We start from the raw sequence: 144,179 nt of genomic DNA on the forward strand, positions 1-144,179 counted from the left end.
TAGAAATCACCTTGAGATCACCACGAACGTGTTACTGACTACAACTGTAAGAATGAGGATAAAGGCATTGTGAGGGCTTTTAAAAGAAGCCCTAGTTGTAGTGAAGGCAGATAGTGCGCTAGTGTTTGGTGGACATAAAAAAGAAACAAGCATAGATTGTAGAGCTCAACTATTGTAACACACCAATGAATTGAGGAATGTGTCATAGCAAATAGTATTTCTAGCAAGCCCAAAAAACTCGGCATGAGAAATGTGGAAGGCCTATTGGCTAATTAACGGATGAACAATTAACAAAAATATGTCAAAAATTCACTTCCTGCCATTTCTACTTCTTGTCGTTTATTAAAAATTACATGTTTCTTTTGTATTAATTTTTAATCTAAGACAACCAAAATAGTTTTAATTTTTAATATAAGATAATTAAAATTAATATATATACATATATATTTTTATATATAAATATATTAATATATATTTAAATACATACATGCGTGTGCACGCACACACACACACGCGCACATACATATCCATATACATACATTACAGAGTATGGAAGATTCGAATGGAGACTCATCTGAGATGTCTCAGTAAGGAGATTTGGGAGATCACAGAGAATGGTGTTACACCTCATAATCCGACATCTGGCAATCCTCCTCTGACAAACTTGGATAAGGAGCTTGAGAATGATTATAGAGCAAGAGAAGCCCTCTTGTGTGCACTTTCTGATCAACAAATAATGGGATTAACTGACAAATCATCTACAAAGGCTATATGGGACAAGTTGGAGACTCTTAGTGAAGGTGAACCTACTGTAAAGATTGCTAAACTTATGTTTACCGGGTAAGATATGAAAAATTGAAGATGGAAGAAGATGAAAGGATTACTGAATTCCTAGAAAGGGTAAATGAGATTGTTATGGGAATTGAATGTTGTGGTGCAACTCTGAGTGAAGATGAAATAGTTTCTAAAGTTCAAAGAGCTTTACCACCGGCTTACAAGATGAAGGCTACTGCAATTAATTAATTGAGAACAATGGCTAATACTTATATCAATAGAGATACCTTGGTTGAGAAATTGTCTGCTTTTGAGCTTGAAGAATTCTGGAGCTGTGAAGTTTGAACCTGCTTTTCATGCATCTACATCATCAATCGACAAGCAAGATTGGAAAGCTTTATATAAAAGGAATTGGATGATATGAAGAGAGAAGATGAAGAATTTGAGCAACTTGAGGCCTTATTTGCTAGAAGAGTACCTAAAGGACCAATAGGAAGTAAGTATGAAGGAAAAACACCTTTTAAATGTTTTGCATGTAATAATATTGGTCATTTTGCATCTAGATGTCCTGAAAGGAATTCAAGATTTGAAGAATGACCTAGAATATCTTTTAAACCTAACCCTGGATATCAAAACAAGTATAAGTACAAGAAAAACAGAGATAAATCATGCTACATAGCGGATGAGGAAGGTGTGACTGATTCTGACAATGAACCGGCACAAGACTCTGCTAGTGGTTCCAGAAATGGAAAGGAATGGGTGTTCTTGGCTATCAAGGAAGATGTTCTGGCACTAGAAGAGAATATACCTAGAGAGAAGGCATTGGCTGCTAAAATTGAAGATAAGGATGAATGGGTAATTGATAGTGGATGTTCACATCATATGAGTGGAGATAAAATAAAGTTTCTATCTTTGCAAGAATTTGATGGCAGTCTAGTTAGATTTGGAGATGACAAAGCATGTGTGATCAAGGGAAAAGGAACTATATCATTGGATGGTAAGAACAATACTGGTAATCTTTATTATGTTAAAGGTTTAAGACATAATCTTTTGAGTGTAGGACAATTGGTGGATAAGGGATTTCAATTACAGTTCAAGGATGGAAAATGCAAAATCATTAATAGATCTAGTTTGGAGATTGCAACCGGTACACAGACAAAAGGTAATATATTTTATTTGAATTCCTATGAGAAGACATGTTTGATTGCACAAATTGATGAGAGTTTTCTATGGCATAAAAGGCTATGTCATGTGAATTTTGATTGCATTGTAAAGATCAGTTCAACTAAGGCAGTTAGAGATATACCTAAGATTGTGAAGCCCTATAATCTGGAATGTAAAGAATGTCAAATGGGAAAACAGGTCAGAACCTCTTTTAAGATTATACAAGACAAATCTAATGATGTTCTTGATCTTATTCATAAGGATTTGTGTGGCCTTGCTAGAGTTAAAAAATTTCAACGTGATAGATATTTTATACTAATCATTGATGATTATTCTAGAATGATGTGGGTTACTTTTTTAAGGGAGAAATCTAAGGCTTTTGAAAAGCTTAAAATATTTAAAGCTAAAGTTGAGACAAAGACATGATTGAAGATTAAATGTTTAAGGTCGGATCATGGTGGAGAATTCACATCCGGTGAGTTTAATAACTTTCGTGAGAAGCATGGCATAAGGAGACAATTTTTTGCTCCCCAGACACCTCAACATAATGGAGTTGTGGAAAGGAAGAACAAAACTATCTTGGATGCTGCTAGAACAATGATGATGGAAGCTAATCTACCTCATATCTACTGGAGAGAAGCAGTGAGAACAATAGTCTATACATTCAACATAGTACATATCAAAGGAGAAACCAATAAGACACCTTATGAATTATGGTTTGGCAATACACCTACAATTAAGTATTTCAAAATATTTGGTAGTAAATGTTATATCAAGAGAGATGATATCATTGGCAAATTTGATCCTTGATGTGATGAAGGAATATTTCTTGGTTATTCTAATGAAAGCAAAGCATATAGATGTTATAACAAGAGATTGCAGAGAATTATGGAGAGTGCTAATGTCAAGGTGGATGAGCTGAATAGAAGTCAAATCAGACTTTATGAGAAAGAACTGGCAGTGGAAATGATCATAACTAAACTTGTATCACTTTTACCGGAATAGAATGTTGAACTACTTACTCCGATAGTATCAAAAAATTTAACAATAACTAAAGAACCAGGAAGAGGAACAGAGAGTCAGAAGAATCCTAGGTATGTGAGATTGAATCATTCAGAAGATCAGATTATTTGGGATAATAACAATGGAGTATTGACAAGAAGGAGATTGACATCTAATAAGGTATGATTAATTTCTTAAGTTGAACCGATATCAGTAATTGAAGCACGTGAAGATGAATATTGGTTGCAAGCTATGAAAGAAGAATTAGATCAGATAGAAAAGAATAACACATGGACTTTAGTTCCCCGGCCTAAAAATAAGAATGTTATTGGAACTAAATGGGTTTTTAGGAATAAATTGAATTAAGATGGACAAGTTGTAAGGAATAAAGCTAGATTGGTTTGTAAAGGATATTCTCAGAAGGAATGAATTGATTATGGTGAAACTTTTGCACCTGTAGCTACGATTGAAGCTATAAGATTATTTCTTGCTTATGTTGCACATAAGAACTAAAAGGTTTATCAGATGGATGTTAAGTGTGCCTTTTTGAATGGGGATCTTGATGAGGAAGATTATATTGAGCAACCTGATGGTTTTTCACCTTCAAATGATAAAAAACATGGTTTGCAGGTTAAAGAAAGCTTTATGTGGATTGAAACAAGCACCTAGAGCTTGGTATGCAAGGTTAGACAAATATCTTTTGAAGCTTGGTTTCACTAAAGGTAATGCTGACAGTAATCTATATTATAAAGTCATTGATGATGATATACTGATTATTGAAGTTTTTGTTGATGACATCATTTTTGGAGGTGAAGATAAGTTGTGCATGAAATTTTCCAAAAACATGGAGAAAGAATTTAAAATGTCTATGATTGGGGAAATGAATTTTTTCTTAGGTTTGCAGATTACTCAGGCTGATAAAGGTATTTTCATCTATCAAACTAAGTATGCTAGGGAATTGTTGAAGAAATTTGGTATGGTAGACTCTAAATCGTTAAGTACTCCTATGGGTACAAGTGATAAATTGACAAGGAAAGATGAATCTGCACCGGTAAATCCTAGAACATACAAATCTATGATTGGAGGTCTGCTATATTTGATTCAGACTAGGCCTAACATAATGAATGTTGTTTGTATTGCATCTAGATAGCAAAGTGATCCTAGAGAAAATCATGAGAATGCGGTGAAAAAAAAATTTAGATACTTGCAAGGTACATCTGAATATGGTTTGTGGTACCCTAAGGATGATGACTTTACTCTATGTGCATATACAGATGCAGATTGGGCAAGTGATGTTGATGACCGGAAAAGTACTTCTGGTGGAGCTTTCCTTCTTGGAAAGAAGTTGGTTTCATGGATCAACAAGAAACAATCATGTACTTCTTTATCTACTGTTGAAGCTGGGTATGTTGTTGCTACTACTGACTGTACACAAGTTCTATGAATGAAGCAAATGTTGAAGGATATTAAAGTACATTGCATTGGACCGGTAGTTATTCACTGTGATAACTTTGCTGCTATAGACATATCAAAGAATCCAGTATTTCATTCTAAGACAAAGCACATATCTATCAAGTATAACTTTTTGAAGGAGAAGGTGGAAGAAAATGAGGTTAGACTGGTTTATGTGAACACTAAAGACCAGATTGCAGATATTTTCACTAAACCTTTGCCTAAAGAATCATTTGAGTACTTGAGAGATAGATTAGGGGTTTTTGCCCCTCCGATAGAGAGCCGATTGATGTTATTTGGCATCAATCCAATATGCATTATCAAAGATATTATACATTTCAGAATTGTTGTGGGGATGTTACTGCTCAAGGGGTGTAGTTAGCCTTGTGTTTCAGTGGTTTTTGTTTTTTCTTTGATATTTTTGTCAGATTTATGGCATTGATGTCAAAGGGGGAGAGATATATGTGAAAAATAGAGCTTTATAGAGATATCATTCACAGGGGGAGTTTGTCTTTGTTTCAGAACTTCATTGCTATATCTTTGTGTGGGAGATTGTTGGTTATCTTCCATTGCGGGATACTTGTTTGGCATTTCTTGGCACTTAGATGTTTTTCACATCTAGTGTTTCCATCAATGCCAAAGGGGGAGATTGTTGGCCATTTGGAGGAATTGATTATGTGTTGCATTGATGATTTGTCATTGATGTCAACACTAGCTATTTTGGATACTTTACTGACATCCTCCTGGTCCTAGTAGGTTGTTTGGTTTCTGGTTGGATTGAATCATCATGATCTGGTATGCTTCGGTATGTTTGGGTTATGGAATTGGCTTATTCATGCTACTTAGATTCATGTTCAGTCAATTGGTTTTGATCTGGTGATCAGATGTTATCCTGCTTATTGGCAAGCTTGGTTTGTTGTTCCGGTGAGGGTTTCACCAATAGAGCTTTGTTGAAGATCTTTGATGTTATGCATAAGTGGTGTTGGTGCGACTTCTAGTGGATTTTCAAGATGTTGATGGTGATCATGTTCGAGACTTAGTTGATTGGGATCATTGCTTTGGCGTGTGTGGACCTAAATTGGGTCCCAATTTATCTAGGTTATGGACTGGCTTAATGTAACATGTGTATTGGACCTCTTGATGTGTTTCCAATATGTCTTATGGGTTGGATATTATTTGTTTGGTATCAGGCTGGCATGTTTTGTAATTATGTAATTATTTTATTGTCTGGTGGTCGACCTTATTGTTTGTGGTTGAGGGTTTGTATATATATTATGTAATATCTCATTGTAGATCATGGCATGGTATGGTATGTAATATATGTAATGGATATGGATATGTAAGGAGCTAATAATGTAATAATCATTCAAGCAGAGGATTTGGTCGAACATTGGTGATTGAGCTGGGTTTATGTAATAGGATTTAGTCCTCTAGTATTGAGCTTAATCGAAATTGTATTCAGGCATAGGAGATGCTATCTTTGCAGTTCATTCCTTCTTTCAGATTGTAGTCTGTATTTTTATGTACTAGTCAGTGAGACTCTTTTTGTGATGAGAAGTGTGCTCTAGGTTGTTTGCCTTCCTACAAGTGCAGGCCCCTCAATTGTAATTCACATACTTACTACATAAGTATTATTTGACTATGGGTAGGATTCCCACCGTAGTTTTTCCCTTTACTGGGTTTTCCACGTACAAATATTGGTGTCATGTGGATGGTATTTATTCTCTGATTATTGTTTATGCTTAATTGGTTTATTTTCTATTTCAGTATTTGGTTTATGCATTCTGGTATTGATCTTTTGGGTTTTGGTATTAAAGTTTTAATTGCTTAAGGTTTCGGTAATTTGGTGACAACTGATTCACCCCCCCCCCCCTCTCTCAGTTGTCTTCTGGTTATTTGAACTGTCTAACAGGTTGAACAATAAATGAATTATATAAAACATACATAAATTAAATAATTGTCTATCCAATCCTACATGAAAGATTTTTTAAGTTTGAATTAGCATATTTTTATTAATTTAATTAATATTTCTAGATTATCGATCCAAAACTATCCTTGAATAATATAAGGCAAAAATATTTGTAGATCTTAGAGAAAACCTCACTCTCGGAACTACATTCACTGTAATGGCACTTGGTATGAATCTTCGTGCCATTCATCTCCTCGTCCATCCTTTCACCCTTACAGTAACACACTTGACGAGGCTCCATAAAAATGGAAATCACCTTGAGATTACCACAAACGTGTTACTGACTACAACTGTAAGAATGAGGAGAAAGGCATTGTGAGGGCTTTTAAAAGAAGCCCTAGTTGTAGTGAAGGCGAATAATGCGCTAGTGTTTGGTGGGCATAAAAAGAAACAAGCACAGGTTGTAGAGCTCAACTATTGTAACACACTAATGAATTGAGGAATGTGTCATAGCAAATAGTATTTATGGCAAGCCCAAAAAACTCGGCGTGAGAAATGTGTCATAGCAAATAGTATTTATGGCAAGCCCAAAAAACTCGGTGTGAGAAATGTGGAAGGCCTATTGGCTAATTAATGGATGAACAATTAACAAAAATATGTCAAAAATTCACTTCCTACCATTTCTACTTCTTGTCGTTTATTAAAAATTACATGTTTCTTTTGTATTAATTTTTAATCTAAGACAACTAAAATAGTTTTAATTTTTAATTTAAGATAATTAAAATTAATATATATATATATATATATACATATATATATATATACATATATATATATATATATATATATATATATATATATATATATATTTATTTATACACACACACACATACATATATATGTGTGTGTGTATACACACACACACATATATATGTATGTATGTATGTATGTATGTATATGTATGTGTGTGTATATGTATGTATATATACATACATATACACATATATGTATACATACATATACATACATACATACATATATGTATGTATGTATATATGTATGTATATATGTACATATATGTACATATGTATATATATGTACATATATATGTATATATATATATATACATATATATGTACATATAGATATACATATATATATATATACATATATATGTACATATATATACATATGTACATATATATGTACATATATGTACATATATATGTACATATATGTACATATATATGTATATATATATATATGTGTGTGTGTGTGTGTGTGTGTGTGTGTGTGTGTGTACACACACACGCATATACACACACGCATATATACATATACATACATATACATATACATATATATATGTATATATACAGATACACGCATACATACATATATACATATACATATATACATGTATACATATACACACACGCATATATACATATATACATATACATATACATATACACATACATATACACATATACATATACATATATACATATGTGTTTATATATTGTTGTTCAAGCATAAATCTGATGTTTAGTTGTGTATTTTATCTAATGATTAAAATAGTCATTTTTATTTGTGTGACTAATTATCTAGTTGTGTTTTTTTACCCGATGAACAGATTAGTCATTTATTTAGTCATTTATAGTTGTGTTGCAAAAATGACTAGAATTTGGTCATTGTTATTTGTCGTGACTAAAAGTTTTAGTCACCTGGTCATTTATATGCCATATTTCTACTGGTGATGAGATTTGGCTAGCTAGTAGTTACGTCGTCCAGGCGAGATTTTCAATTACTTTTTGTTCCACCTTATATAATTGTTTTAGTATTTCTTGAAGTCTGGTGTTCTTGATATCATGAAATTTTATCTCAAGAGGGGTCATTGATTCTTTTTGTTGGGCTTGAATGTCATATATTTCTCTCTTGAGATCTTGAATTTGTTGGGCCAAGGTAGCCATGGAGATTTATGACAGTTTTGATTTGCAAGAATGGATTAGTTTGTAATAAGTAAGATTGTCTGTACTTTTGTCATCTTTCTTATGAGAACTTTTGGTTCGAACAGGCATTTACAATCGACGTGACCGAGAGCTAGGAGTGATGTAGAAGTCAAGATCAAATCAGAGCTAGTTTTTCATTTAAGGTAATGATTAAGTAAAGTGATTGAGACCAAGTCTGGTTTCAGGAATGATCTATCATGTATAAGACATGATCTAAGCGGATCAGATTGAACAGATTGATGAGTGGTTGATTGAACTAGCTAAGATATGATCAACAAAATCATGTAACACAACAACAGTGGTACACTATCAAGATTGTTTATGCTCAAGATGAAAAAGACCAGATATACGCTCACTATAGACTGATTAGGCAAGTATGACAGATCTGGAAAAGCACGCAAAAAGATAGGCTTCTAGATTGACATAATCAAAGGCTCGTACAACAGAATAAGATAACCCAGATGACAGTTTAGTGACCTCAAAACAACAAAGACAGTTTCTCATACGAGTTGTTGTTTAAACTCGCACGATAGTTTAGACTTGATCATACGACAAACTGGAAATGGTAATAGTGACTTGTATGACAATTTATACTTTCTCAGATGACAAACTGGAAATGTTGAACCTGACTTGTACGACAATATGTATATGGCAGGATGACAATTCTTAAAGGGCTGTACGACAAAACATAAGACTCGTACGACATAGGACTGGACATGGATGAGTTTCAGACAAGGGCAAAGTTTTGACCATTGAGTTTTTTTGACGTTTTTGATTGTTTTCCAATTTCAGAGTTTCAATTTCTGTTTCCAGGACAAAGATACAACAAACACAGAGGATGCACAGTGACTTCAAGCACAACACGCTAACCCTAAGGAAGTTGGCTGAGAGAGAAAACCTTTTCTTGTAGACTCAGGTACACACCCAATAGCTAATTAGAATACGACCACTGAGTCTCACACAATGGATTCTCAATGCCGTATTAGTCGACTCCAAACGCTAATGGGGGCACGATATGGCAAATATCTTGGGAGAGTTACTATCTCTCTTGCACAAAGATTATCCCCCTTTCGAAGGTGAACCAAGTAGCTTCTATCTTAGAGTTTTGAGTTAGGAATTATGTTTGAAATTACCCCTTGAAGTCGCGCAAGCGTGATTGAGGCCTATAGCCCGATAAGGTACCAAAACAAGATGTAGTTACGCAAGCGTGATTGAGACCGCAAGGCCCTACAAAATGCTCGATATGAGAGATCTCAAAGAGAAAACTCAAATAATGTCATTCTCCAAGACTTTAATCCCGAAAGGCCTATTTATTATAGTGAGTCAGAATGCTTGGGTCTAGCTGTACTCACTTGGGTCGTTCTCACAGGGTGATTACTTTTTCCCACTGTGACATGCCTACTAAAGGAACACAAATCTCAAAACTAGAAAAGCTTCAAGGGTCTAAATTTTTTATTGTCTATACAGACAAGAGCATACTCTCCTACCTTTTAGACTTTTCTCAAACACAAAAGACATATTTGTTCATTTACCACATCGCAATTTAAATGCCTAGAAATGAATTAAAGATTACACAAAGTTTACTTGAATCTCCTCAGGCAACCTGCAAAAACAATGAATTAGTAGTCATATTGTTTTTGTGCGACAGACATGTTCTTGGACAAACGTTCTGCAAAAATTGGTTAGGTTGTGAAAAAATCTTTCAGGCAGACAAAAAACAAGCCAGGGTTAGCATTAGTACTATCAAAATTCAATGAGAAAAACCCTAAAAATCACCTTGCCTTTTGATATGAGAAAACAAAATATCGTACAAGTATTCTCACCGAGTCATACAATTATTCCTCACAGACCATCCAATATTACTTATAGAGTCATACGAGAAAATATATAGTCATATGAGGTTTCTCACAGAGCCGTACAATATGTTACAAATTATTGTACTATGCCTAACAAAAACTCGTATGAGTTTTAGCAGGAATTGTACATACGAAATCTAAAAAATAAAAAAGAGTTGATCTGTAAGGCCGAAAATTGTAATCTTTTGCCCCACGGTGGGCACCAAAAATTATGTGTGTGAAAAGTGGTAATCTGCAAGATGTAAAGCACAAACACTTCAATAAATCACTGCATGCATGGTTAGACAGATATAATCATGAATATAAAAACCATAACAAATCAACCTATTGCCTTCTAAAAGATGCGAGTATAGACTTGCTTACAGTTTTGTCTAAGCAATACTAGTGACGAGACCACACCAAGACAAATGATTTAATCTATATGAGCACAAAATTGAGCTAAATGGATGCAAGATTAAGCTAGATATGCAAGATTAAGCTAGATATGCAAGATTAAGCTGGATATGTAAGATTAATCTAGATGGATGCAAGATTAAGCTAGATAGATGCAAGATTAAGCTATGAATGATTAAACTAAATATGCAAAAAGCTAAGATGCAATATTCTCAATGACTCTAGAGAAAAAACAACATAATAAATCTCCAGGGTGTCTTGAATGAGAGATGAAAGGCTGAATTTATAGAGAATCCAAAGAGAGACCAATGGTCAAGATCAATTAATGACAAGCGGTTGAGATTCCTCAAGAAAAAGCACAATCCAGTGAATTGAAATAATTGGATGCTTTGATTCAGTTTCAGAGAAGATGAGATTGAGTTAATCTTGAGATAAATTCCAATTAAAGCTTGATGGAATGCATTGAGATTATAAGTTTGAGTTTGCATTGGAGATAAAATTAGTTGATTCCATGCACATTCCTCTTATTTGCTCAAGATTTTTATTAGAAAAAGTCTTTTCAATGCAACTAAACTTCTTTCCTCAAGATTTGCTTTGAGTTTTAATTTTAGAGAAAATGATTTATTCCATTTAATTGTTTTTCTTGCTTTTCTGAGATTTCTCAAGTTATCTCACATTTAGAAAAACAAATATCTCAAGTTGATTTCTTTTCACAATTTAATTCCTTTTTGTAAATTAATTCTTCTTTTTTAAATTAATTCATTTTTTAAAAATTAATTCTTTTTTAAAATTAATTCATTTTTTTAAAATTAATTCAATTTTGATGATTTAATGAAAAATTGATTTATTAATTAAATATGGCAGGATATTCAATTAAATAAATAGAATAATTGATTAAAATGATTTACTTGGAATGATTAATTAATTAAATAAATATTTAATTAATACTGAATGATTTATTTGCCATGTGGCATTGATGATTTAAGAATTAATTAATTAGGTGCTCAAGATTGATTTAATTGCCTTTGGTTAGGACCTTGGTGATGTAGTCAAGATTAGGGGACCATGGTTTAAATGACCATTTTTAGGGTATTACGTACACTAGCTATGGGAATTAAATGCAACACCTTGTATAAGCTAGATGTATTTCCATTTTATATCTCTACTTATATAACTAGTAATTCTAATTCATGTATATTGTGAGACTATAGGTTGTCCACATTAAGGAAAGAGAGCTTAAGACCCTAGTTAGTAAACATACAATGGATGGTTTATTTGTTTAAATTGTGGATTTCAATATTTGTGAGAACTTGCATTTTAAAAATAGATTAATTTCTATTTGTCATGGTACTAGGGTAAAGAAAATATTGAAAGTTATGTATTTGGTCCCATGCATACAATTTCTAATGAAGATTCTTGTCGTTACGTTTCCTTTATTAGTGATTAATCTTGATATAGTGGTTTTTTTTAAGCATAAGTTTGAGGCTTTTTGCAAGTTTAAGGAACTTAAGGTTCTTGTAAAAAATAGATGAATTAAAATATAAATTTATAAATGTAAGATAATAAAGGTGAATATTGCTCTAGGGAATTTGATGATTTTTGCAGACATGTGGTTATTGTGAGATACAACCTATATCTTTGTATATGGATGCAATAAATTTACACCATAGAGAGAATGAATGAGCTAAAAAATATGTCATGTAGTGCTTAGTTGAATAAGTATTTTTGGGATGATGCACTATAAGTACTACTTGTTATTTGATTAATATATTTCCTTGTTCTAATTTGGTTGACAAGACATGATATGAAGTGTGGATCAATAAGAAATCCATGGGGGCTTCACTAGCTAGGAAATATTATATCACGTGCATTCATGTTAGGGGGTTTAATATCCCAAAATGATGGTACAATATATTACCTATCAATGAAAATAGGGGGGTTTTTAATTCGGGCAATAAAAAAATACAATATCTAGCAAAAATAGCTCGAGGATTTTAATTTAGGATGTATACTGGGAGGGGGTGACAAAAAGGGAGTTTAGGGCAATATTTTTTGAAAATAGGGGGATTCTTTAGTATCATGAATGCACGTGATATAACCTAGGATCACTAAGTGAGGCCTCTGTGAAGAAATCCTCCATTTCACATAATACCTAAAAAAATATCTAAGTTAGAGTATAAAATTTATAAATATCTTTTCATTGGATATGTTGAGACTATAAAGGGTTATAGAATTTATGACCCTCTAACCTTGGAAATGGTCTATTATCAGGATGCAATTTTTGGAGAACTTAAGAGTTAAGTTTGATATTGGAAATCCAAAAGAGAAAGTGAAGAAGACTATACTATTAGAAATAAAATGGAGTAGGAAGATGCATAAGTGAAAGAATGATAAGGTGGATAAGGGATTGTAGAAGAAGAAGAACATTCACATTTAGAGATTGAAGAAAAAGAATAATATGAGATTCTTACCACACCCTTAGGAAGGTCCATAAGGCAAAAAAACTAGTTGATAGGTATAGCCCACTAGATTTTCATTATGTATTTGATTATCTTCTACCAACAACTAATTTAGATCCATAAAGAAAAGTCTTTCTTTGAAGGAACATGAGTACTAGATGAAGGTTATGCAAGAGGAAATTATGGCTTTGGATTGAGGTCAGACTTACGATCTAATGGATTTTCTCAATGGAAAGAAATTCATTGGGCATGCATGGCTATTTAATTTATTTTTTTGGGAGAAAATGGATAGTTGGAGAGGTACACGACTAGATTGGTGGTGAAAGGTTACTCCTAGCTTAATTTTATTGATTTCGGTGAAGTATATTCCCCTATTTTTAGACTTACTTATATTAAATTCTTGTTTTCTATTATTGTTACTTGTGATATTGAAGTAGAGAAAGAGAATGCTAAAACTACTTTTTTCATATAGGCATCTTGAAGAATTTTATATGAAGTAACCTAATGGTTCAATAGTGAAAGGAAAAGAAAATATGGTTTGTAGCTTTTATGTAGTCTTCAGATGTTTTGAAGTAATCAACTTGAATGTGGTATCAAAATTTTGATGCTTTTGTATTGAAACCAAAGTTTCTAATGAATGATTTTAATCATTATGTTTATTTCAAGTTGATTGACAAACAATTATTAATAAATATCTTTAATGGCTCTGAATGATAAAAGTCAATGTGTTCAACAACCTTTTGTAAAGTTCAATCCGAATAAGGGATTCATCAAATTCAATAACAACAACAACACTCAAGTAGTAGCCACAACAAGTGTGCCTCCTTTGTCCAAATAATTTAGAAAAGAATTCACTCCTCTTAATGAATCTTTGCATAGCATTATGTCACAATTGTTACAAAGGAGTGTGTTGAAACTTCCCCTTATTAAACCAATTGATACAACTAAGCCTTTGCCACCCTCTTATGATGCCAAAGCTTTTTGCCAATATCATCGTCAACCCGGTCATGGCACTGAAAAGTGTTCATCATTGAGAAGTAAGATTCAAGACTTGATTGATAACAATACCATATCTATGGATGGTGTGAATGATAAAGGAAACAAATTAGTAGCTCCTAATAAAAATCTTCAAATTTTCACAGAACCTTTACCTTCCCACTCCACTAATGTAATTGAGACTGATCATTTTGCCTTCTCTCTTAGTGACGTTGGCCTTGAGTCTAATAATGTGGTGAGCCTTATTGATAAAAATGAACCTCCTAGGGACTTGCATATTATATTTGATCCTAGTGAGACTATTGAAGCACCCAATGACCTATTATATATCACTGCAAGAATCAAAGGCATGCCTTCTCAAGGGGTGCTCATTGATCCAACTTGTATGGTTAATGTGATAACTAAAGAATTTGTTTATACTTTACAATTGCATCAAGTGACATATGGAAAATTTGATGTGGTGATTAAAATCTTTGATGGTTTCACTTGTCCTGCCATTGGTTCTATTTATCTTCTTGTTGAGGTTGTACTAAAGATTTAGATGTTAACTTTTCTATCAATCCTACATCAGAACAATTTCATGTGAAGTTGGGACATCCTTGGCTCTCTTCCATGAAAGTGATCCCTTCTACTATTCATAAATGCTTAAAATTCCCTCTTTATGACAAAATAAATGCAAAATCATAACTGTTAATCATAGTGTGTACCAACCCATGGTTAGGCAAAGAGATTTTTGTCTTGATTATTTTTGGTCTGAACAATTCCAACCTCTTAAACCTAGAAGTGATCCTCTTTTTCAATCTTATCAAAAATGGAAGGATGAGATGATCTTATCTTTAAGCAAACCTAGAAATCCAACACTTACTCTTCCTCCAACTAATGATCATATGCCTCTTCTTAAGGATAAGTCTATCCTTCCTCCTTAGGAAAGTGATATTCTTTCTCCTAAGGAATAGTTTATTCCTTCTCTTAAGAATGAGTCCATTTGTCCTCCCAAGGATAGAAAATCTTTTCCTCCTAAGCGTCAATTTATTCCTCCTCCTAAGGATAAACATATCATTCATCCTAAGGATAGACCTATTTCTCCTCCTCACCATGGAATTGGTCTCCTTCCTACACCTCCCATTCCTCCTTTGTATGGTGTGGTTTCACCTCCTACATCTTACAAAGGGAAGCAACTGACCTCTCCTATTGTTCAACCTAAAAGACCGTCTCCTATGCATCCTTCCTTCAAAGAAGAAAATAAGCCTATACCTGATGAACCTAAACCTTCGCAACCTTCAGCTAAAACTAAACAAAGCTGTTGTGCGAGAGAACACCAACGAAGACGTCATGCTAGAGCTTGTGAACTTGCTTTTCAAACCATTTCTTCCCCCAAGAAACCAACTCTTGACATAATACCATTTTCTCAACCTTCTCTTGACCAGGATGTTCAACCTAATTCTCCAAGATGCAAAATGATTAAGACAAATGATGGTTAAATTTCTATTCCAATTAGAGCTCCTATTTTTGTTAATCTTGATGAAGAAATAGGTGAGAATATTGTTAATGATGAAAATGTTGATCCTAATATTTCAGATGATGAATATGAATATGTTCATGTTGATGATAATTTATCTAAACAATTTCAAAAGCATTAATCTTAGCTCCAAGTAACAGACAAAGTGACTCATCATTAGAGCACGGTCCTTGTTTAGAACTTGTGATAGCTCCATCTACTATGCTCGATGTGGTTCCTCTTGCATGTTGTATACCTTCCCTAAACAATGATGAGCAAGGTCGAGGGATGAATGACATGCCTGATTAGCTTCATTAACATCGTAGATTATCTCTCTCTCCTCTCTTGCTTGTTTTCGACTTTCCTCTATTTGTCTCTCAGTTCTTCTATTTGTTGTCCTTAATGTTGTCTACTTGAGGACACAAAAGCGTTGAGATCTCTTTTAGTCTCTCCTATGTTGACTCAAAATACACATGTTCTCTTCTTCCATGATGGTTTTCCTTTCTTTGGAGGGTGAGGTCAATTCTATGCACATATGTATACACATGATATACATTGGTTATCATAAAAAACATATTGACTCCAGAGTTGAGTGAAACCACCACGTGCTTTGTGTTTTGTGTTCATTATCATTTGATTTGTCCTCTCTTTGGGGCTTATTATTGTGATAATATGATTTACTTTTTGGGTGTATCCTACCTTAAAGCAATTGCTCTCGATAAGGCTTACGCAATCGCTTTAACGTGGGGGCATACACTCTGTTCAATGATTCTCTCTCTTGCATATTTTGATACTTAAGTTACTTAGCGAATTTTGTCTTTTGCTTTATAATTTTGGGTATTTTTCTTTCATGACTCATGGTAAGAGAACCTTACTAGTTTTTAGTCATGGTTCTCTCTCTCTCTCTCTCTCTCTCTCATGATTTCCCTTTTATCTTGTTATCAAAGTTGTGAGATCTTAAAGTCCACCGGGGGCTTGGTGTATCTTTCCTCCTCAATGATTTGGTGAAAGATTTTCAATGTGAATCCTTTATACTTTACTAAGAGTATGATTGATTTCATACTCTTGCTAAAGTGGGGGCTAAATGTAGTGTCCTAAAATTGCACCCCTTTGCAATTTTGACCGCATTTGGGTCTTCACCTTTGTGTTTGTGCCCCTTGGCCTATTCAAAGACATTATTATGCTCACAACCCTCATAAATGTCATAAAACTTGATTCCCCCCTCCTTGGGAACCTTGATCCTAACCCAAAATAGGACTAGGGCATGGCGCCCTGGTCCTCATTGGGACCATGGAGCCACACCATGGTCCTCCCTAAATTTGGCCCCTTTAAACCCATTTTTGCAATCCAAAATTGAGTGGGATTCCCTCTCCATGTCGGCTCATGTAAAAAAATTAGTCAATTTTCCTGATGGGCAAGTATAAAAGAAGGATTTCCACTCTCATTTGAACATCCATAGAAAAAAAGAGCACACATACATTCAAGCAATCAAGCATTCAAGAGAAATTGAGCATTAATCAGTCTTCCTTCAAGCCTTGGAGAAACAATAAAGTCAAGATTCAAGCATTGAAGATGACATTATTCATCTTATTTTGTTGAAGACTTCATAAACCCTAATTCCATGTGGAGGCAAGCAAAACTTCACAAGGAGGTATCATCATTCAATTTTTAGTCATAATTCAACATATCCCTCAAAAGAAGAATCTTTCATTACAGTCATTTCAATTATCTTAATTTCAATTTCACGGTTAATTCCAAAGTAGGGGTTTGACCTAAGGCAAGTCCCTATTCCCAACCTATTTCCCCCTCTTTCTCTATGTAGGAAACAGGTACAAAGTTGCAATCTTCAGAATAAGCTTTATTTATAGAGATGAATCAATCCCCCTTTGGTGTGTGAAAAGTGCAGAGGACCAGGGCAACCACCATGACAATCCTGACATTTCAGGAGCTCTTTCAAAGATTAGATCTGACTCGACTTGCATCACTTAGTTCCAGGTGCCCAACTCGGTCCCACATCTATACTTTACTGTTTACATGTTTTTACCTTCCTTTTTCAACACTGTACCTAATTTCAGCAATTCAACTTACAAAAGAGGAATAAAACCACCACATAATCAACCCAAATCCATTCAGTATTCAGTCCTTGTCTGATTTGTGATTGAATCTAGTGGATTCCATTCCCTCTTTTGAATGTAATGTTTTCCCAAGTGAAAAATTAGTGGTTTTCATCCTCGTGGGGTGGAAACCCTAAATTTTTCTCCATTACAAATAGGTATTATGTTCTTTATGCTAGTGCCTTCGATAGTCTAGTATATTGCCTAAGTAGTTAGATTTGGTAATAGGTTTATGTCTAACACTCATCTAGACAACATTGAATTAATATGAAAAGAGTATTTATGTATTTGTAAGGAAATTTTGATTAGTGTAATTTCTATCATGTTATTAATGCTATGGAATGTAAAAGAAACATGGATTTGTTGGTTCAAACTAGGCTACGAAGTCACATAGTAAGAGGTCAACCAATAGTTGCACTTAGTTGGATGAGTAAGACACAATCCATAATGTTGATCACTAATAAAGTTCATGTCTACCACATGCATGCTTGTAATGAGATAGTTTCATTACAAATATTCTATTCATTTATTAGGTTTGAGAATAGACATGTCAAGATTTGATGTGATAGGTATGATGTTATTAATTTGATGTACTATAATTAGCATATTGATGTTTAGTATCACTTTGCCAATGCAATAGTTGATGATGACATAGTCACAATATAGAAGGTTGACACTTTGGATAATTTTGTAGATTCACTCACTAAGTGTGAGCATAAACAAGTTTTGTTGGTGTATGTAAGCTATGAGCCTGGTCTCTTCTAGTACTTGATTCTTTTATTGTCATTTTATTTATTGTCTTTACAATATAAATGTCAAGTGGGAAAATGCTAAGATTAATTATAGTTATTCATGTAGATAATAAATAGTGTATGGTCTCCAAATATCGTGGAATGAGTAAAAATGGCTGCCCATGTGAGGGTGATAACATTATTTATTCTTTGAGATACTTGAAATATGTTGTCAGAAAGTATTGGATAGGAAGGTTATCTGGAAAAATATTGAATTGGGGTTATAGGATCTTCCCAAGATAGGTGTTATGACAAGCATTAATTGCTCCCATGAAGCACCTATGATTGGGAAAGTAGTCAATATGATGATTACGATTGATTAAACATGTAAATGAAGTTACATTCTATTTTGAGTTGCTTGACCATGATTATGCGATGTTGAACTTTTGTATGTAGGTCTGGGTACCTAATTTTGCTCTCACTGTAATATCCAATTATTTTAGAAATAATTTATGGTTTCTAGTTTATGATTTCCTATATATTAGAGGCATGTGATAATGGATCTATATGTTTTTTTGTAGGTATTATTATGTTGCTATAATATCGATAGTTAAAGGAATAAATATATAATATTTTTGTACTCTATTGTTTGAAAATAATACAAGTTTGGGTCTCTTTGGTGGTCAAGTTTTTTCTCTCAAGGGTTTCTCTATGTACATTTGGTGTTCATGTATTTTGCTAATTTTATATGCCTCTCCATGTTTCATTTTAATTTATTAGTTTAATTGCATGCATAATCATATTTAAATAATATTTGATTAATATTTTTTTAACATCATTTACCACATATTTAGCGACTCTTCTATTCCTTAGTACCCAAGTCCACACTTTCACTTATTTTTGAAACTCAATGATATTGAGGAACACCTTTTGTGGCAAGTATAAATAGAGGAAAATACTTCTAATTCCTTAATAATGATCAAACCTCATTACAATAACAATTTATAGAAATACACTCTCAACAAATGTGCAAGATGTCTAGATGAACAATCGAAGTAGAGTATCTAATTAATCTTGAGTATTACAAAATTTCCATAATACCTCTTAATAATTAATAGATTGACTAATGACTTAAGACTTGTATTTAAATGCCAAACCTTTAATGTTCAATTCAAAATGTTTGACATATAAATCGAAAAGAAACAATTAATTAAAAATAAAAATAAAAATTTAAATAGTCCTTCACATCAATTGCCTTAATACTAAATTTCAAATTTTAATTCAGTTTATAAGCAAAACAGAGCTAATTAAACATTACGGAATTTCAAATTTTAATTCAGTTTATATGCAAAACAGAGCTAATTACGGAATTAAAGTTAGGACACATCAAAGTAGGTGTGAGACAAAGTAAAGAAGGCATGAAACTTTTCTTAGTTATATATAATTTCTTATTCGTATGGAATGCCGATAATCCATTGCCACCATACTTCCAGATTTGTGCCTTGTGATCTCAAATTGGGCCCGAACATGGGAAGAGCAATGGAGTAATTTTTATAAATGGGAGGGCACGGACAGGCGAAATTGGAAATATACAATTCTGTTTAACATAGAGAATTTTTTTTGAAAGGAGAATTGCTTCTACAGGGTGGAATTGGGCGCATGTATTGATTTGTTTCTTTGCTTAGATCCATCGCCAGTTTTCCAGCTCAAAGTAAATACTCTGTAACTATTGTTTTTATTTTCCGGTTTCCCGGATCACTACGCTGGTTGAGAAAGATCTATTTACATGTCAGTGAAGGAAAATTTCAGTAGAAGTTATCTGTAAACGGCACAATCTCACGTATTGGAAATTGACCTAACCTTATTCTCATGTTTCCCTTGTAATATAATCATCATATATGTGAAGCCGTAGTTTGTAAATCTTGTGGCTAATTCTTGATTTTGTGGTAAGGTTGATCTCTATTTGATTGGGAAAATGGGGAGAATCAAGCCGCAGACGTTGCTGCAGCAGAGCAAAAAGAAAAAGGGACCCACACGTATCAGTGTTTCGACAATTGTAGCTTGCAATTTAATCATCATCTTCTTAATGCTTTCTCTAGTGGCAATCTACAGGCACCGGGCTAAACCGTAAGTGCTCCGAATCATTTCTGTTTTCTGGTTTATAGTTTCAAGAAACCCTTTCTAAGACCATGCAGGGCTAATTGTTTTGAACGTGTGCTAAGTGCTCTGTTTTATTTATTTTTCTCTAGAACTATACTTTTGATAGACAAGGCTCTACTGTTGCACATAGAGCTTTAATGCCGTTGACTTAAGCATATAGCTTTATTCTAGGGCGTGAAATATATTGCTCACCTGCCGACCTATCGGTGTAGTTCCCTGACCTTACATCGGTTGATTAATTCGGACCCTGGATTTTTGGGTCACTAAAATCAACCATTTGCCGCATTCTCTATTTTGTCACTCTTTCTAAAATTGACCACCGCACGTTTTATAGATTTTTTTCACATACCTAATATGAAACCGCAGACATCATTGCTTTGTTGAATTCTGATATTGGGCTACTGCTAATGGCAGAAGTCCTGACTCTAGTGTAACGAGTACATATAAATAAATGAACTTAAAAGACAATAATTACTAAGACGTGGAGCTGCTTTTGGGACAGACATCTTTCCAGTTTATTTCTTAGATTATTTGATACACAATTTATGCAGTCATTAGTGAGTGGTGGCTCTTATGTGTCACTCGAGGATCAACTGCGAAGGTAAAATTTTTTGCTTTGGAGGATTAACATTGAGGAAAAAGTGATGGCCATAGGGAAACTGGGTACTGCCACAGCCCGTAAGATTCTTTTCTATGGATACGGTCTGCAACAAGGTCGCGCAAACATGAGAAGACTTAGCAGATATTAATCAATTAAGCAGATTTTTTCCCCACAGCTGTTATCTTTTAGGAACATACCTAAACTCTTAGCTGAAAAAAAGTTATAGCTTTAGTTCTTTGATCAAAGATATATGGAATTTCTCTATGAAGCTCTTACGTATATTGTTTACAATCAAACATCAAAGTTTTAAATGGTATAACTGGGATTTGAGAACAGCTTTTCTTTTACCCTGCTTTAACATAATAATGGGTGTTTCTCAACTCGAACTTGGTTTATTTTGTCTTTATCACGCAGGCCATGTTTTAGCATGTCTTTAACTTGAGATAATTTTGTTAGGAATTTATGAATATAGAAATCTTCTGTGACCACACTAATAACTTACATATATGTAATGATACACTAGTAACTTACTTATATCTATAGAAGGTCAAGTATTCTAAAATCAATTCTACTTCTTTAACAGTACTGGCTACTTAAAAACAGCAACACTGAACACTCTCTTTCTATTTATCAAATCTATGTATACTAGTATCATAATCATCCTTCAAAGCTCTTCAGCTTTCTGTACTCCTCCTCTTCTGGATTGGAGGTTAACTAGGAGAGGTCCCTGTCTTCACTCTTGATTCTGTGCAAGATATCCCTATATTTTTGAGATTATGTAAGTTCAGTTTTCCTTTTTGTAGACACTTGTGGTTGCCTTACTCTAGTTCATTGGATCGGTGGTTGTCGCTCATGCATTCTCGATACCTTCTTTCTTTAAATTTCTTCATCGACAGACTCAGGATATCACTGTTCCAATAACAGTACTGCATCCATAAGTTACTTAATATTTTCTGTAATAATCCATCAGCATACATGAAAAAATTCATACACAGTCCACTTCATCTAGATGTTTATTTCCCTGCCAACCATTGTTCCCTAAATGATCCTTTTTTTAACAATTTCTTCATCTAAGTAGTTTTTCACCCCATGAAAAGAAATCTCTCAAAAATTTATAACCCACCATATTTGTAATGATATGTCTGTTATTTGTCCTTTTTGTTGAATTGATTCTTCATTTTGCCACATTTTCTTTCTGTTGGCTAGGGTCAGCTGATTTGGATTCTCTTTCTAACTTTCCATTGTGTATGAAGGCTTTCTTATTTTTTTAATTTGCTTTTGTGATATGCTCAGACTTTAAAGAATATTCTTCATCTAATGGAAGACTTTTATTGTGTACAATTTGCTGTGGGTTACAATCCAAGAAGTTCACTTTGATAACTTCTGACAAACCATTTGTCACATCAAGTTTAATGCACATCCTGGAATTTTTAAAGTTGGATCAGATTTATATATATGGTATTTTTCAAATTTATAGTCACTTTGGTTTCATATAATACTATATTACAGAATATAATATAGACTACAAATGTCTTGATAAATTTTCAGATTGATGTAATATTGAATTATGCACAGTAGTATATATGAATCAGAATTTCCTTTAAAGCTGATTACACTATATGTATCGAATTATTCACAGTTCGAATTATATTATTTATGTAACTGTAGATCACACAATATTCTCCACAATATCACAAACTTAGTGTATTGCAGATCGCTCACTTATGCCACAATGATATCGACTGTACTCTTAATAAAAAATACTGCACACTTGATAATATCAACCTCATATATATCAATCGAATGGAATAGAGCCGATGATATATGCACTCTATGGTCAACATAGAGTCATGGCTCTATCGGTTCCACATAGAGTCGTGACTCCTATGTGGAGCAATGATCATTGATAACCATCGATAATAATAAGCAACATTTAATCAAATAATTTGTAATCGGTATAATTAGTGTGACCGATACTATGATTTGATAAACAACATTTAATCATCGCACTTGCTAATCGATATACAAATATAATCGATGCTATGTATAATCGGTAATATAAACTATTACCGATTATACATATAATCGATGATATGTATAATCTGATTGTCATATAGATGATTATGGAGCAAATCGATCATCATATAATATTGTGATCTGTGATCAGAATATGGATATTCAGCGAAGTGCGATCAAGGGTAGGAATAAAAGAACTTATTATACAAATGTCTAAGGCCGTTAGGCCAATTAGATATTTGAACGGTTAGAGTCATCTGACCGTTGCTACCTATTTTTCAACAGGTATGATCAGTCATTTCTTCTTCTTACTTATTTGGAGATCATTTTGAAATCTGCTCAATATTTTGCCAATAGTTAAGAACATTGTTTAACTTAAAAGTTCTGGATGGAAGGTTAGGAGACTTACCTATTATGGGCCAGAAGCTGGAATGGTTCAAATGTTATAACCTTAAAATTGAAAACCATTTAATATTTCATAAAGAAACATTTAATATTTCATAAAAATTTAGATATCTCTTAAAGGTTTAGTTTCTATCCTGATGACTGGATTTTGGGACTTCTTTGTGGTTCTTTGGCAAAAGCAATAACCTAGATTTGCTTCTATAATAGGTTAGTTTTTAAGAAAGCAGTTACATTTAGTTTGGAATGAAGGCCTGAAATTCTTTCTCTAGTGATAAGAGTTATTTTTGATGATGTTTATATTTCTCATGGCCCCAGTTTATTTGCTATTGAGAATAGCACCGGTTCCTTTCCTTTTACTTGGTTGGATTTTATACTGTTTTCCCTGTATGACCAGGACCACTTCGGAGTGATGAAAACTGACAAGGGCTGACCCTACAGTACCTCTGCTTGTTCCATGCAACAAGTCATCAATTTGTCAGAGTGAGCTTCTGCTCCATCAATTTGTTATGCATGGTTTAGTTTGCAGTCCCTGAGAGAAATCCTTCTAAGGGAGATTTCAAAATAGGGTGTCATCTTTAGGGCCTTGTAGCAAGGTTGCATCATAGTTTAATAACAAGTGAAATAGGGGAAAAATTAAGGACAGAAGGATCAACAAGTTTCATGTCATACCTTTTCTTGTTTCCTGATTATCTTGTCTAATCCTGCTGGTAGTTCCTTAAGCTCAGAAGAAACTGTACTCTTACTTGCCGATTGCAAGTCTTCATTTGAATGCTTAATGTGGAGGCTCTTTTCTTTGGAAACACCTTTTTAGATCATCAACTGTTTAGTGATGTTTAAAGGCAGATTTACCAATCCAATTTCTATTTTAGTAACAAGGAAGATATAGAGGGACAAAAATAATAGAAAGATGGCTCAACAAGTTCCATTTCATTTAATTTTTCTATCTCTGATTATCTTGTTTAGCCTCAAGATCTAATTTCTTATGCTTGATTAAATTTCTCTCTTTTTTGCAATTTGCATGTCTTGGTCCGAATGCTTAACATGGAGGTTTGTATCATAATTTTGGTTTGATCCATTTTATTCAGTGGATGTTTGCTGAGCAATACTCATGTCTTTCACTAGTAATACCATAAGAAAACCACCAGAAATATATAGAGGCTCACACCAACCATAAGAAAACCACCAGAAATATATAGAGGCTCACACCAACATTGAACCAAAGTATCCCACAGATTTTCACCAATTCATTCTCTTTTGCTTTCACTGATTATTTTGGTAAGCCCCAATTAATTTTTTCTTCTGCTTGAATGAATTTTTTTTCTTCCTTGCAAACTGCGAGTCTTGGTTTGAATGCAAAGTCTTGGTTTGAATGCTTAATGTGTAGATTTTGTATGAGAATTTTGGTTTGATCCATTTTATTCAGTGGATGTTTGCTGAGCAAGACTCGCGTCTTTCAGTAGAAATACTATAAGAAAACTCCCCATTTTTTCCAATGATCACTCAAGAATCTTAGATTTGCCCGTTAGCCGTCTCTGCAGGCAAATGATGGGGTTAGGAGATGTTTGGTTCACCAGGAGGAGCTATACTTAGCCAATTTTGGAGCTTGGTGGGAAATTATTCAATAAAGTTTATAATAAAAGCTTATTAGAGCTTATAAGTTACTTTTCTCTATTAATAGCAAATTTTAATGAAAGTAACTTTATGAAATTATAACTGTATTATACAAAAGTTAATAAAAGTAACTTTATACATAAAGTTACTTTATGACTTAATAAGTAACTTTATTTAAAAAGTTACCTTGCACATCTCCCTAGGAGATTATATTATAATAAAAAGGTGGCCAAACTTAATGAAGAGCTGACCCTCATACCCATCGAACTCTTGGAGGGAGAAAAGATTCCATTGGAATCTTCAAAAGATGCCAAATGAGGTTGAATTAGGGATTGGAGGCTTAAAGAAGGTTGTACGTGCAAATTGGGCATTATCTTATTTTGTGATTCTTCTTCTTCTTCTTTGCAATATTCTGCCATAGCAGGTACAACAGTGTGGAGGCCAAATTGGAGACGGAAACCTTCAATTTTAGGCAGGGTGGACGATACCCCAGCCATTAATCCTTCTTCAGCACTTAGGAAAGATCAGTTTTCAGGCCATTCAAGGGTCAAATCAGGTGTTTTTTTGTATCGGATTGCAGGGTTAGCAATGTCAATCAGATCTGAGCAGTTTGGTCACATTTCTCAGCAAGTTTAATGCACATTTAAGCTAGCCATACCTTCCCTAGGTGAGCCGTACCATCTTTGGGGGCCTGGGGTTGCAAATAAATAAATAAGAAGGTTTTTGGAGCAGCTCTTGCTTGTGAAATCATTGTTAGGAGGTAACTAAGGCATATTGGTGATCTATTTGGTGAAACCCCAACATATTTGAATGATATCAGCAAATTAGAGGGGAATGAGAAGCAGTTTTGGTGATCTCTCCTGGCAAGATTTCACAATAAGCTGCAGATCAGCTATTCATCCATTCAATTGTTTTCGATAATAATTGTTTCGAAGAATAAAACCCTTTGGAGCTGTTGGAACACTTTGGAAGCTCCTGAAGCAGCATTTCTCTTCAATAAAGTCAATAAAGAAGCCCTCCAGGCAAGGCATTGGACCCCTGGTAGGCCAATTTGGCATGTTAGTGTTGAAATTCTTCAATTCTTTGCATTTATTAATTGCTGATAATAAATCAGATATTCTGAAATCTAGTTTCAGTAGTTGCAATTTGTTCTTGTCTTGAATTCCAAATTGCATCATTCATTCTATCATCCAAAAAACCCAAAAATGCATTAAAACTCAAAACTTCCTCAAAAACTCCAAGCTACAATATGCTGGTCAAAGATTGATTTTGAAACAAAACAAATCAGAATTGAGCCATCTCCTAGTTGGCATCTTTCAGTAGTATTAGAGCAATGATCGTGCCAGCCTGAGGATCATCAGTGTGATTCTATGCATCGGGGCAGATTTGGTACCTACAGATATTACACACGCAGAAGACCTCGGGTAGATTTGAACTTTGGAACTGAACAACCAGTAGAGGCTATTATGGGTGATATTCCAGAGGGTCACAGGAGCCCTCCTAGGCAGGAAAGACAAAATCCACTCGATCTTGATGAGATCATGAGAAGCTTGGTTGATGCGCAGCCAAGAATTGTCCAGGCTATAAACAGGTTACAAGACACACTGGATAGGATGGATTTGGGAAATCATAGGGGTAGGCGCAGAAGTCATAGCAGACCAGTTACAGTTGCAGGGAGTCGTGGCAACAACAGGACTCCATCTTCCTTGGGAAGTGCATCTATTTCACCATGGAGAGGCAAGACACATACTAGGACAACCGATAGACCTATGCTTCCTCGGTTCACTCCTAGAGATGAACCACCATTGGCTGATCCACATAATGGAGTGACTTTTCAGGATACAGTTATGGCTGCTAGCAATGAGTGGGCTCGACTTCTGGCACATGTTAGATGCTTTCCCTTTGCATCAATATTGTATGCAGCGTAGAGATTCTAGGATGGGACAAAATGATAGATGGCCCAGATAGCAGTGGAATAATGATTTGAAAAAAGCCACAGATAAGCTTACCTTATCCACATTTGACGGTAGTGGCTCCATTAGTGCATGAGCATGGGTCCATAAGTTGGACGTATACCTATCTTTGAAACCTATGGTTGAAGATGAAGCCATTCAGTTTGCTGTCCTACACTTAGAGAGAGTTGCATACGATTGGTGGCACCATGGATTAGTCACTCAAAACCATGCTCTCATTCACTCCTACCCAGAGTTCACAGAGAGACTGATTGCTAGGTTTGACAGGAAGGATGTGGAACTATATTACAGGGACTTAGCTCTACTGAAGCAAACAGGACATGTAGAGGCTTACATTAATGAGTTCCAGCGCATAGCAGTCATGGTTCCTGAAATGCCTGACAAAGAGTAGTGATGCTTTTCATCGAGAGTTTACATGAGATTCTTCGAGGTTTGGTAAAAGCTTTAAAGCCTAAGACTTTATAGGAGGCCTTATAACTTACATTGGACCTTGATACCTCTCCTCCACCACGTACATTTCAGCAAAGTAGGAAATCTTCTGAAGTTTCTAAACCTTCTCAGAGTTCATCTTCACAATTACCCAATGCACCACCTCCTCCTAAGATGGATCATGAATCACAAAAGGAATTAAGGAGGAAGAAATTGTGTTTCTCATGCAAGGAGCCAGGTCACAGATGCCTTGGGAAAGGCAAGGCACATCTTATAGAGGTCTTTTCTGATGGTGAGGATGAGCAAATGCAAGATACAGGTGATGAGGATACATTGGCTTCTACCAACATTACGATTGCCTCATTGTCCGGAGTACCTTGGTATTACCCCTTTTGATTGAAGGGAACTCTTAAGGGACAACCATTGGACTGTTTGGTAGATACTGGTGCCACATAATTTCCTTGGCGTGTAGTTAGTAGAGAAGTTTGGATTACAGGTTGAGGAATTTTTAGGGTTTAGAGTGACAACTGGTAGGTGGCGGTACCTTGAGTTGTACTATGAGAGTTCCTCAACTTAGCCTTTAGTTGGGAACTTATCTCTTGACTGATGATTTCTATGTAATACCGATAGAGCAATATGATGTGGTTCTTGGTATGCAGTGGCTTCAATCCATTGGTAGGTACTCATTTGATTATCATAAGATGCAGTTAGAGTTCTCAGTGGATGGGAAGGAAGTGGTGTTGAGAGCTTCGACGGATGGCAAGCCTAAAGGAATGACAACATGTTGGTTGGAAGCTAATAATGGTGCATCTTGTAGTAAATCAGATTTTGTGCACTTTGGAATAGCTGATATAGAACAATCCCAGAGGTTGAATGAAGATTGGTTGGCAAGAGCATGACAAGCCAAATTGATAGCCCAACAAGCTAGGAAGAATCTCCTGCATATTCATGACCTTCACTATCCTATATTGAATGATGGACAAGGTTTGTCTAATTCTGAAAACTCAGTTGCTGATTACTCTTTTAATGAGAATGAAGTTGTGATTGGTAATACTTTTAGTGAGCCAACTTCTCAAGAGGTGTCCTTGATGATAGTAGAAGGTATCCATCACTCACCTGTGGATTGGTCATCGATTCCACTTCACATGATAGCAGTATCCTTGCTGATTGTTGATTATATCTTCCTTGGTTTCAGAGAGATCAGTGACTGTTCTAGTAAAGATCATTTGACGCCTTGGGGCTTGGCAAGGTCTGCACCAGATTTTCAGCAGTATGGAAGTGTTCAGAGGTGTATTTTGGAGATAGAGACAGAGTTAGGGGTGTATTACATTGATTGGTGTTGGTTTGACAGTATGTTTGATAACTTATGTGCTGTTGCATTCTCCTACTTTAGCTCCTACCGTGGATTTTTCATTTGGGTATGGGATCCGGGTATTAACTTGCTCAGGAATTTTTATCAGAGTGGAGCAGCGGGTTGGCAAGCAATCCGGGGAAGGGAGGACTATAATGTCCCCATTTTTTTCAGTGATCACTCAAGAATCTTAGATTTGCCTGTTATCTGTCTTCACAGGCAAATGATGGGGTTAGGAGATGTTTGGCTCACCAGGAGGAGCTATACTTAACCGATTTTGGAGCTTGGTGCGACTTTATTCAGTAAAGTTTATAATAAAAGCTTATAAGACCTTATAAGTTACTTTTCTCTATTAATAGAAAATTTTAATAAAAGTAACTTTATGAAATTATAACTTTATTATACAAAAGTTAATAAAAGTAACTTTATAAGTTAAAGTTACTTTGACTTAATAACTTTATTTAAAAAGTTACCTTGCACATCTCCCTAGGAGATTATATTATAATAAAAAGGTGGCCAAACTTAATGAAGAGCTGACCCTCATACCCATCAAACTATTGGAGGGAGAAAAAATTCCATTGGAATCTTCAAAAGATGCCAAATGAGGTCGAATTAGGGATTGGAGGCTTAAAGAAGGTTGTACGTGCAAATTGGGCATTATGTTATTTAGTGATTATTATTCTTCTTCTCTGCAATATTCTGCCATAGCAGGTACAACATGTTGATTTTAAAATCTCAGATTAACAGTGAGAACAAAAATCAGAATTGTATCTTTGATAATGTTAATTTCTAGCTTATATTAACCTGTAGGTTAAATGATTAATAATGAACATTTAAACAAACATAGTAGAAGTTGAATGCATGAAACAACATAGACACATAACACAAGTTACCCTGGGAAACCTCCCTCTTGGAGGAAAAACCCAGCATGAAGTGATCCTCAGATCTGATTATAAATTAGATGTAACATTCTGAGTACAACACATATCTCTTAGGGCTGATGAAGATGATCAAACAACAATCTGTTTTATGCTCTTTTGATGGCTAGGTCTGCACACAAGATAGTCTTAGATTTGCACTTTTATCCGCACCAGATCTGCACTTTTGGTGCACTTTAGGTCTGCACCAAATCTGCACTTTAGTCGCACCTTAAGTCTGCACCAAGTTGCGCACCAAGTGCGCACCGATCTGCCCTTCATCCTTGCATCTGCACTTGCCTGCACTGCACTCTCTGTGCACTGATTTGCATTGCACCGGCCCGCACCAAGGTGTGCATCAAGTGCACATCCATCTGCACTTCTTCACACCTGGGCTGCTCCAAGTGCATACATAGTTCGCACCTTTGGAAGATGAGATTTGTGCTCCAAGTGCACACACAGTTCACACCCTTAGAAGGATAATCTCGCACCTTTTCTGGATAACTTTGCACCTACTAGCTGAGATAATCCGCACATATGACTGAAGAAGTTCGCATAGTGCAGAGAGGTATTTCACCTTTATGAATAGTGTGAATGACTTGCAATTGTTGCTTGTATATATATGCAAGATGTGAGACCCATCTTTTGGGTCGGCTCAATAACTTTTGGCGCCAAACAATATTTTAGTTTACACGCCACATATGGGTCCTATCTTTGGCACCTAAGTTACATGCTAAATGATATGACTTTGGGTCCATACGTTTGACTAGGTGTGGCCTTTAGTTTTGGACATAATACAATAAGGATAGGGTTCAGCCCTATAAATATTCACATAATATTGGAATAGGGCCCAGCCCTATTTATATGAATTCTAATGTTGCCTTTGGCAATTAGAATTCATCTTTTATTTTGCTTCCTAGTTACAAAAAATCAACACAGCAGTGTGGAGGCCAAATTGGAGATGAAAACCTTCAATTTTAGGCAGGTTGGACGATACCCCAGCCATTAATCCTTCTTCAGCACTCAGGAAAGATCAGTTTTCAGGCCATTCAAGGGTCAAATCAGGTGGATTTTTGTATCAGATTGCAGGGTTAGCAATGTCAATCAGATCTGAGCAGTTTGGTCATATTTCTTAGCAAGTTTAATGCACATTTAAGCCAGCCATACCTTCCCTAGGTCAGCCGTACCATCTTTGGGAGCCTAGGGTTGCAAATAAATAAATAAGAAGGTTTTTGGAGCAGCTCTTGCTTGTGAAATCATTGTTAGGAGGTAACTAAGGCATATTGGTGATCTATTTGGTGAAACCCCAGCATATTTGAATGATATCAACAAATTAGAGGGGAAAGGGAAGCAATTTTGGTGATCTCTCCTCGCAAGATTTCAGAATAAGCTCCAGATCAGCTATTCATCCATTCAATTGTTTTTGATAATTATTGTTTTGAAGAATAAAACCCTTTGGAGTTGTTGGAACACTTTGGAAGCTCCTGTAGCAGCATTTCTCTTCAATAAATTCAATAAAGAAGCCCTCTAGGCAAGGCGTTGGACCCCTGGTAGGCCAATTTGGCATATTAGTGTTGAAATTCTTCAATTCTTTGCATTTATTAATTGCTGATAATAAATCAGATATTCTGAAATTTAGTTTCAGTAGTTGTAGTTTGTTCTTGTCTTGAATTCCAAATTGCATTATTCATTCCATCATCCAAAAACCCCAAAAACACATTAAAACTCAAAACTTCCTCAAAAACTCCAAGCTACAATACGCTGGTCAAAGATTGATTTTGAAACAAAACAAATCAGAATTGAGCCATCTCCTAGTCGGCATCTTTCATATATATATATATGTGCGTGTGTGTGTGTGTGTATATATAGTAACCCACAGATTTTCATAATATATATATAGTAACCCACAGATTCATAATGTATGCCTGATTCTGGTGATTCGTAGTCAGCTTTCTTTCTTATACACTACTTTCTTTCTGAAGAAAATTTTACCTTTTCACTCTTTTTTCAAGGAAAATTGTTGAGAAAGACTGCAATTTGAATTATTTAATTTTGGATTAGTGAAACTCTGGAATTTTGTTGTGGTTCTTGAGGTATTTTCAGGTTAACTTACATCCATTTTCAACATTTTAGGAATTCCAATTTATGAACAAGCTGATGAAATTCTTAAAAGTTATTTTTTGTGGATCTTTTATGATGTGTTTACTCAAATGAAGAAATTTAAATGTTTTTTTGTTGCTATCTTCAATCTTAACATTGTTTCTGCCCAGAAAGGAGAAATTCCCAGAAGATTTGACATAACTTTTGTTTTATTTCATGTTTTTAGGACAACAAATGGATTGTCTTCTGGATCTAATAATTTAGAGGTATTTTCCTGTACTTATCTTTAATGGAATAGCACAAGTTACTTTGATTAACTCTGTTTTTTGCTATCATCCATTGCTGATTGATTTCTACACTACTTGCATATAGCAGTATAGCCCACTCAATTGGGATTTACAAAGTGACATGAGGCCTTTATCTATGTCTTATTCTTCTGTATCATATGGATAGATTCCATAAGTAGACAGATACAATTGGCATAGAAGTCTGTGATTGGGTTCTTTTCTTGGTTTGCATAAGTTGGTCTATTTTTATGAGAGAAGATACATATATGCTAACTTCTCTATCTAATTACTAGTTAAAATGCAATGACATAAATTTGAGTTCTAGTGACACAATGCTCATATACATATTAAAAAGTAGAAAAGCTAGAAACCAATGTCCAATCCAATCTTTTTTCAATTGAGAATAGACATTAGAATCCTTGTATAACAATTCTAAATGCAAGTTTCATCATTGCAATTCGCTGTTTTTGAATTGCAAGAAATGTTAAACTTGTATTAGAATACATTGATCAATATTTTAGCTATCTGCATACACATTTACTAATCTCTGAAATATATCTTTTTGTTTAGTATTCTTCAAAAAACTAGTAATTGCTTTGTGAATATACTTTTGCAATTTAGCATGCCAAATTCTGAAATGATATGGGGGAGAAAGGTCAACAAAATATAAAAAAGCCTTTGATCTAGAGAAATAATGTTAACTAGCAATCGCACCTTGGTGTGCAATGGGTATGCCGAATACATGTAGAAGGTATATTAGGTTATATTTGTGTTGTAAATGGGGTCAATTGGTAGGCCTTTTAGAAAACGATATTGTTTGTGCAACATAGGAATCAATGTAAAAGTGATAGATTCAAATATACCATGCATCCACCTACAATGATCCAAACATGATTATAAAAATATCTTTGAATCAAGAAGATGATTAGGCTCCATTACAAATAGCTTCATGTTATGTTTGTAATAGGGATAGAGGGAGAGATAGGGATATAAAGAGCGAGAGATAAAGTGGGGAAGAGCAAGAGAGAGAGGGTTAATGAGATTCAAATAGAGAGGAAGATAGAGATAGAGATGCATATGAAGATATAAATTAGGACGATAATCAAACTCCATTACCAACAGGCTCATGTTATGTTTGCAATAGGGAGAGAGAGAGAGAGAGAGGGGGGGGGGGGATTAAGGGAGTAGAAATTAGGGATAGAGATGGAGATGGTGGAGATGGAGATAGAGAGGTATATGGAGAGGAGAGGAGAGAGAGAGAGATTAAGAGAGTGAGATATAGAAAGACGAAGATAGAGTAGAGAGAGAGATATAGGGGTAAGATGGAGAGATGACAAGATGGAGACAAAGGGGGAGATGGAATAAGAAATAAAGAATTCAGATAGAGGACAAGATGGAGAGAAAGGGGGATATGGAATAAGAAATATGGATGGATATAGATAGAGGAAAAGAGATATAGATATGGATGTTTAGGAAGAGAAAGAGGGGGAGAGAGGAAGATAGAGGTAGGGTCAAAGATAGAGGAAGAGAGGAAGAGGGGGATAAATAGATAGAAAGAGGTAGAATGTGATATAGAGATAGGGGAATAGAAAGATGGGGAGATAGATAGGAAGAGATAGAGAGATATAGAGGGAGTGGGGGAGCTAGAGACATATAGATGTAAGATAGAGTGATATAAAGATATGAGATATAAGGATATATAATGAGAGGGGGAGAGGGAGACAAAGACAAAGACATAGATAAAGAGATTAAAGATAAAAAGAAGTAGAGACAATAAAAGAGAGAGGGAGAGACAGAGAGAAATAGGGGGGATAGAGGGAGAGATAGAGATAGAGATAGAGATAGAGAGATAGAGAGATAGATGGAGATAGAGGTAGAGATAGAGATAGAGATAGAGAGATAGATGGGGAGATAAGGATGGAGTGAGGGAGGGAGAGATGCAAAGAGATAAGAGTGAGGGGGGAGAGAGAGAGAGGGGGGGGGGGGTGGGGGAGATAGCTCGATATATGGATATAAAGAAGGAGAGGGATAGGGAAAGTGATGTTGATCAATACATTTGAGAGTCTCAAGTCTATGTATGAAGGCGTCCTTATATACCTATAGGGAAGCCTCTGGGCTATTTTTTTATGTCGCTTAAAAATTGCCATATAAGCTCAAAAACCCTAAAATTATGAATAATCAACTTTGATTTGATTGATTTGTATATTTCCTAATTAGTTTATTTATTAAATATATAAATATTAAAAATGCTATATATATTATTAATAAGATGTATAATATTTAATATATTAAATAATTATTTTAAAATTTATTAAATAATTTATAATATACTATACAATTATGTATAGTAATTAATATAATTATTAAAAAATTGAAATTCATTTTATAATATAAATTATAATAATAATACAATCCAATTTTATTATCTTATATTGTTTAGAATTAATTTAAATAATATATTATGTAAAATATGTAAATATTATATATATTAGTTATATCTTATGTTTTACGCATAGTTACAAGCCTTGGACTTGGCAAGCTGATTTTTGACTCGGATTCGGACCTAGCACCCAGACTCCACCAAGACTTGGCAAATTGAAAAACCGAAGAAATTCAAAGATTTTTAACGATCTTAAACTTCTTTCATGCATTTTTTAATAAATAAACATTAAAGACACAATAATCTCATCAAATAGAAGCACATACACAAGTTTACATTGATCACATAAGTATAAATGCAAATTTTAGGCTTGTGCTAAAGGAAATAAGCTAAACTAAATAACGCAGCAGAAATATAGATAGTGTCTAATGTCTACAAAATTCTTAGAATATGAAATACATGTCATCAAAAGTTCAAAACATATATCAAGTTCAACATAAAAGCTAGAGCCTAGAAGTCTAAGGCTTAGAGGAGCCAATATCAGTCAACCCCGCAACTGTCCTATGTGTGTGCCTAAGATAGGTCCTGGAACATTCTGTAGCCATGATCTCTACCTGTGTCTGAGGCTTAGGCTCACGCTCAGTGACATCCATATCATCCTTGAGGAACAAAACATATTAACCCTTTTTTTCATTTAAAATAATGTCATTTTTTTCTAACTTATTATTTTCTGCCTGCGTAGCAGAGTTTGACCCACGAGACTTGGCGAGTCTGCAGAGTTTGACCCACGGGACTTGGCGAGTCTACTGAGTTTGACAGACTCGACGAGTCTTCCAAAACTCGGCTAGACTCGGCCGAGTCCGAGTCTAGAGGCCATGGGCCTCGACAAGGGCGACCCGCCTTTGGACTCTGCGAGTCTTGCCTCGTAGAGTCTTGTAACACTGGTTTTATGTATATTTAATAAATATGATTAAATAACAAATATAGTTAAATATACATATAATATATAATAATAACAATATAAATTTTAGATAAATGAAATATATAATAAAATAATTGATATGAAAAATAATTAAATACACTCCAAAATATTATTTGAAATAAAAGTTCAAAAAAATCTTCTAAGAATAATATTTTATAATATTAAAAAATCTACTTTAAAACTCAAATATAAAGATACGTGGATAAGAAAGCTTAAATTAGGTTTTTAAAAATTGAAATTTCTCTATCCATATGACTACATTTGTTTTAAAAGATATCTTTTACTTTACTAACCAACTCATCCAATCAAAAATAGGAAACAAGATAAAAAGGAATGATTGTGAAATATGGTGAGGCTTCCCCAAAAAAATCGTTAAAAAAGTAGGAACCGATATATTTGGGGATGTGGAGTTAAATGGTTGTAGACGTCACCTTCAACTCTCTTTGTAAATGAAAAACTATGAAAATCTACAAACGCATGATTTCCAGCGTCTTGCATCACGTCCTGCCGAAAATCAAATTCACGGAAAATGTTACAGAAGGAGATGGCGTCAAATTAGGTAATAAAGAGTATTGGTGGCGGCACATCGGAGATTCCTTTCCTCCGGAGCTCTATCATCACGCTTTCCAATGACGGCGACTTTAGTGCAATCGGTTGTGGCATCCACGGGTCATTCAACACTTCATTAATTGTCGCATCCACTCAAGAATTTCGGTGAATCAAATAACAAACAATGGACAGTCAATATTTATTCCATCGTCTTGCATTGGTTTTCCGCCACTCTCACTCGTTGATTTCAGAAGTGAACTGAAATACTTCAAATAGGGTATGCCTTCGGCGTAATTACAATGGTTGAGTATATTACTTTGTAGTTCACACATTACTTGAAAGCTGTGAAAGTTATTTCGACCAGGCAATCTTTCAGTAGCTAAGCCTTTCATAATATTTTTCACTATCTTATCAGACAACAAATTAATTGCAATTTCAGATTCCTCTTGGCTTGTCCTTGATGTTTCCTAGCTCTCGTGCATTTCTATGCCAAGAAATGTTTCCCTACCAAAACTATTAAGAAAGGCCTAGGAAATGTCTATGAAATATTTACTTAGCATTAAAAACAAGAGTATTTGGGTGTTCCTTGACATTTTCCCGTCTTTGGAGGCCTTTTTTTAAGCTATGTAACCTAGGGACGTGTCCCTAGCCTGAAAACCCCCATCCCAGTCCCGAGGACGTTTCGAGGACTTGGGGACGGTTAGAGGATGTTTCCCTCCGTCCCCAAATTGCCAAGAATTTAGAGGGGACATCCCTGAAACGAGGGGACGTCTGCCCTAGTTGTGGGGGAGACGTCCCCCACATCTAAGACTATTAAAAATATTAAAAAAAAAAAATGTTGTATTTTCAATTTTTTTTTTTAATTTTCTAATATGGGCCCCTATTAATTCAAATTGTTATTAAAAAAATTTAAAGGCAACATTAATTAAATTTTATATTAATATAAATAGAAAATATGAAATTGTTAAATTAATTGTTAAACATTTAAAAATTTAAAATTAATAAATAATAAATTATAAATAGGAAATCAAAACAATAAAATATTAATTCATTAGTACTATTTTGATTTTCATATCATAATTGACAATGAAACTATATTGCAGCAGTGTAGCCTTTGGGCATTTTGACATTTTGTATGTTATTTCTTCAATATCTATTATGATATGCATATTGACAATGTGAATGAATTGAAATTCTGAATTATGAATGCATAATTGTATATCGAGTAATGACAATGTTGTATGTTCAAAATTCACATTCTAAAATGTTTTCATAGTATCATACACATGCTATATCCATGTTTTCATATGAATATAATGTATATATGCATGGTTTATCCATGTTTTCATATGAACATTTAGAATTTTCCTATATATTTTAAATTTTCCCTATACTTTATGTAGCCGTCCCCTTGCCGTCCCCAAATTTGGCAAAAAAATTTCCGTCCCGGAAACGCGTCTCGCCGTCCCTGTCTTGGAAACTCGGGGTAACATAGTTTTTTAGCTATTTGAAATAGCATTATAGTTTTCTTTTTAGTTCTTTGTTGGTGGAACTAATATGCAAGTGATGAACAATAGAAAAGGAACAAAAATGGTTTGTTATCTAAGATACCAGGTTCTCCCCCTAGAAGGCCGAGTCTTGGTCTCTTTCGATCCTAGTATTAGTCATGGTTCAGTCCGCTTGCGGGTTTGGCTAGGGTGTGCCAAACGGTGCGCCCAGCTTGGCCAAAACCAAAAAAATTGCATTTTTGAATAAAATATTGAGGTTGTTTTGCAATCAAAAAATTGGAGAAGTTAGTATATGTGCATTCCAACTTGTGTCTCCTTTCACACAAGCAAAAAGATTACAAGCAAGGGGAGACAAAGATGTGGGATATAGAGCTAGAGCATACTGACTTGGATGCTTCCACTTCTCAGCGTGTTGCATTTGAGGACTCAGAAATCGAGAACGCTTGCAGCAATTGCAAGTGGCATTGGCATTGCTTGTTGTTCATCTAATGTCAATGATGATGATGATGTTGATGATTAAAACTTAAAAGTTAAAAAGTTCCAATTGTTGAAACAATGAAACTTGAACTCAATATTATTATTTTGATATTGAACTTGAAGTATATGAAGCTATAATGGTATGATCATGATGCTATGATTACAAGTTTATTGTTGTTTATATCAGAGTTCCCAAACTCGTCACTAGTCAGGCGAGTTTGTCGAGTTGGCGAGTCAAGCCAAGCTCGGCGAGTTATGTTAAAACTCGTTGAGTCCGAGCTCCAGGACTCGTGCCGCGGCATGGCAGACAGAGAGGCTGAGGCTATGGCTATGGCAGATGAGGAGGATAGAGCACGATCCGGCATAGGCACCATTGATGTTGATCATTGTGGCACCTCACAGGCAGAGACTATGGCAACTCAGTCTTCCAGGACCTACCTTAGATGCCTTTGTAGGAGGCAGACAGACTACTCTGAGGCTAAGGATGAGCTAGACCTTCTATTTGATGATGTTATAGTGTCTTTAAGCTTTAGTCAATAATGGGTGCATGAAACAAGTTTTAAATCGTTAAAAATCTCTAAATTTCAAGGGTTTTTATTTTATTTTGTCAAGTCATAGCTGAGTCATGAGTCGTGTCAGCCTTGCTGAGTTCGAGCCAAGTCCGAGTCTGAGAACTTTGGTTTATATGATGCTATGTGATATTCTAATCTTAATTCATGCTTCTATCAGTATGGGGATAGCTCCCTTTCATTCATCATAAAAGAAAATGGTTACATCAGTTTAGGTGGTGCCGGAAAAAGCAAATTTCGAACTCCAAATCAAGAATGCAGTTTATGTTTGCCTAAGAGTATAGGTTGGGGTTAGCTTCCACAAGTGTCATAAACTTTGCAATGTTGTCTTCCTCCATCCCCCTAAATAGCTTCCATGCCTTCTGCATAATCTTCTTCTTTCCCTTCTTGTTTGTGTCGAACAGGCTGACTAGCCTTCCAGACATAGGCCCTTTTGAGATGCCCCAATGATGGTTACTACCATTGGCCACAACTCCTCCCTCATAACTTGTCTCCCTATGCTTTTTCCCCTCTCACGAGATCCCAACCCATGAATGAGCGCTATGAAGTAGTAGTGGTAGACAAGGCTATCGTGTACATGTTCATCACCACCAAAATCCTTGCCCACCACGCGGAAGATCCCCTCTCTCACTGGATCCTTCAAGCATATGAATAGATGCTCACACTGCTCTAGCTTTGTTTCTTTGCAATATACACATTCAACTCCGAACGTTCTCACCATCCTCGCATTCGTCCCTCGCCCTCAGCTCATTTGCTGCCTTAGTCTGTGATCTCCTCCTCTGATAGACCCTTGCACCCACCAAGATTATCATATACCTTTACCCAAATCTCGATGCACATCATACATTCCTCTCGGGATTGGCAAAATTATATATATATATATATATAATTTTTACATTGTTTTTGTACTAATGAACCCAAGACCCATTTTGAAAATTTGCTGAACCTGGCGAACCGGGCTCTTGAACCTGAACCCAAACCGGCATAAAGACAAGTTATATTTAGATTTTTTAAAATGTTATACTCTCTTTTTTCTTAACAAATAATCTAAGATTCCATTTTTTTATGAATTTTAGTTTACCATTTTCTATTATACTCGCAGAAAATGTTATTTTTGGGCCTTCAAATTTTGTTCTTAAAACTCACAAGGCTGAGTTTTTTGGAATATGCTTGCAGAATAAAACTTTTAGAAAGAAAGAGATATTTTAACATAAAACAAAAATATATCAATATAATCTAAAGACGAATGGAAATTAATATAATCTAGAGATAAATTGAAATCAATATATGTACATAAGTGTTCCAAGATAGCTTACTTGCCTTTTGATATATTAGGAGGATCTTATTTTTGTTATTATACTATTTTAGGTGTCCTAACCTTCATAGTCTTCGAACTATTACATCTACAAAGTTTTATATTATCTTTTCTTTTGAGATATGATAGAACATCTTTTGAAAAGCAAAGGGTAGGAGAGGTGTAGAATGGTTGGCTTTTTCCACATGACAAACTTGCAGGTGCTTGAGGTGCTTCTGCCCTAGACATTTCGGAGTTAGAAGTGGATTTAGCTTGACCCTTGGATGATCTCTTTTTTGGAGGGGATTTGGGATGCCTTTTTCTTTATCAAAGGCCATCTTGAGTGGGTTTGTACCATACAAAATACCAGTAACAATGACTTGTGCAATTCCTTGCAAACAACTTCTATCCTTGCGCTTGAGATGGCCTAACCAAATAGTGAAAATATTGTGGTTGAAAAAACAGTTCATTGTGAATTTTGCAGGTAAAGCTGTCATTTTTGGTGTTAAAAGCATTGCTTCCTTCACCTTTTTTTTTGTATAGGGAGTGTTGTTTGAAATTCCCATCGTCTTAGCCTCTTAGGAAATCTTTAAAAATTCTTTTCAGTATGGGGAGTGCTCTTTGGACTTAGTATGCACAAGACAAATAACCTTGTTTGCTTCTTAAAGGTCCTTTCTTAAAGAAAATAACTTTTTGCATGAGCATCGTTGCATGTACTGGTGATGGTAAAGAACTGCACTCTCTATGTCAAGAAAGACAGATTCTTGGCTTCTTCGGGGAAATTGTGCTATTTCACCCATAGTTACAAGACTCAGACTTGTTGCAAACTTGGCAAGCTGATTTTTGACTTGGAATTGGACTTGGCAAATTGAAAATATAATAAATTATAGATATTTTCAAGGATTCAAAATTTGTATTGTTCACCCTTCAACAAATAAATTGTAAAGACTCAATAAACTAATCAAATAGATGTTTCTTTGATCACGTACACAAGTATAAAAGTGGTTTTATTTGAAGGAAATAACTAACACACACACACACATATGTTCCCATGTAGACATTTGAGATAAGTCCTTGATGTGGCCATGATATTTTCGTGTACCAATGACACCAACATCTAAGGGGTTCCCTCATGCTGTAATGCTCCCTACCTAATCTATTTCAATTTACTAAAATTGATTGAGACTAATCATGAAGCCAGTTATTGATATTCTTCAACTTGTTAGTTATTAACAAGTGCTTATTTATTTTCCTCATTAAATAATTAATTTCATTATTCACAGTTCTTAATATAGATATCAGACCTTGCTACTACTTCAGTTTTAAGGGAGAAGAGTCTATGTATGTTACCAAAGCACTTAGAGACCCTACAACAGGTTCCCTCAAAGTTTACAGATCCAAGCCCTTACCTATCTTGGGTCTATACCCTCAAGTCTTATGGGTCGCTGATCCCCACCCTGTCTTGCGGCTTAACCTATTGCTTGGATTTAGACTGCCCCTCCTTGGAACATCTCATCCCCATCTTCTTAAATACTGACAGTAATAATATGATTCAGACTATAAATATACTAACTTCTCATGTATTATGAATATATATGAAATTAAGTATGACTGTCATACATATTGCAGTCTATATTAATATTACTAATAAATTCTGCATAACAACATTATCGGGCTTCATATATGAAGCATACATATTCAGCACATCCCCATGCATACCGCCAAGAACAAAGATGCTACTGCCTGTAACTTAATAACAGTTCTGATCTGATCCGAATCCATTGTGATGTTACTGGGTGCTTTAATTCCTTTCCTTTATATCTCTCAATGTGAGGAGAGGTCACACCTCTTTATCATGCATGCCCTTTGGCAAGAGACACACCCTTTCACCATTAGCACCTTTTGAAAGAGTGCAGCTCTTCATTATTTCTGCCTTTTGAAAGGGACTTAACCTTTCAAAATCAGATCTGCTCTTCTTATTTAAATCAGATGTGCACTTCTGATTTCCAAATTATCCCCCTCTCAAATGAGGTTCTCCTTCTCCCTTTTATATTTCATTGTTGAGGGAATCACAACTTTTCCTTCCATGTCTTTTGACCATTCATTAACTTAATTGAATTTTAATTAATTATATATAATTATATTCTTCTATATTTTAATTTAATTTTTAATATTTAAATTTTATTGTTATTATTTATTATTAAATTCTATTTCAAAGTGGGGACATTACACATGCTCTATACTCCTTTGGCATGGCTACTATCTTTGCCACTAGATCTGCTTGATCAATCCATGCATGATCTTCCTCGCTGAAGATGAAATCCTCAACCTCAGTGATCCAATCTAACTATGGATCAAGCTCCTCTAATGTAATGGGAGATAAGTTTGTGCGCAAGACTTGTTTGTGATGGAGGCAAATGTTTTAATTAACATTAACAAGATCATTCAACCTTTGCCTTGACAAGTTGTTATGCTTCTTGGAGTGAATGTGCTCAAACATACTCCAATTGTGCTCACATCTTGAAGCATTGCATGTTGGCTCAAGACACGAATTGCAATCCTTTGAAGATTTGGCACCTTAGCACCAAAGCTTTCCCACCATGAATCTAAAATGGGAAAAAAACTCACATCTCCTTATTCAACTCTGAGTTTTAACATGTAATGTCCCCTTTTGGGAGGACACCAAATCTTGCCCAATATACTTGTAGAATTATTGCAGGTTATGTATTTTCAGTCTGCTGTGGTAATTTGGACAGATTCAATTCGATGTTGTTTCCCTCTTTAAATGCACAGGTCTGCTGTTTATATCAATCTGATATGCTGCCTATATATATATATATATATATATCTGTGTGTGTGTGTGAGAATTCTTTCTATTCCATCAGGTCTGATTCTCTAGTTATTGATTTAATGTTTCCTCTTCTTTTCCTTCGATGCCTGCTTTATTATTGTTTGCAGATTTGTATTTGTGTTCTGATCTCTTTGATAAATGTTCATATCATTCTTCTAGCTTTTCTTATAATTCTGATTGAGGTTTGCTCCTAAATCTACTTTTAATGCTTTAGACATTTTGTTCTATTACATGGATCCTTCCTTCTCAAATGAAAACTTCTCCACTTTATATCCTCTGATGTGAAGGAGTCACATCTCTTCGTAATGGTCACAACCTTTCACAATTACCACTCTTTGAAAGGGTCACAACCTTTCATCATTGCTGCCCCTTTGAAAAAGTCACTTCCTTATCTTCTTCGCATCAATGCTTCCTTAATTCCTTTGCTCCCTTCTTTCCTCCTTTTTTCATTTTTTCCCCAAATGAAGTTCTCTTCTCTCCCTTTTATATCTCAAGTTTGATGGAGTCACAGCTATTCATTTCATGCCTTTTGACCATTCATTAAACTTAACTAAATTTTGATTATATTATTTTTTATTTTATTCTTTAATATTTAAATTTATTATTATTATTTATTAATAAATCCTATTTCAACAAGTGGACATTATAGTCTGCCCTTCCCAAAATTGCTTGTCCTCAAACAATGTAGGTATCTAAGAACTAAATAAATCAATCCTTGGAGATTTGTATTTCTTCTTTAATTTGGTTGACCCAATGCTTGCACCATACTCTAGATATCTCTATGTGTCAAAGCATGGGTGATCTTAACATATATTAAGATGAGGATTGGAAGCATGGCTCTCATCTATGACCTCAAATGCAACTTATATCTTTATAGTTATTCACATCTCTAGAATATATCAAGTATTAACCAAACACAGAGCATACACATAAAACACGAAGTGTACACATGAACATACGCAATCTTGGAGCATACACATGAATTTATGCAATCACAAAGTATAGTAGTATACAAATACATATGCTGTTAGACCTCTTTAGTGGGTCTAATCCTATCATTCCATTTGAGCCAGAAAGTGGGCCTAACCACAATCCTTCTGCTCCTAATCCATTTTGAGTTAGAAAGTGGGCCTAACCCCAATCCTTTTGCTCCTAATCCATTTCGAGTCAGAAAGTGGGCCTAACCCCAATCTTTTTGCTCCTAATCCATTTCGAGTCAAAAAGTGGGCCCAATTTGAGCCAAAAAGTGGGCCTAACCTCGATCGTTCTACTCCTAATCCATTTTGAATCAGAAAGTGGGCCTAACCCCAATCCTTTTGCTCCTAATCCATTTAGAGTTGGAAAGTGTGCCTAAACCCAATCCTTCTGCTCCCAATCCATTTCGAGTCAAAAAGTGGGCCTAACCCCAATCCTTTTGCTCCTAATCCATTTCGAGTTCGGAAGTAGGCCTAACCCCAATCTTTTTGCTCTTGTATGCTCATCGATGTGTTGTCAACTTTTTACAATACGCTTCAAACATTTACTTAATATGTTCGATAGATCTTGAGGATGTAAGGGTGCCATTATTACTAGATTGGCTCCTCCACAAAGCTCCATTTGTTCATTGTCCCTTCTTCTCTTGCTCGAATGCTTTTAAGATCTTCCTCATCATGCCTTGTTTTCTTACTTGGATTTCTTTTTGTTTCACCATCGCACATTGCCTCTATATTACGTAATTGGCTTTCTTTGTTTCTCGTTTGATAGCCCTTAAAATTCATTGACCTAATTGTGTTAACTAATTTCCCTCAGGCTGGGAGGAACATGCTCTGATACCACTTGTAATGTCCCTTTTTGAGAGGACACTAAATCTTGACCAATATACTTGTAGAATTATTGCAGGTTATGTATTTTCAGTCTGCTTTGGTAATTTGGACAGATTCAATTCACTGTTGTTTCCCTCTTTAAATGCACAGGTCTGCTTTTTATATCAATCTGATATGTTACCTATACTCAGATATGTATATGTATATGTGTGTGTGTGTGTGTGAGAGAGAGAGAGAGAGAGAGAGAGAGAATCCTTTCTATTCCATCAAGTATGATTCTCTAGTTATTGATTTAATGTTTTCTCTTCTTTTCCTTCGATGGCTGCTTTATTATTGTTTGCAGATTTGTATTTGTGTTCTGATCTCTTTGATAAATGTTCATATCATTCTTCCAGATTTTCTTATAAATCTGATTTAGGTTTGGTCCTAAATCTGCTTTTAATGCTTAAGATATTTTATTCTATTCCATGGATCCTTCCTTCTCAAATAAAAACTTCTCCTCTTTATATCCTCCAATGTGGAGGAGAGTCACACCTCTTCTTAATGGTCACAACCTTTTGTAATTATCACCCTTCGAAAGGGTCACAGCCTTTCATCATTGCTGCCACTTTGAAAAAGTCACTTCCTTATCTCCTTCCCATTAATGCTCCCTTAATTCCTTTGCTCCCTTCTTTCCTCCTTTTTTCCTTTTCTCCCAAAATGAAGTTCTCTTCTCTCCCTTTTATATCTCAAGTTTGAGGGAGTTACAACTTTTCATTTCATGCCTTCTGACCATTCATTCAAATATTAATTAAAATTTAACTAAATTTTAATTATATTAATTTTTATTTTTATTCTTTTATATTTTAATTTATTATGATTTATTAATAAATCCTATTTCAACAAGTGGACATTACATAACATTAAAGTAAATAAAGGGTAAAATTTAAAATTTAATTTATGCTCTTAATAGACTTAACTAGTTGCAATGTCGTCCAAGTTGTGTTGCATATGTCTCATGCAAAAATGTCCCCTTGTGCAAGTCTATAGATCTCACTCTTAGATATTATCTTCACTTCAAGTTAAGGATCAAGTACCATCCACTCTATGGCTGTGTAGAACCCACTTAGAACCTTCTAATCAGCTTTTGAAATCTGGACAAAATTGGAATGCTGAATTTAGGAAATAGGCAACTGCGTTAGAAGCCTCGTGTGTAGATACAAGGCAACAAAACCAGTTCGCGAGAAAGAAAAACCTCCTGTCACCGTTAGAAGCGTCGTGGAAAACGGAGGCGTTGCGTGTAGATACAAGGCAACAAAACCAGAGGTCACGAAAGAAGAAAACATAGACTTTTGCAAACGAGGTAGAAAAATGCGGATCTCGAAAAAAGAACGCCTTACATGTGATTTTGCAGACAGAAACTTGTGACCAGAAAAACCATGCCAAAAACAACCGATGCGATTTGAAACAAAAAAATCTTTGCACAATTCCTAGAAGGAAGAAACCCTCGAACCCCAATTACCATTTCATTCTCACTAAAAAACATGAGCTTCAAAGTAGTCTTCGATTGAAATAAAGATGGCAATGTGATAAAATTTGTTGCAATACGGCCATATTACGACAAGCCAACTCTTTTTTGTCCATTTATGTTTTCACTAGGTTGAGGACCCAAGCATGGTTGTATATGTATTTGCAGATAATTTTACCATGATCACACATGATTTGATCCACAAGATTTTGCCAAGATCTTGTAATATGAGGTCAAGACAATGAGCAACACAAGGAGTCAAGAATAAGAATGGGTGCCTACTATCCATGAAAATTCTACCTGCAACAACATAATTTACTGTATTACCTGTAATTATTGGTATATCATTTTCTTCACCCACTTTGGCCAAGACTTCCTTCAAAACTTCACAAAGAAATTCAACTTTTTTTGTATTTCGAGAAATATCAATGGATTTTCGGAAAATTGTGTCACTTGAGAAAGAAATGATGAAATTCAAAATGCTAACACTAACTAATAAATTAGAAATAAAAAAATTTGATCACTAAATCAATGGGTTTAAGGAAGTTACAATCACTTGAAGAAGAAATAAGAAAATTTAGCAATGTTATATTTTTTCTATCTGTCCAACCTTCAATCATGATGATGCAATCCTTCTATATCTCATGCTGTTCATCAATAATGCCATTCATATCAACCACCTTTTAGATCAAAATGGAACCCTTTATCTCCTCATCATTAGGGGCTTGGAACCCCACCCCACAAACAGTAGTGACATCCACCATATTTTGCCAATAAAGGAGGCTTAAAACAAATAAAATAAACATTTTAAGTATTATAAAATTTAGAGTTTAAAATTCAAACTCTGCCAGTACAAAATTCTAAATTCAAAAGTTCAAGAAACAAAGAAATCAAATAATATACTTAAAAACAAAATAAATAATTAATTATCTGGCTACATGAAATGGAATTGTACGATTAATGACTGGTCTAAATGATGGTCCAAATTTTAAAAATACCTAATTTTGAAAAAAAATGTTTGTTCTGAAGTGTCAGATGTGGGTGATGGTTGCAGGGGATGTCCAATGAATATGGTTGAGTTTTTTGAGTGTCTTAATCATGCCATTCATATCAACCACCACCTTTTTGGTCAAAATAGAACCCTTTATCTCCTTATCATTAGGCACTTTGAACCCCACCCCACAAACAATAATGACATGCACCATATTTTGCCGATAAGGAGGCTTAAAACAAACATTCTAAGTATTATAAAATTTAGAGTTTAAAGTTCAAATTCTGCAAATACAAACCTCTAAATTCAAAAATTCAAGAGACAACGAAATCAAATAATATACTTCAAAATGAAATCAACAATTGATTATTTGGCTACGTGAAATGGAATTATACAATAAATGACTGGTCTAAAAGATGAGGTCTATAGAGTTTTTAGAGCATTGTACAATAAATGACTGCTCTAAATGATGAGGGCTATAGAGTTTTTATAGCATTGTGCAATAAATGACTGGTCTAAATGATAAGGGCTATAGAGTTTTCATAGCATTGTACAATAAATGACTGGTCTAAATGATGGGGGCTATAGAGTTATTATAGCTTTTTGTGAGTGTTTAGGTGTGGTGGGGCTCATTAGACTATTGGGACTAGGGTTAGTGGCCTAAATTTCAAAAAGGCCTAATTTTGAAAAAAAGTGTTTGTAGAAAGTGCCAGATGTGGGTCACGGCTGCAGGGGATGTCCAATGAATATGGCTGAGTTTCTATTTCCCAGCTCAAAATAGAACCTTTCTACTTGCAAAATGTTGATTTCAACATTTTTCTTCTAGCTTGTGTCTGATATTTTCATGTGTCAGTTGATTTTTCATTGCCCTTTTTTGTGGTTTTTATTAAGTTTCTTGTTGGACACTGTTTAAAGTCTTTGGCAGAAATATCAAGTATTTTGAGAAATATTCTAGTGATATAAGAAAACGGATGCATTTTAACACATCTGGTTTGTTTTTCTGTTTTGCAGGAAATTGAAAACATAGAAGGAATGGAGAGGACCACCCTTCTGCATGAGGCACGCCGCCTTCCACAGCAGGCAGTAAGTCTTTTTTGGAGCAGATTATGTAAATAAAATTCATTTTCAATTTTTTACGAATGCCCATTTTAAGCTTTGACTTGAAGACATTTATACGTGTTCCTTTTGTTGGCACTAATGATTATGTAACATTTCTTTCATAGTTGAAAAACTCGGACTCGGCAATGACTCTGCTGGCCCAAAATTATTGAACGTGTAGAACATATGACCAATTTCCATCATATATAAATCAAAGTTAGATAGTGATGTCGTTGATGATAGCCAATAAGTATAATTTTTGAAGATATTTATATTAGTTATTACAATTATTTTCATTTTTTCCAAGTTATAAAATATCTATTTGATATTTAACAAAACGATATAATATTTTAAAGATATTCAAATTATTTTATTTTAAAAATTAAAAAGGTAGAAATTAAATTACACAATTAAATAAAATTAATTTTTAAAAAACTAAAAAATATATTTAAAACTAGACTATATATTTAAAATACATTTAAATTATTTTATACTTTCAAGTTTCAAGCGTTGGCACAAAACCAAACCTGTTTTTTTAAGCATCACATCCCTAAGTCGATGTCAATACCTGGTAAGCCTGCAACAGTGCAAAAGTTTTAATCACACAAAAATCAGTTTGTTCCCAGATTCGTCCTGTGCCCTAACTTGCTGTTGTGTGGCCTAACTCACCTTGTGTGCCAAACAAAAGTCAAAACATTGCTGAAAATATGTAATGTCCCCACCTTGGAATACAATTTAATGGTAAAGAATAAAAATAAAATTAAAAATCCAAAAATAAAATAATATAATTAAATATAATTAAAATTTAATTAAATTAATGAATGGTCAAAAGAGATGGAATGACAAGTTGTGACTCCCTCAAACATGAGATATAAAAGGTTGAGGAGGACATCATTTGAGTGGGGATAATTTGGGAATCAGAAGTGCAGATCTGATTTAAATAAGAAGTGCATATCTGTTTGTGAAAGGTTGTGTCCCTTTCAAAGGGCAGAGTTGCACTCTTGCGAAGGGTGCTAATGGTGAATGGGTGCGTCTCTTGCCAAAGGGCATATATGATGAAGAGGTGTGACCTCTCCCTCACATTGAGATATATAAAGGAAAATAATAAAAAAGCATCCAGGGACATCACCATGGATCAGATCAGATCAGAGCTGTTATTAAGTTATAGGCAGCAACATCCTTGTTCTTGGTAGAAGGACAAGGTGGGGAAGGATATGGCATTACGTGTAGAATAATATCAATGAGCAAGAAGAAAAATACTACAAGCAAGTTTACAATCATTCGCACAACAGTCCGAATTCTATAATAATATATTAATTTATTGTGAAATGAGAATATGCATTAGCAGACCCAAGGGAGCATAAAATAAATATATATAGAGATCAAAATTGCTGTCCAAGACAAACACCAAACCGTAAATAATGTTAACGATAATTTGATTAATTTGTAATCTAACCAAGACCTGGAATGCATGGTTTATTATCATGTGACAGCAAATTAATTTAGAGAATAATTGGTGGCTAATAGATCTGAAAGGGTGCAAGGAAAGTGGCGGTTATGAACAGCCAAGAGTCATGTCTTTTGCAACATGACTTTTGTTGCCATTGAATAGTATATAAGACAATTGTTCCAACTACAAAAAAGGGTAGCGATAAGTCTGGGTCTCAAACATTCAGTGAAATTGATTTATAGTTGCAAACAACATACGGCCAGGTATGTGGCATCACTTATACCAGCAACCTAGCATCAACACCAATCATATTAATTTAGTCTGCAGAAGCAGGGATAGAGGTACGTAGCAACCTTATATGATAAGTTATATGATACATATCTATAAGTAAATATTTGATACAATCGATTCCAAACTGGATATGTTTGTATTTACAGTAGCATTATTTATTTAGATTTATTCCATATGAGATGTATGCACTTGAAGAAGTGGTACAATCTGTTTGCAGCATCTTGTGGGAAGAAGTTTGAGGTGTAATCCAATGGTGACGAGAGGCTCACAAGTGATCATAAGGACCCTTGGAGTCAAGGAACCAGATTGCACTCCCCATGCCAAACACGAAAGATGTTGTGTATGGGTAATGGGCTTGAAGGGCAAGCAACATGGGGCGCCAAGTCTAGCAAGGAGGTTAGAAGCAACCATTCCTTGAGCTTGGTAGACAATGGACCCATGCAACCCCTCTCATGTCTCATATACCAATTTCTATCCATTTTTGCATTAGGATGAATTAAGTCTAATTATAACTGAACATGTATGTAGGTGCTTGCCTTTCCCTTTTAGTTGCAAGTTGTCCTTCCAAGACTATGCTCATCCAATATAAGATTAATTATTATTAAATAGGCCTATATCTAGTAGGGGACATTACAAAATAGTGATTTTAACCGATTGCAATGAATTCAACACAAATAATCGCCAGTTTTGTGGGTTTTTTAGGATGAAATCGTGGTGAGTTTTTGGAAAACTTGTTGGCAAGTATATTTGCGAGTGACTCGCTAGCTCGCGAGTTGTGCAAGTTTTACAACTATGATTTCTTTTGCCTTAAAAATAATTAAAGATGTTTATATAAAATATTAAAGGTATATAGTCAGGCCAAAATTAAAATATATGTCAACATTACATAGGACAGTAAAGTCAAAAGTCTTTGCAAACATGAGACATCATACAAGAGTGTATTAACACTCATCTGTCACAAGATTTTTAATTCATATTGCTAAATTATACTCAAAATAGAGAAAACTCAGCAGGAAAGTAACCTTCATCATTAAGCTTTTGATATATGCCTGTATGTGCTTCAATATCAACTTTCATCTTCTTTTTTTTCTGACAGGGTATGAAGTAGCGTCATACATTTTCTCTTTGTTGACAGCAATGGGATCATCAAGATTTCTCCTAATGAGGATGCCAGCATCTTCCATATTTTTATAGCTTTCCTTCTTATCACTATCATGTTTTTCTTAGCCATCCTGTCAACTATTTTCTGTAACATTTGCCTTGGCATTGGCATTGCTTGGTCAACCTTCAACTTGTTTATGAATATTCAAATATTTAAATCTGTATGTCCATTTGGCTCTTCTGAACTACATGCAAAATAACTACTGCTCTCCTCTTCTTTTGTGTTTGTTGCCCATCTGTCGTTTTCTCCAATTAGTTGAATTTTAATAAAACCTGGAGCTTCTAATTTTTGTGCCGTGCACCTTGCCTAACAATTCCTTGGTTGAATGTACATAAAAGCAGCTAGAAATTGTCATGTGTTAGATCACTTAATTTATTAGGAAACACCATAAACCTTACAAATAGGCCACATAGGAGCCAAAATACAATTCTTGTCTCATTTAGGCACTAGGTTGCCGGTTCGGGTTTAGGCACGGGTTCGGGTTCGGGTTCGAAGAACCCGGTACGCCGCTACGGGAAAATTTTGAAAAAGGGTTTGTGTTTGTTTGGGTTCATTAGTACAAAACATGTAAATTCTTTATATATATATATATTGATATTTGTGAAGCCTATAAGCATGAATTAAAAATTTGCATGTCACATAGCATCATATAAACAACAAAACAAACATCAGTCTTCAACTCCTCTTTGATCTTGGAAGCCAAATTTTGTTCACCCTTTCTTCAACCTGCTCTCATAAAACATATGTTTGCAACACAAATGAGGTGAAATGAGTGAATATAATGTTTTAGAAGTCACTTTTAGGATATAAGTTTCACTTTTTAGTAGGCGGAATTCAAAAAAAAATTTAATTTTGCATATAATTTGCTTTTTTGGGCCGCCCAGCGGCTTGGGTTCAACCTGGGTCCGCCTGGGTTCGATTGGGTTCGACCTGGGTTCGACCCGGGTTCGATTGGGTTCGACCTGGGTTCGACCCGGGTTCGATTGGGTTTGACCAAGGGCGAACCACCTCTTGGTTTTTCGAACCTTGGTCGAACCCAGTCCGAACCGGACCCGAACCACAAACCCGTTCGAACCAGGACCGGTACCAGGGGGGTCCAAGGGCGAACCCAGTAACTTAGCTTAATTAATACATTATAATCTTAAGAGTGCGAAAGAGTTACTTTTGAAATGAGCCAAACTTCACCTGTGCAAATGTTTTGGTAATGATATCTGTGTGTTGATCTTGAGTGGGACAAAATTGGGGCTGAATATCCTATTGCTGTAAATGCTTGTGTATGAAGTAGCATTGAACCTCAATGTGTTTTGTGCAGTAACAGAACACCAGATCACAAACAACTATTAGAATCCCTTGTTTATCTTAGTATTGGATTGTTGGTTGTTTATGTTGTACATCCAATCCTACTAGTATACGACATAACGATATTGCTCATAGAGAACTTCACTTGTTGTATCATATTATGCCTCACTGAAGATTGAGCAATTGTGTTTTGCTTCGTCCTTCCCCATGAAATTGGATTGGATCTGAGAAAGAAGACAATTACAGACATCAAGTTTCCACAATCCATAAGATATTAATCTAGAGTGCTTTTGGATTAGATTGTGTATGAGTTTTTTGTATCAACGTTTCAGATCACACTCCATGATCCATCATCAGGATGAATAGAGAGCATGCAGAAATGAGAAGATGGATCATTTCTGCATGCTCTCTATTCATCCTGATGATGGATCACGGAGTGTGATCCGAAACGTTGATGCAAAAAACTCATACACAATCTAATCCGGAAGCACTCTAGATTAAAGAAGACATTTCCTAATGTGAATTCCTAACATCAATAGATCCCACATGGTTTGGGTCTGTATAGCCAGTCAAGAACTATCTATTCTTCTTGTACTCTAGGCCTTGCTCCATAATACCAAAGACATGCCTTAATGCATGCTTTGTTGTGTTCCAATGACATAACTTTGGTTTGTGCATGGATTGTGAAAGATAAATGATAGCATAGCTGATATTGTTTATGTCAGATAAATGAGAATCCCAATCAATTGATAGCAGAGAGTGCCATTCATCCAGAGAGATGCATCAAGGCAAAGGAGTCTTGTCTCTGTGGGTGTTGACATGGGCTTACATTCCATTATTTGGAAATTTTAGAGCAAGTTCTTTGAATATTTCATCTGAGATGCAAATATGTGATGTCTTGTTTGCTATACCCCAAAACAAGACAATATTACAAGAGCCCGAGATTAGTTTTGTGAACAATTTCTTAAGGTCATTCTCTGTTGCATTAATCAACATCTTTGAACTGCTTGTGATCACTATGTCGTAACATATGCAATAAGAATCACTACCTACTCCTTTTCTCTTTGAGGTAAAGATTCAAATCTTTTGGACTTTGACAAAATATAAGTTAGATAAAATGTTCATCTATCCTTATATGCAAGGTCTCTAGGAGCTTGCTTGAGACCATAGAGAGATTTGACGAGCCTGCACATTTTCCACTTTAAGAGACTAGGTGTGACAAATTCATCTAGTTGAGCCATGTGGACTTATTTTTCAGGTCTATGTTGATGGAAGCACTTTTTATGTCCGTTTGTTGGACCTTTTGACCAAACTATGCAGCCATAGTATAGACCATTCTTATAGTCTTTATCCTGGCCGTGAGAGCAGAAGTTTCTAGTTGTTACCTTCCTTCTAAGCATATCTCATGTCACAAGTTTTCCCTACTCTTGTCTATAGTGCCATCTGCCTTGAACTTGTTTGAAGACTTATTTACAACCAATGACATCCTTTCTTGTTGGAAGATCAACAAATTTTCATATGTCGTCCATCAATGCCTAATACTCGACATCCATATTATCTTTCTAAGGGTTTGACTCTTGGGCTTTTTGACTTGCTGAAGGTTAATTTTTTTGAATAACTGTGTGCATAACGTCTACGATCACTTCACCATGAGTTCTCAGGCCTGAAGTTGGAACTCCATCTAACTTTGCATCATGTATGGTGCTGGTATGTGTTGGTGCTAGAGGATCCATCTGATCACCAATGCCATCATCACCATCCTTCTCAACAAAAGGGATCACAAGAGCAATGCTTGGATTAGGTGATAATGTGGAACACAAGTTGGACTTACTCTTATCTGCTGATGTGCAACTTCCTGGTGTTAGGATCCATGAATATGTAGGCTTTTAAATTATCACTATATCTGAGAAAGATACACTTCAAGGATTCATTGACCAACTTTTTTCACTTCTCCTTTGGAATGTGTTTTTATGCTGTGCAACCAAAAACTATGAATATAGAAAACAGAAGGCTTCTTCCCTATCCTTGCTTCCTTTGGATTGATGCCATTTAGAGCTTTGGTAGGCACATCATTGAACAAATAAACTGTATTGACAAATGCTACATTCAAGAAAAGTAGCAATGCTAATGATATTTATCAATTGGGAGTTATTTATACAATTTTGCTGGCTAAAGTCAGATTCAACAAATAGTTGAAACGTAGATTGTTGTTACAACCCACTTAACCCTCACATCTATTCAAATAACCATCCAACGTCCAAACCAATAGGATTAAATAGCCCTTATCTAAATAAACTATAATAAACCATGTGTTTTGTAGCTTTCACATGACGATGTAATAATTTATAACTTTCCTCCCTAATCAAATCATATTCCTGAGATTCGGAGAGAATAGACAGTTCGACATAGTTAATGCAACTGATGAATTTGGAATAAGTCACAGTACATCAAAAAAATCCATAATGCATGAATTGGGAAACACTATAGTTCGTATGCACAAGTAAACAAATTCACCTGGTTGTTTACTATTGAACATTCTAGGCCCTAATAGGGACAAACTCAACTATTTGCAACAAGCAATAGTGGGAATAGCCTCACTATGCTTCTTCAGAGGAAATATACTTACTGGAGTAGTATGAACACAAATACACACACAACTGTTCATAACAAAACTCTGTATGCAAAAAGGGACACACAACTATTCACAAAACAAGTAGTTGAACTGTGCCTCACTACTTTTTAAGTTTGGCATTATTGGACAACCTTCTTCTGAGCCAAAATTGCTACTAAATTATTACTCGAATCTCAGAGATGGCAACGAACTCAAGATTGGAAGTTTTCCTCCATCCTCTTGTGGTCCTCAGCTCACTTATCTAATTCTAGGTTGATTGAGATGCTTCTATGAAATATAGTATGCGACATGAATCTTTTTGACGGTCTTGGCACCTTCTCTGAAGGTACCAACCACAATTTTCTGGATCTCGTCTCTACCATAAGATTAAGCTTCTCCTTCTGAGGCAAAACGTATTTATATGGGGGTTGGAGACCACCAATAATGCATCCTGTTGCAAAAAAGTTTGTTCTACAGGTTAAAAAACTCAACTTATGATGAAGCTGATGTGGTAAAACAATTGATTCTTACAAACTGTGAGAGCTATAGAATAATCCTAATGTTGTTCAATTCATATTGGCAAAGTTTCATCAAATATTTCCTCTTGAATTAAAAGTCAAGAATTTTATACACATCCTCTGGGCAATATTTAAGCATAAATACATGCTGGGAGTACAAATATCATTTAATACAGAAAACATTAAGAGTTGAAGCAAAAAGTTTGATGGGGGTGTTTTAGAATCTTGTTCTAAACGTTTCCACAAAATTTCAGGTGAAACCACCCCAGTGGATTAAGAAATACACAATTGATTCGATTCTGCTACTTAACCCAGAATTTTTGGGTAAGCTATACAATTTTAAAAAAATTAAATAAATAACATTCAATAAAAATCAGCTTACCCTAAATTTATATTAAACAAGAACTTCATAATAAAAAATAGTTGCTTTGCTCATCCTCACACCACTTTACAGTCTGAGAAAAGCTGAGCACATTTTGCAGAAATTAACGGAGCCCTCAACAAGTGAGGGGCAGAGGTGGTAAATCTACATGGCTTGCCACTTTTTGGTCAGAAATATTATCATTCCATACAACAATGACACACTATCTCCACCATTCCACACCATGGGCAATGTGGTTGATAACAAGGGCTGCACTATACTCATTTTTGCTGCAGAAGAATTCTTCCCTTCTTAGATTTTCACACCTCACTCCTTCACACTGAAATGATTTAAAAAAAACAAAAGAAATTCTTCACACGCCAGAGATCATGCTTTCCATCATTTTTCAAAGTTAAATCTCTAATTCTCAGTCCAAAATTCGAGATGTGGACTGATTTTTTTCCATCAATTTTCTTTTTCAAAGGCTGATTTTCACAAATTTTACTGTGTTGAGCAGATTCTTTTCATTCATAGTCTAATTTCTTCATAGAATTTCAAATTTATGACAGGCTGAAGGTGAAAAGTTGAGACAACTAAGTTTGAAATCAGGAATAAAAATCTCATCAGACATAGAATTCACATTTTGAAAGAAATGTTAACTTAATTTCTTTGTCTTTTTTAGGCAATAGATGACCACTCAAGGAGGATTTTCAAGGAAAGTTCAAATGAAGTTCGCCAGCAAGGGAGCACAGCCAGAATCTAAAATCACTTCGAAGTCGAAGAAGGTTGGAGACACCAACCTTGGTCATGTTGACTTCAAGGACTTCAAGAAAAGAATGTATGGACAAGATGGGTGCCTACCTACAGCAATCGCTTGGAGGATGATGAGAAATGGTATTGTTCAAGCAGCTAGGTTTCCACCAGCAGTTTAGGTTAATGAATTAATTGTAGAATGTGCCAGACACTACAATGCCCAGGAAAGGTAGATTGTGGCATTTGATGGAATACTGGCCTACCTTAGAGAAGTTGCTATCAAAGAAGCATTTGGGATTCCTAACTATCATGCAACCATGTTCAAAACCAAAGAAGAAACTACAAGGCTTTACCGAGCACAACTTGAACCTTGTGCAACAAATATCAACAAGCTATGGTTGGAGAAACCAAGGCCTTACCACACCAAGATGCCAAAGAAACTTCTTTGTACAGATTTTAAAGAAGACTATGGAGATATTATCTTGCTACTCAATAGAGTCATGGGTAGCCCTCAAGGTGCACGATTTGAAACCCAAATGTATTATTTCATTGATGAAATCACTATAGGTGTCAAGATGATCAATTGGGCAAGAATAATCAATGATACTATAGATGAACAATTAAGAAAGTTGGAAAGAACAAAATCTTTCTATATGAGTTCTTATGTTATTTACCTACTTGCTAGAAGTTATAGGTACAGAGGCTTAATTTGTAGAGGCACAGTGGGTAATGGTGAAAATGAAATCAATGTACATGATTGTTACCCATAATTGCAATTTCAAGAGAAATCTCATTTCAAGAGAGTGAATGATGCATTCCTGATGTACATCACCAAAATATTACAAGGAGGAACTCATCAAAGATTGACACAAGAAGCCGAGGACTTGATAAGCAGGTTTTGATCTTGGTTTATTCAATATCCAAGGTTCACATACTTGAGAGTTTAGGGATTTACTGGATGTCCTTACAGACTTCCAATTTATCCCACCAACAGATTGATACTACTTGAAGTCTTGGGACAGCTAGAGACATATGAAAGCTTCTAGAGAGGAAAACACAAGGCTGGAATTTCTTTTCCATTTTTTATTGGAAAAATGCTAGAATCTTGTTCAACAACACAAGAAGCTGAAAATGCAAGGATAGAGATGCAATGGTATTCATTTATCTTTTATCAGTCGAGAGCCAACTTTGATCCTCACAATCATATTGGATCAGTAAATGGAGAAAAGTACAAACACATGATTGATCTTGAAGACTTTTGTGCTAATGCAACTGATGAATTTGATATCAAAAAAAGAATGTGGTCAAGGACTCAAGATTACATGTAATTTGATCAGGATAATTGAACTTTTCCGTGTGACTGACCAATTAGAAAATGATGGAGAATACACACAACCACGATATGATGAAGACAAACCTCTTTCTGCAATAAGATGGTCTGATCGTAAACTCGCAGATTTGGCTATCTTGATGAGGCTAGTTGTTAAGTATATAGAATGGTGGGTCAATAAAAAAATCCAAGGGCTGAAAGGAAGAAATATACCTCTTTCTTACAATTTGATGGGCATTATGGAATCATATTCTTCCAATAATGATGAAGCAATTCAAAATGCCAAGCCACCAGAAAGTATAAGTTCAAGGAAAAGAAAGGAAATAGCTGAAGGTTTTGTAAAGACAAAAGGAAAGAAAATTGCAAATGAAGGAGCTGTTGGAAAGAAGCAAAAGTCAAGTCAAGCTCATTCCTCTATCAACGCCTCATCCAAAAATTTAAACAATATATCAATTCCTAAAGACGAACCACTAGATGAAATGGAAACCCCTCCCCTAATCCGTGAAGAAAGAAACGTTGAATCTATTCAACAGGATGTTTAGGAGCAACCATCTACTTCAAACATGGAAATAATAGAATTGGAAAATGATTAGATGGATATCCTAGATGGAGAATTCCAAGAGGGAATGATTTCCACTCTTTGAGGAGTTGGGGATAATCCAGATGATGAAAACAATCAAGGGGATGAAGATATTGAGCAGCCCACAATCCTCGATTGGCTAAACGAAAGGATGGAAGTGAAAGCATGTGTGGAAATTCAACAAGAAGATGATACAACAAAATTCTTGGCTAGATTAGAAAAGGTTGCAATAAAGAAAACAACCAAGAAGTATTCCTTGATCCAAAAGGATGATGTGGGATTCCGTTCAGTTCAAGTGGTTGTGCCAAGAGTTGATAAGGTAAAGGAAGATATTACTCTCAAAGAGTATGAAATAACGAATATCAACTTAGGCCCAACCACTAAAGAGCAAGAAGTTTAGGAACTGGATGATTCAATCAAGACAATCAAGGAAAGATTTAAAAAAGATGTAGAAAAGAAAGAGGAATTAAAGATAGAGAATGAGCAACTGAGAAATTATCTCCATCACTTGATCAATCCTATTACTCAAGGAGATGCAGCGGTCTCTCCGCCTTTGGCTGTTCCCCAAGAAACAGTTGAAGACTTTGAAGAGATGAAGCTGACAGCTAGAGAAGCTAAGGAATGGATGGCAAACATCAATAATGAAGTTGTCACGTTTGTGGAAGAATTGATATTAGCATATGGGCAAACTTCTTTATTATCATCTAGAATTCAAGACATGGCAAAATTGTGGGAAGATCTTCAAAATATTCAAGATAAAGTAATCCCATGCTTGAAGGTGTTGAAAGGAATTCCCAAGTAGGAATTAATAGATGGACAAGTAATTGCAGCTGGAGACATCTATGACTTCAACACATGGTATTGGGCATTGATAGCAAGAAATGAAATTTTGGAGAAGGTAAAGGTTGATGGTGTCAAAATTGAAGAGCTGATTAAAGAAATTCAAAATAAGATTTTCCTTGTGGCCATTGATGTGCTTGGAAAGGAAGTAATTCGAGAAAATGAAATGAACATGGAAAATTTGAAGGTCAAAGCTCAAGAGAATTTCTTCACTTTCACAGGACCGATCCTTATGCAAAATTTGACCAAGGCATCCACTTTCTTTTCCATCAAAGTGCCTTTTAGAAATAGGAATTAGATTGGGAGAATTTTTTTGCCGCCTATGTTGATGACTTGGATGTGATCGAATTCAAGATAAACATGCTGCCACATGTCACAATTGAAGAGGTTAATCCTTGTGTCTAGGTTCATCAAATGTGCTGCCATAGAAAGGGGATAAGGGACACATTCTTCTAGAAGAAAGCTCCATGTGACACGTATCTTTCTTTTATTTTCTCTTCTAAAACTATTGTAACCCCTAATTAGGGTATATGTGTTTTAATCTCAGCCATTGATCTTTGTTTGATTTGGGCCTTCCATTCATTTTAAGACTTTATATAAACCCCTCTTCTCTCATTTGTATGAGAGAGATTGGTGAAATTGTTGCTTAAGACTATTAAGATAATAAAGTTCATTTGCATTGCTTTGAATCTCTATGTTATTTCATAGCTGCATGGTTTCATATTTTCTTCAATATAGAATAGAATTTGCTGTATGAAAGTTATTAAATGAATGCAAGATTTGATATTATTGATTGGTGAAATCGTTGCTCATACTTTTGATGAACAGATGATTCTTGTTCATTGTGCAAAGTTAGTTTGAGCGTATTTCGTGGATGTTTAACTTCTACCTTTTGATAAGTATTGTTCATTCTAATGGTACTATTCATGGTATGAAAATTTTAAGCACAATCCTTGAAGATTGCAACCACTTTGTTTAGTTGTTTAAGTTGGCAAATCAAAGCGTGGTTTAGTTTCACCCAATCACCACCGTCTCTTAAATTCCTAGGAATAGTATAAGAATCCCCGAATCCTTTTCCTTTTTACCTTTTTTTTGAAATCCAAATTAAGAGAAAATCCCCAAAAAATAGAGAGTTTTTATAGATGAAAGTTTTCATTGTGATTGAAATTTGTAAGTCCCCCTTGGATTACCAGCAAACATCACCAAACGAGCTATACCCAACATTAAAGTCGCTAGTTCACAGTGAAAACATTGGAATCGTCATATGAAGATCTTTGCAATCTTAGCATATGCGGTGATTTTATTCAAGAGAGGATAGAGTGTCTTTTGGGCATCTTTACTCTGTGTTCGGTGTGTCATAAAACACACACCAACACAAGGGAGGATGGTTTTTTTATTATTAGAAGGATGAAAGCAAAGGGGCAATCTATGATGAAGTTTGGCATTTGTGGAGTGTAATGTCTAATTGTTGATTCAATGTTTTCTTTTAATTGCAAAAACTGTAATGTTCCCTTCTGGCACCTAGTTAGTTGTGTTTCCTGCTAGCCTACTCTTGGGTTCCTGTAGGCTATTCGGAGTTGGTTAGGGGACTGAAAGTTTTGTGGATATCTTGCGCTTTTAGTTTTAGTGGGTTTGGACAACAATTCTATTTTTGCATCAGTTTCAGATCCAATTCCGCTCGTGTGAAGTGTTTTCTTTTTCAATGCCGTGACAAAGTTATCTAAGGTGATGGAAAATAATATTTTATATTTATCACTTAAGTGTTCGAAAAAGTGACTTTAATATTCTAACTTAAGTGATTAATATTTTATAAGTGTGTCTCCAAAAAAGAGATGCCTAGGTCTGGGAGACGTAAGTTATTTGTAAAAATGTCATACAAGGGCCTTTTTCGAGGGAATTTTATATTTGAATATTCAAATTTAAAATAACTTTTTCTTCCAAATCTATATGCTGGGATTTGGGCTTCTATTCTCTCATTTTGAATTTGCACACATAGAGAAACATTGTTGAAATGAACCTAGAGAGTTCTTTTTGGGATTATTGAGGACAAAAACCCTCCACAATTGGTCTGATTTTGGTGGTGAAAGTTCCACCCTAGGTGGTTATTGATTTTCGGAGTGATTTGCTTGAGTTTGGTGATGTGGGTTTTGATGGAAATGAAAATATATGAGTTTTTTTGATTTGGGTTTTTTGAGTTTTTGTGTGTTAGTGGATTTTTGGAGTACTGTTCGAGTTTTGCAAGTCTTGGATATTTTTTTCATGCTGGCCATACATTTTCAGAAGTATAGGAACCATAGTTTTCATTCATAACTCTCAGAGATCATTTTTGGCTTCTGGGTATTGATTCATCTTTCTTTCTATAGCTGGGTGATGAAGATTCGTATATTATTTATGAGTTTTGGATTGCATTTGAATTTTCTAGAGTGAAGACACCAGATACAGGGCCATACGGTCCATTTTGATGCACATGGGGGTTCAGGTAGGCATTAACTTATGTTTTGAAGGCTGCAAATACACCCAAGGGTGGCACCTAGGAATCAAGAAAGGAGTCTGAATTGTTGACAGCAGTTTTGAGGTGAAGAGAGGCATTTAAGAATTTAATTTCAACTTGCCCTGAGCATTTCTAGTGCCCAGTTTTCAGGGGCAGAACTTTCTGAGTTAATTTTAAGATCGAAGAGGGAATGGTATGCATTGGATGGTGTTTGGGTGTAACTAAAATTATATTAAGATCTGTGGTAGCTCATTAGTGAGCGCTTGATGGTGATTTGGTCTGATTTTGAGACCTGTAGCAGCAAGAGGATCATTAAAATTTAAGACTGAAGGTACCCATGTTTAGTCTCATGTCAAGTTCTTACATTTGTAATATTGCCCATTTTGAATGTCAAGCTCTTCTAAAATTTAATCATCAGTATGTTTGGTTAATGAAAAACAAATCAGAAATTATATCAGCAAGGAACTTTCGTTTGTCTTGTTTATCTTGTTTGACCATTTGCAAATGATCATGAAACACAAAATGAACGAAATCTAAAAACAATATCAACTAGCAAGCTTATGATACTCATTGCATTTCTTTATGCCAAAAATAATTGCAAGCAGCTTCAACACAAAATAAATCAGGGGTATCCATTACAAAAACGACATTTAAAGATGGGCCGTATTCCTTCTGAAGTTTCTGGTTGAATGGTTTCTATAAGTTGCACTGTGTCCTCTAAAGATTGTTAATAATAACAAAGATTAGGATTAAGGATTTCATTGGGATTAAATTCTTGGTTGTGAAAAATAAATGCAAACTCACTATGAATTTTCATTGTGACAAGTTTAAGCTAACTTTTGTATGTTTTTCAAGTATTTTGAACTTAATATGATTGTTATTTTCCTGTCAACTCAGTATCTGCTCCACAGTTTAAGCCAACTTTTCTGTTTTATGCCCTTGCAAAAACTAATGATGTCTTATTGATTTTTATGTTTGTATTTTTTGGGAAAATGCAGATCCTAAATACAACTAAAGGTCTAATCACAATGCAGCTTTATGTTAAAAGCTCTCCAAGTACCGTTACCAGATTTATAGAGCGCAGGTATGCTTTTTTATATATATGCAAGCAAATAAATTTCTTTATAAAACCATCGTACAAATTTTATCACCCCTTCTAGAATTCTGGCTTGTCTTTTCTATGCTATGCTTTGTCATATTCATTATTTTAGTTTGGATTTTTGTTTGGTAGTCAGCAGTGATTTCGTTTTTCTTTGTTGACATCCTTTACCACTTGTGGATGTTATGGATGTCCTCATGTAGCTACCTTTATGGTAAGAAATATCTTCACATAAAACTTACAGTATTAGGAACCTGTACATGAAACATATATTGTTAATAATATATGCCATTTGGTCTTCGGGTGGATGAAGACAATCAACAAATTGCATCTAAAGGTGAGTTTCCTATGACATTCATCACAAATAAAAAACATCTATAAGTTGGGATTGCAACCAATATGTCTTCACCATAATGCCCACCATAAATTTGAGCACCAACCATATAATCAATATACATGTTACCTAGAAATCTGAATCATCTAAGGTATCATTAAGATAAACTATTGCGAGTCTTAATATAGATCCAATATTAAGAGACTTTGTAGTCACCCTCAAATATCAGACAAATATATGTTCACATGATGAGTTACAGGTCCTCTGTTAGAGAAGGATCCAGAGATGTTCTTCAATGTATCATAAAAGGCATAAATATAGGTTAGTTTATCGTCAATAACAGGAACTCTAATTTTTTTTTCCAATTTCTCATACTTATTTTTTGTTAAAGTAAAATATACATATTTATTTACAAAATTCTTTTTTTAAGCATTTGGCTTAGAGAGGGCAATGCTATTCAAAAGGAGTGCTGAACATCCATAATTGAAGCAACTTTGAACAAGAGGAAGGTTGCAACAAACTAACAGTACTAGAAGATTTACTAGCCAAGCTTAGAAACCAAAATTAACATATGATAAATTTTCTAAATCGTGGTTTGTTCTATTTGGTTCTCGAAGAATACTGCTATTTATAGTCAGTGCTTGCCTGACACCGATCTTTGTGGTTTTTTTTGGGTTTGTTCTCTTTGTTCCTCGGAGAACATTGCTATTTATAGTAATGGTTTGCATGGCACTGACCTTTTTGTGTCTTTCTATGTTTGTTCTCTTTGGTTCTTGAAGGACACTGCTATTTACAGTATGTGCTCGTGCAGGCATCAATTATCATCTTTCTGCTTCAGTTGGTTCTAGCATGTTTGATTCTCTACTTCCAGTGTCTTGGCGAGTTCTTGTAAGGTGATTGGGATTATTTTTAAATATTTACAATTAAGTATTAAAATGGTATTTTATTATTAACTTAAGTGTTAAATATTTTGTATAAATGTCCCCAAGTTGGATGCCTAGGTTGTGGGGTCTAAAGTTGTTTTAAAAGGGTGTTATGGGGGCCTTTTTGATGGAAATAAAATATTTAAAAATTTGAATGCCTTGATTTTCCTTCAAACTCTACAAATTGGAGTTTGGGCTCTCATTTCTTCATATAGAGTTTGCACACATAACAAAATGCTGTTGGAATGAACAGAGAAATTTCTTCCGGGTGTTGTTGAGGACGAAAACCCTCTTCAATTTGCTGGTTTCAATGGTGAGAGATTTACCCTAGCTGGTCTAGTGTTTTCATTCAGGAAACACAAAGATTTTTAATGAGTTTTTGAATCTAGGGTTTGCACCATCATGAAGATTTTCAGTGTATTTTGATGAGCTAGTTTTGGGTTTTGGTTTTGAGTTTTAGAGTGTCTGCAGAGATTGTGGAGAGTTTTGTGAAGGGTTTCGAGCTTTTTGCATGTCTTCTTGATGCTGGCTGTACACTTCCAACTACCGTTGAACCCCCATTTGGCTCACATCTCCTGGGGCATTGATTATTTGCTTCTGCGTACTTTTCCATTGCACTTTCCTCAGCAGGACAACCAATTTCGATAGGTTATTTGTAGGGTTTGAGGTGCTTCTAAATTTTTTAAATGAAAATCACCCTAGGCAAGGCTGTACATCTTCTGAAGATGGTATGTGGGGATACTGAGTAAAATCTGCTATAGAGGCTGCAAATTACCCTAGTTTGAGGTGTTTTGGTTGTGGGAAGGCTAACTGAAGATAATTCAGCAGTTTAGACGAATGGTATAGTGTTTTGGAATCATTTCGTTGAATCGCTCATGAGTTTTGAGTCCTCAGATTGCTGGTGCAAAACTTGCGAGTCTAATTTTCTGTCAATAGAGGGACTAGATCGTGTGTGGAACACTGCTTCTCAGACCTGAATTCATAAGGAGCTATATGCTTTGTTTGAGGAGACATTAGAATCAAATCGGCACTGTTGGGTAGCGCTAAGATTGATCGAAAAGGTGATTATCAGTTTAGTTTTTTGACTGTCCTCTTTAAGGGATTGCTGCTACAGGTCTGTTAGTTTGAAAATCATTTCATTTTGAGTTAGTTTGTATTATGGACAGTCAAGAGATGACGTGAAGACAAATTGTTGTTATGTTCTTTATTGCTTTTAATCTCAATGCCTTTTTAATATGCAAATGTTCATGAAAAAATCAGTGAATGAAGTCTGAAATTTTTCCTATCAGCAATTGTCTTTCATTTCAGTGCATTGAATCACTCAAATTGGCAAACAAATTCATGAAAAAAAAAACAGGGGTATCCTTTACATCTTACAGTTAACAAGGATAGAAAAATGTGTTAAGGAGATGTTTTTTGATCCTTAACCAATATGGACCAGTGCCTATTCCCTTGGGCAACAAGGTCATATAAACAAAGAGGAAGAGAACACATCTAGTAAAAATATCAACAAAACTAGAATTTGTTTCATATGAAATCAAATATTACATCTAATGCAATGTACATACTTAATTATTCAAAGCTTGAACTACAATGAACCGCATGGAACAAAGGAATGGCTATTACAAAAGTTTTGCAATGCATTAGATGTTGTGAAATGTGAAACATACATAAAACCCTCGTTTCATTTATACCAGCAAATGTGGCAAAAGGAAATACATAACTGCAATTACAATATTTTCTTTAGTCACTAAAAAACAACCATGGAGACATACTACTCCATTCACGAGCTTTACAAATCTTTCCTATGTTTTACAAAATGTATCTCATCATTTATAGTTTACACGTGCAACATCCAAAACCCCAAAATACATTTGGAGCACAATAGACCTTGGAAATTGGGTCAATAAGCAACCGTTAGAATGAAGAATGAACAGGTATTGATAACAAAGAGAAATTTGTGCCCTAGTTGGCCAAAAATTCGCTTCAAGTCTAACATTTCAAAAATATCTACTACAGTGATGGCAGCCCATGCGAGAGAACATCATCTGCTGTTTGAAAAATGCAATGAGAATTGTGCCTACCATGGGACACGTTGGAGCTTTTGAGGTTGGGGGTTGAGGATACCTCATCATAGGTATGTGGGGAAAGGGATGGCAGAAAGATGGAAAGGGCATCGAGGATGACAAGGAACAGGTACCCAGGGAAAGGGATGTAAAGAAAGTTTAATGGGTGTTGAGGTTCAAGCATGCTTAGGAAGAAGTACTTGGGTAAGGGGATGCGAAAAAGTTTAAGTTGGGAAATTTGTATAAGAGAATTTTGCATAGATTGACACCAGGATGGAGAAGTTTGAAAGTTTGATAGGGACCAATAAAAAGTTGGACTTGGGAGGGAAGGCAAGATCAAATGAGGATCTCTAAAAAGATGCATAGTAGGGAACATTGGAGTTCGGGGAGTGGGGATGACAAAGGAAATGTAATTGGGTAGAGGGAAGGTTATGCCATCCACAAGGAAAGGGAAGTTAGTACAAAGGTTTTGGGTTTGGCACATTGGATGGATTAGGGATTATGGTTTAAGCATATCATGTACCTAGGCAAGGGTAAGCCCGATACTTTGATATCAAAGGGAAGTGGAACGAGTTGGGGTTTTGGAGATCTAGGGAATGAAGGAAATGATACTTAGGAAAGGGAAACTTCGAAACTTTGATGGAGGAAAAAGCTTAAGGCAAATGGCCAGGGTTTTAGGGTTGGGGGTGATAGGGAAATGGTATCAAGGGAAGGGAAACTTTGATCGTTTGAAGTACTCAGGCATTTTCCTTAATAACTTCCAACACCTGAGGGGAACCACGGGGTATTTTTCAGATATATAATTAAGGGTGGGTAAAATAGGGCAATGGCATTAAAGGGGAAGGAACTCAAGAAATATTGGATAAGCCTCCACATTCTCATTAGCATAATTAACACTTTTAGTCTTGTGCACCATGGGGACTTGTTCCTTGTATTTTCAGAATATCTCTATTTTTAGGGGATGGCATGGGATGGCCAGGGAACATACTTGTTGTGCCCTATGGTATTTATGTAATATTATAAAGCTACTACTTGAATATGAATGGAACGGGCATTTTGATTGTTTGATGTTGTAAACATGTTCAATTTTATATAGTTGAAAAACTTCGACTTGGCACACACATATTACTAAATTTGTAGAACATAGTACTGATTTCATAATATATAATAAGAAATTAGACTTTACTGCATATCATAGTCCAAAAAAGAGTTCAACCTTAAAATACATATGAACTTTAAGTTTCAGTATCAATGAAAATTATGAATCGTAAATTTTGTCTACTTCTAAAGCTCAGAAAAATTTGTGGCTGCTATGTGGGTGTTGTGGAAGTGGATGGTTTTCAAAATTATATGAATTTTTAAAATTTTGTTCATATTGCACATTTAAACTACCTATAGGCTTGACTTTTCACATTTAAAATTGTGAAAATTCAAGCATATAGGTGGTTTAAATAAAAAATTTCATAGTTGTAATTGTAAAAATTCAAACTTGTAGGCTGGTTAATAAAATGTTGGTTGTGGAAATTATCAGAATTTTATAAAATTTTGTTCATATAGCAAATTTAAGTGCCCTGCAGGTTTGGATTATGACAATTCAAGTATGCAGGTTTTTTAAAGGAAAATTTGTTCATTTTGCAAGTTTAAACAACTTGTAGGTTTGACTTGTCATCGTTATAATCATGAAAGTCAGAAAATTCAAGCTTACAGGTCGTTTAATTGAGATTTTGTTCATATTGCAAGTTTAAATGACTTGCAGGCTTGAATTATAATTGTGAAAATTCAACATTTTCAGACTCCAACTTAGAAAGAATCAAAGGATATTAAACTATGAAAAATAACTTCACAGCGAACTCGTAAAAGAAATAATAAAATTTCTGATTTCAAAATAAAAAAAAATTATAAATGGCATCATCAAATGCATGCCATAAATTGAGAAAAAATTATTGATGAAAACTTGTAGATTCATGTTTCCAAATTAAGTCCCAAATCACATGGCCTAAATCACCAGTTGCATGCTTAGAATGCTTAAAACAATGAATTTTTTCAATTTTAGGTATAAATGAATTTATAGCAATTTGGAGGAATTTTTCCCAAAATATTCTGAGTTTTGCAGGTAAAACCACCATGAGTTATTGAAAAAATTTCCAATGAGTAACTCACCAGGCTTTCTAACTTGTGAGCACTTGTGAGTTTTGTGAATAATTGGCGAGTTTTGCAAGTATGACATGGGCATTGACAATGAAAATATTTAACTTTTGTTAATTTGTGTAGCCTCATGTGAAATTTCAATTCAGCTTTTATATTATGCATTAAGGTTCTATAATGTATATGATGAATACCTTGTGAATGTTATTATATGGATATTTGAAATTCCCTACATTGTTAAAATTTCCTTATTTTTTATTAGTCATCCCCTGCTGTCCACTAAAAAATGGCTTTTCATGAAATTTGTACTAGAAACATGTCCCTTCCGTTGCTGCCATCGTCCCAAAAACGTGGCACAACATAGCTTTTAATTTACATGTTCTTTCAAAATGATCATGGTTGTTGCAGTGATTTCATTAAATGTTTCTTTTATCAAACTATCCGCTTCCTCTTGCAGCTGAACCTGCTCTTCTTCCTCTTTCTTCCTTGAATAATTCTGATTTTGGTCTTTGCCTTCCCTTGGTTGCATTGGCTGCAAGGTAATAAATTCGTCCTAGCAGTCGTAATGCAGAAGAGGTCATAGGCATTGGCGAGAAAGCCCATTCTGGCAATTATAATGGCTGTGTAATGGTATTATCGTGATTTTGACATGGAGCCACGACACGGGCAAGAAATTAGAAAAAAAAATTGAAATAGAATTTTTTTTGAATCTGCACCTAGGGCCAAATCTGGTGCTAACCCAGGCCTACAACCATAGCAGACCCAGACCTGGGCCGAACCTGCACCTGCACCCTGCCCCTGACCCCCTTACCTGGTAACATAGCTCTTATGCGATAATCACTTAAAACTTTAGGTTCTTACATTCTTGCATTCTCTCTTCAAGCTTTGGAACTTAACCACTTCAATGTGATCACTTTGGTAAGTTTCTTGTAGAGTCTTCTAGGCATCATTGGCTATCTTTGTGCTTGCAATTCTTGGAAATAAGCTTTTTTCTACAGTAAGTTGAATGTGAAACAAATATTGAGAATTCTTATTCTTAACCTGTCTATAATTGGCTGGAACAACAACTCAATTAGCCGACTCTTCATGATGAGTGTCAACATTCTCCCATAAATCTTTTCATATCAAAATATTTGTTGTCTGATACTGCAATAGTCATAACTATGTCTAACCCACACTTAATCAAATATTCTAATACCAAATGAAGATTTGACAAACCACATTTCATTATTTAACCAGAGCAATATTTCTAGTCAATAAAAAAAATCACTGACAGAAAATCAGTTGCAAATTATATATTATTTACCATGATAAACAACTTACAACAGAAAACAAATTGCTATTCATAGTTCAAAATTGGGTGAACAAATTTTATTTATTACATGTTGAAATTACACACTGAATTGACTTATTACAAATAGCAGAATGGCTCAAGCAATATAGAGTTCCAAACCCCCCAAATAACTAACAATAAAATAGCTAAGGTAAATTGCCTATCATGCAACTAACACAGCTTAAAAAAGTAGTTTAAACCCTGAAATAGGGTGCTAAAGATCACTAAATCCAGCAATCAAATCAAGTCGAGTTGTTAAAAATGGTTTCTAAATACCAAAGAGTCTTGTGCTAAAATGACAACTAACTTCATCTAAAAAATGACTGATTTATAAATAAAAAGCTATATGAAATTTGCTAAAATAGTCATGAACCGATGCACAAGTGATGCCCAAATCTGGAATAGAATCCACTAAAAATAGCTGCCCTCAAACAAAATTTCCAGCTAGTTGTAGAAGCACCATCTGACATCATTTATCCAATACATTTGCTTAGATTTGCTGTCATTTCATTTTGTTCTTTTTGGGACAACAGAAAATAGAACAATGTGTAATGTTAAACCTTTATTTGATTTAAAAGGGGAATCTCCCTTCCAATAAAGATATAACCCTAGAATGCTAAACAATTGTTTTTCACAATGCAATAAGAACAAAACCTCTTTTTGTTTATTGGGCAATGTCACAAGGCTTATTAGCACTATTACACAAGATCAGATAAATTTTAATCTTTTATCTTCTAAGTTGCTGGTACGGGTATGAGAACCCGGTACGTGGGTACGGGCAATTCTTTTTGCCCTTGGGTACGTGCATTCGGCTACGTCTGTTCATGTATATACATACAGAATTGTAAAACTAAATACTTTTGATAGTTTGATACTTCATCAGTGATCAATGCCAAATGCCAATTTTGACATACAATTGATAGCACTTGATCTCAACTCAGTATTACTTAATGCAGCAGTAAAATATTAGTACAACAGTTCGCTCTTAGGCTTGGTCATAAAACAACATGCAACTATATAACATTTGATCAAATATATATGAGCCTTTTCCGCATTTAATGCTAAAACTGTTAATCATAATTATATTAGAACTTAAGAAGAAAAAAATATAGCGAACTTTAGTTGTTATTCTAGCTCGCTACTCTTGGATTGTAACAATAGCAGACTCCTAGCTGCATTTGTCATGTCCCCTCCGCTCAAGTGGAGTAATGTTATTATAATATTATTATTAATATAATAAAAGTGTTTTTAAGCACCATATTTATCAGACACTAAGGCAAGGAAGTCATCACAGGGTTTCAGTGAAATGCCTTAAGGGCATTCTGTGGCATTTTGTGATTGTGTCATCATTGGGATGGTGCCCAGGTTCAGCAATATATGTACCCAGTAGAAGGGCAAACTACAAGGCAGGGCAAGTAGCCATTTAAACCATTTTCTTACCACTCGATTTCGCTTCGATTCTGGATCTGGTTCACACAGTCTACAACACTTATGACCCCAGACCTCATGCGATTTAGCAACATTTCAGTCAGAATTCCTTACCTCTGCTGCTGTTTTATATCTGACATTATGCCCGGGTGCACCCAGGGTATGCCCTAGGCACTCTGGGTACGCTATGATTATATGCCTGTACCCACAGTGTACCCAGGACGCTTGGGGCGTACCTTGGGTACATCTGGTTGTACCCTCTGGCAAACTTGTACCTTGGCGAACCTGGTGCGGGTGGCTGTCCCGAACCCATGTACCCTGCACTTCAGTTTATCTTAAAGCAAATGACCTAAATGGCTAACAAATGTTCACTTTTTTCTAGTGAAAATTAGAAACTAAAAAGTGTGAGTACAAACACAAACATTGAATTGGATTAAGCGCACACAATATATTATGAATTGAATATGGAGATTTGCATACAATGCTCAAATGAAAAAATCGTGCAATACAAAGCTTGAAATAAATATCAAACCCTATTCAATTCACAAGCAAACAATATCACAAAAAACACATATGTGGGTTTGAATAGCAATTTCAACTAGTAGTCATCAAAGTCCTATTCAATAATCAAAGTGCCAATAGCACTTAGTGATAACTTATTAAGTTTTTACAATATTATGAATGATAAATAAATAAAAAGAAGTTGTAGTTCTTATACTCCAAATAGTTGCTTGCAATTCAAGCAAGCTCAAAATACTAAATTGATTCAAAATACATTATCTAATCTAAGAATTTCAAAATAGAATGCCTCTAACTAGACCTTCTAAAAATATCATGTAAAAGTAGTCATCTCCCAAAGATGGCAATGACTAAATAAAGTTGGCTCCACCTGGTGGTTCTGAAGGAACACCACCTCTCTGACCATGGGAAATCCTCAAAAGACTCCTGAAACCCTAACATTTTGTCCTTTGCTTGTTGATAACCTCCACCTGATCTCCTTTGACAAAAATCAAGTCACTTTTTGGATGAAGAGTGAAGGAAATGAAATGCTTTTTCAAACTACAATACTCTGCCGTTGTGATGAGTAAAACATGCTGTAGACCTAGCATAGATGAGGAAAAATGATAAAAAATCTGCTTATATCTTTGTTGAAAAGAGTTTTCAACAACCCTTGGAAAGAATGAAAGAGTGTGTAGCAAATGCTAAATGTCTTGATGGAAGAAGTTTCTCTATTTTCAATTTATAATACATTTATCCTTGAAAACATTGCTGACTTCTTCTTAACAATGTTGTTGCTTCATTTGTGGTCCCATTTGTCTTTTGCCCGACCTTGCTTTCATATTTTCTTTTTTCATGCTCTTTTTCAGCTTTATGATTATATGAAGACATTGAAGGCATCCAATGCAAGATTGCAGTTCAATCGCTAAATTATGTTCATATTCAATATATCTCATAACACAGTTGCCATCACCATCAAGTTCATCTAGAAGATATGGAGGGTCACCTGAAATCCCTTGATCTGCATTTGAAACTGCCAATGGCTGTGTGAGCCTTTGCATTTCTAGACAATTTCTTGCATTTATGCCTATCAATATCATGAAATTTGCAATAAGTGGAAATTAGAGTAGGTGCTTCCAAAGTTCGCCTTGTTGATGAAACATGCAAATGATGTCCATTGCTGTTATTGTATGGTTGATAATTATTTCTTCTTGGTGGTAGAGGTTGATATTGTTGAATAGCCTACATTGTGGTTTTTGCCACTTAATGATAGCAATATGATTAACCACCCTTGCAACAATAAATCTAATAAACTTTGGACTAGCAAAACCAATGGAATCCTTTTTATTTTTGCCACTAGTGATCACGTTGTCGTGCAATTCTCTGTCATGATTTTTTGCCACTAGGAAATTATCAGCGTTACTTGCTTTGAGGTAAAATGAAATATTAGGCGTGAGAGAATTTACAATGCAACTTAGAAGGATCTTTGGATAAGGTTTCAAGGTATTGTTGATTCAGTTGACCAAGCAATTGAAATGTGCTCTGTATATATTTTAATTTATTTTTGTACATTTTGGAGAACAAATGGGAAGTTTAGAGGTCTAGGCAAATGCAAGTTAAGGCTAACACATTAATGTGGAATAATGTATTTAACTATTGGACCTTAACATGGCAACTTTCTTAAATTTTATTGAGATTGTTATTGGTAAATTACTGTATTTTGTCATGGTTATAAAATGGTTTAGAAGTATAGCTACTTCTCATTGACGATTTGTTTTAAAAGGCTGTGCTTTCATAATTTCTCTGTTCTTGTCACTTAAAAAGCCTTTACTTAGCCATTTTTATCTTGTATGAGTCAAACTAGAAATTGAAACCTATATTAGCATGGATGGAAAAAATTGTCTGGAATATTTGATCTCTATGTCCAAATTAACTGTAGACACTGAGGCAGCATCAGTACATTTGTTAAGGCAGCAAACTGTTGCTTTTTCTGAGTATCTCACAATGTTTTTGGTATTGCAGTCATCGAGGTTACTTTAATGGGTTGTGTTTTCATCGTGTTATTAAACACTTTGTAATTCAAGGGGGCGATCCAAAATTTGCTGGAACCAGGGAAGATTGGACTGTTGGCGGTCAGCTTAATACTCAGCTTGAGTTTAGGTTAGTAATGCAAGAATTCTGTCTCTTTGGCATTCAGAAATGTATTTTAACTTTGTACTCTCCTGTATTGTGTGAAAGAACCACTTGAACTTAAAAATACATTTTAACTCTTTGTGGACAGTCTGGAGCATGTCCTGACTGGGTTGTAAATATTGTCTCCTGTTTGTGCCAACAATCTAGCATTTTTCTAAGTGATAGCCACTAATGTTCATAAAGTCTTTAGTTTTCCTCTTCGAAAATATGAATGTATTAGTGTCGACAGATGGTGCCCTGCAATTTCATGCAACTTGATTTCTAAAAGGATTTCATAATGACAATCATGTTTGACCCATTGATAACTGATATATCCAGGTTTACTTTTTCCATTTTGTAAGGGGCAGAAAGGCTGTTATTTAAAGGCATGAAGCAGTAACACAGATACTAGTTATATCAAAGCTAGATTTTTCATATTAACTATCATATGACTCTAGCTTAGTGCTCATTGTGGAAGCCATTATTGTCAATACTATTCTGAGCTTTCATTTTAACTTGGTGTTATTTCATTTGTTGCCCAACTTGAAATTCCCCTGGTAATTGCTGCTTCAATTTGAAGTTACATGAATCACTATCACACATTTTCTCCTCCTCTGCTGTTTATCTTTTATGTTGGGAACAATTACTTTGTTCCACAGATTTTAATCAAAGATCATTCACTATATTTCTATGGAATGTGCCATCAACATTTTTCCAACTGCACTAGCCCATTCAATAGAATTTTTTTGTTGTGCTGTATAGTCATAAACATTTATTTACCTCGAACTTGTCATCATGTTCCATAAAGAACAATCCAAGTGATGTTTAATATCTCATATGCCAGTTATGGCAAACTTGATTCTGGCTTTGTGCTATCTCCATGATGTGATATTCTCTCACTTAGTGCTCATTCGGGCTCTTTCTTTTAGACTTTATTCATTTATTTGAATTCTTGCAATTGGAAGCTCCAGGGGCACAAGTTTATTAATTATTTATTAATTGGAAAGGTATAGCATCTCATGTTGTTTCATGTGCTGTGTAGTATGTCTAAAAAATTGTCAGAAGCCTTCCTACCTGTTCTCGAAGACCTTTTATTGGAATTTGTAAGGTCACAAACCATATATTAATTTGAATGCAATAAGTTCAAATTATCTTGTGTGCTGTTGGTTGAGTTCACAAAATTATTGGAAGCCTTTCTTACCAATCCTTTTTCTCATTTCTGCAAGAATTGAAATGACAAACACACAGTTTTGGTGTTTGCCTGCTCATTAGCTATTGAGCAATAACGATTCAGAAACAAAATTAACAATTGTCAATGACCTTTTAAAATATTGAATGATGTTATTCTCAAAAGTGATTGCTTCAATTACTTATAAGGCTAAGCATGTAATTGGACATTGTTACAATTGATAAATGAAGTTAGCAATGCTTCTAGTTGTGTTATTTATCAATATATTTTCCTTTTATTATTTTCTTAAGAATTCTAGGGGTATATTGATGTATGAATATGGCCATTGGTTGGGATTTTAGGTTTCCATAAGGACTCCATTCGTCCTCTTTCGAGCTTGGTTGTGTAGGATGCAAAGAGAAGGAATCCCTTTGAGTGGGTCCTATCCACTAGCAAATGTTACACACTTGTACTGTAACAATACTTAGCTAAATTATTCATATAAAATACGTAGATGTAAAATACCCACTATTCTTAGTCATGTAAAGTGCTTGAATTTGAAATATCCACAACACATAATAGATTTACACATGTAATTGTTGGATAGAATTGAATATTTCATTCTAATGTTCCATTTAAGTACACTTTCTGCTGCAAATGATTACAAAAAATTGCTTCCACAACAGCTACAAATATATTATGAAATACTCAAATATTGAAATCTTCCAAACTGTTGAAAGTAAATAACTTGAAGCACAAATGCAACCTTGAGTATGAAGCTATTGTTAGGAACCCAAAGGGGGTTCATCCTTCAATCTCTAGGAAACCAACGGGGTTTCATCCATTCATCTCTAGAACCTAATGGTTTTCAATCTCAAACCAATCGCTGAGCACAAGTACTTGAGCTAGGGTTATGGTTTGATAAAAATGCTGAAAGATGATCCAAACAGATGAAGTTGCCTGTGTTATATGGAGTTTGAAGGCCTAGTGTGGGCACAAAGTTTCTTGCCATTTTATTACATTCAAATATGAGGCAATTAATGGATGGCATCCTTGGTCACCCTTGGTTATAGTTGAAAACCTTCAAATTGTGAGGGTTCGTGAAAAGGCATGCCTCAAGGTGGGAAGCTAGGGAAATCCATGCTCGAAGGTCAAGTAGAGATTACTTTGAAGGCTTGATGTTAGGGGTATGGGCAATGGGATTTTAGGGTGCTAGGATGTGATATGATGGGGGTTTTGGATTTTCATGTTGACAAGAGAATCATAACATGGGTCTAGGGATTTGCACATCGACAGGAGCAATACGGTGGAGGTCTTGAGATACGGGAGTTAGGACACCCCTTTGACACATTTGTGGAGGTTGTCGTGAAAAATCTTGAAAGTAGGGGGTGGGGAATTGGGGTGACAAGTAGATAGGGAGATAGAAGTTTGAAGGCCTATGGGAGAAAAGGAAGTCAGCATAGTATGAGTAGGCAATCTCATACTCAAAATTACTATTTTAGGAGAAATAAGTCGAACCCAGAGGTAAACGAGGAGGAAGAAAATAGAATTAACATGGGAGATCAGGATCAACAAAATCCTAGCACTAGAGCCATGCTAAATGATTTGGCTAGAGGTCAACGAGTGTTGCAACAAAACTTTGCTCAAATGTGCGCCATGATGACTCAGTTCATAATGAACATGAATCAGAACAATGGAGGACCCAATGGAGGAAATAATGGATGGGGAGATGGGTCAGTTAATCAACGGGAAAGAGGCACATCAGCCAATACTAGGCCACTGATGCCTAATTTTCTGCTGAGAAATCCTCAAGTTGAAAATGAACCAACACAGGCAGAGTGATCAAATCTTGCAAGATTGGAGGAATTCAAGGTTGGAGTTCCAGGCCGAGATGTCTTTTCAGGAATACATGGGCTCGCAAATGAATCATATGCCTCAAAGAAGATCACACAATCAGGGGTTTGTGGAAGAAATTGTGAAAACTGTCAATCTATATTATGACGGATCAGCCAAAACATCTGCAAGTGGATGGGTACACAAACTGGATATGCACTTTAAAATTAAGCCCAATTCCTGAAGATGATGCCATCAAATATGTAGCACTTCATTTGGATGGCATTGCTCACGACTGGTGGCATCATGGGATGATCATTTTAGGCCATGACCAGAGTACTTTTTATGCTAAATTCACAGAATGGTTGATCGATCGCTTTGACAGGAAAGATCTTGAGTTGCATTTCAAAGAGTTAGCGCAACTCAAATAGTGGAGTTCTGTTGATGCCTGTATTGTGGATTTTCAGTGGTTATTAGTGTTGGTAGCTGATATTTTAGAACGGAGGTTGATTGTGCTATTCATAGATGGATTATCTAATCCACTGAAAGGTTGGATAAAGGCCCTTAATTCAATTATCTACCTTACAAGATGCAATTAAATGGGCAAGAGCCATGGAGTCTTCTACTTCAAAAGGGAAAAATTCATCTAGAGGATTCCCACCTACGAATGAGAAGCACTATGACAAAACAGATGTAAGAACTCCCAATTCGCCTAAATCAACACCAGCAATGTTGGATTCTGAATCGAGAAATGAATTGCGGAAGAAAAAGTTTTGTTTGACTTACCAGGAACCATGAGAACCTAGTCATAGGTGACATGGGAAAGATGATGCATGCTATATCAAAGCTGTTGAATTTATAGCTGCGATAGAAGATCTTCATCGTCCTTTATTTAACTTGTGACTTCAGTTATTGTTTGCTGTTGGTGAGATGGTTATGAGGATTTCGGTGAATTATCTTTGTAGCTGTCGGCGACTCTTCCTCTCCACTGTGGAATCTCTTCATGTCTTTGTCGGTGACTATTCCTCTCCATCGTGGAGTCTTTTCATTCTGTAATTCATTTCTTTATATTCACCGCTCCTTCAGTTTCGTGGTCTTCTTCCTCTTCAGCAAATTGTTAGATATATTGGTGGCTTCTCATTTTGAGGGCAAGTTGAGAATATTGTGTATGTGTAGTCTGACAGATCAGTTATATTATATGTTTTCTGTGTTCAGAGTTTTCAGTCTTATGAGATGTATCATTTCACTTCATTGTCATGGTTGATTTGTAGGGAATCAAACTTATCTTATCTTATTGTGATTGATAGTAATCTGAAACTATCAACAGTTGTATTCATTTTCAGAGATATAATAAAGTTCATTTTTGAGTGGGCTGGGTTTTTCACCCTCAAGTGGAGGGTTTTCCCAGGGTAAATTCTGTGTATCTTGTTTCAGATTTCTGTGTTGCTAAAACATTAACAGAAGTCACCTAAGTCACCTTTGATGTAGAGGACAAGATGTTAGATAGTAGCTCAAGATGTGAGCATGAGGAGGTACACGATACGGTTGCTTGCCTAGTAGGAGGTTCTATGCATGAACCTTTTCATGTAAAAGGAGTGCTGATGGGATAGATGGTGATTTGTTTGGTGGACAGTGCAGCAAGTTATAAAGTTATCAATGAAGATTTGGTAGTGAGACGAGGAATACAAGTTGTGGACATTCCGGGATTCAAAATAAAGATGGCAAACGCACTCAAAACACATTGCACTCAGATGATTCTGTGGTGGAGCATCCAATTGGATGGTTTCACACTCATTGGTGGATTCTATGTGATCGGGCTTGTTGAGAAAGATATGATATTTGGGAATTCCGTGGTTGTAGTCTCCTGGTAAATATAGTCAGGGTTTTCGCACAAGAGAGTTGGAGTTAACTATTGATGGGAGGAAGATAGTGTTGAAGGCATGGATTGATGGTTTTGAAAAGGGAACAACAACAAAGAGGACAGAATTATTGCTTGCATTTTTTGACATTATCCCTGAGGTATGTCATGCTGAAAGAATACACCTTCATGATAGTTCTATATTGTCTAAGTTTGGTGATGAATAGAGGAATGTGGAAATCAGTGTAGTGTAGCAGGTATTGAATAAGGATAAGAAAGATAATGTTGAATTTGACCGTTTGATACAGTTGATTATTTGATTAGCTGCCAGGAGAGATAAATGGACAGTAGTTGCAGATACCCAGCCACTCAGTGTTTCTAGTGGGAGTTCATATCGACCTCCGAGATTGATTGGGGACCATGGTGATGAATTGCTTGAGGACAAGCAATTTTGGGAGGGAGGACTTGTAATGTCCCAATTTTGATTGGCAATTTATTTAATTCCTCAAAAATTAAAATTCAAAGGAGGGAATTAAGTTAATTATTTAATTTTAAAGATAATATTGAATAATTAACTAAGTGACTTTAGAAAAGTAATTGAAGTCACTTAACTTATAATTATAACCGTATGAACTGAAATCATTATTATTTATAATGCCTTTGGCAATTGATGATATATGATTGGAATTAATTATTTCTTCATTTGTTGATTTCCGAAGATCTCTCAAATTCATTCTCAGGGTGTGCCTGAGGTCTCCATTCGGCAATGTGAGATCTGCCCTAGATGATTCTTGGAGAAATCATTTCAGGATTCTCATCTGAGAAGACAAATTCTGTGTTAACACTGTGGAGGATTATTTGATAATAATAACAGTGCTATTGGGAGTTGATGAAAATATATTATTATTGTGGACTTATAATATTCAAATGGAAATTAGAAGTTGCATTACTCAAATTAATTTTGTATGACAATTGACATATTTCTCACGTGAATATCTTCTTTGCCGTGTGTATCATGGAATGGATATTTTGAATGTAGAGTCGGGCTTTCTGCACTAATGAGACTCTTGTATTTGTGCCCATTGTGTAACTGAAGTTAAGGAATTGTGGTTATCATTACTTTATATTTGGAACACATTATGATAACATTGGAATGTGAATAAAGGGACACGTCTATCACAAACAAAGGCTCTGTAAGCACTTGCAGGAAAGACTATACAATCTGTGGGGATCGTGGCACTACACCTCCAGCAGAATATTATGTATGCTTGATGTTCAATATTACCTTGAAGTGTTTGGGTATATTTCAATGGGTGTGTATGAGTTTGATTTTTTGTTGAACAAATATACATATTGAATCGATACTGATATCACTACGAGTTCCTCCTTCAATGGAGGCTTCATTTTGGTATCCAGATGAAAGTATTGAGACAGGACGATAGCAATAAAGGAATGCCTTTCACTTTCAATGCACCGGAGTCCTAAAAAAGGGGTCGAGTTTTGTGAAGCAGAGAATGATTATATTATCAACATAATGTACTTCGGCTATGGATGGAGTATCATCCTATTCTGGTGTGAATTTGTACACATTTGATCTTGAATATAAAGTTTAGAACTCTTACATTTATTTTGTGTTTTCTGAGGGCATATGTCTCTTTATGTTGTCTATATTTTGCTATGCATAAATATTTGTTCAATTTTCTGTATGAATGGTTGTACTCTGAAACATGCTCAGAATCCAATGGTTTTATTATTAGAGATGATGAGAAACCTCTGCCAATTATAGCACACAAAGTCAGACCAACTCAACATAAATGTAAAGATTGCAGTCTGATTGATTAAAGAATGCTTGCAAACGGTTTGTAAAAATGTCTATGGTGAAGAGTGAAAGGAAAGAAGTGAATGAATCAGTCAGTTTGTTAACTGTTTGATCACCAGCAAATGAGGGGCAAGTTTTTGTCAAATTTACACAATAGATTTAGAATCCGGTCAGCTTCATTACATGAAGCTTGCAGTGTTGAAATGTCAATTAAATTTTGAGTTTGAAGTCACCTTTTATCTACTAATTAGTGAATTGTTCCTTGCTGCTAAAAGATGATATTAGAGTTTACAAGAGATTATAAACAAGTCAATGCTAGGTGTTAGGATTTGGGTATCGACATTTCGTTAGAAGTTAAAGACATTGTGAAAGATCCCTATAGAGTTGAAGAGCAAGGAGTGGTAGAAAGCATGGTTAATCCAAAAACGATTTGCTGAAAGGAATTAATTTATCTGATCTTGATGGGCATATCATCTAGTTTATATTTGTTCAATTCAAGGAGGAAGGAGATATTTTGTAGAACAAGTTTGAGCGATGAGCATTTGGTTATAAGGAATGCGTTTAAGGATGTCGATATAGAATTCTATTCTTTAAATGTAAACCCTAGTTGTTTGCAATTTCTAGTATAGGCCAAATTGTAAATCCTTAAGTAGGTTTAGAATGTGAACAATTTGCTATTTCAATCAGAGTTGTAAGTTTCAATTTCAAATCATTTGACTGTAGTTGGGGGGATATGCATAATATATATGGTGGGAGATTTACACACAAACCTTTAAAAAATAGTGATCTTTTACAATAAAAAATGGAAAAATCTATATGGTACCTTGTGTTTTAGGGACATAGACAGGGGGACATGTTTAGGGGATGGAGACAGGGATGGGAGGGAGCCATTTTTTAGGGGGTGATAGGGGATGGCTATTAAAACAATAGGGAAAGTTTAAAAAATAAAGAATTTTTTTGATGTTCATATGATAGCCTTCATTAGGCAGTCATCATATACATCATAGAACCTTAACAAATAACATCATAGTTCAATCGAGAATGTATATTTTTCAAGTGTCTTCAGGTTGACGAATATATGTGCATAATTGAAGTCGTCATTTGATTTTGGAAGCCTTATCATGAGTTAGTTGAGTTGTGTCTTGCTGTTGTAATTTGTCAAATTCACCCTAAAGCACCTAAGTGCAATTTGTTAAATTTGGTGATGTCAAATCCCATCTTAGGTGCCAATTTGAAGATATCCTATGCATTGTTTCATTTGTACTCAAAATTGACCATGTGAATTGGCCCAAAACACAAAAACAATTAAATGTCGAAAATTATGAAGTTTTGGGCAAATCTGGTTTATGGGTATGTTCCTAATGATATTTTGCAAGTTTTTGCCAAATGCAACCAGTTTTAGTATCGACTCACCTATTGGATTTTGAGATATTACAGTTTCAATTTTTATTAGCCAAATCATGGAAACTATTAAACTAAAGCTTTTATTTACTCGTAATGGAATTATATTTTTTGGTCTTCGTTGTAACGACATCTTTGTCAACTTGGCAAAAATTTGTTGTGAAATGTTTTTCCTGTTAAAAGCTACGGATATTTTGAGAGTTAGAATACTCCTTATCGAGGGAGGTGTGTAGCTTATGATCTCTAGGGGGAACATATGGAGGACCAACTGCAAGTGCATCTTTGAACATGAAAAATTGATTGCTCAAAATAATCGGATTATATTAAATTAACTAATAATGAATATGCAAGCATATATAAAGGAATTACAAGATGGTGTTCTAAAAAGAACAAACCGTTAATCTAAAGCTTAAAAAAGCTTAAAACACTAAATAAAGCTAAAAAGATTAAAACTAAAAAGCAAACTATGTGTTCTTATAAAAGAAGCAATAGTTGACTAATGACTAACTAAATGACCATTAATAGAACCACAAAAGAAGGTAACTAACTAAAAAAAGAATTAATTATTCTAATACCCTCCCTTAATGGTCATTGTATCAACTAAGTACTCGATAGAAGACACTGTAGGTCTTTTGATCATAAATGCAATGCATAGAACACTCTGCTGCTATGAAGACCCTCCTAGGATCTGCAAAGGTGGTAATGACCAAGAATAGATGATTCCGGATGACTGATGTAACCCTCACACGCGAATTATAGAATTGGCACACATGAATTACAGAAGTTCGAGACCATGATTTTGAGGAAAAATTGACAAACCCTTTTGTAGAAGAGTATTGAGCACTGTTTGCTCTAGCAACTCCAAAACAAACTGCAAGATACCATGGTTGTAGATGTTTGCCCTGGCAACTATCGGTGCAACCCAACACTGACTGCAACAAACCACGATTTTGTGGAAAAAACCGTCAAACCTTGAAACAGGAACCCTTCAAAAGAGAATTCATGATTTTTGAGGTTGCAAAACATTGTTTTTGTGGAAAAAAATGGTAAAACCTAGATAACCAAAATCCCACGTGAACATCGCGGATTATAGATGATAATTTTTAAGGAAAAAATTATAAACCCCGTGAACAATTTTTGAGGAAAGAATCATCAAAGCCCTAAAACAATGCGCGACAAAACACCATACATCACGCGGTAAAACCCTGATTTTTGAGGAAAAAATCAGAAAACCCACCCGATGACAAAATCAAAAAGCATAGAAGGCTGACTCCTCATATAGCTCTGCAACATGAGCCTGCACCTGCTCCAGAGACCCTCCTTGGTTGGACTTTTGATCAGCCAACCTCTTTCTGCAGAATTTCTGGATATGCCCAGGTCCATCACAATAGTGACATGTGAAGTTCTTCGTGAACCCTTCCTCAGAGTTGCGCTGTCCTTTTGCTGAGTGGATTCGCCTTTGCCCTTGTCCTTGGCAGTAAACGCTTGTTCCGCACTGACACTGTTACTACCAAACTGCTGCTTCCATCTATCTTGCTACAGAAGCTTGTTGCAGAGATTAGGAAACTTCAAATTGACACTAGTAGAAGAGATATTGAGTGTGTCAATGAAATGCTCGTAAGATCGGGGAAGGCTTTTCAGCGTGATCACTACCATATCCTCTTCCTCCATGTTGTGGCCAATAGCGTCCAACTGGTTAGAGATCTCTTTGATCTTCGTAAGATGTGCGTGGATAGATATTTGTTCATCCATCATGATAGAAAACAACATATTCTTTAGAAAGAAAGCGCGGCTCTTGTCGGATGTCTCATGAAGATCCTTCAAGTGATCCCAGATCTCTTTAGCTGTTTTACCTGAAGGCACCTGAGGGAGTTGATCATCTGTGACAGATAACTTGATAAGCATGACAGCCTCTTGATTTTTTGCATCATGTTTGTCCTGGTCTTCACCTGTTGTTTAAGGATGAGAAGCCTTGCCGAGAACAATTTGATCAAGGTAACTGTTACAAGCTAGGGTTGCCGTTGCACCAAAAGATCGACCTGTCAATGTTTGATACAATCACTAGACTTATAGAATTCACAGGAGGCTGTTAAACCATGTCGCGAATCCCCGCGAGGGACGCTGGCCCACTGCCAACAATCCCCCCCCCCAAGCGTCACTCATTGTGGCCTGCGCGATTCGAACTTGTGACCAAGCTCTAATACCACTTGTTACAAGCTAGTGTTGCCATTGCACCAAAAGATCGACCTGTCAATGTCCGATACAACCACTAGACTTGTAGAATCCACATGAGGCTGTTAAACCATGTCACGAATCCCCATGAGGGACACTGGTCCACTGCCAACAGTAACGACACTCAAAAATGGTAAGCATGTGTTGTTTCCAGGTGTTGTAGTTGCAACCGTTGAATTTTTGACTGTGTTCCAACATGATGTTGGTCAAAGATGCATCACAAAAACCGAGGTCAACATTGGGCAATCGGTGAAGGCACAAAAAATAAGACAAAAGCTGCTGATCCCAAGGTATAAAAACGGGCTCAAAAACCCTAACATGGATATTGAGGCACAAACCTTGAGATTAACGTCTGCTGAAAACCACATAACACCCTAGGCTGCTTTAGAAAACCCTAACAGTTGAAAAACTCAAGAATTTCGATTTTGAGAAAAGCCCTTGCTACTGCCCAAAATTTTTCGATGAAAACCTACAATTAATTTGCAAACTGCTCAGAAATTTTTAGAAAGGTCTTCGAGCTGTATGACTCCCGCCACGAAAATACCCAGAAACTGCCGCTGTAAAAAAAACGTTAGCAAAAATACCCGTAGAAAAATGTGAAACCCTAGGCGCGGGTAGAGAGGTCTGCAGACAATGAACACATAGGAAAATTGCAAAAAGCAGAATCGCATTGTGGAAATTGCGTATAGTGAAACCCGCGAAAATTGGGTTTTTAGAAAATTCGCGATTTTTTTTTGCAGATCTCACCGAAAATTGTGTCGGGTGTAGAAATCGCGTCACTAATTGCCACCAAACCACAAAACCAATAGAGTCGCACTTGAACTAACTTGATAGGGGTCGGAAATGCGCCGAAACTTGACAGGGGTCGGAAATAGGAAAATCGTGCCGAAAAGTCAAATGTGAAAATCGCTTCTAGAAAAAAACGTGCCTAGGAAAAAAAATTCCGCCGAACTCTACATTTTTTTTTTTTGGACGAGCTTCAAACCTGCGAAAAACCACGAACCCTACCAAAAAAATGACACCCAGAAAAAAAAACCTTCAATTCAGAATTTTTTTCATAAAAAAAACTTTTAAATTTTTTTCTGGAAATTAAATCCAGGTAGAAGGGCACAAAATTTTTTGATGGCTCGTCACACTCTGATACCATTAAAAATTGGTTGCTCAAAATAATTGGATCATATTAAATTAACTAATAACGAATATACAAGCGTATATTAAGGAATTACAAGACGGTGTTCTAAAAAGAACAAACTGTTAATCTAAAGCTTAAAAAAGCTTAAAACTAAAAAGCAAACTATGCGTTCTTATAAAAGAAGCAATAGTTGACTAATGACTAACTAAATGACCATTAATAGAACCACAAGAGAAGGTAATTGACTAAAAGAAGAATTAATTATTCTAATAGAACATTTGTTTAAAATATGGAGAGTGTGCCACATTAAATAGTATGGCATTAGCGTAGAAAAATTTGGCAGCAGAACTATCAGGTACATCTTGTAGCTGCATATTAAACTTGCCTACAACACTAGTGGACCTTTTCTTTCCTCTGTGACTCTCAAGCTCAATATGTGTAGATTCAGTAGCAGTAGCAATAGCACTAGTACTAGCACTAGACAATGGCTGCAAAGAATCCATTGGCATTCTTGTTCTTTTGGCTTGACTCTTCATGTGCAACCTAGTCACCTCAACCTTCTCAATAAATGTGATGGTTTTGCATATTTTTACCCCTGAAGAGTTATGCCTATGAGATGGGAGTAAACTCGTGTAGCTGCCCCTGTATTCCTTTTTGCAAATATGATATAGCCATACGCTACTCCCCCCTAAATTTTTTTTCCTCTTTGTGTCAATTGTTGTTGCATATTGTAAAAGTGTTTTTGTTTGGGTTAAATGGGCCCTTGGCATATATTTTCAAAGTTTTCGAAGGGAATTTAAATGGATTTTCTGAACCATGTGTCCCTAAGGCTAAAACATCCATACTTCTCAAAAAACTTCTATGGCATGTCTGTTCAATTTCAATCTCTTCACCCTCGTTACTGTTAGAGCTCATTTTCTTTTTTCTGGTTGAAATGTAAATGACAGCTGCAAGTGAAATCGTGGAACATGAACAAACTTAAAAACCCTCCTAAGTGATTGAAATTTTGACAAAAACAAAACAGTTGGAAAAGCAATTGTTAAAACATACAAAAAGATATGAACTTACCTCAACTGATGGAGAGTTGGTCTTCTTTTATCCTTTGGTCACCCCTGTTTCCTTCTTTCACTAGCATATCCTTCAGCTATGCATATGGACGCAAATGATTTTTTTTGTTTTGAATGTTTTGTTTTTGTTATAAGGTAAGTCTTTTATTTTTTATTATTTATGTTTTTTTTGTTTAAAAAAAGCACTTTTCCCTTGTGATGTAGGGGATGTCTAGATGTCCCTAGAATGGTTGGGGGACGTCTAGGCATTTCCTACCATCTCGTGGATGGGTAACCATCTTCGTATGTCTCCGGACGTTTTGGGGACATACCAAAAATGTTTCTAATTCTTTTTGCATTTTTAAGGACGAGTGGGGATGTCCGAGCTGCCCCTATGTTCTCCGAATGTTTCCACATCAGGACGGCCCAATTTTGGCCGAGTAGGCGTCCCCGGGTAACAAACAAAAAAATTCAATGTTCGAGTCTTGGTTTGTGCCATTGGGTATGAGGATATGTTCATGATCAAGTGACCAACATAAAAATGTGCAGGATTATATTTTGGAGTACCAAAAATTGGTCATACTTTTGGAGATAACATCGATGGGAAGCAAGAGTCAATTCTACATATAGGTGGTCTTTACCCACTATTGCAAAGGAATTAGTAATATTTGTTGTTAGGAAGGAGGGTGGATATTGGAAACATTTATCATAGAGTCAGAAGGAATGATTTTTAGCTCCTAAATAAATTAGGGAAACATTTCTTTCTTAATTTAAAACATATATATATTGAAAGCAAAAATAAAAAACTATGCATTAGGCCAAACTATATAAGCTGGCTTGGAGAAATAGTGTCAATTCTATTTATTATTATCTGGGAATTGTGTTCTGCTGAATATTTATCAAGATGAGAATTAGAATATTATTTAAAAAAACCCACAAGCATTTTGCTTCAGCTCTTATGGATTTCTGTATTTAATTGTTTTTGCAGTTTGCTTGGAGGGCATGTTTTAAATTTGTGACATTGGTCCATCAGATAACTCAAATTTGGAACAACAGTAATTTTGTAAATAGAAAGGGATTAAATATAGCATAGAACGGCAAAGTATGGTCGGAGTTCCATGTTGCCACCTTACATTTTGGTCAATTCTTAAACTTTTATTGAATTGCTGTGAGAGAGGATGGTTCCCATTTCAATGGTGGTGGCTTGGTATAGCAGCATTTTTTTGGGGTATCTATCCCCTTTGGTAGGGTTTTCTTGTCACAATGTATTCTCTTTGTTGAACCCATGTTGGTATGCTTTGCATGTAACACTGAACACCCAATGGGCTATACACTGGTTAGCCAGTATCTTAATGCCAAGTTAGAGGCTGTAAAAATTAAGTCTCTCAATTAATTGGCACTTGGTAGCAATTTGGATGGTATTATAACTGAAAGCAACTCCCCACTAGCTCAAAGATTGTATATGAGATATGGCCGAGGAGTCTAACTGTGGATTGCCCCTTAACACAAGTATTTCAAATATAATCCTTCAGACAGATACACTTAGACTACAGAACTTTACTATTATTGTTAATCACTATTCCTTTATGTCCGGTTATATATATGAGCAACCATCTTATTCCTTATGCATGTAGTCTTAATACAATATCAGGCTGCAACTCCAGGAATCACTGGATCTGGAGTTATCTATTTTGTACCATAGCACTAATAAGGTTCTTAGCTCATTGTCTAGTGAAGGACAATATGATACCATCTAAGTCAATATGGTTCTATTTATCAATCTATCTGATGAGATGTCCCAATTCTTGTCTATCAAAAAATAATCTGCCATTATATTTTGTGCAAAGGTTTAGACTTAATAAATACTACAGATTTGCTCAGAAACTTGTTTAAACAAGGTTGTGCATTTACTAGATTCTCTTAGTTTTATGGTTTCTATTTAATGTTTCTTACCTAATGGATTTATCTGGATCCATTGAAATCATAATCAGTCCAAAGCATGAAGCATTCATGCTGGGAACATCAAAGTCAGAAGACCGGGGAGATGGATTTGAGCTTTTCATCACAACGGCACCCATTCCAGATTTAAATGATAAACTGACTGTCTTTGGGCGTGTTATAAAAGGCGAAGATGTAGTTCAGGTATGCTATCTTGATCTAAATCATCCCATCTGATTTCTGAGATGAGATATTATACTCTGGGGACACATTCCTTTAAGTTAGGAAATCGTTCTTTATTATTTTTTTATAAATACTCCATAAATAGTAGCTAGTTATTGAAATTTTTTCAACTTCATTAGAAAATATTTTTAGTGTTAAGGCATTTTACCTGGAACATTTGACAGCAGTAAATATTCTGAAAAATCATGTAAACAGTAAAACTGTATAGAAGTTGATTTATTCATTTCTCCAATAGTTTGATAAGGGAGTAGTTCTTAATTGGATTCTTTATTGTATGTGTAGATTTCTATTCACCAGATTTGTAATTAATAAGTTACTAGCATTATTTCCTCTTCATGGTGTTTAGGCACCCAACATGTTTTTGTGACATTTTCTCTCCAATGATTTTGTTTCTTATAATTTAGGCAATTTTTTTCTGTTTTTGCCCATCATTGTTTTACTTATGGTATAGTTTATCTGTGAAACTTTATGAAAATGAGGAAATCATTATTTATTATTGATTTTATAAATGCTCCATAAATAGTATCTAGTATTTGAACTTTTTTGGGCTTCATAAGAAAATGTTTTTAAGTGTTAAGGCATTGTACTTGATACATTTGACAGCAGCAAAGATTCTGAAAAATCATGTAAAACTGTATAAAGAATGATTTATTAATTTCTCCAGTTATTTGATAAGAGATTAGTTCTTAATTGGATTCTTTATTGTATGTGTATAATTTCACTTACCAGATTTGTAATTCATGAATTCCTTGTATTATTTTATCTTCATGGTGTTAAGGCACCCAACATGTTTTTGTGACATTGTCTTTGCCCATTGTGGTTTTACTTATGTATAATTTATCTACGAAACTTTCATGTTTGTTTAATATTTGGAGGACATATGCAAATGATCCCTCTATAGTTCACATCTCTTGTTAATGTGGTTCTTCCAGTTGACACTGTCAACAATGAATCTTGATTTGTTATTGTTGTAAGCAATTACCATGGATTCTTTGCATACCAAATAGCAAGAGAAAATTCCTTGAGGAATTGAAGTGCACAAAAGTTACAAGGCTTGGTGGTATCAAATATCCTGCAGGAAATAGGTTGATATTGTGTATAAAATCGTCCCAGGTACCTATCTTCGTCTTGTCCATATCGGAATACCAGAACTATAAATATGAGACATTAGTTAATTATCTTAAAGTTATGTATCTCTGCAATGTAAGTCAACAACGTGTAAAGAAGAGAAACCATGAATTCCTTGCATGTCCAAATGGCAAGACAAAATTCTCGAGGAATCAAAGTGCACAAAAGTCACAAGGCTTGCTGGAATCAAATATCCTGCATGAAATAGTTTGCTGTTGTGTATGAGTATGAACCTGAGCTAGTTTCTTTCAAGTTATATCTCTGCAATTCAATGCAACAAAGTGTAACTAACTAAAATCAATGTTGATTTCAATAAGAGCCTATAGGCCATGGTTATAAGACCGAACAAACTTTTTTGACAGATTTCTGAATAAGTTTTTCCGTTCAGCATTATGCAGAACACATTTAGTGAATTGTAAGAGATGCTTTGATTAAGGTGAGAATAGTTTCATAGATTTGGTTGTTGATCCATTGTAAGTTATAAGAGGTTCATTAAAATTTGTGAAAAAATAATTGGTCAGTGTGAAATTAGTAGTCCTTTCCCACTATTTAGTGTCCCTGTCTCTGTTGTCTACCTGTGTAAAACACCATCGATTGATGCAATTTCCTTGCTGATTGATTCAATATTCCACATGTTGTTAAGTCATTTCTTGTTTGCGATATAATATTATCTTAAAAAATGGCCATTGATAGGTTCTTGGAGTATTAATTCTTCTTTCATGTGTTTTTTGTTATGTGAATAGCATTGCTGTTGCTTGTAGTAGACTAGCCATTTGTTCTGTACTTTAAAAACTTTATTCAGTAGTTTCTTGTGATGTCAATTCTGATTTTATGCTGCAGATTCGATTCATGGGCTGGTTTTCTGGGTCCATATTTTCTTTCATAGTATATTTGTTAATGAGGTTTCTACATCAGTGTCTTGTGAAAAAAATGCGTGTCATTTTTGTCCGTAATAAATGGAGATAATTATTTGGAAAGGATATGACTTGTTATCTGTAATATCCCACTAATTTTTTTGTTTGTTTTTAAGCCAATAACAATTCAACCACAACAAGTAACCCGTTAAGGTTAGATGAATAAACCAAATAACTGAAAGGGAACCCTTCCACCTTTTGTTCACTGAGAGCCCAGACTGGGAGGGTGAGAGCATACGGTGTTTCGGGGATCGTCAGCAAATATAATCAAACTGAAAATTACAATGCATGGGCGGCAAGCCAGCCCCTTCTGCTTATCCAGCAGGATAGAAAACAACACTTGGCGGTAAACCGACCAAGGGAAAATTACAAGGAAATGAAGCTCAATCACTCTACCGCGTATTTCAGCGAGAGGACATTACATTAAACAATCACTCTACCGCATATTTCAGCGGGAGGACCATAGCATTGAACTTATCACTCGACCACTTATTCAGCGGGAGGACATTACATTAAACCATCACTCTACCGCATATTTTAGTGGGAGGACTATTTATCAAAGAAAACTGAATTACAAAACTGAGAAGGCGGCAAGCCAGCCTCTTCCACTTATGCAGTGGGAATTACAAATAAAAGCAGATAGAATGGGATGCCTAGTACTACTGAAACAACCTTACAATATGGAGATGAGATGAGAAGATTAATTGCAGGTTTCTACACAATACTGTAATTTTTTGTTACACTGCTCTGCAGGCTGAAAGTACAGTTTCAGCAGCCCATGAAAACATGAAAATACTCATAACTCACTCAATTTTTACTCGAATTGATTCAAATCAAGCCCAATCCCACCGTACATCCAATACAATGATAACCAATCACAGCCACACCCCAAACAACCCTTTTTTAATTTTGCACGCATCCCAATGCAACCCAAAAAACCCACGCCTAGACTAGGAATTTCGATTTTGCATAATTAAATCAATACTCAAACAAACGTGCTAAAAACTTACAAACTTATTTTCCAGTGCTGGGAAGGAAGATAGGAATGATACCCATAACTGTCAGACGCTTCAGCAGAGAGATGTGAGCAAAAATGTGTTTCAGCCATAGGCAAAACCAGCAAGTCCAGAATCGTTGCAACACCAAGATGTCTATGGCAAAGCTCTGAAAACGATAGAAGAATACAAGGCATAGCTAGGTACTGTATTTCAAGTACGCAACCGGGTAGCACTAGGGAGACGCACTCCGAAGCCTCAAGTTCTGTCGCCAATCCGGCAGCATAACATTACAGATTTTCAAGATGATCCAAATGGAAACCCAAGCCTCATATTTATAATTTCATTCATCAAATTCAAATGACATCCCTCCAAATTCCACGCTTGCATTTGAATTTCATTTCCACTTACATGTGGACCCAAGTGTAGCGCCCATTCTCCTAAGTCAAAACTCACGCAAAATTTCAACATTGGGACTAGGATGATCTCGCCATACCTCCACTTGAGAATTAATTCTAAAAAAAGATGCAAAAATAAGGTGAATTTGCTAGGCAAAATGTAGATCAAGACTCCCTTTAGCAAAATGCGCCTCCTTTAGTCTTCACAAGCATCAACTCCACCACCTTAAGTCTTCAACACTTGAGGAAAATTTGCTCCAAATAGGCTAGCTTTCGCACTTCTTCTTTGCCCTCCAAATCGCACTTGAAATAATGAGTGAATGATTTGAATAATGAACAAACACACCCAAATATATAGAGCGCTCACCATTTTACCTCCCCATAGGCCGACTTGATAAAATAGGCTCTGAAATAAATAAAATTGAAAAAAAGAAGAGGCCGACTTGATAAAATATAAAAAAAATGATACCTCAAGCGCTCCATCTTTTTTAATTTTAATTTTCAAATGCATCAATTAATAAGAAAAATCGATTTTCTAAGGCTCAAATTAATTATTAAATACCCATGCACCTTTATTAAATGCCAATTTAATTAAATTTAAAAAAAAAAAATATTTCGAAGTTTTTAGCGAACTTGGCATCTAATGCGATTTGGAGGATATTAACGCCCAAGCATGGTAAAAAATAACGAATGTCAATAACCTCGCTCTGGTCCCTTGGAGAGGGACAGGAGCGCTCTTGCATTTTAAGCCTTGCATTCCTTGCTTTCACGTTCAAAACCTCATCCTTGGCGTCCAAAATGGCATTTTTATTTGGAACTTTGAGTTTAATTCACTTGATCCTTAGAAGGAGCGTGCCTTAGAACATTTTCGCCCTGGTCCCTTGGTGAGAGACAGGAGCGATTTTCTACTTTTGTCCTTGATCTTTTAAATTGCCAATTCATGTTGTGGGGTAAGCAATGATCCCCATTGTTCATTCTATGCATGCTTAACTCGTTTCCTCAAGGCAAAATAGGCTCTCCCAAGATTTTCGCCCTGGTCCCTTGGAGATGGACAGGAGCGATTATTGTCTTTGGGTTGATTCCCTCCTTTGTGGTCTACTCAAGTTATATTCAACAGACAAAACACGCCTCCCTTGACCTCTTCAAATCGTAAAATCACTTTAATCTTGCAAGGATAATGCAAATTTTGAAATTCAAGCTCCGGTCCTTCAGCGAGGGACAAGAGCGAATTTTGCCCTCTAGGCCAAATCTTTTCACTTTTCATCTCGAAATTCCTTTGCTAGGGAAGATTTCACCTTACTTCATGCTATGAATAAAAATTAATGTCCAAAAAAGGTCTAAAATTGTGCATATAAAGAAAAGCGCTCTGGTTCTTCAGTGAGGGACAAGAGCACTTTTGACCTTCTAGGCAAAAACTTCATCATTTCATTGTTTTTAATCAAATCTGGATGCTCTATCACGTTCATTTCGTCCTCCACCATGCCTTTGATGTTCCAATTTGACCAAACAAGGTCAGGAATGACTCAAATAAGCCTTTTCGCCCTGGACCCTTGGTGAGGGACAGGAGTGCTTTGCCTTGGTCCCTTGGAGAGGGACAGGAGCGAAATTCGCTCTGGATCCTCAGCGAAGGACAGGAGCGAAATTTGACTTTTTGAACTCTCTATCAGGATAATTTTTATGGAATATAACATTTAAGTATAAGTCATTTATACTTTAAGTTATATTCCATATATACTTTCAGGATGTTTGAGAGTGGTTTCAGACCTCCAGGAGTTATATTGCAAAATCTAGTTTTTTGAGGTTTTTCAGTTTCCAGACTTAGTCAAATTTTAGGATCAGGACATTCCAGACTTGGCCAAATTTTCAGGATCAGGACTTCACTCTAGCAGGACCTGCTATCCTATTGATCTCCCCGACAGCACTCAAAAATGCAAAAGCCAACTAACAAAACCCTAAAAGACCTAAAAAAAACAAACCCTAAAAAGCAAAAAACAGGGTTCCCCATTTGCAATGGGGCGATGTGTGAAAACGTCACAACAGAACCCAAGCCTCATATTTATAACTTCATTCTTCAAATTCAAATGACATCCCTCCAAATTCCACGCTTGCATTTGAATTTCATTCCACTTACATGTGGACCCAAGTGTAGCGCCCATTCTCCTAAGTCAAAAATCACGCCCAAGGAAAGGGAGGACCCACGTTAAACACTTAGGCACATATTAGCGATGCAAAGTGAAATAATATCCCTTCTAAAATATTTCTCATTCCATAAAACAATTGAATTTCGCCAAATTTAGGATTAAATAGGCATTAATCCCAAATTTAATAAACCAGTAGCCAATAAATAGATTAATTAAATATTAACCTTAGGATAAGGAAATAATATTTAATTATGTTGCAAATGTCTCCCGCACTGATTATTATCACCACCAAGATGAAACTGAGCCCGGACGACCATAGACTGCTGCAGAATTCAGAACCCTGTCTACTGCCAGAAATAGAATTGTGCCACCCAGCCACTTACTAAAAATAGTAAGTCAAGAATTAATGCTCAAAAAAATATGATCATCGCGTCCGGAGGCAAAGCAAGGAGGGCTCAGTAGGACAGTGGCACCAGAATGGTCATTCCCTGACTTACTAAAAATAGTAAGTCCTCGTTTCATTGATGCTAGACCCTGATTATTCATTCCACCTAGCCTACGGGTCTCAGGAATAGGCTAATGGACCACTGAAAGAGCATCACTAAGAAGGGGACATTACATTATCTACCTGAACAAAATTGTTTTGCATGTTGGGCTGTAGTAGTACATTGTATTTAGTGATCGTTTCAATTTGTGTCAAATTATGGACTACTTAACCATGGAATAAAACTATTGTGGTTCAGGTAGCTAATTACTACTACTGTTAGCCCACATCCTCACTTCTTCCATAAATAAGCATAATCCCTGATTACATAGCTATCAATCATTTGGCATGATGTCAATGCCAATTCTCCTTAAGGAGATTTGTGTTACCTAAGAATGCATCTTTGGTCAAATTGGGTTGAAAATGTACCTTGCCACTCCCAAAATTGGATTTTTTTTAGAAACATCGTAGAGATGTTTAATTTTTTTCGGAAACGCCATGAAATGTTTGGGGACGGCTAGGGGATGCCTAGTGCCCCTCACCTATCCTAGGGATGGCTAGTCATCCTTTAAACCCAGTGAAAATGAAAAAAAAATGCAATTTAAGAAATAAAATACATCAATAATAAAAAATAAGGGGGCCTCACACCCCTTTGAACAAAACCTAAACCTAAAAAACAACATTATAACATCCAAAACCAAAAAATGAGCTTATTTGTCATTTGTGTTGTTTTGCAAAGTGAAGAGAAAAATGAAGAGGAGCACAACTGTGAGCGAAAGAAGGAAGAGAGGTGAGTAAAAGTCAAAAGAAGATCAAGTCTCCATCATTTGAGGTAATTTCATTAATTTTTTATTTATTTTTGATCAATGAAACTCAGCCTAAGGGGGCTGCACCTATATATTAGATTCAAAAGAGTTTACATATTGTATTTCTCTCCATACTAGATCGTCAAGCGGCTGAGCCATGGCATTCCAAACCACCTACTACAACCTACTGAGCCACCCTATGGCCGCTTACCCCTATACTTCTGATTGTATCATTCTATGCCATAGACCATACACAAATTACATATACTTCTACAAAAAAGTATTCTAGCCATTATAGATTACATAGAATTTTTCCCAAAAAACCAAAATCACACAACTGAACCATCATAACTCACTTGACACCATCGCTCAGGGCTTTATCACCTTTCTTCTCAACCGAATGCTTTTTGCATGACTTCCAGGGGCAATTCAACCCACACTCACTAATCAGCGGTCACAAGTAAATCTTCCATACCCTCATTTGCGTCCGACTCCTCTTCCATCATTTGAATTTCTTCTGCGTCTGCATGCTCAAGATTCTCCTCTTTCATGAACGCCTTCAACCACCCCAATCCCTCCACCGACATCAGACCTAGAATACGCTTTAGAAACAATACCCCCTTTGTTGCTGTGGTCTTGAACTTTGGCATCTCCAATGGGTCCATCACAAAGATGAGCAAAAACCGCTTTATAGTGCATCCACTTTGTCGAACCATACAGTAGTCCCTTGACAGAGGGATTCCTGCACCAGGCTCCACATTGTTGAGAACGGATTGACACTAGGAACATGGTTGAGATATCAAAGTTAACTCTGTATCGATGGTCTGACTTTAGGAAATGCTCCCCTCACACCATTTTAACAACATGGACAACCAACTCGTAGCTTCTCTTAAACACTCTAAGCATCCTTTGTTTTGTCACTTGACCCAAAAATGCCATCTACTGCTTGTCACAAATTAGCCTTATCTAAGTGTCCATCATGTCTCCACCAGATATTTCTATGAAGTGTGGCAATTTGCATGAGCCTTGAAATAGCCGAGTTTATTAACTACATGCTTATGTCTTGAACCTCCCAACGTCTCCATTGTCAAGACATAAATGCTCATATCTCATCACAACTTGATCACCAAATTTTATCATTTTCGTATTGTCCTTCCCTTGCCACTTGCCATTGCTGCAAATCTCAACATTACCTTGCAATCATTAGGATTGCGTCATCGGCACAATGCCCGTTTGTCGCTTTCTTAGCCAACTCATTTGCCATGCCATTAACTTTTGTATACCCGTGGCTAACTTTTTTATTCATCGAACTCGAGTGATTTACCGATAGGTAGTAGCCATTTCCTAATCACCAATTTGGTGTGTCTAATGGAGTTTATTGTAAGGAGCAAGTTTCCCTCCAAGTGGATACAATCCATTTTCTGCTCCCAAGCATATTACAGAACCATGAGGGCTGCCTAGAATTCGGCCTCATTGTTTGTTCCCTTTTCTAGATACTTAGATTTTGACATGATGATTCTTCCTTGATGGTCCGAGAGTATGCATCCTGCTCCACACACCCTTGGGTTGCACCTAGATACTCCATCAAAGTTCACCTTGAACCAATCCTCTTCTAGCTCTTTCCAAATGGCTTCCTTTTTGGGATCAACAACAAGATAAACGCGTTGAGCCCCATTAGCAGGGGAATTTCATTATTTTTTTATCTATTTTTACAAATTCTTTTGCATTTTTTTTTGTTTTTGTCAAAAATTTCAAATACTTAATAAAACAAACAATGAGCACTAGTAGCAGCAATGAGGGTCAACAAATTGAAATTCAACAAGAATACCATGGTGATGGAGGTTATTCAAGGAGTGTGATTGTTTCAAACAATCCATTTCAATGTCCTAACCTCTTGAAATATTATGCAAAGGGGCCATTTAAACCCAAATGAAAACTTCTACAATTTGCAAACAAATAAATTCAGAGTACACAGGAGTTTACTGTTATTGCATTTCATTGTTTTTTAGTAATAGTATGGGAGCTCTTTAATCTCTGTCATGTTGTGATGTGGAGAAAATAGAGAGCTAAAGAGATTAGGGGTGAGAGCGAGCAATAAAATGTTGGGGAAGTCCGCTTTATTTTGCAACTATTTGGTTGCAGTTTGTAGATCATTGTGTGTTCCTTGATACTAGATAGCTTTGTTGACATGAGCCACACCAACCATGGTAGTGATGTTGGTGGACTTTTTGATGCTTTTGTTGGTACCAAACTAGACATTGGTCATTTAGTGGGAGTCCTAGGGAGGTATGTGTGTCATTGGACTGAAGTCCAAAGGTTTTTAGTTATTTTGCATATCTATGTGTACATCATTGTAGAGTATGAAAAAAACCACCACAAAAGATTAAAACCCTTTGGAGGATTTGAGTCTCGAATCGCCACTTTGGACAAACCTTCAAGTAACTGCGACCTTCGACTTTGTCCATTACTTAGCTAAATATCAGTTTTAACCAAGCATATAAATTAACTAAACTAATTGGACACCAGAAACCAAAAACATAGTACATAGAGGTCACTCGGCCAGTTCAGTGAGCTCTTTGTCCAGGACAAATTCACGGGTTGAGGACGACAATGTGGTGCGCTAGTGTCCTGTATGAATAGAAAACCATAATTGCCTTAAAGAAACACATAACGTCTTGTGTAACATTTGGGCATTAAAATGTACAAAAATATAAATACACAAGTATAAAACTATTCAAGCTATCGAAGCCCCAACAAGATCAAAATCTCTCTTTATTTGCACCTACACATAGATGATCAAAGCAAAAATGTTGGGTGGTTGTTTTAAGAGTTTTGCCTAAATCAAACCCCTGTTTTGGTGTTCTCACCCTCATGGACAACCTTAGACAAGATGATGGAAAAATAGACATAAACCAAAGGAAAACAATAATATGTTGATAAAATTGAGATAGTATGTGAAATATAAAATCCCAAGGAGTTACTTCCCTCAAAACAAGGAGCAAGATTGCTTGCTGGAGTGATGAAGAAGAAGAACAAATTGTAAGATGATAGAGCCTTGCAAGACGTCATTGTGATAGCGATAATGTTGGAATAACGAGATAGTGAAAAGCGTTGAGAGTGGAAGAATGCAAATATGGAGTTTTGATAGTGCAAAGGAGAGTAATCTAGACTGAAGTTCAAAGAATTTCAGAAGATGGAAATGGAGGCAAAATGAGAGTGTTTAAGCAATAGCCATCAACCCTTGACGTCGATACAGGTTGGTAGAGGCACTGCATTGTCGAAATTCAGCAAGTGTAATGCCCCAACGGCTAGCACAATTGTGGATATTTGCGGGACAATAGCACAACCTGCATATGTCCTAGTGGAATCTGAACCCAATAGTCGAGGAGTCAGTTATGCAAGGTGGTGATGGGTATTTCAGATTGGGAATATGGTTTAGGATGCATAACTATCTTCTTTACTACAACTAAAGGGAAAACTCATGTAATGTGAAATTACATAGGATGCAATTTATGACATTACAATCACCAATAGAGATAGAATTTGTCCAAGATAATGTATATGTGAGGGCTTGAGATTTTAATATGGGCTGGATATGTAGATAGTTAGATGGGTATATTTACCTTGATTGTGCAGTTAGTTGGATGTGTGTGCGATTTTGGTTAATAGTAGGATACGGTTGTGATCTATGTGACAATTAGAGTGTCACCATTGTGGTAGATTTGATTACTCTTTGTGTGTAGTTAGTGTGTATTGATGTGTAGTTTTAGTTGTAGTTGCTTGGTGATTTTTGTCAGCACAAAGAAGTTTAGACAATGTAGTGTGGCTATATGGATCATCTATTAGATGCTAGAGTTCATTTTTTGGATTCTTACACAATGTATACCACAAGTGAGAGAATGTTGGGAAAGTTTGTACACCTTGTATAATAATATAATTATTTTTTTGTGGGAAAGTGTTGTACACCTTGAATAATGATGTGTGTACTTGTGGACACTTGTAAGTTGTATGAGACATTAGACATGTATTTAATGTGGGTGGCATAATGGGCAAATACCTATGTTACCTCGAGTTTTTGGGATGGGGACGACAGGGGATAGTGGGACGACTTTTTGGGACGACAATTTTTTTTGCCAATTTTGGGGATGGCGGAGGGACGGCAATATAAAATATATGGAAAATTTAAACTATATATGGAAATTGTAAATGTTCATATGAAAAATAGATAAAGCATGTATATATACATTATATTCATTTTAAAACATGGATAAAGCATGTATATGTACATTATAGAACCCTAACATACCACATTTGTGTTTAGAATTCATTGCCAATACTCAATATGCATTCATAATTTAGAATTCATTGTCAATACTCAATATGAATTCAGAATTCAAAATTCATTATTAATAATCAATACACATTCATAATTGAAAATTCATTATCAATATGCCAGCACTTGTTTGCATGTAGTTCATTGTTTCTTTCTGGTTGGAGGATATTTTGATAGTATTCCATTACTATTATAACCTACAACCACTTCTTTATGCACTACCAAGTTTTGGGTGTTTGTGAAAATCATTACCAAGCTGTTATTTATATATTTCTGAGTGCTTTTGGCTATGATTCAGACCTGTTTACCTTTCATATTAGTGAAAAGTCTAATATTGCAGACCTGGAACCACTTTTTAACACACTACCGAGTTTTGAGTGTTAGAGAAATTTATTACCAATCTGCTGCTCATTATTTCTAAATGTTTTTGGAAGAAATTCAGACATGTTTACCCGTCATATTAGTGAAAATCCAGTTTCACAGACCTATAATAAAATTATAAAATGTTTTTTTAGAGCATTTGTGTCTTTTTTTTAAAAATGTGTTGGGAAAAGGGGGACGGTTGGCCATCCCCAGTATGGTTATTGAAAATCCAGTTTTACAGACCTTTAATAAAATTAGAAAATGCTTTTTTAGAGCATTTGTGTCTTTTTTTTTCAAATGTGTTGGGAAAAGGGGGACGATTGGGGATGGGGGGATGTCCCCTTTGAGAATCATTGCCGTCCCCAAGTTTCCAGGACCTTTCCTTTAATTTTTGCAATTTTGTGGAGGGTCCTCAGGATAGGGACAAGAAATTTAGGCCCGAGGATGCGTCCCTGGGTAACATAGGTAAATACTTTACTATTGGGGGTCATAGTTTAGTGAACACATGACTTTGGGCTTATGATTTATGTAAACCACTTATTGGTTTTGTGCAAACTTGGCTAATAAGAGCAAGTGCGTGGTAGTGGTATGAGTATGTGGCTGTGCATATGTGGGGACAAGAAAACATGGAATGTGTGTCTACATCATCCTCATTTACTTCATCACTTGGAGGAGTACGATTGAGTTTCTTATTGCATTCAATTCTTGTATGGAGAAACTTTGTGAATGTATTGTAATTCTATTCTTGACATAGACACACACACACACACATTAAATTAATTTATTCTGTTTTATAGTCCATGATATTGGGCGATTTTTGGGTCTATAGATGGCTTATAGTATATGAGACTCCCTATACTCCCAGTATGTAGGAGGCACCTAACTGTGCTTCAAATACAAGGTGTACGTACCTTGCCCCTTGTTGAATTTGAACTTGTGACCTCTCTTTCAAGAGTACAAGTTCTCCACCTTTAGGCCACCTAATTGAGTTTTGTGGTACTTTGAAGGCTAGTTGTTTCCCAAAGTACATGTAGTGTTATCTGTGTGTATGCTTTGTTATTCTTTTGCATTATGGATTCTAGATAATATTTTTAGCATGATTTCTCTTGGAAAGGTTTTGTAGGAATTAACAAACACTTCTCGAAATTCGTAACACTAGTGATAACTAACTTCAATCCAGGAAGGCATGACAAAAAATTCAAAAACAACAAAATCCAACTCCAAATCAAATCCATTTTTGGGAAGAACAGGCCAAATGTTGCTAGAATGCAAACCTTTTACCTTTTAACAAACATAGTTGAAATTTAATTGTCAATAACTGACACAAATCCATAGATTCTGACATGGAAGAACTGAACCTCCATGGAGGTGATCATTAACATAATTAGAAAGTCACCATGCAAGAGCTGTAGATGCCTCTCCATTCTCAAGTCTTCGAGTAGAAAACCGTTGTGCTCCACTGTAAACATCAATGCAAACATACATAAAACATTGAAGACAAGCTCTGCTCTAGTAGTAGGCATGAAGGAAGCCATGCTACGTACCAAAGGTGCTTAGTCTACAATCCATACCCACAGCTTCCTCTCTACTCATAAACTGAGAGGACATACTCTTACACGTTCAGGTGTAAATGTATGAGAGCTTGAGGCATGGGAAATTGAGAAGAATGGAAAAATAGAGCCTTAAAACAATATCCTTTTTTCGGTTTAAATACTGTTTGTTAGTTTGGATTTGCATGCATTGTAATAATGTATGTGATTTCTATCATGTAGCATGCATGTTTAAGCATTTTCTTTTGATCGGTAAATAATATAATATATTTGTAATAAACTATCAAATAAATACAACTGCTTAACAATTTCATTTTCTTCAAACACCATCTAACATACCAGACTTATAGATTTAAACCTCCTAAATGAAAAGATTGTCCATAGTAAGATAGTCGATCAAGCCAAGTTCTGCCTACTATCACTGAACATTTAACAAAGAACCTTACCAAACTAAAGCTTCATAATATTAAAAGAGGATACTAAAATATCCTATAGAAAATCAAATCATTGGCTTCTTATGACTCAACCAGTAATCCTCCTTTTTGAACACGCTCTTTTTATTCTTCTTTGACTCTCTAGTCTCAGCACCTTTGCTAACTGCTCTCTGCGTATTAAGTAGTCCTTGATATAATCACAACCCACCTGCGCCTCCTCCCTACGAGCCTCCCAATCCATATATGCTCCCCAAATCAAGAAAGGTCTCAGTGGTGGGATGAATTCTGCAAAGTGGATCCATTTACCACTTGTGGACACAAAACCTTCCCTTGGCCTGGCAATGATCATGAAAGTCTGCAGTTTGAATTTCCATTTCTCCTTAACACACTCCCTCATTATCCACTTGACGTCTTCCTTCGTCCCCAACTCCAACCCCCCTAGGTGAGGAACATAGAAACCAAGTTTGCATTGGTTCTATATTGGAATTCTGATTCCATATATTCCTTCCCCAACAGAATGTCCTTCATCTGCATAAATTTTGGATCCTCAATTTTGAAGAACATTCCACATTCTTTCTTTGGATATGGCTCCTAAAAAGGTCAGTTGTTGTTTGGTTGTAGTGAGCATACAGTTTGCCTCCATTGCCACAACTGCACCCCAGATTCCTAAAACCTTAACACTCAAACACTTGCAGGTTATATATCCACTTGCCTCGCCCCAAAAACTTTGTCCCTCCGCGTTCAAACTTGCAGTTTTATTCAAAATGACTTGGAGGATTCACTTAAAAAACCTCTGTGTCTGCCATGGGAGTCGTGCCAACTACCCACACTACCTTAAATGAACACACATATCAACCATCAATGTTGGTTGAGGTTCGCACCAACGTGCATAAACTTTGGCATTGGTGATGTACTCGCCCTTGAAGGCCTGCCATATCATCCTATACTGCCACCCTCAACCACCTCCTTGATCGTTTGTCCTCTACGTAGGCCTTCCCACCATCTCACCTCTTGTTCATTTAAGGCACACCCCCAATTAGAGAGATAGTCCGCCTCCCAGTTACCTTCTCTCCGTGTATGAGAGACTTTAAAATCTTGAAAGGTGACAAGTATTTGCACAATGATGGTGATGAATTTTTTAAGCTTCTAACTCTGAGCTTCCCCTTTCGAGATGGTATCAACCACAATCTTCGAATCTCATTCCAGATGAAGTTTAGAAATCGATAATCTGCTTGCCAAAATGATTGCAAGGAGCTCTGCTTGACCCTCCACTTCATTATTAGTTTTGTCATTCAATTTTTGTGCTCCCATTGCCAATACTTCTCCATTGTCATTTCTAGCAATGCAACCTACACCCGAGGGCCTTGTGCTTCCTTTTGAAGCCTCGTCAAAATTGATCTTTATCCATCCTTCTTCCGGTTTCATCCATCTCACACTTTCCTTTGAGCTCTGAGGAGGATCAACCCTTGAAAACCCATTAATAGGCCATGCACGTTTAAGCATTATGATAAAAACAAGTAATCATATGTTTTATTTGGTTTATAGTATGTAGCATGTGTAACATCCGATGTTTTTGTTTTGTTGAAATTCTCATCACCATGAACTTGCCCTAGAGTAAATCTTACTGGCTGGGTGATAGGAGAGTTATATATTAAATATACAAACAAATGTGGGTCAATGTACAAAGGCCGCTATATATCTATTTTTAATTAGTTATCCTACATCATTTAGTTTATTTGGTGTGGATAAGACATCTATTATTGTGCAACTTACTGTAAGACATATAACATGGTCTCTTGCATAAATTAGTATGAAAAATTATAGTTTGCAGATTGAGTGAGTACGTCTGTGAAAACTTGCCACCTAGAAACCCTAGCGAGCGGCCTGGCTAAGAAAACTCACCGAAAAAACGTCTGCAACTCGTTGGGAACTTGACACACACTCGCCGAAAACTCAAGCAGAGATTGTATGTGGGAAAATGCGAAATTTTTGAAGCAATTTTGACACTTTTGGACGTGATTTTCAGCATTAAAACCTAACCCGACTCCAACGAACTTCACTGCAATTTTTTGTGATTCAAGAGCAGTGACATCGATCAAGAAAATTTGGAAAAATTTAACATTTTTCTCCGTGTTTTCATTGCATTTTTCATTTTGTTTATCATCTCTAGTTTTTACATTTGTTCATCATGTTTCTTTTTGGAATGCCTGCCAAGAATACCCTAGAGAAACTAACCCAACTAGTCATTTGACTAGATAATTTAGAGAGATTTTTTTATTTAAAGATGCAACATTACATTACATGATCACATAAAGCCAAAAAGAAATACATACATTGAATTAATACAATCACATAATCTTAAGTGCACAAGCGGAATTAACTTATAACATTAAACTTCATTCCCTAAGGTATCTTAATGTCATTACTTAGATACAACAAAAGTATAGATATGTGCAGTTAACAATAGTGCATGTTATTTTCCTACTTAAGCTAATGTCTTAAATTACACACAGCATAGGAATATATTCATTTTAAACCATAGAACTATAATCATGAAATATGACATATCTAACACTCCTAAGATATTAAGTCCATTTTAATACACCAACATCAAATGTTCCTAGGCTAATAATTCTAACATACAAGATAATCCACACATCCCTAAAATATAGCCGACACCAATTTCCCTTAGAATGAACCACATGAAATCACCATTTCTTTACATAGTACATCTCATACAAGGTTTACATTTCAAATATACATTATCCAACACAAATAGAATGTCATGATTCACTAATTACATGAATGATATCCAAATTACATATTACAAAGATATTTCTTGAACATGTAGAATAGATCACATCTACTCCATGAATCTATAGCACAAGAACTGAAGAGAAGTAGAAGCATCCATCATGCACATGAACATCCAACAAGGAATCCCAATGGAAGAAGCCATCAAACCACCCGAGCATGTGGAACCAAAAAGGTTCACCCCCGTGCTCCGGAGAATGACATAAGTCTCCACACACACTCTAGACCTAGGCCGGCACCTACACAACCATGGGAGCATAAACATATACTAAAACAAAACATAAAGAAAGACTAAACATCACAAGACATAGGCTTAACCACAAAAAATAAACTCACCAAAGGCTTCTCACAACACTGATGTTAAGGCCCTAGGACACACATAGGGGAAAGTGTCATGACATTGCATCAACAAGGGTATTCCTGGCAGTCTCTCACTAGACCCCGGCACCCAAGTGAGACCCATGTGTAACTGACTCATCCTTTCATGAAGACAAGGAAGAACGGTCATGCCATCAAGCCTTCCCATACTTATCTTGAGCTTGAATTAGCACTCTAGGCCATGAGCGGGGCACACAATTATCTTGTTAATGTGAGATCTACCCAAACCCCTAAATTCATTAATTAAGATTATCAGTGGATTAAGGAAACTCCCAATGAGATCTCTTGGCAGCCACTTAGGGCCCCGAAACCCTAAGGAATAACCAAAACCTAAAATCCGCCTCAGATTCTAAACACAACATCATTTCTCAAAACATCCTTGCTAAGCCATTTTTGCATTTTGAAAGGTAGCTGGTATTTTCTGAAGGAGATCGATCACAAAGTGCCAAAGGGGTGAATATAACTTGCACAAAGAAGATTTAGTCATCTAAGTATTTTAACTGTTTCTTTTGTTTTTTCAACTAGTTTTTTCAAGTTTAGAAAAAAAACTTTTTTTTGAAATAAGAAACAAAGTTTTTTATAATGCTTGTTTTGAATTTTTATTAGTTTATACATATTGTTGGGTTGCACTTATTTATTTATTTTTTAATTTAAAATTCTATTATAATTTCCTATACCAGCAAGTTGCAATCTATTTGGAATCGCCACTAGTTCAAGTTCAGTGGGTATTGAGATAAACAATTTAAATATGATCAAGCATCTTCTCTATGGAAATGTGTTACGATGCTTGATAACTTCCAAGAGGTAGGTCTTTTATTTGGAATTGTAATAAGTGAGGAGTCCACTTTAAGAACTCATATAGTCATGTGGAAGCTCACTTATGTGCTATAAGTGGGTGTGGGATTAGAATATGTGAAGGCCGAAATAAGAAGGGGTTGCTAAAAGAAAATATTATGGTCTTCATTACAGAACAAGAAGAAGCTGATGTTGTGAGTGAGATAGCAAACTTAAAATCTCATTCTTTGGCGAGGAAAACATCAATGAAGATGCCTGCTGATTCAGTAATGGCCTCCCAACATCCTTTCTTGGAGATGCACTCTACCCAAGATCCCTCTCATTCCCACAAAGAAGGCTCATTGGCTAAGGCATTTCAAAATGAATCAAGAGACATTACAAAGTAAATGTTGGACGTTGCATTTATGCCAATAGCTTCCTTTCAACTTGATGAGATCACCATTTTGGTAGGAAATGGTGATGACAATCAGTAACACACATTCTAATTTTACAAGCCTTGGGTATGAAAAGTTGTTCACCACCTTATTGGTAAAAGGATTTTTTAGGAGAAATATCACTCAAACCAATTAGGGATTCTTGGATTGAAATAGAAGTGTATTATTTCCGATGAATGGAAAAATTGCAAAGACCAACCTTTAATAAATGTTATTGCACTGTCCCCCAAAGGGAGGGGTAATGTTGTTGAAGGTGATTGATTGTGAGGGGAAAAGAAAGGATGCAAAATTTATTTCTAAAGTCCTCATTGAGTCCACAAAGATGATGGGTCTTGAAAATGTTGTCCAAGCCATTTTTGACAATACAAAAAATTGCAGGTTGTAGGTGCTTTGGTTGAAGAAAGGTATGCACACATTATATGGACACCATGTATTGTAAACTTCCTTAACTTGGTGATGCAAGCTATTAGCACTCAAATAGAGTGGGTGAAAGCTATATACATTGCAGGTGAGGAGATCCAAATGTTTGTGACAAACCATCATATGTCACAAGGCATTTTTAGGACTTTCTCAAATTTGAAATTGTTGAATGTAAATTTAGTTTTTTTAAAAATTTAAATAATGTCATATTTACTTATGTTTTAATGTGTTATTAACTCATTCTTTACACAACATTAGGTTTTTGGGATCGGGTTTGCGCCACTCATAATTTTTTTGAGATGACTTTGGAAGTGCAAGAGACATTGGGAATCATGGTTATTAGCCACCAACAGAGTATATTTGGAAGCAATCAAATTTAGAGAGGGCCCAAAAGGTCAAGTCATTGATCCTAGATGACAATTGGCAGGCTTGTGTCAACTATGTCTTGAGTTTCATCAGTCCTATCATGAGTATGATTAGGTTTGGTAATATAGATTAACCATGTTTGGGGAAAATCTATGATGGAATTGACTCCATGATAGGAAAAAAGAGGTCATAATAGCACATGAAGAGAACGCTCGAAGAAACATTTTTCTGAAGTGTGAAAAAAATCGTTCGTCATTGCTAGAACAAGATGAACACACCATTGCATCTCCTTGCATATGCATTATCCCCCAAATACTATCACATAGAGATACTTCTTTGGGAGAACAACACCATATAGAGACAGTCAAGTTGCTAATGAGTACAAGTTGGCATATGGAAGAATCTTTTCAGATCCAAAAGCGATGGATAATATTAGAAAAGAGTTTGGTAGGTTCATCTCAAGATGAGATCATGGTATTTGTGCTCTTTGAGACCAATACAAGGAAGATGCTTGTACATGGTAGTACTTCCATGGACAAGATTATTTGTCACAAGTAAGCATTTTTTATTTTTTTATTTTCTAGTATTTGTAGACTTTATTCTTACCATTATGTTATTTCTTTTGCATTTTTGGTTTTTAAGTTATGTTGGTTTTACCTCCAATTTCAACAAGTTGCAAGTCCTTTGGCTTAATGGAATTGGAGTATGTACTCCTTTATCCACTTAGTGAAGTGTAACTGGTTGGCCGCAAAAAAAGTAGAAGACTTGATTTATATCCATTCCAACTTGCATCTCCTATCACATAATCAATATGAGTACAAGGAATGGGCAACAAAGCATTGGTATATAGCCCCAGAGCGTACCAACTTGGATGCACCTATTGTAAAGCTTGCTAGGGTCAATATAGATGATGACAAGGCTCTTACACATGATATACCTAGTGGGGGTGGCACTTCATTTGTGTGTGATTCGAATGATGTTGAACCAAACGATGACTTCGATTGAGATCTGGTGCAGGAGCATCTGGGTGGACTACCAGTCAGCACCAACCAAAAATATTGTTGGTTTGTTTTCTTCCAATTTTGGTTTGTTATGGTTCTTATTGTAACAGTCTGCAACAAGTGGATTCTCGTGATGTAGATTAAGCAAAGTGAACCCAGAACAAGGCTGCAGAACTGTTTGAGAAAATGCCTCACATGGTAATGGGACCACATTTTTTTGATTTGACTAATTGGATTTTATGCATCCAATCTTTGTCGGTAATTGCAAAATGAATGCCAATTCGAAACCATTCAATTGTAACAGGGTAATGGTGAAAAATGGCTGCCATGATATTTGTTTTATGTTGCAATTAGAAGGTCAGCTTTTGGTTTGGTCCCTAGCAAGATTAAGGTTCTGATATATGCTCGAGGATCCGACTTTAAATAAGCAGGTTGAAATGCATTTGATAGTTTGCAGAGATAAGCCTGGTGAATTCACAATGACATGGGGCCAAATTCTCATAAATTTTTGATATCAAGGCTCAACACTCTTGAGGTCTGCCTCTAGCACCCACACAGCCTGTTTGGAGCAGGTAAAGGATATGAACAAAGTGAATTGTCACGATCAAGCAAATGCTATTGACTAGTGTAAAAGTCAAACCCCTCAACCTTGGAAGAGCCACAGTGTGTGGAAGACTGGAAACAGGGAATGAGAATCCCTCAAAACATAATAACTATTATTAGTGCCGCAGGTGAATGTGGGTGTATAGAAACAGTTGATTCAGCCAAAGGAATAGCAGGGGTCATCGATTCAATTGACCAAGTTGACCTAAGAAGACAGTGGATGTTCCAGGCAGTGCATTAATAAATTAAAGTTAGCAAATTATTCAAAGAATCTCAATCAATGAAGGTGGGGAGTCACTTAACAAATGAAAATGAGAAACCGATGAGTTTTCACTATCCTCTGCCAGCAATGAATACTAATATAAGTGTGTTGAACAATAGTAGAGGGGGCAGAGGGGGTGAAAAGCAGCACAAGAGGGAAGGAGAGCTGGGTGCAGCAGGGAAGAATTTGGGCAAGATGAATGTGCAGAAAATCTATATAGAGGAGCTCTCTGCATATATAGAGAGGCCATTGAAGGGCCATGTTTGTTAATAAATGTTGCAATATTTGAATAAAACCATATTTTTTGTTGTAGAATAAGAATTTTGAAAACAGAGTCTCTCTGTTTCTGTTTGGTATTTGTTAAGTTTTGATTTTGAGAGTTGAGGTTTGTTGACTTGCATCAAGATCCTTTAGATGAAGATTGAAGACAATTATACAAATTTTTGATTGTATATATATATGACATAATATTGAAATTCTGAATTTGGGGGATGATCCCACAACGCAGCAGTTAACTGCGAGCCTCCTACATGGAAGGTCTTGGGTTCAAGTCTACTCGAGTGGTTCTTAGCTCCAGGGAAACGCTAAAAATACCACTTCGGCTGTGACTTGTCAAAAAAAAAAAAAAATTGAAATTCTGAATTATTATTATTATTATACAGCTGTAACCAAACATAGTGTACCTGAGACTTTTGTTTTGCCATTCCAGCATACTAGAATCCCATACCTGTATCTGATCTCGTACCAGAACCGACAACTTGTAGTTATTAATTAAGTGATACGGAATTGCAGCAACTAGATTTGGCATTGTTTAGCAAAAATGGTGAAGTGAAAAGCACATGGGTGCCTAGAAATTGAATGTTATATCTATTATTGACATGTCAATTGTACTAACTGATACATTATCCTTGGTATATAATGCTGAATAATCAAAATTATATATTCAATTAGATAATAAGAATTCAACAAAAAAGGCAGGACAGATGTTTAACAAGTCATACAAGGGTGGAGGCAAAAATGAAGCATCTTTGTTGTAATCTTGTTGCTTTTAAGCACCACTACCACACATTCAGTATGTAACCAATTTATTCAACTCTAACGACCCTTACATTTTTATTTAGCAACACTACTAAATATAAAAAATCTAGCAATATTTACCAACTCTCAAGTCTAAACGAGCAGTACACTTCAATAGGGTGCTGGAGGCATTAGGGAACAGTAATATTTTTTTGCAAATCTTTCTATGCTTTCTTTGGAGTGCATTTGTGGAACCATGCGTGTTGTCAAATCATGTAATATTTCCTCTTATTTTTTTTGGATTTCAAGCACAGCAACATTACAATGCACCCATTAAAGTTAGGAAATATAATTCCAATGCCACTGAAAGGTAACCCTTCCACTTTCTGATCATCAAGAGCCCAATGTGGGAAGGTGAGAGCATACGGTGACAAGGGGTTCGTTAGCTTTCTAATCCGTTGGAAATTACAATGCAATTACAAAACTGGGCGGCAAGCCAGCCCCTTCCACTTTTCAGTAGAATGAAGAACACAAACTTGGTGGTAAACTAGCCAAGGCAACAAAGCATAATAGAACCAAATCACTGTACTGCTTATACAGCATGAGGACTTTTAAATGAAACTATCACTCAACCGCATATCTCAGTGAGAGGACAATATCACTCAACCACTTGCTCAGTGGGAGGACAAAACTGAATTACAAACATACAGGCGGCTAAGCCATCTTCTTCCACTTGTTCAACGGGAAATACAACATAGAATGAATTGGTCAGTACTACTGAAACAATTCTTACAATGATAGAAATGTGAAAGGAGGTAGAGTGAAGTACATATCTTATGAATTCACTAACACATTCTAACCAATAATACTACTTGCTGTTTTGAAATCAAATACAAGGAAAACGCAAAACCAACCATCCCGAAACCCACTAAATTGCTTGTAACTCACTCAAAACCCCATAGAATCATGCCAAATCAGAAGCAAATGAAGCGTATGACATAAGCAAACAAAACAATACCTCGAAACTACAACTGAAGAGCACCAACAGCAATGCACACATCCCAATGCAATTATGGAAATGGCGTTTTTGCTGAATAGTTCGATTTGCAACTAAAAATTGGAGAGTTCTCCAAATGCCACGCCAATATAGGAGACTTATCGTCTCTCCGGTACGCTTCCAACGAGCCCTCACCCAAAATGATGCATTCAACACACAGGTAGCTTCGAGCAAAATACACTTTCAGCCGGCACACACCAACAACACCAAAAAACCAGCAGCACACAAATCTTCACCAACACACCCAAAAATCACCAAAAAGCTCACAACTACGCACCACAGCTAGGAGTGATGTCTCACACTCGAAACTGGAAGGAAGGATCTAGGAGATATTCACCCTCGAAGAATGTCTGGAGTCATTCCGACAGCATAACGATATATTTTCTCTGGATATCCAAATGAGGAGCCCAACCTTTGTTTATATAGCTTTTCCAATCTGAAATTCAAATGAAACTGCCTCCCAATTTCGCCTCATTCCAATTGCATTTCATTTCATGGTGGACCCAAAGTGGTGCGCACTTTCCTAAGTCAAAATCACGCCAAGGAGAGGGGCCACGATTTTTGGCATTATAAACTTTTTAAAATATAAAGAATGAAGTCTCCTTTTAATCTCCAAATAAATCGCCCAGGCATGACTTAGGAAAAATATCATATTTTGCACAATTTCCCATAGCATCAATAAGTAATAAAATAATTAAATAATAATCTTAGGATAAGGAATAATATTTGATTAAATTGCTTATAGTTCTAGTACTGATTATTAACGGAATCCAGATGAGGCCAAGCAATGAGGATCACTGAATTGTGTTGGGACTGGACCAAATCCAGGACTGCCAAAAATAGAATGCCCCAAACTGCTACTTACTAAAAATAGTAAGTCATGAAATAATGCTTCGAAAATCGTTATCTTCGCAACCAGAGAAAGAGCTTGGCGAGCTTAGCAACTCTGTACCATCCTGACAGCCAAACCCTAACTTACTAAAAATAGTAAGTTCACATTCCACCCCTGACAAGTCTAGTCGGAATTCCAAGGAACATGGGAACCCTTAATTCACCTTTCCACATAGCCTATGGGTCTCTGGAATAGGTCAATGGACCACTGAATGCAACATCACAAGGAAGGGGACATTACAAATCAGACCTATCACTTCTATAGATTTGAATCACACAAAAGTATTAGTAACCTCTCCTAGAGGAAAAAAATAAAATAAAAAAAATCTTGCTCTAATTTACTAAGGACAAAATATGCCCTTTTTACAGACGATTCATCTCTTATGATTCATGTCATTGCTTGTGTGTCATATATCTTAATAGTTGTTTTTATATATATTTTTCTCAACTGACCTATTTTGTTTGTCACGTCCAATTTAATTTTTTTGCCCCATGCAAAAGACATGAATTGAGGAATTACTGTTTGGGTACTGGATTATTTAATAAACCCTAAAAATACTGATTTCTTCTGATGTATGATATTGTTTTCTCTGCTTATTAATGTGGATACATTGTTTTTTCTAAGTGAAATGCCCTGTATTGATAGAAACAGATAAGTATTATGTTTCCTCAGGAGTCACAAAGCATATCTTGCTGATTTTAAGATTGTTAAAGAAGGAAGAACTTTATTTTCTTAGCCTTTGTTAATGGTAATAATAGAATGGAGAATTGTTGCATGATACTAGAATTGCACATTAGTTTCAGAGAAATTTCCTCCTTTTTGTATCCATTATATTTTAGCATTTTTTTACAGACCAAATATCAAGACATGTTTTATGCCAAATCCTGCAAGCCAACATATATAGATTTAAAGCATTCTTTGCTGATTTATGCAATATCTTTTGCTGATGGACATAATATCTTTTAATGATGATGGTTATGCGCACAGGAAATAGAAGAGGTGGACACAGATGAACATTTTCGGCCAAAATCTCCAATTATCATTAATGATATTAGCTTCAAGGATGAGCTGTGAGAGATGCATGTCAAATTTCATTTGGAAATTCTTGATCTATATTCGATCTTCTTCTAGAAATGCTGCTTATTGCAATCTGTACTTGTGGCACATTTTATTCCATACGAAAGCAGAGCTGCGAATAGTAGGCAAGAATCCATGGACTTATGTCTCAGCCATTGACTTTTCAATGTAGTCATTGGAGGCCCTAAGTGGAAGAATTGATTATATAGAGAATTTAGATTTTGTTCCCGAATATTATTGTCAATTAATAGAGCTGTCGTTTGTTTAGGCTATGATTATCCTGGGGCTTGAAGTTAAACTCTACTGTTTTCAACACAGATTGATATGATAATTAGCATGTCCCACAATGTAGCATTTGCATTTTCTGCTGATTCTTTTGACGATAGATTTGATTATCATTGAGAGTGACTTAGCTATGATGTCTAAGGGGAAATGAAGACTGAATTACTTCCCGCACTGGGAGTAAAGGAAAAGATCAGGGTCCAAATTTGACAGGACTGAGTTTTGTCGACCTGTTTTGCTGGAAATTCTTAATTCAAAGTGAGGATATTAGTATACCGTTCTCACAGTACCAGAACATTACTAATCTTTGTGGAATCTTATGGGCTATTGTATAAATGGTGCAGAACAAGAATTTAACCTTTGTTTTAGATTACGGCGGTTACTTTGTAGTCTTGCTTTAAGAAATTGTTGTCTTGAAATTGGAAGTACCTTTCCCTTCAAAAATTTACCAATAATTTTCTATATTGCTACTGAAATCTGCACTTGTTATTTAGTAAGCGTTTTCATCCAGGAAGCATTATTTAGAAGCAAGCCATTATCCTAATATACACAATAAAAAAGTCTCTACTGCAGAAGTTATACGATGCTTCCACAATTAAAGGGGAGAGATAAATTTTTATTGTATTTTTTAAAACTATGCCTGGTAAACTTTTTAACGTGACCGGTGATGCTGGCATGACACGCTCCAGCTCCACGTGAAATTCTTTTGACCTAGAGCTATGAACCGGTGAGACCACAAACGGGGGACCTCATCCCCACGCTTGTTCAAGTCCGCGAGCACAACGGCCCAGCGAAGGCACAAGGCCTTGCGAGCACAATGGCCCAGCAGGGATTTGAACCTTGGTGGCCATTTCACCAACGAAGTGTTTTAACCGTGACACAACATGTCTGAAGACAATTACTAAAAGTAATTTTGTTTCCCATTCAAAAGCTAAATTATTTTGTGTCATCCTTCTAAAGAAACTAAATTTATGGAACTTGGTTGAATTAAAAAATCTAATATTAACTTCCACATGTTGGTTGGACACTTGCAACTACAAGAGTTTCAGGAGTTAGATGATCGGGGATAGCAATAATAAGGAGCAACTCCAATGATACTTATACAACAAAGTTAAAGTACCTGTCAATTTTTGTAACCGAGTAATGCCTTTCAGAGGGCCTAAACCTCGTTATTATCTGCTAATTATACTGACAGTTTATTATTGGATTTCATAATTTCCAAGTTACTTGGCTTCATGTAATGCAGCAAACAGAATTGATATAAGTAAAAATCAGTGTGGAGTGTGTGATCTTGTTGAATTAAATTTTTTAAAAGCTATATATTTTTGGATGTATGTTATGTATTGAAAATAAAAGTCATTGTAATTTTTTGAATTCTAACAAGTTACTTGGCTATTTGTAATGCATTCAAAATAGTTTATAAGAAGTCAAAACCAGTGTAGATGTGATCATGTTGAATTTAAACGCTATGAATGTAATTACTTTCGAATGCCATTTGAATTGTCTTCTTGATAATCATGGGTATTCAAACAACTATTAGCATCCTCTGATTATGATTGCTGTTTTGTGTGTATGAAAGAGCTATCACGGAAATGGAAGTATCGGCTTCAAAATAAAGAAATATCACCCTCAGAATATGTATATATGTAACATTATATACATACAGTAGAATATGTATATGGTGACTTTCAAAAGGAATTCTAATTGTACAATTTAATTTTTCTGTTAAAAGATATATGTGAACCCTAGTCTCTAATTCATTTGACTTTACTTTAATCGTTACGAACTTGTGTGATGTGTCCATTAATATTCATACATACATAGGGACTTGTCCCGATGGGTTTTTTGGCTTCCACTCAACATTTTGCGGATGTGGTGAAAAACGTTCCCTGGCAGCTCTCAATATCCGATGCTGGTTCAAAACTTTAAATGATACTCAATCTGACATTAATCCTTGTGAACTTGTTCGGTGTGTCCATTAATATTCATGGATACTAGGGGACGTGTCCTGTGGTTTTTTTGTCCATCCCCACATACCCAGTCATCACATTTTGGGGATGTGTTAAAAATGTCCCTAGATTGCCCACAATGTGCCATGCTGGTTAAGAAATGACACTCACCATCTAACAATGGTTGGGCATGGCTGGGGATGTTGAGGACATCTTTAATTGTTCTTGCTGGATGATAGAAGCATTGGATGACAAAACATTATCAAAAAACAAATTAAAAAAAGAAGCTAGAAGTAGAGTTGAACATATATGAAAACAAACTTGGAAAACTTGGAGTAGCATAAACTCAAAATCTGGACTATTAAGACAAGCAAAAACGCATAATTACAAACAAATACGTAGTCTATTTGGACCATTAAATCTCTGAATGTAAAGATTACGTGTAATATGACCGACAAATGCTTGGAACTTCAAATATCAAAGTTCTATAGGCAAACAATATATTATATTGCTTACTATAAATTTATAAATAATAGTTGTTTAGTCAATGAATGTGTCATAAACAACCAAATACAATTTAAATCCTCCTCTATCTGCTCCTAGTGTAATCTTCAAGCATTGAACTAGAAGAGAAGTCGATATCCACATGAGGAATTGTATCCTTAGTTATGTCTTTGTCTTACACTGCATTACCATCCGCGTCTACTACTTACACCTACACGTCAATGAGGTCGTTTGTAAATACGAGGTTATATTTTTCATCTTTAGCAATCCAATAAGTAAATGGCTCGATTTCATCAAGTCGATGGCATCACGAGTGAAGCTTCGACGTTCTTGGTTTGAAAGTTGGTGGTTGTATTGGATGCAGACAATGTCATCGAAGCACTTTGAGGTCAACATTTTTTTTTTTAATCTTGGTGTGATTTAAAAAAAAAATGATTATAGAAGTATAATAGTGTCGAAATAGAACAAAAATAGCTAGTCTATGAGAATCTGGTAGGCCAACACAATAAATTTTCTTTCAAAAATAAAACTATATTTCAAAAAATGAGTTGACTAAAAAGGTTGATATTTCTTTAGTATAAGTTAAAAATTAAAGCTGTTTACACAAGAATTGAGACACACAGACTCTTATTGCTCTCCTCTTCTTTGCGTAATACTGGCTCTTAGAGTTGCCCTTGATAACCTGCAATATGATAGCACAAGAATTCGAAGATAGTGGTTGATAAAAAAAGGGATTGCCAATGAATTTATAGAAATTGGAGAGAATAGATTGAAAGGTGGAACTAAAGTGAGCTAAAAAGCCGATTAATAGATAGAGAGGTGATTGAAGAAATTAAATGAATTAAAAAATTAATTAATTAATCAGAAGAAGTGGAATTCAAGGGTGAGTTAGTTAGAAATTAGCATGAAATTGTTTATAATTTAAATTTGGATTTATAGTTGATTTTCGAAAATATCAAAAAGCATGCACATGAAAGAGAATTAAGAATTTGAAAATTTAGAATTTAGAACTAAGCGAAAAATTAAATTAAATAAATTTAAGAAACTTATTTAATTTAGAAGACTTAGCTAATTAAATAATAAAAGATTATTTAGCTAAAGTTATAAATTCAAAATTGAGGAGGTTATATGATTAAATAATTGGAGGGAAAGTAGAAGAAACTGAATAACTAGAAATAATGAAATGTTAAGATTAAATTAATTTAGAAAAATAAAAAATTAGATTAATTAAATAATTTAAAAATTATTTAATTAATAAAGAGGAAACATTAGCATGTTAGTTATGCGGCATTTTTAGGTGTCTACATTTGCCCTTCTTTGAGACAACATTGGAACAACGTTGTTTCAAAGAAAACGAAAAAAATTCCTATCCCAACGACAGTAGGGTGTAATGTTGATGCCCCTTTGAGAGATTGTTAATGAATTAAGCACATGAATGATCTCTCGAAAGTAGAAGAATGTTAGATGAAAGATGAAAGAATGATTAGTTGATGACATGAATGAGTTTGTTTAGATTGAAGAGATGGTTGGAGTGATTTATAGTTTGATTGATTGATTAGATTGATTGGATTGATCGAATTTGATTAAATTGATTGGATTTGGTTTCAGGAAGGATGCATCTTGTATAAGACAAAGATAGATGATCATCTGGTTTCAGGAAGAACAAATCTTGTATAAGACAAATGATTGATGAAATATGATGAAAGTGAAGAATGATTAGTAAGAAGTGAAGAATGTTAGGAAATATAATTGATTGATGAATAAAATAGTTGATATGAGGAAATGAGGCTTTCACAAATTCTTGTGTCTTTATTATAGTGCAACATTTTCATCCTTGAGCCTTATTTATGTAACAATGGAGCTTTGTACAAGAAATGAAAAATCAAGGTGCAAATGATATCCCATTGTAGAAAACAAACACTTTGCAGAGGAGTGAACCCCTCCATTTTGGATATAGCACTAAGGGTCGAGGTATGTGCGATAGTCACAAGCATAGCCATCCTTCACTTTTATTTTTGCATAGGATACTTGACAAATGAACGTACCAACATAGACACCCAGAATACCATTGCCCCAGAACTTCATTAGTTTACACCACAAATAATAATCCAAGAACAAAATCATGGACCATCCCGACTCCTCTAGTTACTTGTGGATATCCTCAAGTAGCATAAGAACATGACCTGTCACCAATTGATAAAGATAAATCAAATAAAAGACAAGACTAATTGAACCAAATGGGTCAACGACCATACCGATCTTCTTGCCAACGATAAATGTTTCTCGCTAGGATGATTGTTTGATAGGAATGTCTGGTTTTAGAGAATGAGTACCCTGTATAAGATCGATTTGTTTGGTTTCGAGTGTACCCTTCCCTGTCTAAGACAAGCTGATGATTGATTGATGAGACAATTGATCAGTTAGGTTGTAGACTAGCTTGGTAGTTTTTTCTGTTGATACATGATTGGTTAAGCTTAATGTTTTGATCTGTTTTGTGTTTTTTGTCTATTGAAATGCTTGTCGTTTGCAAAGGATAATTTATTGTGAATTGCGATTGATGGATTGTTTTTGTGTTTTTGATTGTTTTTTTGTTTTTTTTTTATTTTGAAAGATTTTTTTTGTTTTTGGATTTTTGAAATTTTTTGGATTTTTTTTGTTTGTTGTGTTTTTAAAACTTTTTGATGACAATGCAACTAAATGATAATTATCTAAAATGACAATGTTTCTAAAATGCACCTATATTTTTGGAATTTTGTTAGGGGAAACATGGTCTGTCATCAATTAATAAAGATAAGACTAACCAGGACAAAATCCAACAACCAAACTAATCTGTCATTGTTTTGATTGCTTGAGCATTGATAGGAATGTCTAGTTTCAAAGAGTGAGTACTCCGTATAAGATCGATTTGTCTGGCTTCGAGTATACTTGTCCCTATATAAGACATGTTGATGTTTGCTGGATTTTGATCGATGGATTGATTAACAAGACGTGATCAGTTTGATTGCAGACTTTGAGAGTTTGTCTATTGTTGATTTGATATGATGTAAAAGACCTGTCAGGATTTATTCTCAAGCAAGGTGTATTTATTTGCCCCAATGTCTAGCAAGGCGATGAATATTATGAATGAACTGTTGAGGTGGAGATGGATATGAGGAAGATAGATATAGCTTATTATGAAATCAGAGGTGAGTTGGTTTCCAATGACTATCTTGCAATGGATAACATGTTTATCCAAGCTAGAGGATAGGATATAGCAAGGTAAGGTGATATATCGGTGCAATGAATGACAGGTGGTCCACAAGGATGGGACATGTCAAGAGGACTCTAAAAAACATGTTTTATATTTTATGCCCTTAGTTTTGATCAAGATCAAGGGATGGATTCAAGGATATGGATGGAGATAGGATACAAATAGGAGAAGCAAGATCATAGGTAGTAATGGATGACAAAAGGAAGGAATGGATATACTTAGGGATATGGACTGGAGGGTATGGATAAGATGAAGCAAATAGAATGCCTGATGCTTATGAAGATCCTTAGCCTCATTAAGATCGTAGGTGGAAAAAATAAGATGGGTGTAGATAGGATGGAAGATAGTGGACAAAGAATAAGGAGAGGTGGTAGAAAGAATAGAGTGGATGGAAGTTCCCCCAAGTATAGAGGTCTCCATTTGCAAAAGAGAAATCTGTGAAATCATCACAACATCTAGTACCGCTCTAAAAAGTGTTCTTGAAAATTTCAAAGATAGAGACCCAACCCACACTTAGAACCTCTTAAAAATTCAACTGAACATATCTAGTGACTAGGAAGCATACTCAAACGGGAAGAAGAATCTCAAACTAGATCAAGGTACTTAGTCTTTGATTACCCATGTGTGTGCGAATGCGGCGTGACTAGCTACGTGAGTTACCCTAACTTCAAAATCATCCTAGATAGACCCTCGCTGCTGTATATGGTGAAAATGGATAACAATAATAACAATATTAAAAGGCTAAATGAATTCAACCACCAAACCCTAGCCTAACAATGAACAAAGATCCACCTTAACATATGAAGATTACCTAAGACAATGCAAATCAAATGAAATCACAAAGATTATACCATCACATGTCCAATAGGGTTTTGATCTCCATTCTTCCTATCTCCATTGATCTTGCTTGATATATTTGCTCTCAGATTTTTATATGCACAAGAGCTCAACAAAGAACGGAATGTGGTTGCAAGTAGGATCGTAGTGTAGCCAAGTACTCCAAAATCAGTCATTAGGGTTTGACAATGAAGAAAGCATCTCCTTAAATAGAAGACACAATATGAAATGGAGGGATAAGATTGAGAGGTGTAAAAAGAGAGGTCGGCTAGGATTAGAGGGTAGGTATAAGAAATACCAAAATAATGAAAAAGGTAGGTAGTGTATGAATTAAGAGATGAATGACATGTGTCATGTGTAGAAAAAGCTAATGAATTAATTAAATAAATAAAGATTTATTTAATTAATAGAAGAAGTGGGATAATTAAATAAATAAAACATTTATTTAATTTAGGAAAGGGATAATTTAAATAAATAAATGTATTTATTTAAATGAGAAATAAGGCTAGAAGAGGATAAATGAATTAATTAAATAAATAAAGATTTATTTAATTAATAGAAGAATTAGGCTTAGATAATTAAATAAATAAAATATTTATTTAATTAGACATGACAATTTTGAGTGTCTACATTTTGCCCCTCTTTGAGACAATGCGCCTTGTCGCGTTGTTTCAAAGAAGATAAGATGAACTGATACAGAGTTGCCCCAGAATGGGAATGATATGCCCCCTCGAGAGATTGGATGAAAATGTCTGAAAAGATTGCAGACAATCTCTCGATAAGAAAGAAAGGCTAGAATGGACTGATCGGATAGAGTGACAAAGTCACGGGATGAGAAAGACTAACTTGGGAAATGAAGACGAGGGCTAGGCTAGGCTATAAGATAGACCACGGGCAAAAGACATCCTCATTGTCATCCACACCCTTAGAAGATCACAGTGCAGAGCGAGAAAAGAGCAGCAGCAGTCAGCAGCGATGGCTTTCATTCATAGATTCGACCGTGTTCGCCGATTCCAGTGACCAGCAGATGCAGGAGAGCCGGTAAGTACCCGAGAACCTCCTCGTACTTTCACGCATTTCAAGTTTTGTCATTAATGCATGCTAAGTAGCAATAAATGCGCTAGGAATAGGGTAGTTAAAAAATGCAAAAACGCGCAACCGCGTCTGTGTCAGTGCCAGGCGCGTCTGTGTCAGGTCCAGGCGCGTCTGTGCCTGGAACCGCGTTTATGTTGAATGCGGACGCGTTTAAGAAATGTAGAGGCGTCTGTGCCCTGTAGGGGTGTTTATGTCATGTAGGGACGTCTGTGTTCCCTGGTCGCGTTTGTGCATGGTATAGGCACGTTTGTGTTCAGAAAACGCGTCTGTGTTGCAGAAGCGCGTTTGTGCAGTCTATAAGCGCGTTTGTGCGTTTAAAGCGCGTTTGTGTGTCCAAATGCATAGTTTGAGTCTTCTAGGTCAAATCGGCAGTTCTGTGATGAACATACGCTGTCGATTGGATAAGCTGCTAAGAGGATACACTCAAGCAGGTCCTCTAGGAAGATTAGGATAGATCAAGGCACTTTGTGATGAACAGGGAGCACCAAGATAGGCAGCACTTTGTGATGAACAGGAAGTGAGAATGTGAGTAACACTTTGTGATGAACAGGGAATGTCACACACGTAGTACTTTGTGATGAACAGGGAGCACTACTAGGATAGATAGCAACATTTTGTGATGAACAGTGAGTGTCACTAGGATAGGTAAGCGTATGCATTTAGGTAGCAAGTAGCATTTTGTGATGAACAGTGAATGCCACGATAACTGACATGATTGATTGGTTGACTGCAGGAGTATCTGCCAATGTTGGAGTCACGGGAGAGATTCCCGTCTACTCAGAGGTTGCGACCAGAGTTGTCGATTCAGGACATGATTTCTATTGAGGAGATGGGTCTCACACATGTGCTATATGTGCCTGAGTTTCGGGCAAACATGGGTTTGCTGACTGCACTGGCGGAGAGATGGCACTCCGAGACTTGCACGTTTCACTTGCCTATGGGTGAGATGACAGTGACGCTTGAGGACGTCTACAGGATTCTGCATATTCCGATCGATGGAGAGTTGATTCCATACGATCGAGATGGTGACAGGGAGGCACTGAGACGGGTATTCCAGGATCCCGGGTTGGAGATGCGAGCAGGTCACGTGGCATGGGATACCATGACCGCTACAGGTTTAGCTTTACCAGCTGTTATTGGAGGAGTCATCAGTGGTTATTTGTGTCCGGACAGAGCCACACGGGGATTGGCAGTTGGCTGGGGAGGGGCATTGGAGACGCTGATGATAGAGCACACCAGATATGCATGGGGGCCATGTGTCTTGGCACATTTGTACTATGAGCTGCATCAGTTTGTGTACCACGGATCAGTGGGCTTGGGCTACGGAGTGACTCTCCTACAGGTGTGGGCATATGAGCACCTTCCCATCACATGGCCTATTCACTTCAGGGGCAGAGGGCATGGACGGAGTTTCGTGCACCTGTACGATATGATTACATCACAGCCTCGGATTGGTCGACTGGAGCATTGGAGGCGCGTCATAGATGACATTGACATGGTTATCTAGAGGCCGTACCTGGGGTGCGAGGAGTGGGATGACGACGCATTGGATCTACCCTATGCATTCAGGAGCAGGTATCTGATTGGGCGGACGCCCTATATTCTGGAGAGGCAGCTTGTTGATAGGGTATGCAGACAGTTCGACAGGATTCAGCGGATGCAACGAGGCTCGGGCATGTATGCCCGTACAGTCAGAGATCAGGTACAGTTCGGGCTGCTGTTATCATATGATCAGGCCGTGACACAGCTGGCAGAGATGATGCCATTACCATGGGACATGTGGCCGGAGGTAGAGGATGCAGGGATGGATGCAGAGTACTCTGCGTTTTGGGCAGAGCATCCCTTTCTGAGATTGACAGATCCGGGAGAGCTGTTGGAAGGAGAGGCTGGAGGGGATGATGATGATGATGGTGGAGGAGATGGAGGCAGGGGTCGACGGAGGCGGAGGGGAGTGGTGGGGGAGAGGCGAGTAGCACCTCGGAGGGAGGGAGAACAAGAGAGAGCAGCTCAGGTGGTGAGGGGTCGAGGTGGATTGCCCCTACATGTACCAGCAACACAGGGTCCTAGAGCACAGGGACCTAGACAGGTGCAGGGACAGGGACAGGCACAGGGACAGGTACCTATTCAGGCACCCAGACAGGTGCAGGCGGAGGCACAGGTACAGGCACCTGCAGAGGAGGAGCCACAGGCAGAGGCTGAGGGTGGAGATCCTGAGGAGGATGAGCTGTTGGAGCTGTGAGAGATCTGCCAGGGCCAGGCAGACGAGATCCAGGAGTTGGAGCGGGAGAGGGATCGCCTCAGGATCAGGCTCAGGGACACAGAGCGGGAGAGAGACCAGGCCATCCAAAGATATATTGAGGTCGAGACAGCTCTGAGGGCAGGGAGGCGGGCAGCAGAGGATGCAGGGGCAGGCTACGCATATGTGCTGCGAGCCGGAGAGGAGATCGCCTATTGGAGGGATCTGTACTATGGTGCCGTGCCAGCGGAACAGCGGGCGAGGAGCTTCCATAGATCGTCGCGCACAACGACGGCTACGGGAGGGAGTCGTAGGAGGCAGACATCCAGTGGTGGGGTCATGGGTCCTCCACCACCACCACCAGATAGGCAGGGGGATCTTGGAGCGGGACCATCTAGAGCTCAGACTCCGTCGAGGCCAGGCGGCTCCGAGGGAGGGAGTTCATCATAGCCATAGAGGGCTCCCCTTTGTATCAGTATATGTACCATTTTTGTATTGTAGACACCCGCGGGTGATTTTGTAGCCATATGATTCTTTTGACATCATTGTATCATGACACATTTTGATTATATATGAGAGATGATCCATTTTTGCGGCAGCTATATGCATGTGTACCTTATGTGATGAGATGTTCTTATGTGATGGATGCTTATATGATGTAATGCAATATATTTTTGTTCTTTTATGTTGTATATGTGATGCATGATGCAAATGTGAATGTATGTAATGCAAATGAATATGATAATGCAAATGATAAATTGTGCTAACATGTGTTGTATGCAGGATGTGATGCAATTGTGATATCTATATGTATGTATGAAATGCTTATATGTGGTGATGCAGGTGTAACTATATGAAATGCAAATGTTTTTGGTGTGTCATTATACTCAGTCATGTGATAGCGGGCTACGCGGACTCGAGAAGGATGATGGAAGTCAATCAAGAAAGGGGGATGAAAGACAGAAGATATGAAAGTGAAAGAGCTTCTTGTGCATTATCATCATTGAGCTTATTATGGCAAAATAGGTTATGACAATCGAGGCATATGTTTGACCCAGAAAGTCATTGTACCCATTTGCATGGAGATAAGACAATCACAAACAAGGAATGCCCCAGTTCATACTAGACTCACAATGTCCTCATATCCTTGGACAAGTCATAGCATTACTAAGAGACAATCCACAGACAGCAAATGCAAATAGGTGACGATACCCCATCCTCGCCTTTCTAGTCAAAGACATCCTGGAGATAGAATCTCTAGTCAAAGACATCCTGGAAAAGCTAAAAGACATTTCACCAAAAGATAAAATTAAAAGAAAACCAAGACTCGACACCAACATCCACTGTAGTCCTCAAGTTTAGTGTCTCTTGTCACTTGTATAAGTCGAATTTTGATTGTGGTCACAATGTTCACTTTCACAGAAAGAATAGATAGCACTGAACCATAATGTTGTCTGAGTCTGTTGAAAGATTTGATTTGTTGAAGCTCATTGTTGCTGCTGTGTCTCATCTGAAACTGACTGAATCCATGAAACTGATACTTTATTGCGGAGGAGACGAAACTTTATTGCAGATCTGTGATGCAAATGTTGCTTTATTGCGGATTGTGCGCGGATAGACTGAAGGAATCTGGAAGAAACTGTACTCCTCGAAACATGTGATGTTCTCAGTTCCACACCCATTACTAGACATGGGATTGGCCGTAGTCACAGATAGGATCTGATTTATTATGGATGGAAAGGGATGTGAAAAGGGAGATTTATTATGAATGGCTAACCAATCTTAGGTAGATCAATAACAAGCCATGATGGGAATAGGTAAGTTTATTGTGAATGAATAGGTTGTGAGTGTGTGCAAAGTGAAAGGATGAAAGAGAATCCAGAAGGATGGAGGAGCAAAGTTTCTACACATGGCGCTGGGAACCCAGTTTTCACCATGGTACTTGCCCAGGGCGCCACCGAAGTGGTTTTCACCGTTGGACGAAATTATTTCTCTTTACTTTTTTCGATTTTTCAATTTTTTTGTGTCACAAGGTGCCTGTTTGCCAGGTTTTCACCAAGTAATGATTTTTTTGTTTTATAAATTTTTTTTTGTATTTTTGAAATTTTTTTGATTTTTTTGTATTTTTGAATTAGGATGCTCTGAAAAGCTATTTGTAGAACCTGCGAAGGTGCATGCTGTTGATAGGATCCTCCAAAGGTTCCCCTTCTGTAGTTGAGAGCTGATATGCTCCAGATCCATATACCGCTGTGATGATGTAAGGACCAAGCCAGTTTGGTTCGAACTTGCCCTTCTTATCTCTGTCTTGTTGATTCTTGGGGTTCTCTCTGAGTACTAAGTCACCTACCTCAAATGTGTGAGGCTTAACTTTGTGATTGTAACTGCGACTCATTCGTTGTTGGTAAGCCTTGAGATGATTAAAAGCAGTGTGCCTTCGTTCCTCCAGTAGTTCTAGTTCTTGTAGGCGAGAGACCCTGTAGTCTTCATCGTTGATTATGTTTCTCAAGGAGACCCGTAGAGAAGGTAGCTCGACCTCAATAGGCAAGATGGCTTCAGCGCCATAGACAAGCGAGTAGGGTGTAGCTCCTGTAGGTGTGCGGACACTTGTGCGATAGGCCCAGAGTGCAGGATTGAGTTGGATATGCCAGTTACGGCCAGCGTCGTCGACTGTCTTTTTAAGGATTTTGAGAATTGTTTTATTAGACGCCTCAGCTTGGCCATTACCTTGGGGGTAATATGGTGTGGAGAAATAGTGAGAGATATGGAAGCGGTCACAAAGTTCACGAACATCCTGATTTTTGAAAGGACGCCTGTTATCAGTAATAATGGAAGTAGGAATCCCATACCGGCAAATGATGTAGTTCAGGATGAATGTAGCGATTTGTTTCCCAGTAACTTGTGTGAGAGGCACGGCTTCAATCCACTTTGTAAAATACTCTGTGGCTGTAATAATGAATTTATGACCGTTGGAAGAAGGAGGGTGAATCTTGCCTATGAGATCGAGTCCCCACTGACAAAAGGGCCAAGGAGATGCAAGTGGTTGTAGTTCTTGTGCTGGTGCATGTATGAGGTCTCCATGAATTTGACACTGCTTACACTTCTTGACAAATTGATATGCATCTTTTTCCATAGTAGGCCAGTAGTATCCCGTCCTGATGAGTTTCTTGGCCAAGGTAGGACCACTAGTATGCGGACCACATATCCCTTCATGCACTTCTCGTAACGCAATCTGAGCTTCGTCACTCTCTAAACATCTAAGAAGGGTGCCATCTAGACCTCGTCGGTATAGGATATCAGCTAAAATGACGTATCGAGAGGATTGACGAATGAAAGTACGGCGTTGATTGTTCGATAGATCGGGAGGTAAGATATTGTCGCGAAGGTATGTGAATATGGGACCATATAACTGGGATTCAGGACCAACAACACATATCATTTCCGTAGGAGTGATCTCATATGACGGAATCAGCAGGTTGTCTACCAGGAACTCATAGCAGGTCTCATTTTGTGGTAGATCAATGAGCGAAGCAATTGTAGCCATGGCATCAGCAGCGCGATTTTGTTCTCTTGGTATCTGCTCAAACTCTATCTTTGCAAAGTGCTGTTTCAGATCATCTACCAGTTGTTTGTAAGGCATTAGCTTTTCATCTTTTGTTTGATAATCATCAGTTGCTTGACGGATGACAAGTTGAGAATCCCCAAAAACACGAAGTTCTTGGATCTTCCATTGAACTGCAATTCTTAACCCAGTTGTTAATGCCTCGTATTTCGCTATATTGTTGGTGCAAGGAAATGATAAGCGGTATGACTTTGGTATAGAATCGCCTCGGGAGTTATAAAGAGTATACCCGCTCCTACCCCGTGTTGTGTATATGAGCCGTCAAAATATAATTGCCATGACTTTGACGGTGATATTGTTAGAATGGACTCATCTGGAAATTCTGACTGTAGAGGAGCATCATCTATCATGGGAGCATCCGCCAGTTGATCTGCAATTGCTTGTCCTTTTATAGCTTTTATGTCCACGTATTCAATGTCGAATTCACTCAAAATCATTACCCACTTGGCCAGCCGCCCAGTAAGTGTAGCTTTGTTGAGAAGATATTTTAGTGGATCGATTCTGGCAATCAACTTAATTTTGTGAGTGAGCATATAATGCCGTAATTTTTGTGAAGCAAAGACCACAGCGAGACATGCATGCTCGATTGGTGTGTAGTTTAGCTCATATCCCACCAATGTGCGACTGATATAGTAGACTGCTTTTTCCTTGCCGTCAGGTATTTGCTGTGCTAGGAGTGCCCCCAGTGCTGTCGGAGTAGCTGATATGTAAAGTAGCAATGGTTGATCTGGAATTGGTGGCATCAAAACTGGCGGGTTCAACAGATAATCTTTGAGCGTTTGAAAAGCTTGTTGACAGTTCTCATCCCATTTGAACTTGATGTTTTTGTGTAGCAGGTGCTGGAAAGGGTTACACTTATCTGCAAGTTGTGCTATGAATCTTCGTATGGACTGGAGTCTCCCTTGTAAAGATCGAAGTTGACTGATATTCTTGGGTGGCGGCATGTCCAAGATAGCCTTGACCTTCGCTGGATCAGCTTCTATTCCTCTTTTAGACACAATGAATCCTAGGAGCTTCCCGGAGGTTACTCCAAAGACACATTTCTTTGGGTTTAATCTTACCTTGTATTTTTCTAGCCGATCAAAGACTACTGAAAGGATGTCCAAGTGTGTGTCTCTGTCTATTGATTTTCCCAAAAGATCATCAACATAATCTTCCACGGTTATGTGCATGAGATCATGAAAGATAGTGGTCATCGCTCGTTGATAAGTGGCGCTTGCATTTTTCAGCCCAAAGGGCATGACATTCCAACAGAAGGTTCCCCATGGACAAGTGAATGATGTTTTATGTTGATCTTCAGGTGCAATTCTGATTTGATTATATCCAGAAAATCCGTCCATTAAAGATAACATTTCATGGCCTGCTGTGAGATCAACGATCAAGTCAATGTTTGGTAATGGGAAATCGTCCTTTGGACAAGCCTTGTTGATATCTCTGAAGTCTGTACATATTCGGATGCTGCGATCCGGTTTGCTGACAGGTACTAAATTGGAAATCCATTCGGGATAATCAATTGGGCGTATGAATCCAACATCCAATAATTTCTCTAGCTCTGCCTTGACTAGCAATGCCACTTGTGGATGCATTTTCCTTAATTTCTGCTTTACTGGTTTTGCCCCCGGTTTGACTGTTAAATGATGCATCACCAAATCTGGGTCTAGCCCAGGCATATCAGCGTAAGACCATGCGAAGTTGATTTGTCGTTCCTTGAGGAAGCTTATGAATTTTGCTCTCTTGGCCTCTGTCAATGATTGAGCCAAAAATATGTTGTGTGGAACCTCTTCTATACCAATATTTGTCTTTATAGTCTCCTCTACCAACATGGATGATTTTTCCTCATATGATGTTGGGAGAATGTCGAGCCTTCCATCTTCGGGTGCCTCAGAGAGGTTTTCGCCCTCAGATACGTCCTTTCTTTTTACTTTTTTGGAGTCAGATAGCGCCACAGTGTGGTTTTCGCCATAAGACCCTTGTTTTGTTTTTATTTTCACATTTTTGCGACTAGAAGGCCCGACACCCTCACCAAAGTATGCTATGTTGTTGAGCTCTATGGCATATCCTGCTTTGTGGTCTCCAGGGGGAAGATCATCTCGAATGCCAAGGTAGTTGATAATAGCTTCGTCATTTTGAAATGTATCAAATTGTGTCGGTCCTTCATGATCCCAGTCAATGAGTTGGGGGTGAACAAGGGGAAGGTCATTAGTGTTTTCAGAGTTTGCTGGACTAATAGTGAAGATGTGGTTATATTCAGGTATGTCAAGGCAATCGTCGAGGTCATCGATGGCACTCTCCTCATCAGTTTCGATCGTGAGCGAATCCAAATTGTCATCACTAGTAGAGCCTTCTGGGACAAGTGTCCTCATCCTATGTGATTTTGACCTAGGACCTTGAAACGAAGCTTGTGCGGGATCCTTATGGGTTGGTTCTTGAGCAACTCTGAACTTTTTGTAAAATTCCTCCTCCTCTGTGGGTTCATTTGGCTCTCTGAATGTTTCAGTGAGCTCATAGTCACTGGAGGATTTGTCTGAACCCCATTCCCACTCATTGGAGTATGTGGAATAGTAATCCTCTTGTTGAACTTCGACAGCTTTAATTCGCCATACCTCTTTTGTTCTTTTATTATGTAGTCTGGGATTCAAAAAACCAAGCCCCTTGGAACGTTCCCTTCTTGTAGTTAGCTCAGGTTGTAAGGGCTCCATGACACCTTCTTTGCGTAGTCCGAGAGGGCTTTTTCCATCATACCCAAATCTTTGCAAAATTTTGAAGCCTTTGCCATAGTTCTCACAGGGTATAATAATCTGATCATGTGTGTCCTCTTCAACGTCCTTATAGAGCATTTTATATAAATTTTCTTCTTCTAGTTCACCCCATTTTTGAAAGATGGTAGGATCCCATTGGAGTATCATGATGGAGATTTGCTCGTTAGGATGTGGCCTCCCATATTCCTTGGGAGAGGTCATGACTTGTCATAAAAACATTGTTTGATTCAAAGTGTATTCTCCCATGCCTTTGTCTTGAAACTTGGCTCTAAGTTCACCTTGTTTGGATGTTGAGGGCTTTAATGACTCAGGATCAATATATGCTGAAGAAGGAGTAGCCTCATGATTACTGGGAATGATAGTTTCAGTATGTGACCTCAAGTTATTGCAATATATGAATGGATTTGGATCACCATTTACGGTCACTTCAACTCCATTGTGAGGAAACTTAATGCACTGATGGTATGTTGATGGGACTGCCCTCATTTCATGAATCCAAGGACATCCTAGCAATATGTTATATGTGAGATCAAGATCTAGGACTTGACAAACCACATCCTTTGTGACTGGCCCTATTCTTAGCGGTAAGGTGACTGTGCCCTTGGACGAGTGCTCTTCATCATCATAAGCCTTGATGGTGATTTGGTTTGTAGCATTCACAGCCTTGTCAGAATATCCCAATTGTCTTATGGTGCTTAATGTACAAATATTAAGACCTGCTCCTCCATCTATCAGGACTCGCTTTATTCGATGTTTATGTATGAAGGCTTCAACATGTAGAGGTGCATTATGTGGCTGACTTATGGAGGCGTCATCGGCTTCTGTAAATGTGAGGGAGTGTGGAACGGATAGGTATCCCACCATGGCTTGAAATTGGTCCACGTTCAGATCATTAGGGACGGCAGTATCTCTCAAGATTTTGTCAAGGATAGCTTTATGTGCAGGAGATATACGCAGAAGTTCCAGAATGGAGATGAGCGTGGGTGTCTTCCCTAATTGTTCTACAAGGTCGTACTCAGGCTTAATTGATAAAGGATTGGTATTCTTAGTGGAGGTACCTGGCAATGTAATCTTACCTCGACGGGTTGTAACATGACATTCCGAGGTAGATTCGGAGGAAGATCCCACACCTTTTAGGACAATCTTGGGTCTCTGAGGAGGATTCTCAGGATTTTTGTTTTTGATAGTAATAGTAGAGATATGATTGTCCATTGAGATGTGATTGATAGTAGAATCATAATTGTAAGGTGCTCTAGTGTAATTGGCTTGATTATCTGTGACTTTGCCTTTTCCTTTGTCATGTTTTGGGAATGGTTCCTTAAACATCTCATGCTCTTGATTAGATGAATGTCCCTCAATCTCTATATCTCCTCTGTCAATGAGATCTTGCACAATGTTTTTCAATCGATGGCAATTACCTGTCTTGTGACCCTTGCTCTTATGAAACTCACAGTACTCATCATCATTCCACCAATTTGGTTTTACCTTTGGTTCATAAGGAGGAAAATCTGGAACTGTAATTACTTTGTTTGCTACAAGCTTTTTGAATACTGATTCAAGTGGTTCTCTCAATGGAGTGTACTTCCTTCGTGGTCTAGAAGTTGTTTGATTGTTCACCTGATTGTTGGTAGAACTTGATCTAGAAAAGACAAACTTTGGTCTCACTGTATTGGCATCAACAACACCATCATTAACTGTGTTCTTGTTTTTATTCCAAAATTTTGGTTTGTCCTTTCCTTTGAAGTCCTCTTTGTTTTCTTTGAATAGTTTGATAACTCCCTGTTCAATTAAGACCTTTTCTGTTGCTAGGCCCTTTTCAATGACATCCTTGAATGTAGACAAACAAGCTTTTCTGAGATCATAGCCAATAGCCTTGTTAACATTTTGTGTGAACATCTCCACCATTTGTTTTTGCGGGATTTCACAAGAGCATCTGCTAGCTAAGTTTCTCCATCTCTGTAAAAATGTTGCGAAAGATTCTCCTTCCTTTTGTTTAGTATTGCACAAGGTAGTAACTGAGACATCTGTTTCAATGTTGTAGGAGAAATGCTGAATGAATGCCTCTGCTAAGTCGCCCCATGACTTAATACCAGGAGGTAATTGAGAAAACCATTCCATAGCTTGATCGCCTAAGCTCTGTGGGAATAACCTCATCAAGTATGTTTCTTCTGCCGCTACCTCAATGCAAGCTGTGAAGAATTGTCTTATGTGTGCCTTGGGGTCTCCTCTCCCTCTATATTTGTCAAATTTTGGCGTTACAAAGTGTGGAGGAAATGGAGGCATTGGAATGCTCTTATCGAAGGGATAAGGACATATATCTCTCATAGTGTATGTAGGTTTTGGTGTACTCATGTCCTCCATTTTCTTTTGTAGATCTCTAATTTGTTGCTCCAAATTATTCTTGGGAGGAGATTGATTTCTTGTAGCATACCCCATGTTTGAAATGCCCATTTGAGGAGGAGCTTGTTGCATGTATGGATGATACTGATCGTAGACATGTCCATATGGAGGTCTATATTGTTGCGACATATATGGAGCATTTGGCATAACTTCATGTTGAGGGACTCCATATCTGTTTTGTGCATATATACCATATTCAATAGGCCTTTCATTTTCCATTGTGTTGCCCCCAATTTTGACATGAGGTCTCCTTGTGTCAAAATTTTGAGGATGTCCTTGAGTATCCACTTGTTTTGATTGATTCATACCTTGAGCATGTGATTGAGCATAAGGCCTCCATGATGGTCCTTGAGTGTAAGTATCATATGTTTGAGCTTGTGTATGTGGGATCTTTGGTTTTTGAAGCAAAACTGATGGTGACTCAGGCATCATATTCGGTCCTCTATTTCCTCCACTATTTGGTCTCCTTTGATCCATGTTGGATTGAGTTTGTTGTGAGGGTCGACTTTCCATAAGTTGAGATAAGTCAAAATCATGTGGTATTTTAGCTCCACTTTGTGCCATCATGTTTAAAAAGTATTGACAATCTCTCCTCATTATCTCTTCAACCAATCAATTGAATTGAGGGTCCATTATGGATTCTTGTATGTCTGCTGATAGTATTGAAGAATTGTCAACATTGTCATTGTGCGTAGCATTGTTGTTTATAGTGTTTGCGCTTTCCACATTTGGATTGTTTCTATAAACATTCATGTCTGGTAATGTAGTGTGCTCAGGATTGTAGAATAGATCATTGTCATACTCATAAGAACTCATGTTTGCAGACTCTTGAGCTTCTTTAGCTATTCTCCTAGATTTTTGAAGGCGGGTTTCAACCATGAACTAGGTGTTGACCAAGATGTGAGAGACTAGATGAAAAATGACGAGAGTATGGAAGACCAAGAGTTGTATGGAGTGTAAGTGAATCTTGAGGTGTACTTGCAATATCCAAAGTGTAAGACCAAGTATGTAAGTAGTAGAGTAGGTGTGACTTCCAAAGAGAGGATCGTTTCTCTTGATGAGGTAAGCTGACCTTGACTCTAAGTAAGACCAAATGAGACCCAAAGTTAAGAAACCTTGATGAGGGACCACTTAGCAAAGTGTAGTTGTATGTAGTGTGTTGACAAAGTATGATGAGGACAAGCAAGTGACCTTTTGACTCAAGTTTAGACAATTGTGAATGTAATGAGAGATGTAAAGCAATGATGGACTATGTGAAACCTTAGAACAGGCTGAATGCTAGATGAAACCTGAAGAGACAACCTAAGAAGCTCAAGTATGCCGAAACTGATTTTCTTTGTTTGCTTGACTGTTAAAGTTTTCAAATCCTGACACAGACGCCTCTGTATACTTCACAGACGCTTATATCTGACACAGACGCCTCTCTGTTTGACACAGACGCTGATAAAAACACAGACGCTATTCTGTACTTCACAGACACGCTTATCTGATGTAGACGCGGTTTGAACAGACACAGACGCGTTTCTGTAACTTTAGTGCAATTTTTCCTATCTGTGAAGTTGTTTTGTTGTGACAAAATCTGATTTTTCGACTGTTTTTCGTGACAAGAGGACACAATGTTGATGACTCAATGTTTGCAAACTGTTTAGACTCCAAAAGTGTGTTGTTTGATGTAAAAAGTTTTTGCATACACTTGAAGACACAAAAGACACAATGTTTTGCTGTTTTGTCTTGAATGTTTGAGTGTTTAGCATAAGACAAGCACAAATCTTAGGGCTGGCCAAGATAATAGTTGTTGATCCCACATAGGGTTTTACCCCTGAGGCTACGCTATTCAGAGTGGATACTTAGATGCTTGACCTCACTGGCTCCACCCTTGGCACTCGCTTCTCGGGTCAGCCAAGCATCAGTCCCCATGAAAACTCCCCATGGTGAACTTTGTATCTCTACTAAGAACCGTATGTGTGTGGGCCGCTACCAGAGGTCCAACCTCCTGCCTCAACAACTAGAAGGATTTGGGCATCTAAAACAAAGAGGTGCTAGTAAGGGCATCCGCTCGTGTGGCCATACATGCGGCACTTTCAGCTCTGTAAATACAGAAGGCTCCCAGCCGGTAGGGGTTACGCCCTACAAATGATCAAATAAATTTGATCAAACGGGTTTATGGGGAGACATAGTGTCGGTATGAACTAATCAGCACACGTTATCCATAGTTTTCACCATGAATACATTTGATTATAGTGGTTTGGATGAGGTGGGTTTTCCTCGCTACCACTTGGGTCGTTCTCTTCTCACTAGTAGTCCTAATGACCACACGGGAAGACAGGCCCTCTAAAGATTAAACAAAAAGAACCTATTGCTCAAGACACAAAAGACAATGATTCAATTTTAGTGCACCAATGGAAGTGTTTGCTAATCTATGAAAACAAGGCACACAACAAAACTACAAAACCCTAGCTAAGGCCCTGCAACAAAATTGTTAGTAGTTTGGGTTGTTTCAAATGATAACCCCTTCCTGCAAGCACACAAGTTAGGTAAATTTTAGAAAACCCAAAAGACTTTGTGAAAAGGGGCCTTCAACAAAAACGTTTTTGCCTCCAAAGCAAGCTGCACAAACCAGGTTAGCTAGATCTGCAAGGGTTAGCCGGAAATAAACCAGATCTGAAACCCTAAGTACAAAATCCGAAAACCCGAATCAAAGAAAATTGACAAACTTGCAAAACAGAAAACACAGACGCAGTTATACCAGACACAGACACGTCTGTAAGACACAGACGCGGTTCTGTAGTTCACAGACGCGCTCAGAGATCACAGACACTGTTGAATGACGCAGACGCGATATGATGCATCGCAGATGCGGTTATGAATCACAGACGCACCTTTCAGAAACTTGCAAAATAAAAACTGACAGAAACACAGACGCGATTCCCGATATCGCAGACACTTCTGAAACACAAAAACGCGATCCGAACACTCGCAGACGCGGAAAAACCTAAAATATCGTCGAAATTGTCCGATCTGCAACTTCAAAAATGCAAAATCTGCAACAAAATTGTTAAATGCAAAGGGACAAGAGTCCCACCGGGCGTGCCAAAATGTATATGGTGAAAATGGATAACAATAATAACAATATTAAAAGGCTAAATGAATTCAACCACCAAACCCTAGCCTAACAATGAACAAAGATCCACCATAACATATGAAGATTACCTAAGACAATGCAAATCAAATGAAATCACAAAGATTATACCATCACATGTCCAATAGGGTTTTGATCTTGCTTGATATATTTGCTCTCAGATTTTTATATGCACAAGAGCTCAACAAAGAACGGAATGTGGTTGCAAGTAGGATCGTAGTGTAGCCAAGTACTCCAAAATCAGTCATTAGGGTTTGACAATGAAGAAAGCATCTCCTTAAATAGAAGACACAATATGAAATGGATGGATAAGATTGAGAGGTGTAAAAAGAGAGGTCGGCTAGGATTAGAGGGTAGGTATAAGAAATACCAAAATAATGAAAGAGGTAGGTAGTGTATGAATTAAGAGATGAATGACATGTGTCATGTGTAGAAAAAGCTAATGAATTAATTAAATAAATAAAGATTTATTTAATTAATAGAAGAAGTGGGATAATTAAATAAATAAAATATTTATTTAATTTAGGAAAGGGATAATTTAAATAAATAAATGTATTTATTTAAATGAGAAATAAGGCTAGAAGAGGATAAATGAATTAATTAAATAAATAAAGATTTATTTAATTAATAGAAGAATTAGGCTTAGATAATTAAATAAATAAAATATTTATTTAATTAGACATGACAATTTTGAGTGTCTACAGCTGCCATTCAGACATCTATAACCCCGGTGAGGTTATTGTTGTTGTAATGGTGGGAAAATGGTGAATGATAAACCAAGAAGGAAAACTACCCTTTCCCTCAAAGAGAGATGGGAGTTTCACTGTCGATTACCATTCAAGCACTTTTCACCATTACATTAGGAAGGGGGAGAAGATAATTCACTAGATTCAATCTCTCCACACAAAGATGGTAGATTGAATTCCAAATGAATTGGGAATGCTAAGTTGATCCCTTCTTCCTTGTTTGATTTAGAAAGGAAATTGATTGAATTATGTAGTGCAAAAGTGACAAAGAACTGATTATAACTTGAGATCGGAATATGGGATGAAGGTGTGCACTTGGATTTGGCAGTAAAATGTTGAGACAAAGTCGCCCTACGAATTTGAGGAAAAGTTGCCCGGACTGTGGCGGGAATGTACACGGTCTTCTGAAAAATCCGCGAAACGAAAAGGGTTTTTCCACCTCTGTAAATGAAGCTCAAATTTGAAAGTATAGCCGCGCACCTGCAACCTACACATAAAAGAGATGAAAATGGGTTGGGATTGGGGGTTTGCCTTTAGGTCAAACCCTAATTTTGGAATTAACCAAGTAATAAAAGAAAGTACTCGCAAGTAGATGTAAATGAAAGACTAAATTGTAAATCACCTCAAGGGAGGTTGTAGTAGCAATGTTGATAGAAGTGCTTGTATGGAATTGAATGTTGGAATCAATCTCCTCTTCAATGCTTGAATCCTTGACTTGAATGCAACACCTAGCCTTGAATGGAGACTTGAGAATGCTCAATGCTGGAAAAGAATGCTTGAATGCTTGAATGCTTGATCGCTTGTGAATTTCCCACTCATCCAACTTATGCAAATGAGAGAGAGAATGCCCCCTTAAATACATGTTGGTGGATTTGAATTTCATCACGAGCCGACATTGGGGGAGTTTCCTGCTCGAGGCACAACCTACAATGCATGCTCTAGGAAGAGTCCTGCCCCAAAATAGGGCAGGGATAGGGGCGCCGCGCTCCTATCCTGGGAGGACAAAGGCGCCACACCCTTGTCCAAGAGGGGACAGTGGCACCACACCCCTGTCCTACCCCTTTCTCCATGACAATATGCGGTCGGGGTGATGCAGAGGCCAAGGAAGAAGCCGTTTCTGCAAGCCAAGCAATCTCTGGTCTCCGATTAGGCTAGAGGATTTGAGTTCTCATGCGTGAGGACCCTAATGCAGTCAGAAATTGCTAGGGTCGCAATTTTATGACACTACAGTTGTTATCTCATGAATATTGATCCATTGCTAGCCATGCATCTATAGCCTTGATGGAGTTACTTGCATGTTCCCAAAGTTTAGCATTTTGATATTTCATTTTAGCTCATTTTTGCTTTTCTTTTCTTTGCTTTTGATATTTCTTTTCTTGCTCATTCATTTCATCTTTTGATATAACTTTAAGTACTTTTTTATTTTTTGGCATTGGCTCATAAGCAATGAAGCTCACATGGGTTTGAAAATTACAATGGTGTTGAAGTAGGAATTTAGATTTTTCACTAGTCATGTCTTCACCTAAGAAATTACAATGACTTAGGGAAATTGATTAAGTGTATGAAATATAGTGATCAAAAGATGTCGATATCAAGATACAACAAGTGATTCTCTTTCCAGATTGAGTACACATCCCCACGAAAAGGTAGTGTCAGAGAGGAACAACCTCAAATTTTGAAGCATTTCATGAATATATATCTAGGAGATGGACTAAACATAAGATTGTGCATGAGCGAGCATGTGAAAAAATGATACAAACGCCTATTTCACAAATGAAGGATTTATGCAAAGGATTGAATGGGAGGGATGGAAGGATGGAAAATAGGTGTTGGATAATAGATAGGATGTCATAATATTTGTGCAAAGATAGACGGAAATGTCTTCAACCTTGAGGGCTAGTGGAGTGATGGAGAACAATTGGATTTTGGATTTTGAGATTTTGATGGAGGAGTGGATGTAGAATGGGGGCATGAGGACCCAAGATGGATGAAGGAAATGATGGAAAAATATATTTGGAAGGTGTAAGATGTGTAGATGGATGGTTGAGGGAAGCTTTGTGAATAACAATTTTGGATGCCAATTTTGATTTTTCTTTGGGATGCAATGCTTTTATGGGAATCCACATTCACTTTGATTTTTCTTTTCTTTCTGGTTTTTTGGAATGCATTACTTCTAAGAGTGACTTAGGAATCCACATAGTTTTGGATTTTTCTTTTTGCTTAATAGGCTTTTGTGGCCTTTTGGATATTCCCTTTTTCTTTTAGATAAGATTTTTCTTTGATTTGACATGTCTTTGAGATTGGACATATTGATCTTTGGATGTATGTGGATTTTTGGACTTATGGGTCTTATGCTTGATATCCAAATTGTTTCTAAAGGGAATGGGATTCATGGATGAATAGTAATGATATAGAGGTCTTTTGGATGGGTTGATGCAGGTAGATAGTAGGAAGGTGCTCAAAGATGCACGCTTTTTCTGATCTTGATTTATGACAAGGTAATTGGGTTGTGAGCTAGGGATCATATGAATAATGGATGGAGGGATGTAGGGCCCTAAGATGGATGGAAGGGAGGAAGGATTTTATTTTGGGATAAAAGAACCCAAAATGGATTTGGAGGATAGGGATTGTGTATGCTTGGATTTAGATGGAGGAATGTGGGATTTAGTAGAGACACCAGCGTTTCGAGAGTCAGTTGTCTAGCCAAGGCCATGATAATTGATATTTGCTTTGATATGAAGGGTTTCTAATATACCTTGTTCATGTAGGCCTAACCCTTTGCCTTGGTAATGCATGTATTCACAAATCTTTTTAGCAATAGGATACACATTGCTTTTAAAATAAGACACAAGTCCATCTTGTGGAGGATACAATATTAAAGAAATGATAGGATGATGAAGTAGATTAGATTGGATGAAAGTGGAGGAACCCATTTGATATGTACAGGATTCATGAAAAACTTGGGTAGATGCAACAAGAACTAGTGGAAGATTAGGACCTTGAGGGGGATAAGAAGGGATGATGGGATTTACAAGTGGATATGGAGGATTATGACTTGGAGATGAAGGGAAACTCTAATCTTGACTTGGAATAGGATCATTGGCATTTGCATTTTTCTCTTGATTTTGAATTGGATCATTGATGGGGATGGAAGGGATATCATGATCTTTCTTAGGAGGTGTGTGTTGAATGGGACTTGGAAAGACACTTTTCTCTTGAGGTGGAACAAGATCATTGTGAATGGAATACAAAAGGATTAGGGGATCTTCATAAGATTGTTCACAGGCGGGATCTTGAACAAAAATTGGATTAGATTGGAGACTCATGGTATCTTGGTCTTGATTTAAGCTAGGACTCATTTCTTCGGACTTTGGATTATCCTCTTGACACATCGTAGGAGTTTGGATATGTATGGGGGATTCTTGGAAGGATTCAACATTTTGGCATGATGAGAAAGGATTTTGAACAAGACTCTCTAAAGCAGGTTTACTTGGAAATGGAGCATATGGTGGCATTGGATCTAGGATTTTTGAATTGTGCAAGGGATTTGTATTAAGAAATGGATTAGCTAGAATTTTTATTGGATAACCCTTGAAAGGTTTCATCATTGGATGCATTGTTTGATGGAGACGGTAAGGATTGATCATGGGATGGAAAAATGGTGGAAGATTTGAGGGATACTTGAGAGCCAATTTCTTTATGAGAGGATGAGCCATTTCTAGACACCAGTATATGATTTTGATCTTGCTTGGAAAGCCTTTTTGAGAATGTTTAGTATGCAATTATTACTTGACCGAACATGTGAATTCTTTTGAGGGATAGACATGGTTGGGTTGTGATTTTGGGTTTGGTTATAATGAATTTTGTATTGGTTATGGTCTTGATTGCATGGGTTTTGACTTGGGACTTGGTTGAAGTTGACTTGTCATGTTGGCTTGTGAGACAACTAAGGGCATGCAAGCTACAAGAACCTACAGATAAATATGGTCATGCAAGCTAGGGTGATTATGGACATGCAAACTAGGATGATTATGGCCATGCAACCCATGAGCATCTAAGGGACAATAAAGGATATGCAAACTATGTGATTCTAAGGACTATGAAGGACATGCAAAGTACGAAAGCCTAGGGACAATGAAAGACATGCAACATAACAAAACCTAGAGACTTTGGACAGGTTTTTCGATCACAGATAGATGAGAGGCAATATGAATTATCAAAATAAACCCAAGGATTTTTCTGATTAAAGATTGAATTTTGTTCTGGGCGAATGCGACAAGTCAGACTAACGAATGTGAAATACTGACAAAACCTATGCGAGACATTGTTTGGATTAATAAAAAACCCTAGTTGGACCAATGCAAAATTCTAAGTTTTGAATGATGTTTTCAATGTTTGAGCAATTCTCAGTTTTCTGTGACAACCTAAGTTTTTCTATGATTTGGTGAAATGTGAAATTACAGACAATTAGAAAACAGTATGGTTGAAATGATCATAAACAGACAAGCACGATTCCTATGGTTGGTCGGGACAATACCAGCTGGATCCCACACTAGAAATTAATTCGAATTGCGCTTATTTAGAGAAGACAACCTAGGAATTTGGTAGCACCGACTCCCCCACCATGCCACTCACTTCTCAGGTATACCAGATTCCAGATTCTCAAAGATCCAAAGATCAAAATGAATGTCGTCTCTACTAAGAACAACTGTGAGTATGTGGGCCACTTCAGAGATTTGACCTCATGTGCCAGCGGATAGAAGGTTTTTGGTCTCTACAAACAAATTTTTTTAGTCAGGACATCCATTTGGGTGGCCATACATGTGGTGTTTCACTCTTATAAAAGAGACCTCCTAGCCCTTGCGGGTTTTACACATCACTATGGGTACTTAAGGAGGCAGGCGTCAATATGACACAACGACACCCATTGCTTGAGAGTTTCCTTACAGACACATTTATTTATAGTGGCTTGGAAGGGCTTGGCCTTAGCCTTGTTACCACTTGGGTTGTTCCATCTCACCAGGCCTTATGGGCTACTTGGGTGGTAGGCCCTCTAAAAGGTAAACACAAAAGAGCTTATCTCTCAAAACATGACAAACAAATGTTAATTTTAGTGCACCAATGAAGTGTTATCTATTCAAGAAATCACAGACAGTCACCTAAACTACCTCTACAAGAAAATGATTAGTAGTTTTATAATATAGTCTTCAATCGCTTTTAAGTTTCCTTTCCCAAAATTTGCTCACCACATACAAATTTAGAAACCTGCTAAAAACAACTTGCTAAAAAAATAAACTTGCTAAAATTGAAAAACTGCCAAATTTATAAATCTGCTAAAAATAGAAACCTGTTAAATTAAGTAACTTGCTAAAAATAGAAACCTTCTAAAAACATAAAACTACCAAATTTAGTAACTTGCTAAAAACAAAAACTTGCTAAAAAAGGAACCTACCAAATTTAGTAACTTGCTAAAAATATAAATTTGCTCAAAATGGAAACCTGCCAAATTTTTTAACTTGCTAAAAACAAAAGCCTTTTAAAAAGAAAAAAACTACCAAATTTAGTATCTTGCTAAAAACAAAAACCTTCTAAGAACGAAAACCTACCAAATTTAGTAACTTGCTAAAAACAAAAACCTGCTAGAAAACAAAAACCTACCAAATTTAGTAACTTGCTAAAAATAGAAACCTTCTAAAAATGAAAAAATGCGAAAATTAGTAACCTGCTAAAAATAGAAACCTACTAAAAATGAAAACTTGCCAAATTTAATAACCTACTGAAAATTGTTGGCATTTTGATGATGTTGTGATTGTCATTGATGGACACACACTTGTTTTACGATCACTTTCTTTATGTATGAGTTATGCTCAACCAGCAATTGTTCCAACCGATATTATGTATTATAGTCTTTAGACTATCGGTGTTTTGCAGAAGGTGTTTACCAGTCACAAACTGATTGAAGACCCAAAGTGGTATGAAGACCTCAAGTAGTTCAAGGATCCCAAAGCGATACGAAGGAACAAAGCGGTAGTTAACATTTTTCCAGTCTTCATTTTGAGAACCGGTAATTGGTAAAATGTATGAATCGGTAATCGGTAATGAACCGGTATTACTCTATGATGAGTTACCAACCAGTATTTCTGTGATGAGTTATCATCCACCAACACTTTGGCGGTGATTTTGTGCCGTGTTACCAAATGTGTCTAGATGCACTGAACCTAGGAACTTGTAATGTAATCCTATTGGACTGACATGAAATCAGACTCCTTTATAAGGACATCATGTCTAGGGTTTTAGTTGTTGATGAGGGTTTTTGTATGTGCGATTATAGAAGAGAATATTATGTCTGTGTGAAGAAATAGAGTGTGGAGATATTGAAGACTGAAGTAATGCTAAATGTGCATTAACAATGAGCTATCAAGGATCTAACCAAGCATACTGTGCTAGTATCTAGATCCTACTTGTTGATTACTCATATCTTCGACAAGTCTGAAACCCTTAACCGGGTAGGCCCATCAAAGCCTTTGTAAATCCTTTAACAAGGTGGTTCACAACTGTGAATCTGAAATCCTCTCACAAGGTAGTCTTTAACAAGACTTATCTCCTAACAGAGATCTAGATTCCTAACAGGATCTGTTTTGGTGAAGAACATTGTATGACCTTAACTGGTCTAACCTTAACTGGTCTGGTTTCTATTCTGCAGATAGTTACTTGTGAGTTTCTGCTCACCGTGGTTTTTCCCATTTGGGTTTCCACGTCAAAAATTCTTGTGTTATGGTGATTGTGCTCTTGTGGGTGAATGCTTTATTTTCTGTTTGGTTTGCATTTGTCTTAACCGGTTTGTTAGTAAATCTGCTATACCGGTTAACTGCTAAACTGTTTAAAAGTTTGAGTTCATTATTTTTTGGTATACTAATTCACCCCCCTCTTAGTATTCATCAATTGGTATTAGAGCCAACCTTTCTATAAGTTTACCACTTGGAAGGAGATATGGGGGAATACACTGTGAGGGAACTTACTCATCATCTCACTTAGATTGAGAAAGCCTTTGATGAACTCAATGTCAAATATAAAGCCTCCCTAACAAAAAGAAGAGAGCACGCTGAGAAATTGATGGAGCTTACTGAAAATAGTTCTTTTGATGAAGCAAACATGGAAGCCCTAGTTGAAGAAGTTGAAAAGCTGAATGAATCTAATGCCAACCTGAGAAGGGAACTGGAAGGATTGACTATTAGAATGTGTCAAGAGCTTGAGAACAGAAGGAAAGTTGAAGATTTGGTAAAAGACAAAGATCATGAGATCTCCAAGCTGAAGCAAGAAATCAGTGCCCTTACCGCTCATCTCCAAGAGAGTAAAGTGGACCAACTTTTTTTTAAGGTAATGCAAAATGTAATTTTGACAAATGCAAATTATTTTGGCAGATATGAAAATTTGGACATGAATGCGAAAATTTTTACCTGTAATCTACAACCACATTGAAAATCACAAAATAAATAAGAAATTAATGTTCACGTCGGGTTCACCAAATGTACCATGGGGGATTATATGCATCAAATAATCAGACTTAGCGAGTCAACCACCAAAACTCAAATCTAATTACATCAATCCACAAGTACAATAAAAAATCTGCAAATCAACAATTGAATAACATAATCAATTCAATAAAAAACAATCAATCACTGAATGCACAAAGGCTCCAATTCCTCTTCTCTTCCTTGCGTAATGTTGGCTCTTAGAGTCACGCTTGATAATGTGCAATATGATAGCACACGAATTCAAAGATAGTGGTTGATGAAAAAGGGGGATTGACAATGAATTTATAGAAATTGGAGAGAATTGATTGAGAGGTGGAAATGAAGTGAGCTAAAAAGTTGATTAATAGTTATAAAGGTAATTGAAAAAATTAAATGAATTAATAGAATTATTTAATTAATTAGAAGAGGTGGAACTCAGAGGTGAGTGTTAGTTAGAAATTAGCATGTGCAATAGGAATTAGCATGAAATTGCTTTTAATCTAAATTTGGATTTATATTGATTTTAAAAAGCATCCAAAAGCATGCACATGAAAGAGAATTAAGAATTTAGAATTTAGAACTAAGAGAACAATTAGATTAAATAAATTTAAGAAA

The 144,179-nt window shown here is 36.3% G+C and overlaps 1 protein-coding gene across 1 annotated transcript; it reads left to right on the forward strand.

Moving 5' to 3' along the window:
• The first annotated feature begins 19,740 nt into the window (after positions 1–19,740).
• On the forward strand, positions 19,741–113,884 carry LOC131065016 (peptidyl-prolyl cis-trans isomerase CYP21-4). The gene is made up of 8 exons (XM_057999384.2): positions 19,741–20,071; positions 20,312–20,487; positions 32,150–32,189; positions 48,132–48,203; positions 62,903–62,988; positions 73,753–73,890; positions 88,383–88,533; positions 113,145–113,884. The coding sequence occupies exons 2-8, from the start codon at positions 20,336–20,338 to the stop codon at positions 113,229–113,231; spliced, it is 726 nt and encodes a 241-aa protein (XP_057855367.2). The 5' UTR covers positions 19,741–20,071; positions 20,312–20,335; the 3' UTR covers positions 113,232–113,884.
• The last annotated feature ends 30,295 nt before the right edge of the window (positions 113,885–144,179 follow it).

This window comes from Cryptomeria japonica, chromosome 1 (assembly GCF_030272615.1).
Source record: "Cryptomeria japonica chromosome 1, Sugi_1.0, whole genome shotgun sequence".
Classification (NCBI taxonomy): Eukaryota; Viridiplantae; Streptophyta; class Pinopsida; order Cupressales; family Cupressaceae; genus Cryptomeria; species Cryptomeria japonica.

Coding starts and splice junctions, on each gene's coding strand:
- LOC131065016 (XM_057999384.2), top strand. CDS start 20,336: ATGGGGAGAATCAAGCCGCAGACGTTGCTGCAGCAGAGCAAAAAGAAA. Junction 48,204..62,902: donor GCCGCCTTCCACAGCAGGCA/GTAAGTCTTTTT, acceptor GGGAAAATGCAG/ATCCTAAATACAACTAAAGG. Junction 73,891..88,382: donor AATACTCAGCTTGAGTTTAG/GTTAGTAATGCA, acceptor AATCATAATCAG/TCCAAAGCATGAAGCATTCA.